Raw genomic sequence first — 142,106 nt, 5'->3', positions numbered from 1 at the left:
TTTATTAAAATAAATTAATATGTCATTTTTTATTGACAGGGTTTTTTCATCCATTGTATTCTTATTTTAGTGATCTAATACATTCTAATACATTCTAATACATTCATGTTTATCTGCATCCACTAACACAAATGTAAAAAAATAAATAACAGGCCTCAGATCACCTGCAGATCTGCAGAGCTGTAAACAGCTGATTGCTGCTAACGGGAGTGGTGTGCAATCTTGTTAATAAGTTTATAAATGATAAAATGTGCATCATTGCTCATTAACAATTAACAGGTCTGCTGGCAGCACTGTTTTTGGGTTAGAGATGAAGTGATGCTAATGCTAACACAGTCACAGAGGCTCCAATTTTGTTTTGCTTATTCTTTCTCTATCCAGCACATAAAAATCCAATTTGCATCCTCTCCAACTGTGTTTTAAGCTCATAGTGACTGAGTCCCTCCCACCTTCGCTTCGATCCTGTCCTACTCACCCAGATTAAGCCCGTAGTCCGCGTTGATCTGCGTCCTGAAAGTGTCCATCCGCGTGTTCCTCTTGGAGTCCGGGTACCACAGCACCTTGCTGTCCATGTTCAGAATCTTCTCGCTCTTTCCTTCCATCTCTTTGGACATAGTCGCTGCGCGAGCTCCCTAACGCCTCGGGATAGCAGGCTAGTCTGAGTGCGCTGAATGGAAGTGTGCGGCTGCTCAAGAACGCTGCCGGGCCACGCCCCTGCGTCATGACGTAAGCTGGTGTGATGCCTTTCAAAATATTGAGCCGAATTTCTCCAGAATAACGTCGATAATTTTATTTTGTTAAAATTGTGTTTTGTGTTGTATTTACTTCCAGCTTGTGCAATAAAGTTGTTTTAAGTATCCAGTTATCTAGATCCGAATAAAAACTTGACATCTTTAATTAATCTAAAGATTGTTTTGTTTTTTGTTTTTTATAGCTGGAAGATAATTATAACTACAGTTAAAAATATTTTTGTGGAAAATGATCTCCTGGCTAATATATCAGCTACTATACATGAAAAATAATATCCTGATTTATTCAACAATTGTTTAAAATTAATCAAGAAGTAAAGATTCTTTATATTCTTATATAAACACATAATAGAATAGTAATGCATTTGCTACCAATTTTTCAATAAAAGGTGGTAACATTTTGGAAACTCATTAAATAGTTTCCCTGTTATTCTCTTTTTCAAAAATTGATAAACACTAGTTGAATCTTGAACGACATCCCAACAGCACCGCGCAGTCAATGAGCTCACATTTTCGTGCGCGTCAAAATGAAGGACTGTGATTGGTCTTCGGCAAACTGGTCCCACATCAGCCGACCGATCGGTCGGATGACGGCGGACCGCCTCTGGTTGACTGACGTCTTGCTTGACCAATAGAAAGTTTCCTTGCACAGCCTCCCAAATGCTTTAACCAATCACTGAGCAGGATCCAAGGTTGGGGCTTAGAGGTGTGACCAATCAGGACCACGAAATTGTGACCCTCCTCAATGCCTGGTGGTGTCATTCAAAATTTGATCAGTAGATGTTCCTGTAGGCATTGCATGACCAAGTTAAAATGAAATAAAATAAATAAATAGTTAGTTGGGAGTAATCAAAAATTGTGATTTTGAATGATTTACTTGTTGATGGAATCTTTTAATCTTGTGACATAAAATGTGTTCATGAAATGTATATTATTTTGTTTTTTTCCTCAACTTTCCAAGGAAGAATGGCCTTGTCTATTTTCCCTTTATTTTTTGATCATCACACTTGTTGACATTAAATTTAAGAAAGACAAATAGTGACAACTATTTAAATAAATGAGATAAAAAAAATATGTCAATGGAACCCTCACTGAACCATTTATCTTTCAAATGACTTTACATTGTGTTTAGAAAACACATTATTTCAATGCGTCTGATGTCTTACTATTTAATGTCATGAGGGATTGCGATCCTGCACAAAAAAAAAAACAATAATTTCCATTACTGGGCATGAGAGTCCTGGCTTTAACGTGGAAGTATGGAGATTTTTGTCATCTCAGCTCCTGCAGCCAGATGCGCCATAAAGCTATTGGCAGACAGCTGATCAACCCACTAGGGTCCAGCCCCCTGACTATGATAGCTCTCGCATCATGCCATCTCGTCATTGTCAGGGTGACTAAGCATCTTCTCTTCCAGGGTTGCTTATCTAAGTGTGGACAAGTTCAGTCAGCTCTAAACAGCTTAGATTTGTGACCCTACATCAGGTGCATTAAGCAGCTGTTAAACTCCAAAGATTGTTCATGAATGAAATGAAAAATGTGCTGTAACACATGAACCTGCGGACCCCCTCAGAGAATTCAGTTTTAATGCATCATGTACGAAGAAAAATACATGAAACTGTTCAGCCTTAGTTCCATCAGATATGTAGACACTAATTTATAACTTAATCAAGTTACAGAAAAAACCTCAAGTGTCCAAACTTGTACAAATAAGTATGTTTAAATTCAAAGCTTTTTGTTTTAATCTTAGACATAGTAAATAAAAGTGATGTTACTAGCAATAATTTAAAGAAGTCCAATAAAGTACTTTTTAAATGTACATAATTTTACATAAATGTGCTTTGAAGAAAGTTGCTTAATGTTTTAATTCCTGAAACAACAAAAGTCCGTTATACTGTAAGTTTCTGCTTCCAAAAACCTGATCAACTTATTTTTTGACATAAGAACATGTGTCTGTTGTTGTTCCTCTAGCAAAAAGTAGTGTGCCTGAAGTAGATTTTTTAAGTATACTGAGTATATAAGTACAGCACGAGTATAGCAACGTGTTGTGTAGTAAGTATACTTACTGAATACTTCTTCAGTTAGTATACAGATAGAATATAAAAGGCATACTTCAAGTCTACAGCCTCACTTTTAGTATAGACTATTTTTAGTACATTTAAATAGACTTATATTTTCTAACGGTTGTTTAAATATAATAATAGTAATAATAATATAATAATAGCGGGGTGAAAATATAATAAAAAGCAAATCAAAACATTCACAACATTAGAAAAGAAAGCAAATGTTTTGAAAATCACATGAGAGCTCTGGGTGCTTTATTTCCTGTTTGTTTGTTGTCTTTTTTGTTTGTCTTTACTGATAAACTTGGAAAGTTACAAATAGATCTGTTTGCTCAAGAAAAAAAGGTTTCCAGGTATGTGCCACACTTGTTGACTTTTTTGACACACAACCTTTCTATCCAGTAGATGGCGGCAGAATAAATGTTTTGTACAAGTTCAAACACTTAGTGTTGTTAATATAATGTAGGACCTGGTTCCAAAGACCAACCTTTATCTACAGAAAGGATGTTAATAAAAATGTGATAAGTACCTCATTTTTTCTGATCCATTCATATATCGTATATATTAACATACTTCTCTGTCGAGTTTTTTTTTTTCGTTTTTTTAAATTTATTATTATTATTATTTTATTTTTTATTTAATAATTTTTGTCCGAAAATGCGTTTATTAATACTCTTAATATTAATATAATCTAATTAAAATGTATTGTATTTTATTTTGTGGGTTACAGTCACATGACTGAGTCGTGCCTGACGTCACGACCCTTTCCGGAAGCCCGCACTGTGATGATGGTGGCCTCGTAAGTCTGGGAACAGGAAGAGGATGCTTTCGTCCACTGACAGATTAATATTACCCGATTTTTCAAACGTTGTGACAGAATAACCTCCCGTGGATTCTTTTTTTCTGAGCTGGGAGGGGTTTACGTCTATTATCCCCCCTTCTGGAAGCGGCCCGGATAAATATGTCACTCTTCCAGTCGGCACTTGATTTCCTCGCCGGGCCCGGTTCTACCGGAGCAGCCAGCAGGGACCAGAATGACTTCGTTGGACAAATCGTGGAGCTCGGAGACATGAAATTAAGGATCAAGCGGGTGATCGCGGAGGGTGAGTTCGGTTTACATTAGCGTGGGAAAAGCTGCCTCTTCTGTCGGAATGCTAAGTAGCCGAACAAGCTAACAGGTTAGCAACAAAGCGCAGTGTTGGGAAAGTGTATCCGTAAATCACCGACTAAACACGAATTTAGAGTTTTGTTTGACCAGATTTAGGACGAATTTCATCTGATAAAGGATAACACTTCAATTTAAGGCCGTTTTTTATGTTTCTGTTTCCTGTCTCTGTTGTTGATTTCTGTAATTATCATGAAGTTCTCATTAAAATTAACCGCAAATATGAAAGACTTCCCAAATTGTCACCCAACGTTGAATAAAAACAAGAGCAAAATGAGAATTTGATCAGTGTTAAAATCAAACTGCTGTTCTTTTATTATTTATTTAAGGTTAATGGTTAAAACATGCATCTCATTGACATTCACAGCAGGTAAATAAGATCTAAGAGACAGTAAAAGTAAAGTTACTTCTACAATGAACGAAGACTCATTTAAATAAATACTTCGAGAGTAAAAAGGAGCTGATATCAAAACCACCAGTAAAGTACTTACTGACAGTACTAAACTGCTCGTATCCAGCCATTTTAGTAAGAGGAATCTTAGGCTGGAAAAATACAATGCAAAATATTAGATTTCTGGCAATAATGAACATTTTTAATCATGTTTGTTAAACTGATATCCAAAATGTGATATTTAATATTTTATTTTTCTATGTTAAAGATGAAACACAAAGTATTTTGTATTGTTCAGTCTTTTAAAAAAGTATTGTTTTTTGACTGAACACATTTGTTTTCCTTCCTATATATTTATTTTGATAAATATCAACGATTCTACTAGGCAATTTTTTAACTTCAGATGTTGTTTATTACTATTATTCCGTCTTTGATGTATTTAACTATTTAAACATTAAGATTTTATGTATTTGTATTTTTATAGTATTTGTTTTAACTGCTATCCCAGTGGGATGTTTCAAAATAAATCATAATTGTAGTGAAAGATTACTCTTTCACGTTTGTCGGTCCCACCAGTAGTTCTATATTTTATTTTTCAAAGTAGCATAGATTTTAAACATAATATAACAGGATGATGTCAGGTACTGCAAATCTTCCTTCTAAAAGCTTTGAAGTGTGGACAAACACGATGGAACGTTTAGGGTCGAGATCTTTTTTTCTTTTGCAGCAGAAAGACAGGAAGACATGTGATCCCTGCAGTCACCAGGTTACATTCTCAGTCACAGCCACTTAGATGTGAAAACTATAATTATGCATAAATGTAACAGCTGGTTGTTGGCCCTAATGTTTGTGATTGTCACACAGTCAGTTTCTCTTTGGTAGTATAAAATCTGTCCATAAAGATAAAGATCCACCAACTGTGGATGTAAAGATCCAGAATGACGTGTGAGTTAAGAACAGATTCACTCATCTCTTTGGGAACTGTACTCCCTTCATGCTTGGTTTGTCCCTTTTTGTTGTTATTTAGCCTTAGTGAATTCTATGTTTTAATTTCAAAATCGAACACTTCCCGTGAAAAAAGGGACAGGGATGTTTTTCAGAACACATGTTGTTTGTTCGTGTCGATTTTTCATGCTTTCATTCCAGCTCCCACATCTCATATTGGTTACACTGGTTTCAGTTGTTTAGATTCGGTTTATTATTGACAAATTCTTAATTGATTTGCTTTCAATTCACAATTTCATGTCATTAATGATTCCTGATTATTTTACATTATTTTCTTTATGTTTTCATTTAAAACCAACTCAAAGCAGGTTTTACATAAATAATAATATAAAAATTTAATCATAGAATCATAATTTCTTACAATAATAACAACTAGCCAATAGCAATTTTCCCTGGAAATAAAAATACAATCAATATCTCAAAGAAAATCAATTACTTGATTTAAGTTTCTTTCTTTTTAGCAAAAAATCAATGTTTGATGGATAAATCCCTAAATGTATGGCTTTAAGTGATTAAGTGAAACGATTGCAGTAAATATTTTTTAACTCTCAACGTCCAGAACCACTTTTTTTGGTGATGTAAACAACAGAAACAGGAAAAAATGTTTTCTTTTCTTCAGTTTATATTTGAGTGCTCTTGTTTTAAACTGTTATTGGACTTTATGTCTTCTGGTTTTAGATATTCAGACATCTCCTTTTAAGTCTGTATTTTTATAATGAATTTTGAGAGACACACATCGGCATCATTTCATTATACACTGCAAAAAAAGAAAAGTTCGTAGAACTTAAAATTGTAAGGCAACAAACTTCGGTAAAATTTTGAGTTAAGGACCTAAACTCAATATTTTAAGTTTTGTGTTGGAGTTTTCAAACTCATTTATGTAAGTTCTTCTAACTCAGTTGTAAGTTGTATGAACTTAAAAGTTCAAGTTGGATTAACTTTGAATCGTTATTTTGACCAACTCAGATGTAAATTACAGTGACCTAAAATGTCACTTAATCCTAACTCTGAATCTTAATTTTTCAGAACTCTGGCTTAGATGTACAAACTTAATTTTTTAGGCTGTAACAACTGTAAATTCCAATTATTGGTGATTTGACCAAAGGTTGAAATAACTTAAATTTGAGTTTTAAGAGCACCTCTGTTCTTGACTTTGGATTCCGCTTCATAATCACACATACTTTATACCCTACTGCATTTTCATATTTCCACATGCAACCCAGATCTTTTCAAGATCATTAAGGCACAGGTAAGCAGTCACAGCTTACCCGCATGTGTGCAGCAGGACAAATAGTTACATTTGACCATACTCTGTAACTAGAACAAAATGAGGAGTATCACTTTTCTTCACAGCTCCCTAACTCAAGGTGTGGGAATCAACACTTCCCATGAGTCTTAGTTGCCATGGGCGGGGCTAAGGCCCGGTTCACCAAAACGTCTTTTACAAAATGGCTGGAGCCCTGGGGGGTATTCCAGAAAGCAGGTTATAGTTATAACAGTAACTTTAAGGCTAAGGAAGTTGATAACCTCAGCTTTGGGTTCCAGAAATGGAGGTATGTTTCGGGATATGTCAAGTTGCCATAGCAACTCATGCTCTGAACATAACCTGGTCTGGAGCAGGTTTAGTTGAAGGTTAGTTTGTTTTCAGAGAGGTGAAGCAGCATGACGTGTCCATTTGAAGATGATTTAGTGGATGAAGAAGTTCAGATAATACTTTTTCCACCATGAGAGGATGATAAGACCACATATGGATGTTGGAAAGAAACTTTATACTTTGATGTAACTTCATTATTTACTTCAGTTTAGATAAATTATTTGTTTGCTAAGTCAGCTTAAAGATAACACGTAGTTTTCAGACAGTTATTTTACTTTCATTCAAATTAATTCAATTAGGTAGGTGTAACTTTGATGCTGCTGTTAGATCGGCACCGCAAGGAATTGTGGGATACAATGTACTTTATGTACTTGCTAATACTTATGTCATTAAATAAGAGTTAAAACTTCTGCAGACGCTTCTTGACAAACCACTCAATCAGTGGACAAAACCAACTCCAAAAGTTGGCATTCCCGCATTTCACAATTAAAAATGATAAGTTCACAGAACTTTATCACACTGTAATGAAATGCAACGTAGATATATAAGTACAGACAACTCAATAAATAATGTTGAACTGTACGACTAGGAAACTTGCTAGTTGAACAAAAAGAATTCAAAATTTGAACCATTTCAGTTTTGACTATATGCTGATGTTGGATTTTCCTGATTATTATGACTTTATTTCAGTTTTAAATTACACTAACTGATTCGTCTCAAGCATTTTAGATGCTGCAAAGGAGGAAATTGCTTAAATCTGTTGCATAAATTTCCTCCTCTCCTCCACTGAAAAGGGTTTGCTTTGCTTTGCTCTGGTGTTGTGCTTTTGTCGAAGGAGGCACTTCAGCTTAAGCCATCGGCTGATGAGGCCGCTCTCGAAGATATTAGCCTGACTGCAAAGCTTTGTGGGAGTTTCTGTTCCTCCCTGTGATGACGGGATCCGTTTCCCCTGCAAAAGCAGAACCATGACAAATTCTGGTTTGTGTCGCTAAACGATAGCAAAACACGGACCAATAATCTGCCTGTAAATGTCATATCAGGTAAATCAAATATTAACTTGTCTTTAATGGTTTTTCAAAATGTCTTCCTCCAAAGGTGGATTTGCCTTTGTGTATGAAGCTCAGGACTTGAGCGGTGGCAAAGACTACGCTCTTAAGGTGAGATGGAAATGTCGATTGTCTGGAAACCCCCAGAATAAATGTGATTTATTGACTATATCCTTTTGAGATCTAACAGTTTGGGTGTTTTTCTTCATTTTGTGTTCAGAGATTGCTGTCCTACGAGGAGGAAAAGAACAAGGAAATCATCCAGGAAATCTGCTTCATGGTATCCTTTAACATCTGTGAGGACGTAAAGCTTTCAGAGAGTTTTCACTATTCAGTGAATGTCATGGGAAAAGGTGAAAAGGTTCCTGAATCATTTGAGGTCTACTTTGTAATCAGCACTAAAGGAGATGTTGGCTTTTATGAATTGTTTCCTAAACAGGGGCTTTTTTGTTTGGCCGAAAACACGTTCAGAGTCTAACTAAACAAGTGTAACGCATAAATGTGTTAATTAGTGTTTAGCTACGAGTTGAAGGTATGCTTGAAAGCTCAGACCTGGAGCACTGCTGGGTATTTGGGAGCGTCGTTTTACAAAACTCCCAGGTCAGACAGAGCAGTTCAAAGGAGCTGGTGTGCTTTATCCGGCCCAACTGGACACTGCGGCTCCTGTTCGCCGACGCCGTACGCTCAAGTGTGGCTGTGAATCCCCAACGCCAGAATGAACTGCTGCTGACTTCAGCGGAGAGTATAAAAAAGAAAAATCAAAGTAGAGTTTAGAAAATGACCCATCTGATGTAAGAAAACCATGTAGGAAATTGGAACTACGTCTTCACAGAGGTTAAAATGAGGAGGGATTTGAAGAAATAGTCGCTTCTGAAAAGCACATGCAGAAGTAAACTTTCCGGTGTGAAGGTTGCCCCTTGACCTCCTGACTCCCCAGAAAAAACTGTCTGGTCATCCAAATGTGGTGCAGTTCTGCTCCGCTGCTTCCATCAGCAAAGAAGAGTCTGACACCGGGCAGGCGGAGTTCCTGATCCTCACTGAGCTGTGCAAAGGTAAGGAGTCCAGTGGTGCATGCATGCACGCCATCAGAGCAGCTGTCTGTGCAGGACTGAACGCTCACAGGTTCTGTTTTCTCCTCTACGTCTGGGTTTAGCTCAGTTACAGCACGCCTGCTTTTTCATTTAGCAGAATTGTTATAATGACTGATTTTATTTGAAAGCAGCACATCGTTTAAAAGAACAAAACTAACCAGAGAGATGTAGAAATCTAAAAATCTGGAGTCAGAAGAGTCTGGAGTGAGGAGGTGAAAAGAGGAAGTGAAGTGGTATTTCTAAAGTTAGAAGGAAATAAGTTCCAGCAGCTGAGGGAGCAGAGAAAGAGGATGGAAGAATGCAGGAGGCTTAGAAGCTAAGCAGAAGGATTTGAACCTCCACCCGGAACATAACCGGGAGCCTGTGGAGCTGCAGGAGAACTGGAGGGATGCGACGAACAGAGGTTCTGCTGAGGAGGCGAGCTGCTGAATGCTGGACTGAAATTCAGGAGTGAGACCAAAGAGAAGAGAGTTGTAATAATCCAGATGAGGCGGTGGACAGGAACTGCAGGGGGGGTGAAAAGACAATGTACTATCATAACCATATGTGTGTTTGTGTGTGTGTGTGTGTGTGGGGGGAAGGGGGTCTAAGTGAATCAAGAGAAGCTGTAGGTTTTAGTCAACAGAAAGTCTGAGCCAATGAGAAGCTCCTGAGTCTTATCTTAAAGTTTACAGTGTTTTCATATCTTTATACTTGACTCTGAATAGGAGGGTTTCTTTATGCCAAGAAGCATGGGTTTTTATTTGACATCATAAATTCATTTATTTAGCTTAATGTTTGTGTTTTTATATGAAGCTACTTTTTAAAAAGCTTTATGTTTTTTAAATATACAAAAAAATCAGAAAATCCCTTTTTTTCCCTGTATTCTGGTTCTACTCTCCATTTTTAGGACACTGCCAGCGTAAAATGATTCCTTATTCTAATTAAACAAAATGATCCTACAAATGCGTACCAGGGCCACCGTCAAATAAAATCAAGAAAAAGCATTTCTCTCATTTGTGTGTAAACTTTCAAATGTATCTGACAGCCCAGTAAAATCATTAAGGCTTAAAAACAGCTGCTTATCGTTGTAATGGCAGAATTCCGTTTTGTGACGCTGATCTTCTCCTCATTGCTGTGTTTTTGCTTCAGGTCAGCTGGTGGACTTCGTAAAGCGGGTGGAGCAGAGAGCTCCTCTGTCATGCGACACTGTGATGAAAGTCTTCTACCAGACTTGCCGCGCCGTGCAGCACATGCACAAGCAGAAGCCTCCGATCATACACAGAGACCTCAAGGTTGATCCCCAGGACCAGCGTCTGCCGTGTCACATGCCTTTGGGTTTAAATCTCAAACAAAACTGATTTGTTGCAGATCGAGAACCTCCTGATTAGTAACCAGGGCACCATCAAGCTTTGTGACTTTGGCAGCTCCACCACGGTGTCACATTACCCCGACTTCAGCTGGTCGGCACAGAAAAGGTCCATGGTGGAGGATGAGGTACCTTCATGCATTCTAACAGAAACTGAGGTTTTCTAAAAGAAAAAAAATGATAAGGGTCATTAAATCCTACCAGTATATAGATATATAGTGACTGTTTTCCTGCATTAACAAAGACCTCCCCCCCAAGCATTACCCCACAGTTACAATTTAAAAAATGATGTCTTTTCTGGTATTTGTACGGAAGGAAATAAAGTGTGCAGCACTAAAATGGGTAAAAACTCAACCCTAAGCTTTCCCAGCTAAAGAAAAAGGACTTTTTAGGCAAGAAAACGTTCTGTAGGCTTTTCACGCTGAGACTAGTAACTTCTCTAAAAGATGTCAGCAAAAGAAAAGTGGAAGAGTGTGAAGATTTCCTCCTGAAGGCGGCAGCAATCCCTGTTCTCTGAATCCCTTGGGTATGAAGATGACGACACTCGGGTTTGTTAGGAGGGACAGACGACATGTTCAGAATCCTCAGCGGATCTGCGGCAGGAATCTCATCAGAACCGGTGCAGAAAACAGACATATTTGATCCAATTACCCACACTGATTGACCCAGCTGATCATGTTAATTCCATAACCAAACCGGCACATGCTCCCATAAAGTAGTTTAGCTGCAGATGACCTTCACATCCAGGACATCCGAGTTGCTAAATGCAATTTTTTCCCCTGCTCATGTTTTGGGAGTAACGGTGAATAATTCTTAAGAAAAAGTTTTCAGGATAAAAGTTTGAAAAAACAAAAATGTATTTTGATTTATTGATTGTTTTGACTTTTTTTGAGGGTGCTGTGATTATCAAGTTGGTCCAATAATTTATTTATAAAACAGAACATGGAGGGATTGAGCAGAGCCTATTTGAATAAATGTCATATGTTTTTTTTAAATGCATTTATTCTTTTTAGATAACGAGGAATACCACTCCAGCGTACCGCACACCAGAAATGATTGATCTGTACTCCAACTATCCAATCAATGAGAAACAAGACATCTGGGTCAGTCATTTTCTTCTTATGTATTTCTGTTGAAATCTACGTTTACAGATATAAAACCTCAAAGTCTGTGTTTTTGTGCTCCGTCATCCAGGCCCTGGGATGCATCCTCTACCTGCTGTGTTTTAAGCAGCATCCCTTTGAGGAAGGAGCGAAGCTGCAAATAGTCAACGGAAAATACTCCATTCCTCAGAATGACGCCAAATACAACGTGTATCACGATCTCATTCGTACGTTTTACCAAACTATCTATCGTAGTCAGACTTTACTTAAACAGTGTGTAAATAAACAACTTATTAAGATTTTTAAGACTGTTAAAAGTAGAAAAATAGTGTGTTTACTGTTGTTGAATAAAAAAAAACCTCAGAGATTAAAGTAATGGAGTTTAAAATAAAGTGAAGTGTTCTGGTGCCTTGGGTTGCACCTGTGTAATGTTATTCGAAACAGAAAGTACATTTCTTAACCCGTGATGAAAAGAAGACGTGCGTGTAATAGAAGTAACTTTTACAACCAAAACCATGTAAACTTGATCAACAACAAGTTGTGTTTTCTGAATTGTTTTGAAAAGGTCGATTTTAGTCAAAGTGGTCCTTTTGTCTCCATGTCTGTCCTCCTCGTCTTTCCCAGGTGCCATGTTGAAGGTAAATCCAGAGGAGCGTCTGTCAATCACAGAGTTGGTCAACCAGCTCCAGGAAATAGCGGCAGCTCGCAACGTCAACCCCAAGTCTCCAGTGACAGAGGTGTGTTTCCCCCCAAAAGCTGCTAGAAAAACATCTTCAACAAGCAGTTAAAGAACCCGGCTGGCTGGTTCATAGGAGCACAGCCTCAGTGTCTTCCAGCCTTTACGCCAGGACACTAGTGACAGGCAGATCACACAGACCGCGTCCTGTTAGTTTGTGTAAACTTAAACACACACTCTTGAATGCTCTCAAACTGCTAATATAGTTACTTTTTTAAGGCTCTCCAGACAAACACAGTCTGTGGAGGCCACAAAGGAGGCTGTATTCTCTTCTGCTGGCTCCTCGTTTCCCAGCTAACCCAGATCAACAACCTCCTTAGTGTTGTTTTTCTGACAAACATGAAACGGTGGTAATCTTGACTAAATTCAGGATTTCTCTTGAACCTGGCAACAACAGAGACTCTTGAAATTCTCACCACAGCTCCTCTCGTCCCGAAAACGTATCCTAAAATCCTCACTTCTGGCTGATGTAAGGCTGAGTTCACATCGTCAAAGCTCTGGGTTTTTCTCTGACTTTATCAATGCTTTGGTCTAGTAAATATGTATGTCAGAGTTCCCACGGGCAAAATTGAATTTGAAAGAAAATGTTTGGTTTGCACTAAAGGACAAATGAAGCCACAAAGTCCATCTGAATGTGTAAAAAGTGGAGTCACAAAGATTGGACGTGTGCGCTGGGTAAGGGGCAGGTTTGCTGTTTGCTCATCTGATTAGGGCTAAGAAGGAGTTTCCTGGATTTAAGAAGATTACAGTCCTCCTCCTCCTCTTCTCTCCTCTCAGTTGGCGTTCTGCAGACATATGGAGAGGCAGACTGATGTAGCGGGGAGAGAAAAACGTGTGAAGACAGGAAGCAGAGATGGAAGAAAGATTTTTACACAGGGATGCTCGGCTGAAAGGAAGAGAAGAACTCGGGGAGCTTTCTTATTTTAGCCAATAGACTTCATTTTTATTACCTCTGGTTGGAACAGAAAGCGGAAGAAAAGTCATTTGTTGTGGATTTCTTCGACATTTAAAAAAAAAATCTACTTTAAAATCTTGCAGGCCAACTTTCTCAGTCCTGCTGGCATTGGGCTTGATATTTTGTTGGGATACAATGTTGACCACGTACTACTGTTGGCGTCCGGTGTATGACGGGTACGAATGTCTGCAGCTCCTGGAGCAGAACGGAGGCTTCGGCAACAACGGAGCGCAGCCGTCCACTCACATCCATAACGTCCAAAACAACACAGGTAAGAACCCGTTTTCATGACTGCTTAAAGACAGGAACGTTGTTTGTTTTCATGGCATTATTGCAAACTCCCAGAAGCCTTTGAGGTTACCGAGCCATCGTAACCAACAGTCAGTGTTACAAAGGTTGTAGCTCAGTGATCTTAATCCCAGAAGTGTGAGGTCCAGATGCATTCCAGTGGTCTAATGTGTAACTTTTTAACTTCTTTTTCCCTTTCTAGAGTGTCGGTTAACATTTAAAGCAGACACAAATGAAATACAGATACAAAACAGCAGCGATTTAGTTTAAAATAGTTAAATTCAAATCAAACTTTATTTATAAAGGACTTTTCATACATTTGTAGCACAAGGTGCTTTACAGAAAAAAAATACATTTCAAACTTTAAAAAAAAATGATAAAAACGCATTATGAGGCACAAAATGAACATATAAATAAGAGTAGAAATAGAATTATTATTTGGAAAGGCCAACTTTAAAAATGTTCTTAACGTGTATTTAAGGTTGATCTTGACATTCCTGTCCATAGGTGTGATTTCACGCTCACAGCTGCGAGCTCCATAAGAGGATTTCGGCACTTGTAGTCAACCATCTGTCAAAGCAGTGTTTCCTTTCCTTTACTCTGGGCGATCAGCTTTAAGTGCAAGTTGTCGTAACTCAGTTTTGAGCTCAGGATCTGCAGCCTTCCGCTCAGATCGCCTCCCACACTCTTCAGCTCGGCGCTAATGCTGGCGTTTGTCAACATTTGCGGTTTTTGTCTCAATGCCCAGGCGTGTACGATCCTGATCAGGCGGGCAGCGGCCTCTTGGATATCCTGAGGGGGGGGACGGAGCGTTTCCTGACCAACATAAAGGACACGTCCTCGAAGGTCATCCAGTCAGTAGCCAGGTGAGACGTTGGTATTCTTGGTTGCAGTTGAGTCTTTTTTTTTAAAAGCTTTTTCTGTTTTGATATTTGTAACTTGCTTCTCCTTTAACAGAGGACGGACTTAAGTTCTTACAATTTTGAATATCTCTACCTTTAGCATTGATTACTTTAAATATTCATGTTTGCAGGGGCCGCTGAGACGTTACAAGCACCACATTGGTTGCTAAAACATTGATATTTCCATGTCCACAACCATCTATAATCCCTCTTCAGTGTAGCACGTTTGTTTTCAAACAGACTGAGCTGCAGTTTACCTCCACTGCTGCAGGTCAGTGGATTAATCTAGCCTGAGCGGAGGCAGCAGGTGACCTCGGCAGTGATTGTTGACCTGCAGACAGGTGGAAGCTCAGTTTGCAGCTAAAGCCTCAGTCACAAATGCCCTTACGGGTGGATACAGGCTGTCTGCGGGTGAAAAACTGGCAAACCTGCATGAGGGACACATCAAAAATCGAGTGAAAATGTTCACGCACATTTTTTATCTACGGTCATTCTGTAAGTGACAGATCACAGAGAGCATTTGTCCAACACTTAAGGGTGAAGTAGGTGGGAAGCAGGCGAGTCATATAGACTCTTAAAAACCCACAGCCCCTGTATGGATCAACCCACAGTATGGGTGCGTGTGACTAAGGCTTAAAAAGAGACATTTTGGTGTAGTCTGATGTTCCTTTTCCTTCATCCATCACCACTTTGTTCCATCTCTTTGTTCATTATTTCTTTCTTTTTTTTGTTTCTTGTTTTTTGTCCCAATCTTTCATGGTCCCACTGTGTCCACCACCTAGCAACGCAAGGTAAATACGGGTCGGTGACACGCATCGAGTCACCAATGACTTTATGTACTCTTTAGTGAGTGTTTTTGATTTAGAGGAGCTCCATGTGCCGTGTTCTTCATTAGAGCTGGCTGATCCTAACCCCACATGATCATTCAGGTCTGAGTGAATGCTTGCATGGTGTGGACGTCGTCGTCGTCACGGGAGACGGGACTCTCCGTCAGGAGCAAACACGCAATGACTTAAAGAGTGTTGAGGCGGGGAAGACAAAACCAGCGTCCAAACAGGGACTTTGTGTGTGAGAGTTTGAGGCGGGTCCCCAACATCAAAAACCCGTCGTCATGGGAACAAATAAAGATGGCAGACTTCATATTTCTGTCGGGGAGGAACCTGTGCACATGATTCATGCAGAAGGCAGGACCTGCAGGACGATATTCAAAGAAATTAGAGGAATCCCTCGAGTGCGACGTTTGCCTGCATCCTAAAATACATGAACTAGTTAAAAATGATCTGTTCACTCTCAGGAAATAATCAAGTAAGAAGGAGCCAAAACTGCAGGAAGGTTTTAAGATGGTTTCATTAATGAAGGACTGATGTCTAATTCTTAAGTGCCTTTTTTTTATATTATGCAATGTAGGTAAGAATCAGATAAAAGAATGTTATAATAGAAAATGTAGAACTCCATTTTTCCTTTTTCAGCTTTTTAGTTTTCTGTCTTGAAGGAAATAATACACTTTGCAATAATACTGGGATGATATTCATCAAAAAAGTAAGAAGAAGTTTTTGGTTTGTATTTCCGTTTTTCCTGTTCATGAACATCTGTACATTTTCTGCTGTAGAGGCAAAGAGTTTGAATTCTCTGTTGGTTGAAAGCATCCGGATGAATGTTTGAATGAAAATCCTCAATAATTTGAACTCTGCTTGAGTAACCATTGCAGCTACATGCGTCTTAACCAGCATCACTTGTTTGTCTTTGAACAGCCCAAAGTTTCCGTAATCAGCTTCACTGTTCTGCTTTCTGTACTAAATGAAAGGATGCGTTAGAACTCTGTGTGGGGCTTGTTTTCTCACCATGTGGGGCTGGGGCTGCATTTGCTCTGAGATCCATGAAAGCTAATTGTAGAAGATTTCCTAACGTCTACAAGCAGCCGGCAGGGGAACGCGATCTGGCAGATTCAAGCTGCATGAAAACATTGAAAGAGACTTTTAATTTCATTTGTTGAAAACACCCTTAAAGTAGATATTAATGATGTCTTTAAAATATGTGTTTACTTGTTAGGTTTATTGTAGTTAGATTCATAATTAGTGTTCATTTCTCTTTTTACCTTTTATACTATTCCTATTCCTTTTACAGTTACGCCAAAGGAGACCTGGATATTTCCTACATCACCTCCAGAATAGCAGGTGTGTGTTTGAGAAATCCTTAAGAAGTGTTTTTAAAGCTCTTTGTTGATTTGTAGAAGAGACCGTCTAAATGCAGCTGAAGTTCTACTCTGACATGTGGTGTTTGTTGTGTGTCAGTCATGTCTTTTCCAGCTGAAGGGGTGGAGTCAGCGATAAAGAACAACATTGAGGATGTGCGTTTGTTCCTGGATTCGCGCCACGCCGGACACTACGCTGTGTACAACCTCTCCAAACGATCATACAGGCCCTCCCGCTTTCACAACAGGGTACGTGTGTGTGTTTGTGTGTGTAGCTCTTTTTTCTTTTACTCCATGTTTTTCTTTTGTTAGGCATCAACCTATTGAAACATTTAGGCCTGTCATGGTTGTAGCTTGACGTTTTCTTTTATTATTATTTTTTGAATTTTATTGACCCACTTTAATGAAAATGTTCTGTTTGTTTGTGTGTGTTTTTAACATGTTCTTGTGGCTTTTTTCTTATGATGGAGGACGTAAATTAAGAAAATTAAGCTCAAAATTCAGTTTCCGAGTATTTCTTTATTCAAATCATTGGGAAGCAGGATCAGATCAGTTTGAAAAAGAGCATATTTGTGATGTAAAAAAATTCCCTGGTGGGTCGAATCTCTCTGCTCCAAGCTGTTTCCAGCATGTGTAGTTCCTGCAGCAGATTTAGAAGCACTCATGCAAAAACCTTCTCCAAATTTGGGTGACTGCTGACCGTTTTTTGTTTGTCTGCATCATTTCTGTGTGCTGAAGGTCTCGGAGTGTAACTGGCAGGTCCGCCGTGCCCCAAACCTCCGCAGTCTTTTCAACGTTTGCAAGAGCATGCATCAGTGGCTGAAACAGGACCAGAGGAACATCTGTATAGTGCACTGTCTGGTGAGCATGGGTGTCCTCTAGGGCTGAAACGATTCCTTGAGTTACTCGATTACAAAAATTCCTCAAGGCAAAAACTCTGCCTCGAAGCCTCGTTAAATTCCTATGACGCGCACTATACGCGCGGTGCAGGGATTTGATTGTGTCACACGGACCGTTTATTCACACGGACCTTTTGAATTTAGTTGGCGCGATGGCAGAGAATAGATCTATAAATAAACGGCAGAAATTGTCTAAAGTGTGGGATCATTACACACTTAATAAAGAAGAGAACAAGGTGCAGTGTCTCTACTGCAAAATAGAACTGGCATACCCGCGTGTGCCGCCGGCAGCGAGCAAGGGGCGGCGTCAGAGTCGCTGAGCATTTATGTCCAGACAGAAGAGAAATCCTGAGTTTACAGCTGCAGAATGAGGAGAACATTTCTGCACCAGTTCTTTGCCTCGTTCACACCCAACATGATTCGTGTGCTTTTTCAATATTACTTCAATGTGGAGACGTGATCAAAAGTCCTGCAGTATGCGTAAAGCATCGGCGTTGCATGAATCTCTAGCAGCAGTGCATTTATAGGCAGCTATAGGTAGCTCCTCCCACACGGTTTCTGTAACACTTTTTGACAAATGTCGAGCAGCGAAAATAAATCAGAATGAGTTGCTTGTTGAGAAGCTCAATGACATGTGAGCATGTAGAGTTGCTCTTATCAAGGTAACCAACGACATCCGCCTGAACACTGATGATGGCAAAGTCACTGTCTTAATCCTGCTAGACCTGAGTGCTGCCTTTGATACTGTTGATCATGGGATCCTTTTGCACAGACTCCAAGACTGGGTTGGCATCTCTGGATCTGCCCTAAGTTGGCTCAAGTCTTATCTGGAAGACAGGAAATACTTTGTTGAAATTGGGAGTTGTGTCTCAGACTACATGGCCTTGACTTGTGGTGTGCCCCAGGGATCGATCCTGGGACCCCTTCTGTTCAACCTCTACATGCTGCCACTAGGGCAGTTAATACGCAGTAATAACATATCTTATCACAACTATGCAGATGATACTCAGATCTATGTGTCACTGACAACAGGTGAATATGGGCCAGTGGATTCACTCAACCACTGCCTCCAACAGATCAGCGCGTGGATGCAGAACAACTTTCTCCAGCTAAACTCAAACAAGACCGAAGTTATTATTTTTGGCCCACAGAAACAAAGAGAAAGTGTCAGCAGCTACCTTCATTCTCTGTCTCTTAAACCCTCAAATCAAGTCAGAAATCTAGAGGTAATCATGGACTCTGACCTGAACTTTAACAGCCATATCAAGTCAGTAACATCAGCGGCATTTTATCATCTGAAAAACATTGCCAAAATCAAAAACATAGTGTCAAAGCCAGACCTGGAGATACTTATTGATGCATTTGTCTCCAGTAGGTTAGACTACTGTAACAACCTGCTCACCGGCCTCTCCAAACGAGCCGTAAAACAGCTTCAGTACATCCAGAATGCTGCTGCTCGAGTCCTGACCAGAACCAGGAAGTATGATCACATTAGTCCTGTGCTCAGGTCTCTGCACTGGCTCCCTGTACCTCAAAGAATAGACTTCAAAGCAGCTCTGCTTGTGTACAAGTCTCTCCGTGGCCGAGCACCAAAGTACATCTCTGACATGTTAGTGCCATATGAACCATCTCGTACTCTGAGGACCTCAGGGGCCGGCCTCCTGTTGATTCCCAGAGTCAGAACTAAACAAGGGGAATCAGCGTTTCAATATTCTGCAGCTAAAATCTGGAACAGCCTCCCTGAAGTCGTAAGACAGGCCTATTCTGTGTTCATGTTCAAATCTAGACTTAAAACATTTCTGTTTAGCCGTGTATATGACTGAAAAGTCCTATCTGCACTTTTCTTTCCTTTCCTTCCTTTATTTTTAAATCAATTTTCAATATTTTTCTTTTCTTTTAAAGTCAATTTTACGTTGATTATTTCTATGATGTATTGTGATTTTAATGCATTTTTCTGTTTTGTGAAGCACCTTGAATTACTTTGTGTACGAATTGTGCTATACAAATAAACTTGCCTTGCCTTGAGTTTAAAGATCGTCTTTACGTTTAGTCATTTAGTTGAAAACCATCATTTCTGGCTGTTGTCACCAAACAATTCAATCATCAGAGTGACAAAGTGTTACCTTTTCAGAGTTTAACCAGAAGCTAACCTCCATTTAACCTTCAGGACGTCTTGCAGTGTCTCCACCCACACAGACGCATAACTCCATGAACATAATTATGAATTTATCTGCAGATGTCGAGGCCAAAACGTGAAGCACAATCTTCTTCTTTTCCTTCTGCAGGATGGCAGAGCCGCATCGGCCGTGGCGGTTTGCTCCTTCCTGTGTTTCTGCCGCCTTTTTACCACGGCCGAAGCGGCGGTCTACATGTTCTCAATGAAACGCTGCCCACCTGGCATAGCACCTTCACACAAGAGGTACGAACGGACAGCGGGGCTGCAGGTTTGCTTTGACACACACTTTGACACACACTTTGCTTGTTCCCATCAGGTACATTGAGTATATGTGCGACATGATGGCTGAGGAGCCCATCGTCCCCCACAGCAAGCCGGTCACTATTCACTCCATCGTCATGACGCCCGTGCCGCTGTTCAACAAGCAGCGCAACGGGTGCAGGCCGTTCTGTGAGGTCTACGTCGGAGACGAGCGGGTCCTCAGCACATCGCAGGAGTACGACAGGATGAAGTACGTCTGCGTCTCGCTTCAGAGGGCCGTTGAGCCTCCCGTTGTGTTTATTTAAGACATAATATCGCTTCTGTGTTCTTCCCCTGCAGGGACTTTAAGATGGAAGACGGGAAAGCAGAGATCCCCCTCAACGTTACAGTTCAGGGAGACGTGCTGGTCGTGATTTATCATGCCAGATCAACACTGGGAGGACGTCTACAGGCGAAGGTGGAAAGACGTTCGGCTTATGGACGTTTGGAATCATCTAGTTTAGACTCGTCCGATTCAGTCTTCGGGATAAAAAAATATATACATTTTTAAATCTCCAACTTTTCCGTTTCAGATGGCATCCATGAAAATGTTTCAGATCCAGTTTCACACAGGATTTGTTCCAAGAAACGCAACCACCGTCAAGTTTGCTAAGTATGTGCTAAAGCCTTGATTCTAAAAAAAAAAACTGTTTTATTTCAAATGTCAGCTATGAGCGGCATTGTATGGCCTTCACGTTATTCCAGTCAAAATTTGCAAACAACATGGGAACGCCACTTTTTCAAGCTAGCCACGTTAACGTGGTTAAAAATCAACACCTTCTATAGGCAACGTTTTTTTCCCCCAAATGATGCTCGAGGTGTTAGGAGGAGATGGGCAGAAATCCCATAGGAGGAGTTTAAATTTGTCGAAGGTGATGTTTTTGGAAGATTCTAGGCAGCCTCCCTTCGAGGTCAAAGGTCATCACAACTTCTGTTATGGCTGTATCTCTTGTATGCCACAACATGGCTGCCAAGTTGCAGGTCCTTTGGCCATCCCATAGTCATTTAAAAATGTTTCTAGATGTCATTCACGATGCCAAAATTCCTTTTCTCTGGGCACTAGGTATTTACAAATTTTGATGAGTTTTTGAGTATGTGGCGGGGACATAGTTCTTGCTCAAAGGCGCAGTGAGAAAGAAGGATTGTAAAAATAATCGGGTCCTCTTTTCCGTGCGTTCTCCTCTCAGGTATGACTTGGACGCCTGTGACATTCAGGAGAAGTACCCAGACTTGTTCCAAGTCCACCTAGACATTGACGTGGAGCCCAGAGACCGACCCAGCACCAAGACGCCACCATGGGAGGGCGTGCAAACCAAGGGCCTTAACCCAAAAATCCTCTTCTCATCTCGGGATGAGCAGCAGGAAATACTGAGCAAATTTGGTCGGTGCCTTTTCTGTCCTTTATTTTGTTTTAAATTTTCCTTCAAACCAAACATTCCTCCTTGATCACTGCAGGAAAACCGGAGCTTCCACGGCAGCCGGGCTCCTCTGCTTCTTATGACTCCGAGTCCCCACAGCCAGCTCAGACTCCAGACGATGCCAGCACAACAGAACCGGAATCTCCCGTCAGCGGCGACGGCAATCCCGCCAACTTCTTCCAAACGCTGGACTGGGAGGGTAAGGTCTGAGGGTTCTTTTTATCGAATCCACGAAACACTGACCCGTACTTTGTGCCGTTCCTAAACAAAGCATCAAATTCTTTGAAGGTTCGACATCCTGTTTCTTGTCGAATCGGGGAAAACGACCTCCGGTTCACTTTAAGCAAACCAAATGTGTCAATCTGAATACAGAAAATAACCATCTGGATTTGCAGATTCCCGCGGCACTCAGGATGCCCCAGACGACCAAAGAAGAGGGTCCCTGAACACCCAGGAGGACATGAGTGACCAGTCAGACGAGGAGTCGTACTCCTACTCTGCCCCAAGTGCTGAGCCCCTGTCACGTGACCAAAGCGAACACCTATTCGATGCCGACTTCCAGGTGACTTTTATATTTTATGTTGCGATCCCCTTGTAAGACTTTTAAAGGCGAACCAAAACATAACTTCTGTGTTTTTTGTTGTTGTTTGCCTCTCCCCCAGACCGCACAGGAACCTCCTGCCGGTGACACCGCTGACCTCCTAGGGTTAAACTCCGACGCTGAACCTCCCTCTGCGTCGTTAACCTCCTCGTCTGCTCCTCCTCCTGCAGAGCAGGGAGGAATGAAAGCTGCTTCCAGCAACAGCGATCTTCTGAACGACCTGTTTGCACCTCCTGCAGGTCAGACGGGTGCAGTACAGGAGGATTTGTTCTTCAGCGGGCCAGCGAGTGAAGCCACTTCAGACTCAAAACGTACATATTCACTTTTTTGTTGACGCCCTTTTGTAATAGCTCACACGTCTCTTTCACCTTTGATGCTATTTGTAATACGTCTGTTCTTTGCTGCAGCTGTGGGCGACCTTTTTGACCCGTTCGGGATGGGCTCCGGCTCTGGCGTCGGCTCTAGCGTCAGTTCGTCACGGCAGACTTCGGGAACGGACCTGTTTGGAGACCTGTTGGGCTCCGACAGTTCAGCGACCAGCGGGTTCAGCTCGGCTCCCAGCAATCCAACCCCTGCTTCCAACAGCAGCCTTTTTAACCTCAGTGAATCTCTCATTTTTATGCTCATCCTTCTCGGTTTTTTTACTACCCACACCGGCGACGATTGTCCCGGTCGACGTACGCACAGAAAAATGCTAATGCCTGATCCCTTTGTCTGTTTTAGCGGATAAGGTTGTGAAAGACGTTCCTAAGATGACCTCATCAGCCAGCCAGCCGGACCTGCTCGGGGGGTGGGACAGCTGGACGGCTGGCGGCACCGCTGGAAAGAGCACCGCCGCTAACAAACCTACTTTTACCAACACAGGTGGGTGAAAACCTCCTGAAGGCCTTGGTGAATGGCCGATTTCTTCACTCCATAACATTTCCGTCTTTCTGCTTTGCAGCTTCTGGTATGTCGTCTATGTCAAAAGCCAAATCTCAGACTTTTGATCCGTTCGCCGACCTTGGAAATCTGAGCTCCAATTTGCCAGGTATGAATGTGTCAGAGTTCAGAAATGATCTAATAAAACATTTTCTGAATATGAATTTAGCATTCATGGTCCTGTCTTTGTGTTTCAGGTTCTTCCAGTGGTCACTTTTCCAGGCCTTCCTTTAGCACAAAGCCTTCCTCAAAGCCTCAGACTCAACCCTGGCAGTCTGACAAACCCATTTCAGCACAGAATAAATCCTGGATGTCTGCGTCTGGATCAGCACCGCGAGGAGCCGCTCCGCCTGCTGCCACACAGCCCACCAAACCCAATTACAACCTGAACTTCCCAAGCGTCATTGGTGGAAGAGAGGAGAGGGGGGTCCGAGGGCCTGGGTTCGGTAAGAGGAGCCGATCTCCACTTCGGAGACTTCTGAGTGCTTCCTCGCTGCATTACGCTTTTGCTTTTCTTTTTGATGCAGGCCCCAAACCAAAGGTGAAAGCCAGCGATTTTGAAGACCTGGTGTCCAACCAAGGCTTTGCTTTCAAGCCTGATAAGAGGGGACCAAAGACCATCGCTGAAATGAGGAGACAGGAGCTGACAAAAGACATGGATCCCCTCAAACTACAGGTGTGCAAAGTAAACGCCATGAAAAACAATTGCTGGACAAATTCAACTTGAACAGAAGTTTTATCTTTTTCGCAAATCTGTCCAAATGTTTTTCTTCTCGTAGATTCTGGACTGGATTGAGGGGAAAGAGCGAAACATTCGGGCGCTGCTGTCGACGCTTCACACGGTGCTGTGGGAGGGGGAAACTCGCTGGAGGCCTGTGGGCATGGCCGACCTCGTGACCCCGGATCAGGTCAAGAAGTGTTACAGGAAGGCGGCGCTGGTGGTCCACCCAGATAAGGTAGTGTTTCCTAACCGCCTGGAGCGGCCCGCTGTTGTTGGGATGGATTCGATGTCTGCGTTTGCTCAGAATCTCCCCTGTGTGTCTGCGCAGGCGACGGGGAAGCCTTACGAGCACTACGCCAAGATGATCTTCATGGAATTGAACGACGCCTGGTCGGAGTTTGAGAACCAGGGCTCCAAAGCACTCTTCTGAACCCCCGGCCCGGTCCTCAACACAAACCCAGACCATGCTGGACTGGATTTGGTCTAACCAAGCAAGAGTCGAACTGCAGCCGGCTGGACAGGACTAAGCCCACATTGGGCCTCAGAGCCTCTGAGAGGCGTCTTCTCTGCCATTCCCTCCTCCTCGTTTAGCTTCCATTGTTTCTGCAACCATCAGTAAAAAAAACAAACTTCCTGCCTCACGTTTGACAGCAGCAAAATATTGTCATCAACCTCTTTGCAAACTCCCCAACTGCCCGAGTGGAGAGTAGAACGGTTGACAATCACACCGAGAAGAGAACATGGAAGAAAATAAAACAAAGAGATGATCCCATCTTTATCTTTGCAAAAAAGCAGCCTGTATTTCTGTAGCTCACTGATGAAGCACCAACAGCTGCCATGAAGGTTTCCAAAAATCCTCCAAAAGGGAAGGTTTGAAAATCATTCAAAACCTTTTTTTGTTTTTGTTTTTTACATTCCAACCACAGCAAATGAATGGCAAACACTGAAAAAAAAAAGACATTGTGAAACTGTTTCAAAGTGCTGCTGCTGCATTTCTTTGGGTCACTGCTTGGTTGGGGTCCTGCTGACACTAATGTTGCTGCTACTACCTTCAGAGTCACTGCTGCACAAGTTCCTATGAGACTGAGAAAAAAACACAAACCTCCGTTCCGTCTTTGTGTCTGTGGATCCAGGCCGGCCAGTCTGTTGTTCTTGAAGTGCCCTTTTGATGACAACAGCGGCTACGATGATGTGTAGCTGATGGCACGCTCTTTGACGGGGGGCGTCTGAGAAGAGCGGGGTGGATGGACTCCATTCCAAACCAGGGTAGTGCAAAAGGGCGTCGGCTCTTACTGAAGTGCTCTTTTTACTGTAGCAGAAACCTTCTCGACTCGCCTGCAGGTGCAGCTCATCGGCGCTCTCAAAGGCCCCACTCTAAGCTCTAATCTTTAAGCCCCACCCACCTCCGCGGCACGCCGAGACAGACTTTCTCCTCCACGACGTAGAACATGGTGATTTCATGTGGTGGTTCCTGGTTTTGGGATCATCGGTTTATTGTAAATATGAGAAAAGCTCCAACAAGTGGCTTCTTGGTTCAGCCTCTGAGGTTTGGACATCCAGCTGCAGCCTGGACTGTGTGAATGTCTTTTCTCCAGCGTCTCTCACTGCTTTGTGTCTGTATGGTTTGGTTCTGTCTTAATGTTTTTTTTTGTTGTTGTTTTTTTTCATTTTGAGACAAAGATGAAGTTATTTCTTTGACAAATTCCAGCTCCGGGGGCCAGAAAACCAGAGTTACAAGCTGAAGTGGAATGATGACAAAAAGAAACCACTCAATAGTGTTTACTAAGTTAAAATCATATTAATATGAATGTACATTTTGATGCAAAAAGATATTAAAAAATTCTTTTGATCTGAGTTTTGACTGTTTCCTGTCATCATTTGATGGAATCAGCCCAGTTTTGACTGCAGCTGTGAGTTTGTTACCAAATTTAACATCAGAATGTGGTTCTGTCAACGTGAGCAATACTCATTAGTTTATTCCAGCGCATTTCTATTTAGTGGATTCTCTTTACACCGCTTTTGCAATAGAATATGGAATCTGCTTGAGGTGACAATTTAAGACAAAATCCTCATTTTAAAAATAAGTGTCACGACTGTAGATTTGGAGAACATGGACTGGTGAAGAAAAGTCAGTCTGAAATGAGACTGCATTGCACGAAGCTTCTTAACCCTTGTGCTATCTTGTGGGGTCCAGATGACCCCACTCCCAATGTTAACGTGCCTCCGAGGCACGTTAACATTGGGAGTGGGGTCATCTGGACCCCACAAGATAGCACAAGGGTTAAAAGCCACACAAGGCGTCATTTCACCCATCTCAATAATTGATAGAAAAGCTGACAATAAGCTGCAGACATTTACAACAGCTTCAACCCAAAGGGTGCAGCGTCCTGCCTGACTGAACACACACAAAACACAACTTTTTCTTTTTTTTTTCTACAGGTTGGAAAACAATACAAGCTCATCTGTGTCCTATGGTCTAAATGAGCTCTTTGGCAGAAGTAGGGTGGAAGTGACCAGTGGTTTTACCAAAATAAAATCCAACGTCTGACACTACGGTGAGGCCTAACAGCGTTAGGAGCCAAACTTTTGACAAAATGTTGTGAGGTTTGTCTTTTAAAAAAAAGTAATGCAGCTATTTGATGATACATAAATGTGAAAAAAATTAAATTAATTCCTGGCTTGTTTATTCAATTTTATTTTCATAATAAACGATTGTAAATTGTTTGTGCAATTGAAATATCTTTATAAAAATTGCATTTATTATTAACGAATAAATTAATCGTTCATTTTAAACAAAGAAGAAATCATACTTTTGACATTTATTTAGAAAAAAAATTTCTTATTTCATGGATTTTGATGGTTTTTCCTTTTCCCTCCATAGTTGCAAGTCCTTCAAGCACTTTGATTTCATTCATTCAGCTTTTTCTTTCTGAAAGTTTAATCTTTTCTTCACATCTACTGATTTCTCTCATTGGTGAGATTGGCCTCCTGATTTATGATGAGGCCAAAACCAAAGGAGACTGAAAGATAATGTTTGTGAAAACGACGGACGTCACCCAGCTCCCTGATCTTTGCCAAAGCTGATCTTCTTTACCAAAATGAACAGAAGGGTGGGACACGCCCACAAAGTCCATACCTGAGGTGTCAGGTCAGCTAAAAAACCTGTTTGTGAGTCAATTTAAGTTCCAATTTTGCTTTTACACAGCAGTACAGCTGTCATTGCTTTTTAAATCTATCCAAAAAAGAGATAAAATAAAGTTTTACTTTTATTTCTTCTACAGGCTAAGTGGAGCCACCTAGAGTTTTTTTTAGTGAACTGACCCAGGTCTGATTGAGTCCTCAGACTCAGATTAAATCAATTAGTTTGTGCAACAGATATTTTCCTGGACTTGCTATAACAGTTTTAAATAAATATGATTTCAGTCAAAAAATAAAACTTTAACCTGGAATATTTTAACTTTTTAAAATATAATTTCTATAAATATTACGCCTAGATAATAATGTTAAAGTTTTTTTCCGTGTCTCCAGACTTGTGCCACACTTAAAATAAAATTAAGAGAGTAAAAGACCTTTATTGTGACGAGTTACAGCTTTATTTCAAAAGTCAGAGCAGCCCATCAGCAGCACTTATCTCACACCCTCAACAGCACAAAGCTGTCGCACATCAGTCAACATGTGTTTTTACAAAAAGTGACTTACAGGAGGAGAAAGTGGAAAACAGAAACATCTTTTGAGCTGTTGGAACTGGCGGTTTTAGCCTCACGTTGGAGGACAGAACGAGGGACGACATAAGGGAAGTTTGTGGGGGAAAAACGGACTGGTCAGTGAGTCTGAGACACATCGTAAAAAACAGACAGTTTTTCTCTCTTCTACAAGAACACAAACCCAGTCATGGATCTTACGGTTCCTCACATGCGTTAAAGGCCCACTCCGATAAAAAAAAAAAAAAAATCACATTTTGGATTTTCTGACATGTTCTTGTGGCATTTTTCTGATCATGGAGGATATAACTTTAGAAAATAAGGCTCAAAATTGCAATAAACTGAGCATTTCTTTATTGAAATCGTTGTAAATTACAAGCAGACAAAAATAAAAATGTAATTCGAGACAGATCTATTTGTGACATAGGAGAAAACACGCTGGGCGGGGCCACAAGCTCCCTGCTCCGCTCCATTCTGATGCATCCACCTGCAGACAAATAGATCCATAAACGTCTTTGTTTCCCTCATCCGAGCTGGAATCTGGATCTAAACTGTACGTCTGGATAGCTATGATATTCCTCGCCATTTTTGTTGCACCTGTAATGTTAGGTTGGGAGTGTGATGGGCTGTAAGCTAGCAGGAGAGCATGTCCACAGAGATTTTTCAGGAATGGCGAGGGGAAGGGTTGCTCCAGCAGTTCCACGTACAACTCAGAGGCAATTTATTTACTGCTGCTCCACAGAAACTTTGTCACATAAAACGACAGTTTTTTATTTTTATTTTGGCTAAAAACATCATGATCATAATTTAAAGTCCACCGGGAACGCTTTGATAATAAATCAAAAGATAATCGGAGTGGGACTTTAAGAGGATGAAGTGTAGATGCAACACAATAAAAACTATCCACAAATGCTTCAACTGCTGACATGGATAAAATTTGATTTGGGGAAAGCACAGATTAAAAAAGAAAGAAATGTAATCCATAAATGTCTGTTTCTAATAGTCTCTTTTTCCCTCTTTCTACCTCTCAACATCTGGTTTGCTGTTTTCACAGAATGCAGGACAGGAAAGGCACTTCAAAGTGTGGATGGTCCTTCGATTTCCTGGCTGCTCTGTCCTAAGCCTTAAAAAATTGAAAAAGGCCGGCCGGCTGACTCCTCGTAAAGCCTCCGAACGGCCAGAGAGGAACCTGAAAGGGACGCAAGACAGAGAGGTTAAAATGAGCCACTCCACTGAAGCTACATGTGAGGAGTGGAAACTCACGCAGAAAAAAAGGTCCTCTGGGTTATTGCTCTAGCCCTCAATAGAAACTTCTGGAACAATGTGTCCATTCAGAGCCGTTTCCACTGAGATCTCCTAAACAGCGACCAAAAGATTTGATCAGAGGAACCCAGAAACTCCAAAATGTTGTTCATCTTCTTGTTTATGCTTGTTTATGCTCCTGCATCTCTGAAGCGTTAAAAGGAGGCGTTCACCTCTGCACTGAGCGGCACAGACTCCACGGGGAGCTGCATCTGACACGGCAGGTCACAGCTTTCGGCTTTAGGATTGTCCGACAGCACAGACGCATATGTCTGCTCAGCAGCTGAATCCTATGATGAAGAGGAGGAGGAGGAGGAGGACGTAGGTTCAGACCCAAATGTAGAGGATCAACGATTTTCTCAGGAGAGGAGAAACAATATTAATTCGGTCTATTTCAGTTTCTCGGTAAATCCCCAAACAGATGAAGAGTTCAAACCCAGCTGTGTGTAAAAAAAACTAACCACACCTAACGGCTGCATCTAAGCCTCACCTGAAGAGTTAACCAACCAGTTTTCTGTTCCGCCTCATCAGCCTCAGTTATCGTCAAAGTTTGGCTCAGTCTGCTTGATGTTTTCAGAGTAAAATCTGGTTTTTAATTTTCTTTATAATCTCAACAAAAGATTAAATCTGAAGCCTGGATTTTGGATCAATCTAAACACTTTTAATTTTGTTATGAAAGACTAACCCAGCTTTACACAGATGGCCTTACTGTCATGTTTACTCACTGAAAGCATAACTGTCACGGGCAAGAAAAAGCTATTATATTACTAGAACTGAGAAATACCTTAATGCCTTAAACAGTAGATTCAAGATATTCTCTTGTAATATTTTTATAAGCTGGTTCAGGGTTAAACTTTTAAAAATTATATAAAATAAACACAAATTACAATGTAGACTTAAAATCAGAACTATAAATATTTGGCACATAAGTTTATTGTTTTGTGTTTATTGTTAAAAAAAATTAGAAAGAAGAATTTGATGCTGCATTAATTCTACAAAGAATGATCTTTTCTTAAACACTAAAATGCTTCTTTTAAAAGTAGAGATATTTGGAATATTAGCTCTGCTTTTCTTTGAAATCAAATCAGTTCATTTTAACATCAATGAGTGTTGACCATGTAGAATTATTATTGTATCTTTTTCAATTCATTTTTTTTCAGGGAATATCTTGTGTTTTTGTTCATTTGAGGAAAATCTTCCTAAAATCTGATTCAGGTGATTGAATATGAATAAAGTTTTAATTCAAACTGCAACTGTTAGATCAAATAAAGGAGGATTTTTGACAACACAGCTTACATGAGGCGCCTCCCCTGCAGGATCCGGATCAGGCCGGACCACTGACTGTGTCTGAGCGGGCATCGAGTCGCCGTCCATCAGAGTTTCCTGAAACAAAGAACTGCTTTTCAGAAAACAGATCTAAAGACGAATTTTAAATATATTTACTTTCATATTTCAGTCAGCCATGAAGATCATTTATTTTGTTGTTTTGGTTGTTTCTGCAGGTCAGAGATCAACTACTTTGTTTTTTCCAATTTGCTTCGTCGTTGGGTTTAAGTGATTTCACGACAAAGAGACATCTGACAAATGAATAAACGGGACAAATGTATCAGCAGAACAACCTACTTTAATATAGTAAAATTTTTTAATATAGTAAAATTTTAATAGTATTGTAAAATTTGGACTTCACATCACTCCTGCAATCAAATTCATAAGCAGCAACAAAAAGAACATTCATTTTATTAGTTTAAATGAACTCAAAGTGTCTTCTAGTGGCAACAGAGGGAACTGCAGCCCTCATTTTTCCGAGGGAATGCAGTAAAAAAGTGCTAAAAGTTTAATTTAATTTATAATTTATTTATTCATTTATTTTTCTAAACAAACAAGATCGTTCTATAAGTGCAGTAAATTGACACATACTAATACTCAAAGTACATTCTACATTTGAATCAGAGCTGAATCATGAATAAATGTTTCTCACCTGCTGGAAAGCAGAACTCTCTACTGTCAGTAACCCATCTGCAGCCTAAGCAAAAGAACTTGTTACAAAGAAGTGGAGATTCTTCAACCTAAAGCAGACATTTAAATCAGATTTTAATATTTTTACCTTCTCGTTCTTGTTTACAGGAGCTTCAGCTTCTTCTGCCTCAGAGGTTTTGTCTGAAACCTGATGACAAAAGGTCAGAACAAATATAGCAAATAAGTCAATTAAATGTGTTATTTTTAGTAGTCGCAATAATCATCGCTATATTTAAACATAAGTATTGATTAAAACATAAACTAATAGGTTCTCACCACTGGGATCTCCTCAATCTCAACAAGAGAATCCTAAAGCAAACAAAAAAAAACATCGTAAAGTTTAGGTTTTTAAAAGAAAAAACAGAAGAATTTAATCTCAGGCCTCACTTCTGCAGCTGAAAGCGGTGCAGCAGGAATTGCAGCCGCATGCTCTTCCTGCTCTTCCTGCTCATTGGGAGCGACTAGGTCAACGTCTTGATCTGAAATCTCTGCAGCAGCCTCTGCCTCAGATCCAACAGTGGGTTTTGAAACCAAGTCGTCTGCAACAGGTTCTACATGGTTGCTATGAAGTTCCTGCGCCACTGGTTCTGCAGCGGCTTCCTGCACAGGTGCGCTGACATCTTCCACACTGGCAGCGGAGTCTTCCTCAGGCTGGCTCTCTGCCTTCACCTCAGTCTCCGGCTCAAAGACGGGATGCGTCTGCACGTGCAAAGAACATTTATCAAAGGTGAAAACGATTAAATGGTTCCTCAGTACAGAAAAAATTAATAATCATCATCATAATTACCGGTTCTGACTCTGCTGTTTCTTCTGGCTGAATCTACAGACAGCCAAACATCACAATGTAAATTAAAAAAAAAACTTCTATAGGTGAGTTACAGTTAATTCATTAAAAACTAACTCCAATATCTGTTGATCTATTATAAAAATGGTCTCTGTGCTTTTTACATTATGCCATTTTCAGCCAAAAATTAAAACACCCCACCCCCCTTTCCCCTCCCCGTTGCTGTGAGCTCTGAGCAGGAAGCTTGTGGCCCGTTCAGCGTATTTTTTACGTCACAAATACGATTGTTTTTCAAATGGCATTTTTTCATCTGCCTCTGATTCACAACGATTTGAATAAAATAAAATACCCAGAAACGCCAAAACCAGAAAAATGCCACAAGAACATGTTAATAAAACTCCAAAAACAGATTTTTATTTTAAATAATTAGAATGGGTCTTTAAAGTGTGAATGAAGTCATTTTAGAAAATGTGGTTGGCTCGTCCTGATAAGAGTAAAGAACAATCTCACTGCTGCTCAGATACTCTGTGGAGTTTGCCTGTCTTCATCAGGGTGTCTGCTATTTCAATTTTAGTAAAACAACTTAAACATTTGCGTTTTTCTGTACTATTTGTGTTCTGACACCATTTTCAAAGTTCCATGGAACCTAGGAGGCAGTTTTGGTTGTCTCTTTCAGCATAAAGGGCGGTTTTGAACAGTTTTTGGACAGGGTGTTAACCCATTCCTGTCAGAGACGTGTTAACCGATTACTGGTTTTAGCTGACAAACGTACGGCGCTCACGCTGAACCAAAGCCTGACGGACTGAACGCCACACAGATTCAAGGAGTGAGAGTTCAGATCCGCCTTAGCAGGAGACCAGGGTTGTCATTTAAATATTTTGAGCCCAAAGCACCTGAGGGAGTGTGCAAAGCGATGTGAAGTTTAACCTGACACTTCTCTGTTGAAGGAACTGTTTTTTGTTCAGATGCTGCAACTGTTTAGGTGTGAGGCAGACCAGGAGTAAGGATAAAACTCAGGACTTCATAAAAACCCGTTTGTTTGGAGTTTTTTATTCTGCTAAAATTATGACTTTACTTTGTGGTTCCTTAAACCCTAACTTTCTCATAAACCCTGGCCAATCCCTCTTGACAGAAGAAATGTTGTTCTGCAGAACAGCGCACCTCCTGAAGGCTTTTAAACTTCAGAAGTCAAGGCTGGCCTCAATATTGGACGAGTCGGCTTGTGTTTTTCTCCGCTCATGCTCACTTCCACCTGTCTGATCTGCCTACGGCATAGAGACACGTGAAGCTGAAAATCTTTCGTGGTGTCTGCGCACACCAACAATCCAGGTTTACCTCGAGGTCTACAGGGGCCCCCACTGGGTCCTCAGCTGGGGGTGCCACCTAAGATAAAACAGAAGGTTGAGGAGCTTATTCTCATTTCAGCAAAAACGTTTAAAAGTACACACATTTGATAAAACAAACTAGAGTATTGTGTTTTGGAAAGTCGTTAAAAAGCCACTCTGGGCACATTTACAAGGAAATGCTGCTGTTCAACACAGGGGCCTCATGCTCCACAGAGCTCCTGGAGGAGCTCAGGACTCCTAAAAAAATGTGCCCAGAGCTAAACAAGCCCTTACACGGACGGCGGTTTGCCAGCCAAGCAATGACCTCCAGAAATCGAACACGTTAAACCCAGGAACCGAAGAGAGTTTTAGCGCATTTTCTGAGGCAGACGTGAAAGAGCGTGCCAACATTTGATCATGAGTTTGGTGGCTATAAAAGCAACTTTTCCCCCTGGACCGTGCTGTGAGGGAAGCAAAACTGCAGAGGGGGGAAGGAGGACGAGAACGACAAGCAACTGAACCATAGACAAATTCCTCCACCCTCATATTTCTGTACGCTCAAGTCCTTTCTGCACAAAACGCCACAAACGCTCACGTTTTTGCCCTTAACTCTCTCAAAATATCTACTAATCTGAGCTGTTCATATTTTCTACAATTCCTTAAACATCTGCAGATACTGACAGAATGTAAGGCTTTCTGTTTTTGATTTACTTTATTGATTTGCTGATGGCAGAAGCTGAAATGGCCAGTGGGGCGGCGCCCGCTGTGTGGCTAAGTGCACCGAGCCATAGCAGCAATCAGAGAGAGCAGCACATAAATATTGTAGACCCTCATCGTTGGACAATAAATTATTAAGCCTCTGGAGTTGGAGTTATTCTTACATGTGGGGCAAATGCAAGATCCCGCTGCTCGGGAACGGGACAAACGTTGAACAGAATCAGAGGAATTCTGCACGGAGGACGAAGGAGCAACGACCAGAGCGCCGGAGATTAAAGTCACTTTAAAAACTTTGAAGGAAACATGGATGCTGTGTGGAGGAGAAAGGACTGGAGGAAGGAGGGAGAAAGTGAGCTTTACTCTTGTAAAAACACGCAAGCACAAGTGTGGCTAAAGGGGGTGTGTATCCCCCCCGCCCCATTTATTCAGGCAACTGAACACTGTGTACTGTTCATGGTACATGCAGCTACCAAAGGATCCGAAATTTTACACTAACGGTAATTTCAAAAAGAAATATATGATTTTAAAAAATAAATTACATTACATTGTTTTTTTCTCCAAAGCAATTTTCAACTAAATTCAGAATTTAAAAAAAAAGAAAATATTGGAACTGTGACTAAAAAAACAAGCTCCTGAAGTAAAAAATGTATTAAAAATGCTGGGAGAATTATAAATCTGAAATTTTAAATCAGACTTTTCCTTGCTTGGAATTGTTAAATTATAGGAAAAGGAACGATTTCTTTTTAAAAAAAAATACAGTTTAAATGTTGTGCAGAGATACAAAAATCCTAACTCTGTAAAACAGTCCACATTGAATTGGAAGGTAAAACTTTAAATGTAAGCGTGTGCCCCAAACTGAAATATAGATGTAATCATTTAGAAACATGCAGGACTTTAGGATCGTACTTTTAACAAACTGTAGGCCAATGAAACTCTGAAGATTTCTAAGACTGAACTTCAGTTCAAAAACATATAAAACGTTGACTGACAGTATGAAATAATGCAATACTTTCCCCTTCTGTGTGTCTGAAATGCTGATTAACGGACGGCACGTGCTTTTAGGAGACTAAAGAGGGCGATAAGGAACGGTTGGCAGGGAAGGATGGAGGCCATTTGTCAGATTTGACAGACAGATTGAGACTACACAGAAACCCAGGGGGAATGTAACAAAATGATGGCAGCAAAGTTGTAGAGTGTTAAAGTTCAAACTTAAATCTATCCTCAAAATCTGAAATGATGTCAGACCAGGAGGATAACAGCCAGTTGGAGAAAGTGTGATATGCCAAAAACCTTCATTTGGTCTGTTTTCACGCTTCTGAGAAATAGAAGAAACATTGTTCTGAGCAACAATTTTATTTTTGAATAATTCATAACTTTAGTATGAAAATTCCATCTACTTTCAACTTACGTTGAAAACTGGTTTTTACTTTGAAACAAAATACGCTTCAGAATAAAAGTCCACCAAATAAAATAATATTACGTTGAATTTGTTAAATTTTGGGGTAAACCAAACTTCTCTGTACCTCAGTTGCTGGTTCCGTCTCCAAAACAGCGACTTCAGCCTTGTGAACCGCATCGGTCTCATCGGCAGATGGCTCCTCTGGTAGAGTTTCAGGTGCAAATGTTGGGGCTTCGGGCTTAACATCTAAATGATCCTCAGCCTCAGCAGAGATCTGTTCCACCAACCCAACGTCAGCATCTGGTGCATGAATGTTTTCTGAAAGAAGCTCTACTACAGGTTCTTTCTCAACAGGTTTTGGCTCCAGTTTGGTGGGGGCAGTAATAGGAATGACTGGTGAGATCTTTTCTGGAGCTGGTGCAGCAGTTTTAGCCGCTTTCTTGGGGGCGGCTGCAGGAGGTGCTGCACCAACCATCCCTGTGCTGGATTTGACTGGTAGGTTAGCTGCATGCTGCTCCTCAAGCACCCTCCTTTGAACCTGCTGCAAAGAGAAAAATAACATTAAAGTCCCACTCCGATCATCTTTTGATCTATTTTCAGTGGTCTTTTAATTATGATTATGTCGTTTTTAGCCAAAATAAAACATAAAAACGTGTTGTTTTTCAGGACCTAGTTTCTGCAAAGCGACAAAAGTTCATAAGAAATTCGAATCTAAATTGTGGGTGGGACTATTTGTGCAGAGTAAGCCTGCCCCTCTTCCCGTCATCCATCTGTTTACATGCTCTCAAGCTAAGTTACAGACCCTCACACCCCCATCCTAACATTACCAGTGCAACTAAAACGGTGAGCAGTTTTGGAACTATCCAGCCGTACAGTTTGGATCCAGATTCTAGCTCGGATGAGGGAAACAAAGACGTTCAAGGATCTATTTGTCTGCAGGTGGATGCATCAGAATGGAGCAGAGCAGGGAAGTTGTTGCCCGCTCAGCATAATTTCGACATCCCAAATGATCTCTTTTTCAAATACCACTTTTTCATCTGCTCATCATTCATAAAATTTTAAATAAATAAAAAATACTCAGAAATGCAATTTTTAGCTTAATTTTTATAATACATTGTAACTTCCTGCTGCATGTAATGAAAAGTTGGAGACGGACGTTTTCCAAATGTGACACTATAATGTAGTTTAAATGGTCGCAATTAGCTGCAACCAGGCCTGCACAATATACCGCAAATTTATTGTTATCGCGATATTAAGCGCTGCAATATGCATATCGCAAAAGACAACGAAAATTGCAATAAAAAAAAGGTAAAATGGCGTATACGTATATAGCGCTTTTCTACCTACAAGGCCCAAAGCGCTTTACAGTCACAGACCAATTCACCCAGTCACACACACATTCACACACAATAAATGGTTACCTTAAATGTGCTAAAACAATCTTATTTCAGCTCGAAGTATTTAAAGAATCAAATAATTCCCTTTATGCATTTGACCAATCAGATGGACTCCTTCACGTTGTTGACCAATCAGATGGAGCCCTATTATGTTAGATGTTCGCCTCCTATGTCGACGAGGGTCATTTGGAGTATAAATTTTGAAACGGTATGATGTTTTGGTTGTTTTGCTATTTGTTTATTTACCGCAAATAATATCGTTATCGCAATATTAATCACTAATATCGCATATTGCCAGTTTTCCTCGTATCGTGCAGCCTTAGCTGCAATCACGCCAAACACAGCATAAAACGGAAGACTTGACCTGACGCCGTCTCCTCATTCGGGTCGCTCTCACGACACTCCACGACTACTTGCTTTTCCGCCTCCACCCACACTCTTCCAATCATATTCATCTAACTGACTGGAGCACCAATGAAAACACAGAACATGACAGAATCACTTAGCGCTAACTGACGATAGCAACACAGAACAGATTAACACAGTTTAGCGTCAGTCGCTACACCATGTTCTCCATCATCAGAAAAAAGGCACAGGAGCATGGTACAAACAGTTTTGTCAGCTTTACATCATATCCACACATGGCTTCCATTTATTTGATTCATCTTCAAACATTTTTACAAACAAATCAAATCCTTTTTTTCATGGTGTATACTTATTTTGGTCAAAAGTGAGGTTGATGGTGAGTCTTATGCGTATATCTAAGGCAAAATATTGTACAAACGTCATGGAGGACTTTCTGATGCAGTGAGGGGTTGTTCTAGCACACTGCTGTGCAGAAATACCATGCATGCCATCCCAACCAGGTCCAGCATGTTTTTCAGCTCTGGACACCCACCCCCCACCCCCCCACCACCTCAGGACTAAATGGTGGTTTAAGCAGAGCAGACCTATGCAGGGAGGGGGCAACTGGGAGTGTGCCCAGCGTATCTAGTTAGATAATGGGAGCTAATTAGTTGAATCAGAGCGATCCTGACAGGTCTGGTGAAGCGGGAACAGAAACCGTGCGAGTCAGCAGCACTGCTGGGCGCCCCGCTGTGCAGACAAGAGGCCTAATCACTGCATAATAATGTTATAATCAGGTTACAATCACTCCCCCTCCAAAGTGCTTTTGTTCGGACCACAGCCTGCGAGGCACAGCTAAACCAAGGCTCTGGTCCAAAAAGCAGGAGCATACGTGAATGTCTGTCCTGCACACTGCTGTCAAAACAACCCCTACCACGCCGGAGTCCATTCAAAGCCTGACGTAAACCTGGCGGCTGCATCATTTAAAGCAGGTAAATCTGTGCAGCCATGGAGGAGCGCTCAGCTTCGTCTTGCAGGTCTTTGGTATCTGTGGTGAAACTGGTGATAACACAAAACTGCAAATGACCTCAGAGGCCAAACTTGTCCGAGTGGCACCAACGCTCACAGGAGACGCTGAGCAGATTTTACTCTTTCAAGACAAGTCAATGGATGACCAAATACAGTTGAGGGACCAAGTTGAAGCTCAGGGAAAAGGGTATTGTGCAAGTGTGTGTTTGTGTGCACAAATGTGTATAACAAATACAGAAAAGGGGATCCACAAAGAAATAAAAACAGATTTGAGATATAGAGTAACCTTTAACCTTCAAGAAAACAGGTTTTGAATAACTTACTCCCTCATTATAATCTCCTTCCCTCTCCACTACTGTACACCCCTCCCCTCATTTTTTTTTTTTTTTTGGGCACTGAATGTTCAAAAGTAAAAAGTCCCTCTTTTAAAAAAGTTGTTTTTTAAGCTGCAGCATTGAGCTTTTTATCTATCACCCCACAAAGAGTTCTTCATTTCAGAAATTGTGAAAAATGACAGATTTTAACCTAAAGTTTGAATGCCAGGGCTGAAAATGTTCTCACTAATCAAACATTCAGAATGTGGACTGGAAGACGTCAGATTTGCGCGAGTGGAGCATCTTTGGACGTTTTCCCTGCTAAAGGTTTGCGCGTTCGACCACTTTTGTATTTGTCTGTTCAATTACTTTTTAAAATCGATTCAGGATTTTCTCCCCAAACTCAATACTTATATTTTATTTAAAAAATGAATTTAGACTTAAAAAAACATTATTTATATGCAAACTCCTAAAAGAAATACGCAAAAAGAACCCCTGGGAACTCACCACCCTCCTCATGCGGCGCTTGTTCTTCTTCCTCTTGCTGGGCATTTCGGTGCGCGCTGTTAGGACCTCGACAGAATACAGGAGTGAAACCTGGCAGCAAGGACAGAGCGGGCAAGGAGGATGTTTATAAAGTCTCCTGGCTTTTTCTTACCTTGGGAGCGAACCTATTGCAGGCCTGGGGTGGAAGATGGGGGCGTGGAGAGTGACAGAAGAGGGAGGACGCATCTCTGTTGGCAGGGTGGGTCAGCGTCCAGCAACACCCAGCGGGCACAGAAGTTACGCAAGCGCTCCATCAAAGCTGCAGCTGGGACTTTAACATTGAGACTAAAGAGGGACGATTGTTCAGAAAAGACAATGCTTTTCAGGCAGCTCGATTCCAAATAAAACCAGGCATTGATTCGAATGTGGCGCATACAGAAAGTGTGCACATGCGTCCACGCTGGACGCCCTACGCACAGAATGCGTAAAATATTTTAATACAGAATCTGGTCAATTTATTTTCAATCCTTGAGATTAATTTGGGGTTTAAACTACAAATTTTGCACAATCTTTTACAAAATTTAAAGTAGTTTTCCTCTATATTTGGGTTTTTATTTGTTTTGCTCATCTTTAATCCAGTTTTATCCATTTTAAGGCAGTTGGAAAGTGACTGATCACTCTTAACTTCAATCAATGTATCGATGTCTTTTCCTACAATCCAACCAGCTTGATCTGTCTGAGGCAAGTTGTACATCAAAAAGACTCAAAAGGACTTAAACCATTAAAAGACTGTTTCAAAATGAGATAAATTGATAATCAATGTTGGAAAATACCTTTGGATTGAGGCACAACGGTTGAAACTCTGGTTAAATTTGTCCAAGTTCGATTTTAGATCAGTGAATTGGATCGAATGGGATTGTTCAAACGAACCAATATCAACTATGAATGAATGACAGACAACCACAAATTATGATATGAATCATTAAAATGAATATTTGCAGCCTTACTCTGAACTGCCACACCTGGTTTAAGTTATTAGAACTCAACTTTTTGTCATTGCTGTGGTTAGTAGACTCTTAAAATTTAGATTAATGTGGTGTTATTTTGTCATTTCTTAAAAAAGGTTAAGCTATGTATTTCAGTTTTTTATATGTTAGTTTATTTTTCTTTAATTAACAATAATACATTTAGTTTTTGCTCGTAAAACTAGTCAATTTAGCTCCGGTCCGTGCTGCTTTTGTTTTGTTTTGTAGGTCTACTAGTGAAAGAGGAAAAACTGTGGCTTTCTGCAGGTTTGCAGTTTGATCAGAAAAGTCCCAAACTTTACATGTAGCTGCTGTGAGCCAAAAATGTAAATGAGCCAAAAACAAAGTATTTTTCTCTGGTTCAGCAGGTTTGTCAGCCTAAACGCTGTGGAGCTGCAATTTCCAACTGATGGAGCAGGGGAGTAACTAGAAGAAGATCTCAAGAAGGGAAAACAGAAAAAGAAAATCCTCTGTAAACCCAGCAGGAAGCAGCCCACAGAGCCTGACTGACCGAGGCAGTGAAAGTGGGGTAACCCTGCTGGAAGATCGGCTGTGCATGCATCAGAAGAGCTAACAAAAATGTCGAGTCCAGGACGGTTACTGCAGCGGGTAAATAATTCATTCAGGATACTGTTCTATGTTTGGAAGTGAATCCCCAAAGGCTTTTGCATAAAATACTTAATCTGAAGACAAAGATGATGCTTGCACTAAATTCTGAGGGGGAATAGCAGATTTTTTGGATCACACATTTACTCAACATCTTTACACAGTGACAGAATATTCTTACTGTTTTTGACAGATCAGGAGTCTCCAAAAAAATCAAAGATTTGTTTTTTGTTACTTTTAAAGGAGACCTGTGGTCAGTATTTCCTTTTGTTGTTGATATTTTGCTAATATTTAACTTATTTCTAACATGGTCTAAAGATTTCAGTGTTTGCTATTTTTTCTTTCTCCCTCATATCCCTGAGATGATTTTTTTCACTGTGCCACATTTTGTCTACTGGTATTCTTTGTCGTTTATTTATTGTTTGTTTGTTTATTAGTTGTCTTGTCCAGCTGCTGAGATAACAGACAAACCGCCTTTTGTGTTGGACATATTTTATTCTTAAAACTCTATTTTTTTTATGAGCTTCTTTTTTATTTGAGAAAAAACTCTATTTTATTGCATATTCCATTTGAGTTTTTTAACCAGGTAGAAGGAAGGAAAGTGGGTACATGAAATAAAAAGGGGGAAAGAGGTCACAGAAAGACATAAAAACAAACAAATGATTGGGGGAACAAAAGGGAAACAATGCAATAAGCAACAGACATTGCTTAAAATGTATGACTATCGTGCAAATATTTACCCAAGAGCGGATTTTTGTGCACAAAGACACAAATTCAACAAACACAAATGAAAAAAAAACTAACTCCATAGTCATTTCCATGTCCATAGAAACCCATGCATACATATCATGCAAAAACATGTAAAATGCGAATCATACCCGCCAATCAATGTCTTCTTTGAGGATGATTCCGTACCTGTGCTCAGATGAGTGTGTTTTTGCAAAAAGCACAAAAATGATTCAGAAAATTGAAAGAGAAGAGACCCTGGACTCATCAAGGCCCCATCAAGCCCCCCCTGAACTTGATACAAACCCCCCCTGGATAACCAAACGCCAGTCACCCAGAATTAAGGCTGGAGGGGACCGAAGGTTCAGACCTGAGCCAGAACCGTCCAAACACCAAGCCAACAATGAAAAAAATTCAGATTAGTCCATGACATGAAGGTGAGGAACAGAACCAGCCCCACCGGAATATGAACACCTCCCCAGTTCAGATGTAACCTGAACCCAGGATCATTGCATGACTAGAAATCTCCAGTCTCTCAGTGTGAGGAGAGAAGGCAACCAGGTCTGAGGAGCCAATGCCTCGGGGACACAACCATCATCTTACCAGCTGTTGACTCCATCTGGAGAGTTCAGGTGCAGAACAGAGGTCCTATGGCCACCAAACTGCTTCTGCAACGAGCAGTCTTTAAAAAGTAACTAGTTATAGTTACTCGCTACTTACTCCAAAAGGTAATTAAGTGAGGAACTGAATTACTCTCTAATAATAGTAACTAGTTACAAGAATAAGTGACTTTTTGAGTTACTGTATAAATAAAGTTCGTCCAAAGTTGGATCTCATCAGCAGCAGAAATGAGTGAAACAGACATGTACTTGTGTAAAACCTTCAATGTTTCTTAGATGTCATCAGACAGCAGAAGGTTTCTTACATCATTATACAATTAACAGTTTGAAGCCCATTGACACGACTATTGATGTAATATTTGGCTATATAAATAAAATTGCATTGAATTAACCCTGCGACAGATTGGCGACCTGTCCATGGTGCCCCCTGCCTTCGCCCACAGGTGGCTGGGATAGGCTCCAGCAGCCCCATGACCCCAAAAAAAGGGAATAAACAAAATAAGATGAACAAATGAATGATGAATTGAATAAAAATGATCTTTGTGACACAAGTAAATGATGGATTATAAAGTGTGTTTTATTTTATTTTAAAGTAAATAAACCGGTAATATCCTGAGACAACTGGAAAAGTATCAACCTCCTGAATATTTTGTTCATGACAAAAGTAAACATTTGAACAACATTAAGTGCCTTTTACTCTATAGTCTCAAATAAATAAACCAAACATGTAATCTCAGTTAGACAATTGTCTGTTACTTCAACCCTGAAGAACTTTATTTTTACATTTTTATTTTCATTATTATTATTATTATCGGCTGTTGTTAATTGCTGCTAACCAAAAGGAACAGACATAAATATATCGTCACGTTAAATTTAAAAGCACAGAATAAAATGGATCTTGGGTTCTCCAGTGTGTCCCATGTGTTAAAGCTAAGCATGTGTGAACTAAAAAGTGTGTTAACGGGGTGTACGGGTGTATTTGGGGAGTGGGAGCACTGTGTGGAGGCCTGTTGGTCTCCAATACCAAGTAGACACACTCCAAAGGTGTCACAGTTTGTCATGAGTCTCAGCCACTGGTGCCAGAAAAGCTTCAAACTGTTATTGGTCAAGTCGGCCACAGGGGGGTAGTATGTGATAAAGTTAGTTACCATCATCCAGCTGGTAAAATATGTGTCTAACGTGGAACTTAAAAAGGGTAAAATCAATAACTTCTGGAATTGAATAGTTTGTTTTTAGCTGTGAAGTACAGCCGAGTCGTCAAATATTCCCATAAGGGAGCAGTGGAAGCAGTTTGTTTTTTCTTGAACAAACGATGGCTGCGGGAGTTTTATTTGATGGGACTACCCTGGTTCTCATTATTTTAATGACTAATGATAAACAAGATGAACACGATCACAGCAAAACAGAAGCTGCAGTCAATAGTTCGGCCTGGAGGCACAAAACCGTGCAAAGCCTGGATCTTTGCAGTTTCTTCATCTCGTCCGTCTGCTGTGAGCGAGGAAAGTTTGTGGTTTCCGTGTCTGAACGCCGTCCCAAAAGGTTCAGTTTCAACTGGTCTGAATGATGCGTCAAAACTCAGCATTGCTGTGTTGTTGGACAGGAGGAAAGAGGAGCAAAGTGGTGAAGTTTTCAACAAATATGAACGTTTTGAACAAATAATTTAAATAACTGCTAGTTTATAGTCATCAGAATGTCTTAAAATAGCTCAAAAATACACCTGAAAAAAAATATATATATATATAACTGAGGAAATGCATTTTCAAATAAAGAAAAGTGATGACCGTAACCTTCTGCTTAAATGGGAGAATCTACAGCACAAGAGAGTAGGTATTTAAAAAGAGCCCTATTTTGCTTCTCCTTAGCTGGGTTATCATCCTTCCTCACACAAGGAGCAGGAATGCTGTCTGTCTGTCACACCCTTTGTTGGCTGTCAGTTGTGTGAAGGAACACACACTCAGAGGAAAGAAACAAACTTGAAATAAATCTAGTTTTGGAATTACCCTTTTATCAGTAATTATCCTCACTAACACAGATATTACCTCAAATTTTACCAAAGAAAAACAGAGATTTTAAACATTCCTTATTTGTAACACTTTTAGAAGAAAAGAGGGGAACAGAGGGGCACACTGAAGACCCCGGTTATCATTTTATGTTCGTTTCATGTTTCTTTCTATACTTGGTTTCTCAGAAAACAGTTTTTGGGCCAACATGCTTTTTATAGCTGGATTTATAGCTAAATATATTTTAATATTGCTTACTTTGTAAAGCAACTTACATTTTTTGTTTCTTTTAATCGCCTGCCACATTGATTCCTAAAACAGACGATATTTAATATTAGCAATATTTATCCATATCTTTATTTAACAATACAATGTCATCTGTAAAAAGATGAGATGAGATCCCTTAAACCAGACTTACTCCAGAACAGAACCAGCGACAAAAGGTAATTCAGCCGGAGTCTAACATGCACCAGGACTTTTTTTAACTCGTGTTCTGAAACCAACCCTGATCTGGTTGGATTTCAACAGGGGGCCCCAGTTTCTTTGGACACTATAGAATTTTTTGTTTTGTTTGTTTTTTATGTTTTTGTTTCTGGAATTTTGTTCTGTTTTCTAAAATGTAATGTTGTTTTATTGAATAGTTATTTTGCTTTTTTAGTTATTGTGATCTTTGAAATTATTTGTTGTTGTGATGAGCATTTCAGGGCCACCGTACTTTACAGTCACAGGCAGTGTGACACTTTTGAATGGAGTTTCCGTAAGAAAAGAAAGTTGAATATGAAATAAATCGAGTAACTTTAGATATTTTTATATGTGCCATGTGACAACTACTCAAAAGTTTGGTGGATCTATGCAAAAATATTGAAAATTAGACTGTTCTATAGAAATAAGTAAACATTAGATTTGCATAAAACAGCATAATTTGTGTCTAAAGCCAACAAAAACATTGCAGAGTCATATCTGGAGAGGATAAAACTATGAAAATATGTAAAAATAGCATCAAATATGAAAGAAAATGTATTCTACTTCCAACAACCCTGCTATCAAAAATTTTCTCTGTGTACTTATCTTTATGTCAGGCCAACTAGGCTCCAGTGAATCAGTGTATTTTATCTGCAGTGAAGCATTTGGGCAGTATATGCACCACTGTTCTCTTTGTGGTTGGAAATATGCCCATCGTCTCCAAAGCTGAAGAAAGAATATTCATAACAAATCGGTCTGTGCCACCACCTGTGCGTGTGGTGTTTATAACTCTACCAAAGACCCTGAAAGACCTGCTAACATGCTAAATTAAGTCAAATAGACACCATAACTACTCAAATAAACAATTACATTTAGATTTGTTTTTTACTTTTCTGTTTATTTTGACTATAAATACACATTTAGCCAAATTGAAAAGGTATGAAACCACAAAACGTTGCTTTTTACCAAACGTCCCCGGAGGCTCTTCAACATCTCAACACGGAAGTCTGTTTGAAATAGGACGCGAGATTAGGCTCTGAATGCGTCATTTCTGGGATTAGAACAATAAAGAGCAAAATCCACGCGGTCATTTTACTGTCTTCCATTTGCCTCTTCACAGTTTTATAACCAATCTGAATTGCATGCAACTGCAGATTTAACATGAAGTACAAAGTTCTTGTTCTTAAACCTCAACTGCAACTCCAAGAAAAGTAAAATAAAAAAAATAATTTAAAAAAATATTGAGAATCTTGCTAGAAAACATTAGCACAAAAAAACATTTTCTGAGAAAGCAAGAAAACAAAAAAAAAAGACCAGAATATCAAATGATAACAGAGAAACTGAAATCCAAAAACCCAAAACCCTCAACTCAAGTGAACAATGTCGGGGATTAAATTATGGAAATGGGATTTATATCTGACCGTAAAGCATTATTTAAAGTCAGAGAAGGTAACATAAGTTTGGAGTGGACTCAAGAGATGCAGCTATGGAGAAAAATGTAATTTAAATGTTAGAATTGGACAAAGACATGATTGCAATGATTTTCTTTGATGCAGCTACAAAAGAAAACACAAAATCAGCACATTTTTAACAATAATGACAATTATTGTTAAACTGTTTTGTTTCTTTTTTGTAAACTTAAATATATCAAAAGCAGGACATTTGCAATTGTTAACGTGTAGCTGTGGGGTTTATTGGTCAAACAAGGGAACTCAAAAACTGTCTCAGCTTTTATTCATTATATAAATCCTAGATCAGATGATAGAACTTCAATATGAATGATATAATAATTGTTTCTAAACACAATTTTGAAACACAAAAATGTGAATATTCATATAATTTCAAAGACCATTGACAGTTTTGTTGAGAGTTTTGGTAGACCAGCTACTTTAACTCTCACATAACTTTTAGATTTTTAATAAAAATCATTTTCTCAGCTCATTGTTTCAAACATACAATAACAGTATGACATTTAAATAAGAGTAAAGACAGAATAAAATGTTTTTTCTCATCTGTCAAACACAAAAACAACATGAAATCTAATTTCTTGTGTCATCATCCATCCATCATTCTTTTCCCTCAATCTCACTCGATAACACACATTTTGGTATTTGTTTTCTGCTCCATTTCGTTATAGAATTAGGATGAGGAATAAAAGTTGAGCATTTTTCTTTTAAATGTAAGCATTTGACAAATAAATCAAGATTAACTTTTTGATTTTTCTGAGTTCTCAATCCATATAAAGGGGAAAGAAAAAAAATGATACTTTTACAAAATGACAAATTCCTTCAAACTTTTTTGGAAATTATAAAAATGTGTTTAATAACAAAGTTATTTTATAAAATAAGCATTTAGACACCTCAAGATAAGAAATTGGGTTCTGAAGATGAAAACTCAACAAAGTGCAACCCATTTTTTTATGCAGATAAATAGACGACGTTTGGAAAATTACATTCTATTTTTGGGGTAAATCGCACGGCTCAAAATGTGTCCGTTCTTATAAAATAAACTTTAAAACTTTGACGCCGAAATGCAAAAAAAGCTGAACAGACAAACTGTCCCTGAGGAGGAAATGAAGCATATGCAACAACACATTTGAACAAAACCAACACTGAGAGCAAAGTCTGCTTCAGTTTAGTGAGAAACTGCCGCACTTTTACAGCCTTTTGCATGTCAGCAGCTCTCGTCTTTCCTCGCCGTAATAAAAAAAGGAGCTTCAAAATAAAGACGAAAACCAGCGGAGTGCAGGCGTTTGCAGACTGATGTCCATGAGGGAGTGCCGGACTGTCCGTAACTGGCACAGGTGGAGGATGCCCTACGGGAGGGCCTGTATTCTTGAGTGTGGGGTGTTTGTAGGGGGCAGTGGGGGTGGAGGAGGTGGTGGGGGTAACGTGGAAAAGTCATGTTCCGTGTATGGAGGGGGGGAATCATCTGGCTTAAGTCCTAGCTGAAAAACAAACACACAAATGGACAAACTGGAAAAAAACAGTCCATGATGCTTCTTTACGGAATTCCTCATCACCTCGTTATAGGAAGGCGGAAGCTCGTAGAAGACGGTGGTGCTGTATCGTGGAGGTCTGTGGACCTCATCCAGAAGATCAGGACTTTGAGGGTCTTCACTGGACGGACGCGATAAGCGTCGTGGGAAGGGAATGAAATAGATGGAGCGCGTGTGACCATCGCGCTCGATGTGCATCTGTGCTTCCCTCTGCGCCTGCTGTTCCCTCAAGCGAAGGCAACATCTGCAGAAGGTGGTGCAGAACATGATGCCAAGTCCGAAGCCGAAGACACCCAGAAAAAGCCTTCGAGAAAGATAAAGATGTGTGCAAAACTGGCGAGATTCACCTTGAGACCAAAACGTTTTTGCCAACCCCAAACCATTGACTGTGTTAGAGAACTGGACTGAGAGACCCGTCTCTTCTCTCGTCCCCTCTGGCTGCAAGTAAATAGCCTCAAAAAAAGTAGGTGGAGCCTGCTGCTCCCCACAATCAACGTTCAAAATGTTTGATTGACAGATTTCATGTAGCCCATTTACAAGTGTTAGGGGTGTGTTCTTCCAACAAGCTCACTCCTGATTTGCAAGAGTGGTTGTCATAGAAACCTTGGATCAAATCAACTCGGACTAATCACTTCTTACTGTCAGTGTCTGGCTCCAACATGGCGGAGTCCATATAATGACAAAATGGCAATTGAATTGACTGCATTTGGTTGGAGCCGTAAGTAAATTTTCTATGGGTGATGATGTCACACTCTTTCAGTCCAGTTCTCATATGTAGTCAATGCCAGAGACAGAAAACACCAACTTTCACTATCATTTGAAAGGATTTCTTACTCGAGAAAAGGAAAGTCACCCATTTCTGTCCTTTAAATGGAGCTGGAGCCTGGAACCAGAGAAAAACTTGAAATCAAAGAGTCAACATTTCCATTTGTGAAACGTTTTTTTTCCATTTACATCCAGCTTTAAAACAAAATATGCTTCAAATTGGAAGCAAGTTGAGTAACTCGTTTTCTGGATCAATAGGAAAATACACCTTGTACTCATAAAAGTCAACGTCGGGAATTCAGGAGTGTTTTATTATCTTTAGGTGAAGATATGATAAACCTAAAGTGTCCTTCAGTAACCTCTTACAGGCTAACATGTTGGAGCTGTTATGCAGAACTCCAAAGAACTCCAAGTTCATGTTTAACAAAAGGAACATTAAGAAACAGTGAGGGGGGGGGGGGGGGGGGGGGGGGGTCTGAGGTTTGCACATTGGGATCTGATAACAACCTATTTCTAGCATTACAGGTTACTACCAAAGCCATCATGATGACGGGAATCATCCTTTAAGTTTGTTAAAACATCAGTGTCATCCAATCATCAAAAAGAAGTCCATAGGGTTTCCAAATGTATGAATGCCTATTAGAAATAACTGAACAAGGAATGGGTTGAAGCTAATTTTTGAGCAAATAAATGAAAATAACTAAAACAAATAGTTTCTCTTATTGTATAACCTTTTTGTTGCATAAAGTAAACATTTGTAAAGCTACAAAATTCAACGCAGTAAAAAAACAGAAAAGTCATGAAAAAGAAACTTGAAAAAACTTGGTAAAGCCAGAAATAAATCAACCAGCTTACTTACATGTCTGAGTACCTCTCATTTACTAACGGGGACCATTATTTGAATAGTTCCAAACTCATTTCGATAAATGTTTGTTATCGCCCGCGAGGCTTTAATTTCCTTTAAATATTTTTCATGTTATCGTTTTGGAACAGCAAAGAAAAAGAGCAATAAAGGCTAAAATGGAGGCTGATTTACAAGCTTGAATCACAAGCAAGTCATTCATAGCTGAAGGTTGAAGGTTGGTGAGATGTATCACAGGTTTTAATCGCCTTTCATATCTAAGCTGAATTAATATTTAACGTTTGTTGAAAAAGGATGGAGGAACAACAGGGTTTCGGCTTCTCAAAATGATTCTAAATTTGAGCTGAGAAATCTTTTAACCTGCTTTAGTCTATTCCTTGTTCCTTTAAGATGTCCAACAAAAGAAGAGGAACACATTTGACTTTAGTTGTAGCACAAAAGAGGAGGGTGAGGCCAGAAACCAAAGATCAATGTAGCCCATAAGAGCATCAATTTGAACATCTTTTAAGTCGTGTCATTTGAAAGGTTTTATAATTTAAGATTTCAACAGTGAAAATGTGGTTTTGATCAACAGAAAGTAGAAGCAAAAACAGGGAATCACAGACTCTTGCCTTCAGCCGGCGTCGTGTCTTCTCAGGTGTGGAGCTGGGAGGGCAAACTCACTGGAGCAGAGTGCAGTTTTTATTGTGGGAGGTCTGGCGTGGGGGTGGGGGTGGGGGGGGGGGGGAGCAGTGTGTGCTCATGCATGGGAGCCGGTCTTGTGTTTACCTGCCTCCAGAGACGCTCAGAAATCTACTATTCTGTCATGTTTGTGCTCTGCTTGTCCAGGAGTGACATCGGTGTGAAAAAGTTCTCATTTAGAAGGTTTCAGCTTCCTTTTCTCTGTTTCAGTGGTTTGTTATAAAGGTCCCTCAGAAGAATTTATGGTAGCATTAGATGATTTAAAGAAACAGGCCTTTTTATCTCATGCTATGGGAGCTGAGTCACCTTACAGAAAGAAGTTCAGAAGAGTTCATCTTGACTCAGAAAATACCTTTTTTCCTGAGACTCCCAGTCCTGAGCACTGATGAGTTCACAAACCGGTAAAGAATGAATACATATAGGGACAAGCATTGTTTCAGTGTTATTTCATTAAATGGATAAAGACATCAAAACACTCAACTGAGTGAATACGTTTCTGTTTTTAAGTGACAAAGAAAACGAAGAAGAGACCTTCTAGCAGGTAGCTTGTAAATGTCCTTTCTCTAACCCTAAACCCTGACCCAAGCCCAAACAGTAATCCTGACCCTAACCCTAACCCTAACTCTTACTCTAACCCTAACCCTGATAACTCTCGGCTCTTCCACTGAGAGAAATGGCACTAACTCCCTGACAATCAAGTAACATCTGGGCTTGGTTGGTATTTCTCTAGATCTAATGATTGTAATACAGAATTGATAGCATACATCGGCCAGATAGGAAATACAGTGAATAAACAGTGTTTCATGGACTGTTTATCAACTGTATTTCATAATTAGGCGTGTAACGATTCATTTTTGCCAACAATTCGATTCATACCATAATCTGTGGTTGATGATCTGAATCATTGTCGATACCGGTTCTTTAAGAACTATTCGATTCAATTACCTAAAATGGATCCAGCACAGCTTTAGCCAAAAATATAACCAGTGGGACTCAGAAGTAAATACCTGGTTACTGAATAGTGGTGAAGATTCATTCTATTTCTTGGAAGATACTCAATTGTAAATTATTGCTCTGTACCTGACCGAGTACCTCGTCTCTGCTCCTGCTCCTACACCTGGCTGTGGTTCCTGTCTCCGGCTCGACTCGCGCCTTTGACTGTCCCCCCAACCACGACTGGATGAAGCTCGTCTGCTGGACTTTATATATGTAGTTGTAGATTTAGATAAGTTAATTCTTCTCTAAGAGTTCTGGTAAATCGCCTGTCCGTCCTGGGGGAGGATCCCTCCTTCGTGTGGGCACCCCTGAGGTTTCTTCGTTTTTTCCGGAATCCGTTTTTTTAGGAGTTTTTCCTTACCGCGAAGGGGGGTCTAAGGGCAGGGATGTCCAGTTTAGTTTAGTCTGTTTGTTAGTTCATTTTAGTATTTTCCTATTGAACTTTTTGCATTCATGATCCTTTTGAGTTCATGTTTTACTTCGAAGCCCATCGAGACGACTGTTGTGGTGATTTTGGGCTATACATATAAAATCGAATTGAATTGAATTAATGGCAATTCAATTCACATTTCAGCCAACTCATATTTTTCTAAATCCAAATTATCTAAAGGGAACAATGTTGGAACATTGTAGCACACTGTATGGTTACAGGTCTTTGCTAAATTAAAATTCCACACAGTGGACTGGAACGATGGTTGATCTGTTTTTGCTGACATCACGTTTGTTGTTCGCCGTGATGCACTTTGTCGTTTTTACATCATAGTTTTCAAGACAGAACTCAGGGCTGGACTTAGATGCAGAGTTTAGAGCTTTAATCTCGGATGATGGGTATTGCTGTGGGACAGGATGAGACCAAACCCACTGGCACAGGACAAAGGGAGAATCAATTTATTAGAAAAACAAACTTAATGAGGACTTCTTAAACTTAAGAACAACAGCAGCTGAAAAACATTATAAGGTTTACAAAAACAGGTTAATATAGTAAATAAATATATTGAGACAAGCTGAAAAAAAATATTAAATAACATTCTGCATGAAAATAAACATAACATAAAGGCTACTTGGAACATTCTGAATAAGGTTGTAGGAAATAAGTCTGGATCAATTAAAATACCACTACATTATATTTTTAATCTTTTACTTAAATTGGAAATATTTCCAGATAGGATGAAAACAGCTGAAGTTATTCCTTTTGTTAAAAATGGAGACAGACATAATTTTAATAATTACAGACCAGTATCGGCGGAGCGGCCGTGGTGCAGCGGTACAGCGGTCGACCCTTGATCGCAAGATTGCAGATTCGATTCCTGCCTTGCACGCCTATGCGTCAAAGTGTCCTTGGGCAAGACACTGAACCCCACCTTGCCCCTGGTGGGAGGTTGGTGCCAGTGTTCGGCAGCAGAGCCGCCACCAGTGTGTGAATGTGTGTGTGCATGGGTGAATGGGACTGTGAATGTAAAGCGCTTTGGGCCTTCGAAAGAAGGTAAAAAAGCGCTATATAAGTATACATCATTTACCATTTATCAGTATCATTGCTTTCCAAATTTGTAAAAGGGTTAGAGAAGTTCTTTGTTAACAAACTAGACAGCTTTATTGAAAAAAAAAGAATTGTTGAGTGAGAATCAGTTTGGGTTTCGTTCTAAAAGGTCTACAGATTGGCTAAAATGAAAATAGCTGAAGAATTTTCAACAGGAATTAACAAAAAAATATATACAATAGGAGTTTTCCTCGATTTAAGGAAGACTTTTGACACCATAGAGCATTCTATACTGATTTCTAAACTAGATGCATATGGAGTTACAGGAATCACTGAACTGAACTGAAACAGACAACAATATGTGCAGGTTGGAGGTAATACGTCTGATCACATAAATATTATTTGTGGACTTCCTCAAGGCTCAACATAGGACCTAAAGTCTTTATTATAAATATAAAGTATATTTGTGATATTTCAAAGTTGTGACAGTTTGTTTTATTTGCAGATGAAACTTACTTTTTCTGTTCAGGGGATGATCTGAAAACCTTAGCTGAAAGTCTTGAAAAAGAAATGATAAACTTAAAATATAACTTGATTAGAATAAATTATCTTTAATCTAACAAAAACAAAGTTAATGGAATTTAGTAATAAAGAAAAAACAGAAGTGACTTTATCCATTGACAACATAAATATAGAACAGTTGTCTGAATTTACATTTTTAGGGGAAATGTTGGACGAAGAATTTACATGGAAATCTCATACATTTTATGTAAAACATAAAGTAGCTAAGAGCCTTTTTGTTTTGAACAAATCCAAATATATGTTACCATGTCATATTATGCACATGTTATATTGCTCTTTGGTTTTACTTTACTTTACATACTGTACTGAGGTGTGGGGAAATACATATGAAGCTAATAAAATGCCCTTAAGTTTATTACAAAAGAGAGCTATTTGAATTGTTCACAAATCCAAAGTGAGAGATCATACAAATGAACTTTTCATTAAGTCAGATTTATTAAAACCAAAAAATATAATTAAATTGCAGACCTTATCAGCTTTTTAATTTTACTACAGGAGATGAAAATCATAGGAGAAGATTTGATTTCAAACACCAGTTTGCCAGATCAACACTAAAGCAAAAGTGTTTGTCTATAGTGGGGTAAACATGTGGAATCACCAGGAGAATGAGTTCCAAAGTTACCAAAATATTATTCAATTTAGACAGATGTATAAAACAAAACAAATTATATTGCACATACTTGACCGTTGAATGGAATGTTTGGAATGTAAGTACTAAATGAATGGAATGTATTTACTGTGTTTATTTGAACTGTATGGGGAAATTTGAGCACAGGTGATGGTGTGAGAAATTTAGAAATGATGCAATGTTTTAAAGTGCATCTATTTAAATGGATGTAGGGTTATACTTTGATATGAAGACGATTAAAACAATTCTTTACTTGAAGTCTTTTTAATACTTACAGAAGTGAAATAAATCACAGAAACTTGAATCTATTTGAAACCATCTTCCAACATGAAGAACCTTCTTCTGCTCCGTTTCTTCTTCCTGAAGCCTGAGAAAAACATTAACTGCAAAGTTTTTGTCTGAAACGCTCCTGATTTCTGAATCTTAAAGGACATTAAGCAGATGCTTCACATTTACAGAAATGGCAGAAAAAACACTTTTATGGGAAATTTTGGAGAAGCTGAAATGAAATCTGGAATTGAATTCAGATGTTAAATAGATTGTGAAACTAAAGAGCAAAAAAACAGATTCAATCAGCATTTAATGAGAATTTATTTACCAAACATCAAAGTCGCATTTTCTGGATCACTGTGGATTCATTTTTATCTAGAATAAAAAACAAAAATCAGCATTTCTAGAACCGAGGTTTGTGATTTTTGTGTTCTATAAACAAACATATAAAATGTAGAAATTAGATATTTTAGTGTTAAGTGTTTGGTTGACTCTGGATGAGTATCAAATACTTTAAAACAAATCTATAAAAAAAAAATAACTCCATCGTCAATTAATCTTCCATAATCTAATAATCTCAGATTAGTCAAATGTTATTCTGGATTAATTTGTTTGGAAGGAAACCAGACTGAGTTTCACTAATTAAACTGTTGAACCCATTTTTGAGTCTGTTGGTTAAAACATGAGAGAATAATTTAAAATCAACATTTAATAAAGTTATTGGTCTCTAGTTGTCAATAAGAGATTTGTCTTTGTTTGGTTTTGGTATTAATATTATCATTCTTTGATTCATTGTTGTCAAAAGTGTTTTATTCAGCAAACATTTCTTTAAAGCTTCAAATAGGAACTCTCTAGGAACTTTCCAGAAAAACCTGCAAAAGTTTGAAGTCAGACCATCCTGACCAGGAGATTTCCCTTTAGTCTATGGATAACATGATCAAGTTCTACAATATTCATGTCTTTATCACATTGTCTTCTGAAATCTAAGTTCATTTGAGGGATAAAGGTTTTTATAAAATTAAAGAAAACTTTATCGACTGACTATAACTGTTTATTAAAATTTATTTTGGATTGCTGCATTACCATACATTTTGTGAATTTAACCCTTTTTTTTCTGCCTTTTTTTACCTAAATAATAAAAACTGAGTTAATGATTTTCATGTCTGTTAAACATCCAAAAATTCTAATAATGCCGGTCATTTTGAGAAAATAAAAGAAGATCCATAACTGCAGTTTTGCAGCCTTGTGGCTTACAGCTACAGTCAAAGGATTGTTGTCTGCTGCCCTCTGGTGGTAGTACGATGTACTGAATTCAAGAGGATAGAGATTTCTAATTAAAAGTTCATGATTGTGTTTATTAAAAAATAAACAAGTCCAGGTAAAATTCGTGGTCATATTTTATAGGATTGTATTTTATAAACTGAACTCTTTTTTAGTTTCTTGCATATTTTACTGATAAATCTCTTTAAGATTGAGGCGCTTGCATTCAAGAGGGTGAGGTTTAGACAAACACAGCAGGTTGACCACTAGAACAACACAAGCTGAAAAGTGGCAGAGGATTAAACATAGAAAAAACCCTGCTGGACAAAATATATCACATACATACATATATATATATATATATATATATATATATATATATATATATATATTTTTATATATATATATATATATATATATATATACATACATACATACATATATATATATATATATAAAAAAAAAAAAAAAAAAAACGCCCCTCTCACCCTCCGCGGGTGGTTTCTCCTCCAAGCTCGGGTCCTCTACCAGAGGCCTGGGAGCTTGAGGGTCCTGCGCAGTATCTTAGCTGTTCCTAGCACTACTGTCACCTTCACTTTCCAGGCTTTCTCCAGTTCTTCTCTGAATCCCTGGTATTTCTCCAGTTTCTCATGTTCCTTCTTCCTGATGTTCCCATCGCTTGGCACTGCCACATCCACCACAACGGCTTTCCTGTGTTCTTTATCCACCACTACAATGTCTGGTTGGTTCGCCATTACCATCCTATCAGTCTGGATCTGGAAGTCCCACAAGATCTTTGCCCTCTCATTCTTTACCACCTTCGGAGGTGTTTCCCATTTTGACCTTGGGGTTTCCAGTTCATATTCTGCACACATGTTCCTGTATATTATTCCAGCCACTTGATTGTGGCGCTCCATGTATGCTTTCCCTGCCAGCATCTTACACCCTGCAGTTATGTGCTGGATTGTTTCAGGTGCCTCTTTGCACAGCCTACACCTTGGGTCTTGTCTGGTGTGGTAGATCTGAGCCTCTATCGATCTGGTGCTCAGGGCTTGTTCCTGGGCTGCCAGGATGAGCGCTTCGGTGCTGTCCTGTAGGCCAGCCCTTTCTAGCCATTGGTAGGACTTCTTGATATCAGCCACTTCAGTTATGGTCCGGTGGTACATCCCATGCAGGGGTTTGTCCTCCCATGAGGATCTGTCCTCCAGCACTGAGCATCCTCTGCTCTCCATTGCCTGAGACATTCGCTGAGCACACTGTCAGTTGGGGCCTTGAGCTTGATGTACTCATGCATCTTGGATGTTTCGTCCTGGATAGTGGCTTCTACGCTCACTAGTCCTCGGCCTCCTTCCTTGCGGCTAGCATACAGTCTCAGGGTGCTGGATTTGGGGTGGAACCCTCCATGCATGGTGAGGAGCTTTCCATATTTTCCTTTTTTTTTTATATATTTTTTTTTCCATTTTTTTTTTCCTTTTTTTTTAATGGTAGTGGAAAATATATATATATATATATATATATATATATATGTATATATATATAATCCAACTTAAATGAATTACTTCTATTGGTAACAAGTAATTGAGTTAAATTTATTCAACCTAATTTCTTATGTCTATCTAAGTCAATATTTGTTTTTCAACTCAAATGTACATATTTATCTAACTAAATGTCATATTACTCCAATTCAATTAAATGTTTTTCCATCTTAATTCATTGTACTTCTTGAACTCACATATGTCTAAGTTTGTGCCTGCAGACACTCATTTTTATATTAATAAAAAGAAAGACATAAGATACATCAGCAGCATGAAATCATTAACCATGTCTTTGACTTTAACATCATATCATTCAACAGTAGGGCTGCTAAATAAACTCATAATCCTCTTCCTCCCTCTCACTCATTGTGCAGAAAGAATTAAACATAACAGAATAAAATATGTAGGCAATACATAGTAAAACAGCTAAATCCTCTTCAAATGGACACGCCATGCTGCTTCACCTCTCTGAAAACAAACCAACCTTCAACTAAACCTGCTCCACACCAGGTTGTGTTCAGAGCATTAGTTGCCATGGCAACTTGACCTACCCTGAAACCAATGAGTTATATCGCTAGAGGAGACACGCCCGCTTTAGAAGCCTGGCAGACTGTGGCGGAGCGCAACGCCATCTTGGTGAGGTTGACGACGCCCACATGACAATGATTTCTATTGCTTTTAGTGGTGTCTAAGTAGCTTTTATAAACTGTATATTGTTTTTACATTTATATATATTTATACATATATATAAATATATTATATTTATATATATAATATATGTATAGATACATCATTTGTTGTTGTTAAAGAAGAGAAACAGTCAAAAGAAAAACCCAACAATAGGCCAATAAAATAATTATAATTAAAAAAAATCAATAGTAAGTCAAAACAAACAATAAATAATAACAATAAATAAATCAATAGGTCAATAAAAAATAAGTTTATTAATAATAATAATAATAACATAAATATTCAAAAGAAGTCCAAAAGTGAACAATAGATTAACTCTGCAAGAAAAGTTCAGTCACTGAGTCAGACATGTATAAATCTATATTACTATAATAGCCTAGTATGCTTTATACAGGTTTAGTAAAATAAAATGTACATTTATGTCGACAGCAAATTATACGTACATCATGCAGCATGTTGATAACAGTCCTGCAGCATCATGCATGTCAACATGTGTATGATTAATGAAGCCCCTGCAGCATTTAAAGAAAAAAATATAGCACTTACCTGTGAAATGATATACCTTCCTCCCTCATGGACTCATTTCTCTGATTTAGGCAGTTGAAACCCACACAATAAACTGGTATTATGCAAAAAATGTGTTCACATGCATGCACTGCAGTAGTAACTTGACCTCACCAAGATGGCGGTGCTCTCCTCCCATGGAACCACGTGACGTCTCCTCTAGTGACATAACTCATTGCCTGAAACATACCTCCATTTCTGGAACCGAAAACTTAAGTTATCAACTTCCTTAGCCTCAAATTTACCGTGGTAACTAGCATAACCTGCTTTTTGGAAGATGTGAATAAAATGTTAATCATGAAGATTTTCTTTCAAACATTTGAAATTCTGACAGAAAATTCGAGGTTAAATGTGTTCAGAAGATCCAGTGACAGAGAGAACTTTCTCTCCATCTTCTGATATATTTTAAGGGGAATGAAGAGTCATGAAGAGGATTTAACAGCTGCTTCACATTTACTTGAACAGAAACAGCAGAAAATTTCACTTTGATGGAAATTTTTAGAGAAGTTGAGGTAAAATCTGGAATTGAATTCAGATGTAAAATAGTTTGAGACTCTAAAGATCTAAGAAAACAGATTCAAACAGCCTTTGAGAATTTATTTACAAAACATCAAAGTTACAGTTTCTGGATCACTGTGGATTCATTTTTATCAAGAAGACAAAAAAAAAAAAAAAGAAGACAAAAAAAAAAAAAATCAGAAAATTAATGGATTCGCGCATTTGATCCATCCACTTCCACAGTGGTGGAAGTGTAATAATGGGGTTGTCCATCCTCAGGAAGCGCTCCTGACTCAGCCTGACCTCCCGCCCTTTGACCTCCACGGTGACCAGCGGGAAGCCCTCCTGCAGCGTCCAGGTGTCCATGATGGCCCTGACATCCAGCTCATCACCCGAGTACCACTTCTGCCGATCAGTCCACATCCCTCAAGCTCAAAATGCATCAAACGCGCTGAGAAGCTTCACATTGTAACTTTAAATCAGATTTAATGAATACGGTGAAGGCTAAAAATTTGAAATTTTTTTAAAAATTGTCTTCAATTAATCTTCCATAATCTAATAAATCTCGGACTAAACAAATGTTATTGTGGATTAACTGGAAGGAAACCAGATTGAGTTTCACTAATTACAACTGACTGTTGAACCACTTTTTCAGTCTGTTAGCTAAAACGTGAGTGAATCATTTATAATCAACATTTAATAAAGTTATTGGACTTAAGTTGTTAATAAGATATTTGTCTTTGTTTGGTTTTGGTATTAATATTATCATTCTTTTTCATTGTTTTCAAAAGTGTTTTATTCAGCAAACATTTCTTTAAAGCTTCAAATAGGAACTCTCTAAGAACTTTCCAGAAAAACCTGCAGAAGTTTGAAGTCAGACCATCCTGACCAGGAGATTTCCCTTTAGTCTATGGATAACATGATCAAGTTCTACAATATTCATGTCTTTATCACATTGTCTTCTGAAATCTAAGTTCATTTGAGGGATAAAGGTTTTTATAAAATTAAAGAAAACTTTATCGACTGACTATAACTGTTTATTAAAATTTATTTTGGATTGCTGCATTACCATACATTTTGTGAATTTAACCCTTTTTTTTCTGCCTTTTTTTACCTAAATAATAAAAACTGAGTTAATGATTTTCATGTCTGTTAAACATCCAAAAATTCTAATAATGCCGGTCATTTTGAGAAAATAAAAGAAGATCCATAACTGCAGTTTTGCAGCCTTGTGGCTTACAGCTACAGTCAAAGGATTGTTGTCTGCTGCCCTCTGGTGGTAGTACGATGTACTGAATTCAAGAGGATAGAGATTTCTAATTAAAAGTTCATGATTGTGTTTATTAAAAAATAAACAAGTCCAGGTAAAATTCGTGGTCATATTTTATAGGATTGTATTTTATAAACTGAACTCTTTTTTAGTTTCTTGCATATTTTACTGATAAATCTCTTTAAGATTGAGGCGCTTGCATTCAAGAGGGTGAGGTTTAGACAAACACAGCAGGTTGACCACTAGAACAACACAAGCTGAAAAGTGGCAGAGGATTAAACATAGAAAAAACCCTGCTGGACAAAATATATCACATACATACATATATATATATATATATATATATATATATATATATATATATATATATATATATATATATATATATATATATATATATATATATATATATATATATACATACATACATACATATATATATATATATATATATATATATATATATAAAAAAAAAAAAAAACGCCCCTCTCACCCTCCGCGGGTGGTTTCTCCTCCAAGCTCGGGTCCTCTACCAGAGGCCTGGGAGCTTGAGGGTCCTGCGCAGTATCTTAGCTGTTCCTAGCACTACTGTCACCTTCACTTTCCAGGCTTTCTCCAGTTCTTCTCTGAATCCCTGGTATTTCTCCAGTTTCTCATGTTCCTTCTTCCTGATGTTCCCATCGCTTGGCACTGCCACATCCACCACAACGGCTTTCCTGTGTTCTTTATCCACCACTACAATGTCTGGTTGGTTCGCCATTACCATCCTATCAGTCTGGATCTGGAAGTCCCACAAGATCTTTGCCCTCTCATTCTTTACCACCTTCGGAGGTGTTTCCCATTTTGACCTTGGGGTTTCCAGTTCATATTCTGCACACATGTTCCTGTATATTATTCCAGCCACTTGATTGTGGCGCTCCATGTATGCTTTCCCTGCCAGCATCTTACACCCTGCAGTTATGTGCTGGATTGTTTCAGGTGCCTCTTTGCACAGCCTACACCTTGGGTCTTGTCTGGTGTGGTAGATCTGAGCCTCTATCGATCTGGTGCTCAGGGCTTGTTCCTGGGCTGCCAGGATGAGCGCTTCGGTGCTGTCCTGTAGGCCAGCCCTTTCTAGCCATTGGTAGGACTTCTTGATATCAGCCACTTCAGTTATGGTCCGGTGGTACATCCCATGCAGGGGTTTGTCCTCCCATGAGGATCTGTCCTCCAGCACTGAGCATCCTCTGCTCTCCATTGCCTGAGACATTCGCTGAGCACACTGTCAGTTGGGGCCTTGAGCTTGATGTACTCATGCATCTTGGATGTTTCGTCCTGGATAGTGGCTTCTACGCTCACTAGTCCTCGGCCTCCTTCCTTGCGGCTAGCATACAGTCTCAGGGTGCTGGATTTGGGGTGGAACCCTCCATGCATGGTGAGGAGCTTTCCATATTTTCCTTTTTTTTTTATATATTTTTTTTTCCATTTTTTTTTTCCTTTTTTTTTAATGGTAGTGGAAAATATATATATATATATATATATATATATATATATATATATATATATATATATATATATATATATATATATATATATATGTATATATATATAATCCAACTTAAATGAATTACTTCTATTGGTAACAAGTAATTGAGTTAAATTTATTCAACCTAATTTCTTATGTCTATCTAAGTCAATATTTGTTTTTCAACTCAAATGTACATATTTATCTAACTAAATGTCATATTACTCCAATTCAATTAAATGTTTTTCCATCTTAATTCATTGTACTTCTTGAACTCACATATGTCTAAGTTTGTGCCTGCAGACACTCATTTTTATATTAATAAAAAGAAAGACATAAGATACATCAGCAGCATGAAATCATTAACTATGTCTTTGACTTTAACATCATATCATTCAACAGTAGGGCTGCTAAATAAACTCATAATCCTCTTCCTCCCTCTCACTCATTGTGCAGAAAGAATTAAACATAACAGAATAAAATATGTAGGCAATACATAGTAAAACAGCTAAATCCTCTTCAAATGGACACGCCATGCTGCTTCACCTCTCTGAAAACAAACCAACCTTCAACTAAACCTGCTCCACACCAGGTTGTGTTCAGAGCATTAGTTGCCATGGCAACTTGACCTACCCTGAAACCAATGAGTTATATCGCTAGAGGAGACACGCCCGCTTTAGAAGCCTGGCAGACTGTGGCGGAGCGCAACGCCATCTTGGTGAGGTTGACGACGCCCACATGACAATGATTTCTATTGCTTTTAGTGGTGTCTAAGTAGCTTTTATAAACTGTATATTGTTTTTACATTTATATATATTTATACATATATATAAATATATTATATTTATATATATAATATATGTATAGATACATCATTTGTTGTTGTTAAAGAAGAGAAACAGTCAAAAGAAAAACCCAACAATAGGCCAATAAAATAATTATAATTAAAAAAAATCAATAGTAAGTCAAAACAAACAATAAATAATAACAATAAATAAATCAATAGGTCAATAAAAAATAAGTTTATTAATAATAATAATAATAACATAAATATTCAAAAGAAGTCCAAAAGTGAACAATAGATTAACTCTGCAAGAAAAGTTCAGTCACTGAGTCAGACATGTATAAATCTATATTACTATAATAGCCTAGTATGCTTTATACAGGTTTAGTAAAATAAAATGTACATTTATGTCGACAGCAAATTATACGTACATCATGCAGCATGTTGATAACAGTCCTGCAGCATCATGCATGTCAACATGTGTATGATTAATGAAGCCCCTGCAGCATTTAAAGAAAAAAATATAGCACTTACCTGTGAAATGATATACCTTCCTCCCTCATGGACTCATTTCTCTGATTTAGGCAGTTGAAACCCACACAATAAACTGGTATTATGCAAAAAATGTGTTCACATGCATGCACTGCAGTAGTAACTTGACCTCACCAAGATGGCGGTGCTCTCCTCCCATGGAACCACGTGACGTCTCCTCTAGTGACATAACTCATTGCCTGAAACATACCTCCATTTCTGGAACCGAAAACTTAAGTTATCAACTTCCTTAGCCTCAAATTTACCGTGGTAACTAGCATAACCTGCTTTTTGGAAGATGTGAATAAAATGTTAATCATGAAGATTTTCTTTCAAACATTTGAAATTCTGACAGAAAATTCGAGGTTAAATGTGTTCAGAAGATCCAGTGACAGAGAGAACTTTCTCTCCATCTTCTGATATATTTTAAGGGGAATGAAGAGTCATGAAGAGGATTTAACAGCTGCTTCACATTTACTTGAACAGAAACAGCAGAAAATTTCACTTTGATGGAAATTTTTAGAGAAGTTGAGGTAAAATCTGGAATTGAATTCAGATGTAAAATAGTTTGAGACTCTAAAGATCTAAGAAAACAGATTCAAACAGCCTTTGAGAATTTATTTACAAAACATCAAAGTTACATTTTCTGGATCACTGTGGATTCATTTTTATCAAGAAGACAAAAAAAAAAAAAAAGAAGACAAAAAAAAAAAAATCAGAAAATTAATGGATTCGCGCATTTGATCCATCCACTTCCACAGTGGTGGAAGTGTAATAATGGGGTTGTCCGTCCTCAGGAAGCGCTCCTGACTCAGCCTGACCTCCCGCCCTTTGACCTCCACGGTGACCAGCGGGAAGCCCTCCTGCAGCGTCCAGGTGTCCATGATGGCCCTGACATCCAGCTCATCACCCGAGTACCACTTCTGCCGATCAGTCCACATCCCTCAAGCTCAAAATGCATCAAACGCGCTGAGAAGCTTCACATTGTAACTTTAAATCAGATTTAATGAATACGGTGAAGGCTAAAAATTTGAAATTTTTTTAAAAATTGTCTTCAATTAATCTTCCATAATCTAATAAATCTCGGACTAAACAAATGTTATTGTGGATTAACTGGAAGGAAACCAGATTGAGTTTCACTAATTACAACTGACTGTTGAACCACTTTTTCAGTCTGTTAGCTAAAACGTGAGTGAATCATTTATAATCAACATTTAATAAAGTTATTGGACTTAAGTTGTTAATAAGATATTTGTCTTTGTTTGGTTTTGGTATTAATATTATCATTCTTTTTCATTGTTTTCAAAAGTGTTTTATTCAGCAAACATTTCTTTAAAGCTTCAAATAGGAACTCTCTAAGAACTTTCCAGAAAAACCTGCAGAAGTTTGAAGTCAGACCATCCTGACCAGGAGATTTCCCTTTAGTCTATGGATAACATGATCAACTTCTACTATATTCATGTCTTTATCAATTTCTCTTCTGAAATCTAAATGAATTTGAGGGATGAAGGCTTTTATAACATTAAAGAAAAACTTTATTTAAAGAACATAAATGTTGGTAATATTTACAAATGTTTAGTGAAATTTCTTTTAGATTGGTGATAAAATTACCATCTGCAATGTGGGAAGTTATACCATTTTTTTCTGCCTTGTTTTCCCAAAATTGCTTAAAAAAAGAATAAATTATTTTCGGCTCTCTTAAACATCCAAAAAATCTAATGATGACGGTTATTTTGAAAAAATCGAAAAAGATCCATAACTGCAGTCAAAGGATTGCTGTCTGCTGCCCTCTAGTGGTAGCTCAATGTACTGCATTCAAGAGGATAGAGATTTCTCATTTAAAGTTCATGATTGTATTCATTAAAAATTATTTAATCCAGGTAAAGTTAATGTTAATTTTTTATGGGATTTTATATAATAAGCTGAACTCTTTCTTAGTTTCTCACATATTTTACTGATAATTCCTCTTTAGGGTGAAGCGTTTGCATACCAAAGAATGATGCTAAGACAAACACAGAAGGTTGAACACTGGAACAACACAAGCTGAAAAGTGGCAGATGATTAAACATTGTAAAATTATGCTGGCAAAATATATCACATCCAGATGCAGGAAGGTTTTAACAGCTTTCAGTATTAGATTCTTAACAAGAAGCTTGTGCTGGCCTGTTAATGTTTAAATTTCTATCAGTAAAACACAGTGGTGGAAGTGTAATAATGTGGACTGAGTCAATCACAAGCTGTTCTGTGCATCAGAAGTTATTAGAGTCAATGAAAGTCTGTCTTGACAGCCAAAACTTGAAATGGATCATACTGAAAGAAAAGAAGCCAAACGTCACCAACAAACCTTCAACACACCAACTGAAGTGGTTTTTAGCTCTTAGATGTAGAACATTTACTGTTTTACTCACTGTTTGGGTGTTTTGGTGCAGATTTTGACAGATAGATGATCAAAAAGTCTAAATTATACATTTGTGTGACCTGAGGAGCTGGCCTTCCATTGTGGCCCTCTGGCTAAAGGAAAATAAAATGAGAATTTATTTAACAAAAAAAGAAGAGTGACTAAACATTGTCTTTTTTTATTTACATGTTGTACTGTCCCAGTAATGCAAACACAAGAATCTCATCCAGATTTTGATAAAGTTTTTTCAAATCAAGAAAAGATCATGTAGAACTGCTGGGCAAGACCCTTAACGCTGCTGCCTCCCAAGCGCGGCTCATCTGCAGCTCCCCACTCCCCCAGGGGATGGGTCAAATGCGCGAAACAAATTTCGCACACCTAGGTGTGTGACAAATAATGGAACTTGAAATTGAACAACATTGGGGCATTTAAAAAAATGTGATATTACATTTTCTAACATACAAACAGAATTGATTCATTTCTGTTTATTTTCTTTTTCATGGCTGTTAACCATGAAAAAGGTTTTATGTTGAAATTTATTTAGAAAACTAGAAAATGCTCCATGGCTGCTGTCTTCTTGAAACAGAAATTACATTCTCAAAATTCTAAGGTCATTTGGCAAAACAGTCTTACAGTTTAGCACAACACAATAGCTCACTTGCAAAATCTAATATATCTCTTAAAACTGTTCACTCATGCTTCAAAACTAAATTCCTTTCCCATGTGAAGAGTGAGAGCCACCAAAATGGCAAAGATCCTTCTCAATTGCTTTGGCTCATTTCTTGATCAGACCGGACGTTCTCAGCACTCTTGGTGCTTTTGCCAAAATAATGTGGATGGTTCGGCACAACACCATGTTTCACCTGCAAAAGCCATTTCTCTCCCAAAACAATTCACTCATGTGTCAAAACTAAATTTTCTTCTCATTTAAACAGTCAGTGCCCCCAAAATCCTTCATCCCTTTGGCATTGTGTAAGCACTGCAAGTCAAAATGATTAGATGTTTTGTCACTATAGCAGAGGCAAGGCAAGTTTATTTGTATAGCACAATTCATACACAAAGTAATTCAAGGTGCTTCACAAAACAGAAAAATGCATTAAAATCACAATACATCATAGAAATAATCAACGTAAAATTTACTTTAAAAGAAAAGAAAAATGTTGAAAATTGATTTAAAAATAAAGGAAGGAAAGGAAAGAAAAGTGCAGACAGGACCTTTCAGTCATATACACGGCTAAACAGAAATGTTTTAAGTCTAGATTTGAACATGAACACAGAAGAGGCCTGTCTTACGACTTCAGGGAGGCTGTTCCAGATTTTAGCCGCAGAATATTGAAACGCTGATTCCCCTTGTTTAGTTCTGACTCTGGGAATCAACAGGAGGCCGGTCCCTGAGGTCCTCAGAGTACGAGATGGTTCATATGGCACTAACATGTCAGAGATGTACTTTGGTGCGCGGCCATGGAGAGACTTGTACACAAGCACAGCTGCTTTAAAGTCTATTCTTTGAGGTACAGGGAGCCAGTGCAGAGACCTGAGCACAGGACTAATGTGATCATACTTCCTGGTTCTGGTCAGGACTCGAGCAGCAGCATTCTGGATGTACTGAAGCTGTTTTACAGCTCGTTTGGAGAGGCCGGTGAGCAGGCCGGTACAGAAGTCTAACCTACTGGAGACAAATGCATGAATAAGTATCTCCAGGTCTGGCTTTGACACTATGTTTTTGATTTTGGCAATGTTTTTCAGATGGTAAGAGGACCATTAAAATATCCCTCATGTCCATCTTTCAGTTGTAGCTCAGTCCTTTATTGACAATGGTCACTGTACTGTTTTTGTATAGCTAACAGAATACAATTTTGTAAAAAACTGAAAAAAAGAAAAAGGATTTTAGGGTAATGGAAGCCTCTTAGGTTTACAGTAACAGCAAACATTGCACTCATACTGCCGAGGAAATTCTAACCATTATCATTCACACACATAAAGTAACTTTCATACATCAGAATAAAAAGAAAATGTTTACAGCATAATATACTTTATAATTTAAACACAAACCAAAAACTATGACAATGATGTGCAGCCTACAGTGCTGTAAATAATCAGAATCAGAATTCATTTATTGTCATATGCACAGCTTTACACCGACATACGAAATTAGTTCCAGTACAACCTGAACAAGATCAGACATACAACAGATACACATATACAGTTCAGAGTTGGCTGAGGCTGCAGCAATAAATGTGCTGCCTTACTAGGATGGGTGTAGATGGGTTACCAATGGGGAGGGTCTGGGTCATTGGTGACAGAAAAAAAGTCATACCTCAACACTGTTGTTACAATGTGTAGATACAAGAAAAAAACTACACCATCTAAACACAGAAGCACATATTCACACGACACACAGTACACGAGGGAGGTAGTTGGGGGGGCCCTCAGCGATACACTCCGAGGGCAGCCACGGATCGGCGCCTCTCAGGCAGTGTTCACAGCGGGGGGGCAGGCACCGAGGTCAGGGGGGGGGGGGGGGGTGGCATGAACTTTGAACACAACAGCGGTCTTCACACTCTGGAAGCGAATATCTTGTTTTCTTGGAGCCAAGGACAGAAGTCCTCAGCACAGAGGGGGGGGCTGATTAAATTAGATTTTTCCCGGCGCCAGCAGGTTGTTCGCTCTGCCGGCTGTGTCCTTGGCTGGTACAGCTATTCGAGGCAGATTTGATCCGAAAAGTGGGCAATTTAGACCAGTCTTGCCTCAATTCGGGCAGAAATACGCTCCAAGTTGGTATCCATCTTCTGCACAAGTTCAAAGATCGTGAGCATCCCGCTTACAGTTTTTCTCCTTTGGTTTGGCTCATTTCTTTAAAAACAGAAATTACATTCTCAAAACTCTAAGGTCATTTGGCAAAACAGTCTTACAGTTTAGCACAACACAAAAACTCACTTGCAAAACCTAATATATCTTTCAAAACTGTTCACTCGTGCTTCAAAACTAAATTCCTTTCCCATGTTAAGAGTGAGTGCCACCAAAATGGCAAAGATCCTTCTCAATTGCTTTGGCTCATTTCTTGATCAGACCGGACGTTCTCAACACTCTTGGTGCTTTTGCCAAAATAATGTGGATGGTTCGGCACAACACCATGGTTCACCTGCAAAAGCCATTTCTCTCCCAAAACAATTCACTCATGTGTCAAAACTAAATTTCCTTCTCATCTAAACAGTCAGTGCCCCCAAAATACTTCATCCCTTTGGCATTGTGTAAGCACCTCAGGTCAAAATGATTAGATGTTTTGTCACTATAGCAGAGGACCATTGAAATATCCCTCATGTCCACCTTTCAGTTGTAGTTCAGTCCTTTATTGACAATGGTAACTGTACTGGTTTTCAGTGTTCACAGCGGGGGGCGGCACCGAGGTCAGGGGGGGGGGGGTTTGCGAGGCAGCATCAACCTTCAACACAACAGCGGTCTTCACACTCTGGAAGCGAATATCTTGTTTTCTTGGAGTCAAGGACAGAAGTCCTCAGCTCAAAGGGGGGGTCTGATTAGATTAGATTTTTCCTGGCGCCAGCAGGTTGTTTGCTCTGCCGGCTGTGTCCTTGGCTGGTACAGCTATTCGAGGCAGATTTGATCCGAAAAGTGGGCAATTTAGACCAGTCTTGCCTCAATTCGGGCAGAAATACGCTCCAAGTTGGTATCCATCTTCTGCACAAGTTCAAAGATCGTGAGCATCCTGCTTAAGTGGGCAAGACAAGCACATGCTTGAGTTTCAAAACCAACAGTTCTTCACTGGTCGCTGTCCTCACCCTCCCATCACCCTCCCTCTCCTGGCCAGCGTCCTCACCCTGCTGGCCGTCCACACTCTGCTGTCTGTCTGGCCACAGATTCTCGTCCACATCACAGCGTATTTTCGCCCTTGTGATGGAACGAGGGAAGAAACGGCGTACATGTGGCAACCATCCCCTACACTGATCTCCTGCAACATCCTCACACGCAGCATCCATGGCATGGAGCAGGGACCTCTGATCTTGAGCTCGATGTTCATACACTATCCACCTTCAAGTGGAGAAAAACTCCTCAATAGGATTGAGAAAAGGAGAGTAAGGTGGTAGGAAAACTATGAACATCCTTGGATGAGTAGTGAACCAGGCCCTGATGGGCGGGCCATGGTGGAAATTCACATATTCCCATACAATAACATATAGTGGTAGGTGAGGCCCTACGAGACCTCTCTCAGTTCCAGGGATCAAATCAAAATGAAGGCGGTCAAAGAAGATGAGGAGCTTCTGTGTATTGTATGGGCCAAGCCTGGTGATGTGAGTGGCCTTACCATTCTCAGATATGGCAGCACACATAGTTATATTGCCCCCTCACTGGCCTGGGACATCCTCCTTCGTTAGTCAAGTTCTAGTTTCACCTGACTGTCAATTGCTGTAATAAATGTATCAAATGTTCCAAGTGATTCATATACCGTATTCATGGTATTATGTTCTTGACTGATTTAGACAACTGAACAGACTATTGTGCATGTGATGACTTACACAATGAAATGATGCTGACTCATTTTGGAGCGAACAACCATTAGACTGAGAATCAACAATCAGTTTAGATCAACAAGATCTATTCATGGAATCTGTGCTAAATGAAGGCTACTTGTACTAAATCATTTGAAAGATGTACTGACACATTGAGACTTGTACTAAGACATTTGCAATTTGATGAAACTAATGAGAAATGCCATTCTGTTGTGAACAATTGCAGAGTGGTTTGGAGGTTTGTCCATGTTGTTTTGAGAATGTATTTCTGTTTCAAGAAATGAGCCAAACCAATGGAGAAAAACTGTAAAATAACAATTTCCTGATTGTATTTATTTAAAAAAAAATGAATTCAGGTCAAATGTGTGTTCATCATATTATTGCTCTTCTCATTTAATTCATTTCATATTTTGATCATGGAGGTGGGATAATTCAAAAATTCAACAATTCAATTACAAAAAGACCTAAAGAGTAAAGCTGCTTAAAGAATATCTACCATTAAAACTTTTTTAAAGTTTAAATCAATGTAGTATTATGCTTTGATGTGAAGACAATAAAAAAACATTTTTTTTACTTTGAGCCTTTTAAATTCTGACAGAAATCAAATAAATCACAGAAACTTGAATCTATTTGAAACCATCTTCCAACATGAAAAAACTTCTTCTGATCCGTTTCTTCTTCCTGAACCTGAGAAAAACATTAACTGAACAGTTTTTGTCTGAAATGCTCCTGTTTTCTGACTCATGAAGGAGATTTAACAGCTGATTCACATTTACTTGAACAGAAACAGCAGAAACATGTCATTGAACATTTTAGAGATGCTGCAGTGAAAATCAAATTCAGATACAAAATATTTGAGACACTAAAGAACAAAGAAAAACAGAAATGGAATCAACATTTGCGATTTCAGCTTTCCTGCAATCCAATCCACGTTAATGTTGGGAGTGGAACGGACAAGATCTGAACAAATTTTTTAAATGAACAAATCAGAGTTTTAAAATAATATTTTAGGGTTAAAGGTTTTATACACAAAAATACAAATTTTCTGCTAAAAGAACATCAGAGCATTGGTTTGATCAATTTTTATTTTTTAATGACAAAAGAGTTAAATCATCTCAATCAGTCGGACAGATTTGGAGTTTAGAGGTTTTTGCGTCTCCAGATTCTCCAACATTGAAATATGGGAAAAGTTTCTCAGTGAAAGTGTCTTTGTAAGTGTAGATGTGAGTCATGTCTTCAGGGTTGTAGAAGGACACCTCCCCCCTGTCATAGTCCAGCTGGACTCTGATCTTCTGGAGACTCTTGGTCACAGTGACAGTCTGACCATCACCGTTTGTGTATTTTCCATTCTCAAGATCTAAACACCAGATTCCATCTTTTGGTGAAATAGAACTCTCTCCCTTCCTCTTAACAGACTCTTTAGTCACACCAATGTTCCAGTGAGGATGATCTCCCACCTCCACCTCCCAGCTGTGTTTCCCTGATCTGAATCCCTCAGAGCCAAAAACAGAAACAAAATACATGTTTCTCTCTGGATTGTTAGGAAGCTGCTGAGAAGTTTCTCCAAATCTCACACTGGTCAGATCATCAGACAGATAAAGATATCTGCTTGCAGAGTTTGGGTCCAGGAGGACCGGACTGAAGTGGACCTTCTCCTTCATCTTCTCCCAGACTCTGAAGGACAGGTTGCCCACATGTTTGGCCACATCTATCAGAGCTCCTGAGAGCAGCTGTGGGTCTGACAGCGAGCTCTGGGCTCTGGCTCTGCTCTGAGTGTCTTTCCAACTGCTGAGGAACGCCTCCTTGTCTTTCTGCAGCTCTGCTTCAACAGCACTGATACTTTCTGACAGAGAGGACATCTGCTCCTGGATCCTCTTCATCTCTCCCATCACAGTCTTCCTCTTCTGCTCCTCTTCCTCCCTCAGAGCTGCCAGTCTGGACTCCTCTTCCTCCTTCAGGAACTGCTGGAGCTTGTTGAACTCTGCTCTGATCTGTGTCTCTGTGCACAGCAGCTGCTTCTTGGAGTGTTGAATCATCTGATTGTATGTTTTCTCCATTGTTTTGTATTTGATCTTCTTGTCCTGCAGAGACTTTAAGTCAGATTTCAGCTCCTCCTTCAGCTCTCTGACTGCTTCTTCTACAGGAACCACTTTGTGACTCTGGTGCTGAAAAAACTCACAGAAAGGACAAAAAGCTCTCTGCTCGTCTTTACAGAAGAGTTTGGATTCTCCTGGATGTTTCCTGCAGACCTCCATGAACTTCTGCTCTCCTGTTTTTGTCTCTGATGATTCAGATTTCTGTCTTCCAGCAAACGAGTCAGCAAGTTCCTTCAGGCAAAGGTTCACAGCAGGATGATCTTTAGAAGTTTTTCTTTTACAGATGGGACAGTTTTTGTTCTGAGTTTGTTCCCAGAACTTCTGCAGGCAGCTCCAACAGAAGTTGTGGTTGCAGCTCAGAGTTACAGGATCATTGAAAGTCTCTGAACAAACGTGACAGTTCAGGTATTCAAGAAGAGCAGCTCTCTCAGCCATTTCTGACCAAAGTCTTTCAGACTCACCAGCTTCTGTCTTGAAGTTCAGGATGAAAATATTCCACAAGTCTTTTTTTTCCAGCAGAGATTTAAAGACCTTCAGTGGCGTCTGAGTTCAGTTCAGCAAAGTCATTTAACTTTCCGTTTCCTCAGATGTCATTTCTTCATTCTCACCAAAGGTGGAGTCAAGTTTTTTTCTCTTCGTCATGTTTCAAAGTGTTAAATCTTTATTTAAAAACAGTTCATGCAGTCTAAATGTTTACATTGTTTTTCACCTCTTCAAAAACTGTGTATCAAACAACACATTTTTAAATAAAATGAACATGAAGACAACTGTCACACTAACAAATATGTACACTAACTAATGTGAAGAAAAATTCCAGCTTTTTATCTTGTTTATAAACACTTCTACACATTTAAAGAGTTTTTGGGGGATTTGTGTTTCATGAATTCTTGTGACTCAGAAAAAAAGTTATATTTTATGTTTTCATAAGTGGTTTGATTTTAAAATATTTGTTTTTTAATATGTAAATTTACCAACATCTCTAAATCATTGAAAGCTTAATCTGATAAAGTATCAACAGTTTTTTTTTAAATAGTTTGATCTAGTATAAAAGGGACTGGAAATTTAGATGAAAGTCAGAAATAAATCTTTGAAGAGGCTTTTAGTCATAAATACATTTTCAACAAACAAACTCTCAATTTTGTAATACCTTTTTTTACAAAAAGTACAACAGTTTTCTTTAAAACATAATTCCTAATAATCCTTTAAAATCTTGTAATTTTAAGTTTTCATGTTTTTCTTTTAGAACAACAGGAAATCTGATTTCCTGTTGTTCTCTCCTTTACTCTTTGTTCTAATATTTTATGATTGCATTTCCATTTGAGAATATAGGAAACAGCTCTTTGAGCAACAGAAAACATGTGAAGGTGTTTGTCCATTAATCTCTGAGGAGAGAAGCTATAGATAAACATTATTTTGGAGTAGATTGTATGAGTGGCTATTTGTATTAGTGGCTGGAAATATTGCAGCATTAAATTCTTTCATATTATTTAACTCAAACCTATTTTCACAGTTATAATGACAGAAAACCCACTATTCAGTAATCTTCTGTGTTTACAGGGAGATGTTGGTGTTTCCATGGTAACTGAGGCTTACTTGATTTTACGTTATTTTTTTAAATACGTTTTTTATGAACAAAAACTTAAAGTAATTTTTAAAAAGCAAGTCATTTTTAAATGTTCTAAGATGACAGCTTAAACCAGATGTAAGTTGGATTTATGTCATACACCTACAGGATACTTAAGTTTTGACTACTATGTGCCCTTTTAACCAGTTGGAGTTAAACACTGTATAAATTATTAAAAAAAAAATGTTCTCAAAGCTAAATTTAGATTGAAGAAGGGGGGGTAAGTACAAGGAATGTGCAGACAAACAATCATACAGCAACAGAGACGGGCGGGATAATACATGGTATTATGCATAGGTGACATTCCAATATGTGAAATGTATTCTATATATTAACATGTACTTTTTGACTTTCAGTACGCTCTGTTGTCATGGGGGCCAAATGTGATTTCAGTGAAATGTGTGTAAATTGTGATCAGTTTGTGCCGAGTGAATTCAAGGCACTTTTGGGTTGTGGTACAAACTGACCTTTTGTATATTTTTTTTGTATATTTGTATATTTATTTATTTATTCAAAGGAAAACATGCAGCAAATAAGATGATGGAGTCTTCTTTCTGATAACCAGCTTTCCAATGCCAGTGAAACTGGAAATATGAAACAAACACCAATAAACAGTTAAAAGATATTGCAAATATACCGGTATATCTATATAAATTGTAGGAAAGAAATCGTCCGTTTTTCAGTTCTTTCCATCCATGCGTGTTCGATAGTCGAGAGTGGTAAAACAAACAAGGATTCAACCGGTTTAAAAATACACGGAGTTTATTTCCCTGACAATAGTTCTAAAGCACAGATTAAAACATTAATGCAGATATATCTGGATTCTCAAGTAAAGATCTACTGACGCACAAGTTACATGCGAATTACTCGTAGATTTTCCTAAGAACAATGGAAAACTTTAAAACCAGTCTTTTTAAGATGTGTTTGAATCTCCGTCTGCCGGAAAGATCGTGGTCGCTGGATCTCCGCCCCTGGTCGCTCTGATTCGTCAGCTGATAGCCCGCCTGCTTCCTCTGGCCAATAGCTGACGATTGCCAGCTTCGGATCCGCTCCACCTCCCGGGGGCCCGTTTGACCGGCGCACACGGTCCGATGATCAAAAGAGTCCCCATCTGGTCAGAGTAAATCATTCCTGGACAACTCAAGGTTCCTTTTACCGGTGTCCAGAGCAAAGGTCATCTCCAACCTCCACATGAGAACACGAATCTTCACACTTTCAGGGGAAGAATCTTCAACCCAGATGGTACGGATATCGCCCATGGCATATTTATTGCACCTATGAAAAACACTTAAGTTTGCACAAAGAACATCCTGCTTCTTCACAGGATGCTGCAACCATAAAGCAAAAAGGAATGTCACACGACCATAAATCTGGAAAGTTCAAAATAAGTTCACTTCACACTAAGGATAAAGCTGTAACATAATAAAGAATACTTTACACTAAGGATAAAGCTGTAACATAATAAAGAATAAGATATTAAAACATACATTTTCTACAATATATATAGATCTGCAAATATATAAAAATGTTATTCACACTTTCAGATAAGATGGAGCAAATACATTTAAAAACAATTTCATTTAGTGAATTTAAAAAGAGAAACGTTGATTTAATAAAAAATAATACACACAGTTTTGAATCAATCAAGTCTTTATTACTTTTAGGTTTGTTGATTATGGCCTACAGGTAACAAAAAACCCAAAATTAGAAAACTAAAAACTGAAAACACACAGAAAAATAAATCCTAAAAAAAACCTGTCATAGTTTTATGTTTTTCCTTAATCCAATATAAAACAATGTTTTATAAACTTAGGACATTTTTGATAAAGCTTTATGACTATAAATAATACATTTTTACATTATTTTCTGCAATTAGAAACTATTTTTACTTCAACTTAAGGTAGTATCTCATTTAAAATCTAACTAAAACGTAATTATAATATTTTCAATCAAGTTTGAAACTTTATCTTTGATAAACTGATCACAAACATGATCTGATACTGAATATTTCAGAAATATCAATTATCTGCTTTGAATAAAGTCTTTTTTTTATTTACAATTTTTGTAGCATTAAAAAAATAGTGCAATAAAAACAAAAATCACAGAAATTCAGACGTCAGTGCTGTTGAACATAGCCCCCCACAGCAAAACCTACCGTTAACACAAACCCACAGAAACACATCAGGATCAATCTTAGAAAAAGTGTCCAGGTCCCAAATTTGTGCCTAAAATACATCACAAAAAATCAAAATCTTTAATCCAATTAAGCTACAATCGTATGCACTTAAAATGTATTTAAATTATGCAATAATTCATTTTTATGTTTGTCAAAACCCCTAAACCTTTCCATTGGCATAAATTAATTTTCATACTTTAGTTCCCGTTCAAAAAAAATACATCAGGTAAAACCTTTTTCATCAAGTATAAATATAGAAATTCCATCATCGACCTGCTTCTGTTTTGGCTTTTGTGACCCCTCAACCCCCCCTCATAACTCCTGATGATGGTTTCTGCTGCCATGTTTGTTCAGCCAGGCCTGCAGCAGAGGAAGGTTCCTGTCCATCCAACGGATGTTGTCCTCGATGGTCTCGTAGCTCTGCTGGATGCACCTCATCTGAGAACCCGCCTCTTCTGTCAGGGAGTCGAAGAAGCTTCGTATCTGAACGCAAGAGCAAAGCAATAAACAAAAAACACACAGACACACAAAAGTATTAGATCTGCCAGGTCCTCTAGCAAAAGTGGCCTGAAATGATCTCTCACCTCGTGAAGCATCTCTCTGGTGGAGTACTGGTTGGTTACTCCGGCTACCAAGTGGGATATAGTGCTGGATCCCAGGTCAAACCTGCAGTTAAACACAGAATAATGTTAATGCATTGAATTTCACTTTATCTTGACCTCCTCTTTGGAGAAAACAGCAGCACTGAGTTGGTTTTTAGGTTTAGCCCATCCGTTGATTATCCTGTTCCATCCTGGCTAGGACTAATTGCTGGAGCCCATTCTAGTTTTCTAATTTAGAGGCACTAATCAGAGATACATGCACTAGAAGAAGATGCAAACTCCACACAGAAAGGGTCCAGGCGGGATTCTAACCGAGGTGTCCTGCTACCAGAAAATCAGGCAAACCATAAAGAACTTTTCCTCTTTTAATTCTACTCATGAAAGCCATTTTGCTACTAATCCAGCACATGACATTCAGTTTGGGAACAAAGTTTTGGCCTCTGATAGAAAATTATCAGAAAGATCTTAATTTTTTCTGATTTCTTTTATGTTTTAGCAACACATTTTTTAATTATTACTGAATTATTTACAGAGGAGTAAAGTTATTTTTTTATAGAACTTGATTAAATAAATGCAATGATATTTGTTTTCCTTCATCAGACAAAAATAACCTTTTTTATTGTTATCCTTATTTTATCTGACTAAAGAAAATAATGTAAATATGTTCAGAAGACCAAAATATGTTGATGTTTATACAAAATCTACAAAATCTACAAAAAGTACTACTGGATGATTCAGAATTGTAAAGTAACTGTTGGAAATGTGTCATGTGCTCAGAATAAAGTTTATTTTGTATCATTTGGTTTTAAAGCATTGATGTGGATTAGGGATGGGTATCGTTGGGATTTTATCCGATACTGAACTGGTACTTTGAAAAACAGAGCTGGCGCCTAAACGGTACTCGAATCGGTTCCCCAAAAATTGAAAAAACACATCACCAACTTTTTCCAAAAACATTTAAGTGTGACAAAGCAGCGACACAGGAGCACAGGAGAGCGTTTGAAAGTGTCTCAGATGCTCGATTTCCTTCTTTCTGACAGTCATCTGTTTCCATTGAGCACGGATTTTACCGCTCATCACCATGACAACGATCTTTTTTCTGAGAATTCTTCAAAGTGCTCTTGTTCAGCAGGACGCTGAATTAGAAAGTTTTGATGTAAGATGTGTGCTCTGCCTTCAGCATTTTGACTGAAGCTCCGCCCACCCTCACGGCCTCACCCATCCTTATATGAGCCCGCCCACAATAACTGGAAAGGTAAAATGGTTGGCTAGAATTGTGCCGCATAACGAAGCACAACAATGAAGCATCGAGATGCCTGTTTTTATACAGTGATGCTTTATTATTGTATTTGCAATATCTCTGCACCGTTTTGGTACCATCCCTGCTGTTTGAAATGTTCATGCGTGATGAGTTCACTGACTTCTGAATCAGCGTGTGCCAGTGGGTTCTGAGGAAGTCCCACGCCAGTTTAAAGCCATGAGGATTCCTGGCGACAGAGATGATCACATCTGGGAGGTCCTGGGTCTTCATCACCTCCCCGTTGAGGCTCTGCTCCATCATCCTACAGAGGAGGAGAGGTTTAGCTTCAGTGCAGTAACCTTGAAATCCGATGTACTCATTTGCTGAGACTCACCACTGAAGCTTGTCCGTCATCGTTGTGACCGCCATGGCCCACTTTAAGCGGCTCTTCACCGACATCTGCAGAGACGTGCGGTACTTCTCATACAGGAAGTCCCACCCCTCCCGTGTGCGAGCTCCAACCATAAACACGGCCATGGTGATGTCCACAGGGAGGCTAAAGCCACAAGAGTGTCAGTTCAGACTAAAGACGGAACGTTTTTACACACTGCTGTGACCTCTGACCTCATGGTGCCATCAGAATCCCTCCACTGGTTAAAAAGCTGCGTGGCTTTGGTCACACAGGGACTGTAATTCCTGACGCAGGCGAACAGCAGCAGGTAACTCCTCAACACTCGCTGGGACACCGAGCCAGAGTCGTTCCACTCCTGCTGATCGATCAGCCCCCGGAACAGATCCACGATGAAGCTCTAAAGGAGACAAGCGGATGCAGGTTTACCCCTCAATATGGGATCCACTGATCTGCACTAGCAGGGACGTCAATCAGTGAAGTTCAGCTTTTTTCAATGGTAAGCACGAGAAAGACACAACTTTACGATCTGTTGACTAATGATAGATTATTTTTAAAAAATAATATTTCCCTTGTTTAAATTGTTGACTTAATTTACGACTTTTTCTTTCTTTTTTTAATTTGCTCATGTAAAGAAAAAGGCATTAAAGCAGCAACATATGAAGAGATTATTACAAAATGATCTGTAGAAAAGAACAGTATAAAAAAACTGATGGTAAATGTAGAGGAAGAGAAAATACCATAAATACTACAAAATAATTTTTTTGGCTGTCATTTAAATTTTTTAACGTTTATATTTACTTTTATATACCACACATTTTCACTTTACAATCATAAATAACTCATATTGCAAAATTTGAACACAAATTCCTGAAGATTGTAAATCCTAAAGTGAACATGCTCTTCAATTCTCCTCAAACCTTTAAAGTACAGAGTTTTGTTTATGCTCCCGTTGTGACACGCCACAAACCTTCATCTGGTTCTCCAGCTCAGGCATGTCTCTCTTCTCCATCAGTTTGTAGAGAGGTACAAGCTCCCCAAAGCCCTGCCAGACCGCCATGATCTCCGTCTCTCTGGACAGGTAAAGGGACAGCTCCAGGGCCGTGTCCAGCCTCACCTTCTCTACACTGCACATAACAAGTGACCAGACTCTGTGAAGAACTGTGACTCCGCCCAGAGGAGATGAAACAGGAAGTGTGTTCCTGCAGGAGACGGACCTGACCAGCTGGAAGACGTTGTGGATCAGGCTGGCCCGGTCGTTGCCACTCAGGGCTGTGTGGTTGTGATGCAGCAGGGAGATGATGGAGTTCCAGCCCCCACCGCCATAGTGGACCATGTAGTAGCCGCTCATGTTGACGTTGAACTTCACCCAGTCCACCTCCTCTGGCAGGTACAGGACGTCTGAAAGGGAGGAGACATAGGGTGAGGGGGGGAGCTCACATATCTAGTCATGTTTGTGAGGAAGAGTCTGCAAACATTCACCAGATTTCATTTTTGGAAGGAAACGGTGGACGGAGCGGGAGGCGTTGATCATGTCAACGGGATCTGCCACAAAAACCTGCTGACACACAGATTGATCAAACCTTTACAGGGAATAAAATAGTTTTTACTCTGTCTCAAAACACAAAAAAAATATGATTTCTTTTTATTTTTTTTAACTTGTCCTGTCCAACAGCTGGGCAGTCAGATGAGAACTGAGGGCCTCTTGTGTTGGACATATTTTACTTTAACAATAGGGGTTATTAATTTTCAGACAAACCAGAGGTATGTCTGAATAAACCCCTTTTGTAATTGAGGCCAAACTTTATTAATTTCAACCATGTTTGAAAATCTTTGGTGTTGGACCGGACGGAAAAGGAAAGAAGGGAAGAAGAGAGAGGGATGTTAGAGAGGGGGGGATAGGACGGTGATAATAGGAGGGGGAGGGATAAAACCATGAAGCAGCATAAAGCAACAAGTTTACTAGAAGTTTATCATTATGGTAAGGTTCAAATGTAGTACAAATCTCAAAGAGGCGGGGCCTGTCCACACACACACTCCAATGTTATCAACACACCTGGTTCATTTACCAAGGCTGTGTCCCACCAAGGTGGGGTAACCTAGACAAGGCACACAATTTTAACTCCCTCTGTCTCTTCCCCAAACCCTCCTCCTTCAGTGTGTGTGTGTGTGTGTGTATGTGCGTGTGACTGGTCTGAGGCCTGGTCTAAGCCACACCACACTGCACCAGGGTCAGATCAACACACCTGGTAGCTGCATAAATGTCCACATGTCAACATGTACACAAAACAGATAGTGTTCACACGCATACCTGTGCCTTTAAACCATCTAGTGTGAAATCTTTCATTCATTCAATCATGCAAACGATTAGTGCAAAGGTCAGCTAACACCTGTGCTCAGGTGAGTGTTTATGGTCTTCTAAAATGGATGGTGGAATGTGAAAAGAAGGAGGGAGAGTGCTCAGCCACCCCCACACCAAGACCCCCGTAGCAGCAGCAGCGGCAGCTAGAACCCCCCCAACGCCACACGGCAGCAGGCAGAGAACAACCGCCCCCCGGGCGATCACATCCGCCACCCAAGCCAGGGCCAGCAGGACCGCCGCGAGGCCCCCAGAGCCAGAGAGCACGGAGGCATGGGGGGAAAGAGACCGCCGCCCCAGCCCAACCAGGAGAGCAGCCCCCCCGTCGCGCCGGGAGGGGCCCAACGCAAGGCCCCACTTGAGAGGGTTTTATTTATAGGACAGGAACAAAACAAGTAACAAAACTAACTCAAGCTTTTAAATGTAACAGAGGACAACTGAACAGACAAACCAACATAATTGAACTGACCTTCCTAATTGCAAACACAGGGGAACATAAATAGTGGCTGATCAAACCAACTAGACACACAAGGGGGAACTTAAAAAGACTAAGACAAAATACAGAGAACAAACTAAACTAATGTCCAAGATGCGATAAATTAACATACACAATAATAATAATAATAATGGATTGGATTTATCTGCGCTTTTCAAGACACCCAAAGCGCTTACATTATGTCCATTATTCATTCACTCCTCATTCATACTTGGTGATGGTAGCTACGGTTGTAGCCACAGCTGCCCTGGGGCGGACTGACAGAGGCGTGGCTGCCATTTCGCGCCTACGGCCCCTCTGACCATCACCGGGAGCATTCATGCACATTCACACACCAGTGGAGCAACACTGGAGGCAAGGAGGGTGAAGTGTCTTGCCCAAGGACACAACGACATTTTGGCTGGTGGGAGCAGGGATCGAACCGCCAACCCTTCGATCATTGGACGACCCGCTCATCCACCTGAGCCACTGTCGCCACAATGAATGAAACTAAGGACCATCAAAATGGAAACTAAAGTAAAGAAACATAAAAAGAGTTCCTTGTCCACTGGGTGATGGTTCAGTCCAATTAGCTGCCTGCTGAATATAAGGCCTCTGCTGACTGGCATGCATTGTTGTGTCAGGCCTGACTTGATGGTTCCAGCAGCAGATGGCAGCAGCAGCAACAATGGTTCCCTTTAGCACTGGTAACTCAAAGCATAACATCAAATTAATAAAGCAAATTATAATAAAGTAAACTGAAACATGTTAATAAATTTTATGATCAAATGTGTGTTATTTTTGAAAAAGAAATCTAAAAGTATATGCAAACAAATAAAGTGAACAGATATATGTAGGGTGTGGTGCAGGAGGTTACTGTCCTGATGGTGTTGCAGCGTAGGCAGCCATCACACTGCTGTTGTTCTGGCTTTAGGAGATGAATAAAGGAATAGGGATGTATTGAGGAGTGACGTATGGGTTTATTACCCTTCAGTGAGGGAGGGGTTGTCCGTCCTGGAGAAGCGCTCCCGACTCAGCCTGACCTCCCGCCCTTTGACCTCCACGGTGACCAGCGGGAAGCCCTCCTGCAGCGTCCAGGTGTCCATGATGGCCCTAACATCCAGCTCATCACCCGAGTACCACTTCTGCCAATCAGTCCACATCCCTCAAGCTCAAAATGTATCACACTCGCTGAGAAGCTTCACATTGTAACTTTAAATCAGAATTAATGAATACGGTGAAGACTAAAAAATAGTTAACATTGCTAATCAACGAAGCCACATGAGGACAGATTTTTTTTTTTCCGTCTGATATTCTTGTTAAAAGCAGGAAAACTCACAGAGGTTCCAGACTCGTCTTTTCATTTGGAGCAAAACTCTTTGTGCTTCATTCGCCCTTCGTCCAAATCATCTGAGCTGCAGATCTGAAGGCGAAAAGCACAGGATGTGAGTAAAAAAGTAGAATAAACAAACTGAGAAGAGTTTTTGTATTTCTTTATTTTTAGATAGCCTTGTGAATGTTATCAGTGAAGAAGTACACTCATGCTCAAAAAGAGTGAAGAGAGGGGCGGAGCTGTCCACCGATCACTACCTGGTGGTGAGTTGGATTCGCTGGCGGGGAAGGAGGCCGGAAAGACTTGGAAGACCCAAACGTACTGTGAGGGTCTGCTGGGAACGTCTGGCTGAGCCCTCCGTCAGGGAAGTCTTTAACTCCCACATCCGGGAGAACTTCAAACAGGTACCGAGGGAGGTTGGGGACATTAAGTCCGAGTGGACCATGCTCGGAGCTGTGGTCGCAAGGTCTCTGGTGCCTGTCGCGGCGGTAACCCCCGAACCCGGTGGTGGACACCGGAAGTAAGGGATGCCGTCAATCTGAAGAAGGAGTCCTACCAGGCCTGGCTGGCCTGCGAGACTCCAGAGGCAGCTGACAGGTACCGGCAGTCTAAGCGAGCTGCGGCCCGGACTGTTGCGGAGGCGAAAACTCGGTCCTGGGAGGAGGCCATGGAGAAGGACTATCGGTTGGCCTCGAAGAAATTCTGGCAAACCATCCGGCGACTCAGGAGGGGAAAGCAGTTCTCCCCAGGCACCGTTTTCAGTGCAGGTGGGGAGCTGTTGACTTCGACTGGGGACATTGTCGGGCGGTGGAAGGAGTACTTCGAGGATCTCCTCAATCCCATTGACACGCCTTCTTTTGAAGAAGCGGAGAGTGAGGACTTTGGGGTGGGGCTGTCTATTACCCGGGCTGAAGTCACTGAGGTAGTCAACGAGCTCCTCGGTGGCAAGGCCCCGGGGGTGGATGAAGTCCGCCCTGAGCACCTCAAGTCTCTGGATGCTGTGGGAGTGTCTTGCCTGACACGTCTCTGCAGCATCGCGTGTCGGTCGGGAACCATACCACTGGACTGGCAGACAGGGGTGGTGGTTCCCCTCTTTAAGAAGGGGGACCGGAGGTGTGTTCCAACCATAGGGGAATTACACTCCTCAGCCTCCCTGGGAAAGTCTATGCCAGGGTACTGGAGAGGAGAGTCCGTCCGATAGTCGAACCTCGGATTCAGGAACCACAGTGCGGTTTCCGTCCTGGTCGTGGAACAGTGGACCAGCTCTACACCCTATCTAGGGTGCTGGAGGGATTGTGGGAGTTTGCTCATCCAGTCCATATGTGTTTTGTGGATTTGGAGAAGGCGTTCGACCGCGTCCCCCCGTGGCATCCTGTGGGGGGTGCTCTGGGAGTATGGGGTCCGGGGAGCCTTACTGAGGGCTGTCCGGTCTCTGTATGACCGGAGTAGGAGCTTGGTTCGCATAGCCGGCAGTAAGTCAGACCTGTTCCCTGTCCACGTTGGACTCCGGCAGGGCTGCCCTTTATCACCGGTTCTGTTCACAGTTTTTATGGACAGAATTTCTAGGCGCAGCCAGGGGCCGGAAGGGATCTGGTTTGGGGACCACAGGATTTCCTCTCTGCTTTTTGCAGACAATGTTGTCCTGTTGGCTTCATCGAACCGGGACCTCCAGCGTGCATTGGGGCGGTTTGCGGCCGAGTGTGAAGCGGCTGGGATGAGGGTCAGCACCGCTAAATCTGAGGCCATGGTCCTTGACCGGAGAAAGGTAGTTTGCCATCTCTCGGTGGGTGGGGCGTCCTTGCCCCAGGTGGAGGAGTTTAAATACCTTGGGGTCTTGTTCACGAGTGAGGGAAGATCGGAGCGTGTGATTGACAGGTGGATCGGAGCGGCGTCCGTAGTTATGCGGCCGCTCTATCGGTCCGTCGTGGTGAAGAGAAAGCACTAGCCCCCAGTGCAATGTTTGTGCATTGCTATGCCTACCGACTGAATCTGGTGCTGTCACAGGGGGCGAAATGCTTGCCTGAATGCAGAATTTTTGTTTGCATCACTCTCTAAATTTGCCACATTTTTTTCAAAATCCACAAAGAGGACATCTTTTCTGGAGTCTGCAGGCAGTTCAAGGTTGCTCAGCAACGCTCCTACTCGATGGAATTTCACATCACGGATAGTGAGCACTATGGCAAACAATTATGATGGCCTCCTGCAGACATTTGAGAACATCATTGCACACAATGGATGATGATACACTGGATTGCGCCAACGGCTTTGTGAGGAAACTGGAGGATTTAGAGTTTGTGTTCATGTTGTACAAATATGAACAAATCTTCTCTAAGGCGCCTTTACACTGCATGGTTCAAGTGACCCAATTACGATTTTTTCCTCTCACGTGGCACAGATCGGATATGATTGGTGAACGTGTAAGCAGGACAAAAGCGCATGGATTCCGTTTTTCTCAGATCGGATACAGGCCTCTCTCATATGTGGAAATAAATTGGAAACGAATCGGATACGTGCATTTGCGTGTGCTATGTAAGCAGACAAATCGGATATTCCCCAGTAAATGCGAGTCGTACCTCAGTGACGTCAATTCAGGACACCACCAACTCAGATCACATGACTTATTAAGGTGTTTTTTGTGCGCTGATTTTGCTGTCAGTGTGTTTACCTTTCAGCCTCAGGCTTCAGACCGTAGTTGGAAACCGCTGTTATGTCCCGTCCCGGTCCCGTCCGGTCCCGGTCCCGTCCGGTCCCGGTCGGGACGCAAACGGTAACTAATGAAGCGGGACACCGTTGCTATGGAACAGGCTAGAAGCCGTTTATTTCTTTGTTTTAGCATTGTATAGTGTAAATGCAAAAATCAGATACGGATCACTTTTAAAAGATGATGTAAGCGGGTCGTCAAAAAAATCGGATATAGTCAGAAAATCGGATATGAGCATCAAGACCTGCAGTGTAAAGGCGGCCAAAGACTGACGTGGTCTTTGATATTGTCCACCAGAGGGCGATGGATGTTCTTTACTGCAAGAACAGAATTAAATCTATCTTGCATTTGTCAAAGAGAAGAGGTCAGAGGGGGTTTTCCAAGACGTTTATGCCAAAACAGCAGATCTCACATCAGCTCCACGAGATGAGCCCCTGAGAAAGCGCCGTCTGACCCCATTGCAGGACCCCCAAGTGTGATACAGAAATCTGTATTGTGTCAACCGCATGCAATGATCCAGGTGTTGCATAATGGCAGCTGCGCTCCTCGCTGCCTGCGCCCACTACCCCTCCCCTTTTCCTTCTCTCAGACAGGGGCGCGCGCAATGCAGGGACGCCAATTCGCTGGTTTTAGGCCGTTCCAAAGTCTGCGAAATAATAGATTAATAGAAAACCGATAGTTATTTTTCTTTTCTTCAAGCATGGGGATGCCGCACCCCGTTGAAATTTGCACCCTGGGCACACATTGCCCGAGCCTAAAACCACTACTGATGCCTAACATTCATGTGTGTTTGATGGATTTTGATTAGTCAGTTTATTTATTTAGGACCTATAAAAAGCAGGAACAACCAAATTGCTGTACAAGAACTTAACCATTTATAAAAATAAAAATAAATCCATAAAATGCAATAGAATAAACAAAAACAATAAAACTATAAAAACTATAAAACAATAGCTGGCCCACTAAATCTCATCATTGGAGCCTGAGTAAAAATCTATGTTTTTTAAGTGATTTAACATTATTGAGGGCTCTGTCAGCCCTCACAGAAAGGGGGAGGGCATTTTCAAAGATCAGGAGCTAGAGCTGGCAAACAGCTATTAAACATTTAATTGGTCTGGGTGTGGGGGTGGCTGGGCGCTCCTCCTCCTTCTTTTCACATTCCACCATCCATTTTAGAAGAACATAAACACTCACCTGAGCACAGGTATTAGCTGACCTTTGCACTAACAGTTTGCATGATTGAATGGATGAAAGATTTCACACTAGTTGGTTTAAAGGCACAGGTATGCGTGCGTGAACACTATCTGTTTTGTGTACATGTTGACATGTGGACATCTTTGCAGCTAGCAGGTATGTTGATAACATTTCAGTGTGTGTGTGGACAGGCCCCGCCCTTTTTGTACTACATTTTAACCTTACCGTAATGATTAACAACCAGTAAACCTGTCTACTCTATGCTGCTTCATGGTCTTACCCCCCCCCCCCCTCTCACTATCACCCCCCCCCCTTTCTCTAACATCCCTCTCTTCTTCCCTTCTTTCCTTTTTCGGGCTTGGGGCCCTTGTTGTGGTTCTTCTGGTGCTGGTCCGGATGGCTGACGTGTTTGTGTGCAGATGTACAAGCATGTTTCACTTTTAACATTTGAGGTTGGGAGAACAGAGACTGAATTTTTATTTGGAATTTAATTTGTATTTTTTAACATTCATGCAGTGTCATCAGCCAGTTGAATTCTTTTAAGTGAATTTCCTTGTATTAATATTGTTTCTTTTTTCCCCCCAAACTATATTGAACATAACATTAAATTTCAAAACATAACATCAAGGAATCAAATAGATCATCGGCCGCAACATATTGATATTGTTTAAATCAATAGAAGTGGACTAACTGGATCATCATGTCTAATTCTTCTTTTCACAGGAAACCTGCTTGTAGTTCCTGTAGGAAGCAGAACTGCGTTATGTCTTTGTAAAACATTGAAATATAAACTATTTTCTAAATCCAAAATGTTGGAATGATGTCCAGATAAACCAATGTTCCTGAGAATCAAATACTTTGAAACAAATCTCCATCGTCTTCAATTAATCTTCCATGAATAACTCTCAGACTAATCAAATGTTGTGGATAAACTTGTTTGAAAGAAAATCAGATTGAGTTTCAGAAATAAAATTGTTGAACCAATTTTTCAGTCTGTTGGCTAAAACATGAGTGAATCATTTGTAATCAACATTTAATGAAATTTTTGGTCTCGTTATTGGTCTAGTTGTCAATAAGAGATTTGTCTTTGTTTGGTTTTAGTATTAGCATAATTATTCTTTGATTCATTGTTGTTAAAAGTGTTTTATTCAGCAAACATTTCTTTAAAGCTTCAAATAGAAACTCTCTAAGAACTTTCCAGAAAAACCTGCAGAAGTTTGAAGTCAGACCATCTTGACCAGGAGATTTCCCTTTAGTCTATTTACTGGACAATATGATCAAGTTCTAAAATATTCATGCCTTTATCACACTGTCGTCTGAAATCTAAGTTTATTTGAGGGGTAAAGGCTTTTATAATATAAAAGAGAAACATTATTGACAGAATATAAATGTTGGTAATATTTATAAATGTTTAGGGAAATTTCTTTTAGATGGTGATAACATTACCATCTGCATTGTGGGAAGTTATACCATTTTTTTCTGCCTTGTTTTCCCAAAATTGTTTAAAAATTGAATTAATTATTTTCAGCTCTCTTAAACATCCAAAAAATCTAATGATGACGGATATTATGAAAAAATCAAAAAAGATCCATAACTGCAGTCTTGCAGCCTAGTGGCTCACAGCCACAGTGATTGCTGTCTCCTGCCCTCTGGTGGTAGCTTGATGTACTGCATTCAAGGCAATGGAGATTTCTAATTTAAAGATCCTGATTGTATTTTTTAAAAATTTATAAATCCAGGTAAAGTTAATGTTAATTTTTTTAATTTTAGGATTTTATTTAATAAGCTGAACTCTTTCTTATTTTCTTTTATATTTTACTGATAATTCTCCTTTAGAATTGTGAACTGTTTGCATACCAGATATTGATGTCAAGCCAAACACTAGAACAACACAAACCATAAAGTGGCAGAGGATTTAAAATTGTAAAATTCTGCTGGACAAAATATATCACATGCGGATACAGGAAAGTTTGAACAGCTTACGGGATAAGATTCTCAACAAGAAGCTTGTGCTGGCCTGTTAATGTTTGAATTTCTATCAGTAAAACACAGTGGTGGAAGTGTAATGATGTGGACTGAGTCAATCACAAGCTGTTCTGTGCATCAGAAGATCTTAGAGTCAATGAAAGTCTGTCTTTACAGCCAAAACTTGAAATGGATCATGCTGAAAGAAAAGAAGCCAAACGTCACCAACAAACCTTCAACACACCAACTGAAGTGGTTTTTAGCTCTTAGATGTAGAACATTTACTGTTTCACTCACTGTTTGGATGCAGATTTTGACAGATAGATGATCAAAAAGTGTAAATTATACATTTGTGTGACATGCGGCTCTGGTCCTCCACTGTTGCCCTCTGGCTAAAGGAAATTAAAATGAGGATCAATTAAAAAATAAGACTGACTGAACATTTTTTTTCTTTATTATTTACAGGTTCTCCTGTTCCAGTAATACAACCACAAGAATCTCATCCATATTTTAATAAAATGTTTTCAAATCAAGAAAGATCATGTAGAACTGCTGAAAGACATTTGGACATTTTAGAATAAATTTATAATATTACATTTTCTAACATACTAACGGAATTGATTTATTTCTGTTTATTTCTGTTTTTCATGGCTGTTTACCATGCAAAAGCTTTTATGTTGAAATTGATTTTGAAAACTACAAAATGCTACATGGTTGCTGTTGATGCACGATGTACTACATCAAAGTGGATGAAGAGGATTTTCAAAATAAAAAAAAATTTCCTGATTGTATTTATAAAACAAAAATGAACAAATTCAGGTCAAATGTGTGTTCATCTTTAATTTGATTTAATTGAGTAAATTGAACTAATATCATTGCTGTCCTTTTATAAAATCTTTTCATATTTTGATCATGAAGATGTGAAAATTCAAAAATTCAACAGTTCAATTAAAAAAAGACCTAAAGAGTAAAACTGCTTAAAGAATATACCATTAAAACTTCTTTACAGTTTAAATCGATGTAGCATTATACTTTGATGTAAAGACAATAAAAACATTTTTTAGCCTTTTTAATTCTGACAGAAATGAAATAAATCTAGAAACTTGAATCTATTTGATTCTTCCAAAATGAAGAAGCTTCTTCTGCTCTGTTTCTTCTTCCTGAACCTGAGAAAAACATTAACTGCACAGTTTTTGTCTGAAACGCTCCTGATTTCTGACTCATGAAGGAGATTTAACAGCTGATTCACATTTACTTGAACAGAAACAGCAGAAACTTGTCTTTGAACATTTTAGAGATGCTGCAGTGAAAATCAAATTGAGATACAAAATATTTGAGACACTAAAGAACAAAGAAAACAGAAATGGAACCAACATTTTTTAATTTAAGGTTTCCCTTCTGCAATCCATGTTAATGTTGGGAGTGGAACCCACAAGATATAAACAAATTTAAAAAAATTTAAAATTTAAAGAAATCAGACTTTTAAAATAATATTTTAGGGTTAATGGTTTTATACACAAAAATACAGAGTTTCTGCTAAAAGAAAATCTGATCATTAGATTGATCAGAGTGTGATGAAAGAATTTCAGTTGTTCCAGTTATTTTTTGATGACAAAAGAGTCAAATCATCTCAATCAGTCGGACAGATTTGGAGTTTAGAGGTTTTTGCATCTCCAGATTTTCCAACATTGAAATATGGTAAAAGTTTCTCAGTGAAAGTGTCTTTGTAAGTGTAGATGTGAGTCATGTCTTCAGGGTTGTAGAAGGACACCTCCCCCCTGTCATAGTCCAGCTGGACTCTGATCTTCTGGAGACTCTTAGTCACAGTGACAGTCTGACCAACACCGTTTGTGTATTCTCCATTATGGTGTAATAAACACCAGATTCCATCTTCTGTTGAAGCAGAACATTCTCCTTTCCTGTTAACAGACTCTTCAGTCACACCAATGAGCCAGTCAGGATGATCTCCCACCTCCACCTCCCAGCTGTGTTTCCCTGATCTGAAGCCCTCAGAGCCAAAAACATTTACATAGTTCGTGTTTCTCTCTGGATTGTTAGGAAGCTGCTGAGAAGAAGTTTCTCCAAATCTCACACTGGTCAGATCATCACACAGATAAAGCCAACTACTTGCAGTGTTTGGGTCCAGGAGGACCGGGCTGAAGTGGACCTTCTCCTTCATCTTCTCCCAGACTCTGAAGGACAGGTTGCCCACATGTTTGGCCACATCTATCAGAGCTCCTGAGAGCAGCTGTGGGTCTGACAGCGAGCTCTGGGCTCTGGCTCTGCTCTGAGTGTCTTTCCAACTGCTGAGGAACGCCTCCTTGTCTTTCTGCAGCTCTGCTTCAACAGCACTGATACTTTCTGACAGAGAGGACATCTGCTCCTGGATCCTCTTCATCTCTCCCATCACAGTCTTCCTCTTCTGCTCCTCTTCCTCCCTCAGAGCTGCCAGTCTGGACTCCTCTTCCTCCTTCAGGAACTGCTGGAGCTTGTTGAACTCTGCTCTGATCTGTGTCTCTGTGGACAGCAGCTGCTTCTTGGAGTGTTGAATCATCTGATTGTATGTTTCCTCCACTTCTTTATATTTGATCTTCTTGTCCTGCAGAGACTTTAAGTCAGATTTCAGCTCCTCCTTCAGCTCTCTGACTGCTTCTTCTACAGGAACCACTTTGTGACTCTGGTGCTGAAAAAACTCACAGACAGGACAAAAAGCTCTCTGCTCGTCTTTACAGAACAGTTTGGATTCTCCTGGATGTTTCCTGCAGACCTCCATGAACTTCTGCTCTCCTGTTTTTGTCTCTGATGATTCAGATTTCTGTCTTCCAGCAAACGAGTCAGCAAGTTCCTTCAGGCCAAAGTTCACAGCAGGATGATCTTCAAGTGGTTTTCTTTTACAGATGGGACAGTTTTTGTTCTGAGTTTGTTCCCAGAACTTTTGCAGGCAGCTCCAACAGAAGTTGTGGTTGCAGCTCAGTTACAGGATCATTGAAAGTCTCTGAACAAACGTGACAGTTCAGGAATTCAAGAAGAGCAGCTCTCTCAGCCATTTCTAACCAAAGTCTTTCAGACTCACCAGCTTCTGTCTTGAAGTTCAGAATGAAAATATTCCACAAATCTTTGTTTTTCCAGCAGAGATTTAAAGACCTTTAGTGGCGTCTGAGTTCAGTTCAGAAAAGTCATTTTACTTTCAGTTTCCTCAGAATTCATTTCCTCATTCTCACCAAAGGTGGAGTCAAGTTTTTTTCGGTTGTTTCAAAGTCCTTAAATCTTTATTTAAACAGCAGTTCATGCAGTTATTTTACATTTTCTTTTACCTCTTCAAAAACTATATATCAAACAACACATTTCTAAATAAAATGAACATTAAGAAAACTATCACAAAAACAAATATGTACAATAACTAATGTGAAGAAAAACTTTTTATCTTTTTTATAATCACTTCTACACATTTAAAGAATTTCTTTGGAGATTTGTGCATGAACTCTTGTGACTTAGCAAAAAATACATATTTTATGTCTTCATAAGTGGTTTGATTTTAAAATGTTTGTTTTTTAATATGAAAATTCACCAACATCTGTAAACCATTGAAAGCTAAATCTGATAAAGTATGAGCAGTTTATAAAAAAAATAGTTTAATCTAGTATAAAATGGAATGGAAATTTAGATGAAAGCCATAAAAATCTCTGAAGAGGTTTTTATCCATAAATACTCTCACGTTTTTTATACTTATTTCACAAAAAGTACAACAGTTTAATTCCTAATCCTTTAAAATCTTGTAATTTTACGTCTTCATCTTTTGCTTTTAGAACAGGAAAAAAATGTTTTAACTGTCTCCTTTACTCTTTGTTCTAATATTTTATGATTGCATTTCCATTTGAGAATATAGGAAGCAGCTCTTTGAGCAACAGAAAACATGTGAAGGTGTTTGTCCATTAATCTCTGAGGAGAGAAGCTGCAGATGAACATTATTTTGGAGTAGATTGTCCGAGTGGCTATTTGTATTAGTGGATGGAAATTGCTTATTGCAGCATTAAATGCTTTCATATTATTTAACTCAAACCTATGTTCATAGTCATAATGACAGAAAACCCACTATTTAGTAAACTTCTCTGTTTACAGGGAGATGTTGGTGTTTCCATGGTAACTGAGGCTTACTTGATTTTTGTCAAACGTTATTTTTTTAGATACGTTTTTATGAACAAACACTTAAAGTAATTTTTAAAAAGCACATCATTTTTAAATGTCCTAAGATGACAGCTTAAACCAGATGTGGGTTGGATTTATGTCATAGAGTTACAGGATACTTTTGATCTTCAAAGCTAAATTTAGATTGAAGAAGGGGGGGGTAAGTACAAGGATTGTGCAGACAAACAATGATACAGCAACAGAGACGGGCGGGATAATACATGGTTTTATGTATAGGTAACATTCAAAAATGTATTCTATATATTAACATGTACTTTTTGACTTTCAGTACGCTCTATATATTGTCATGGGGGCCAAATGTGATTTCAGTGAGGTGTGTGTGAATTGTGATCAGTTTGTGACTTCAAGGTACTTTTGGGTTGTGGCACAAACTGACCTACTGTGTATTTATTTCTTCAAAGAAAAACATGCAGCAAATAAGAAGATGGAGTCTCCTTCTGATAACCAGCTTTCCAATACCGCATTATGCTGCCACTGGAAGCAGCATAAAGCAGTGAAACTGGAAATATGAAACTAAAACCAAAAAAAGGGTTCAAAAGATATTGCCATCCAGAAGTTTTAATGTGTTTAAGAAATCATCCACATTAAAAGATTAAACATTTTTCTAAATGTTTTTGATCTTAAAATGAAAATCAAAGCAGTAAAATTCTTAATTGTACCAAAAACCCCAAATCAGAAAAATGTATCCAGAAAAGTTGCAACTGGACTTTTATTGTGTTTTCAAAATGTTTTTGGAATTTCCAACATTCTTTTTACATCTTAGCAAAGTCAAAACCCTGTCTTAGTGAATCCAGAAATAAGTCTGTCGAAGATAAGAAAATAAAAACACAGAAAAATGAATCCTGTTATGAACTGTTATGGTTTAAAAGTGTTTTTCCTTAATCCCATTTAAAACATTATTTTATTTTTATAATGTAAGGAAAATATTTAATGTCTCTTTTAACTCATAAGGGAACTTAGGACACTATTTATAAAGCTTTGTGACTATAAATCTTACATGTTTACATTATTTTCTGCATTGATAAACTATTTTCACTTCAACTTAAGGTCATCTCTCATTTAGAATGTAACCAAAATTTAATTATTATATTTTTAATCAAGTTGGAAATTTTATCTTTGATAAACTGATCAGAAACATGATCTGATGCGGAATATTTCAGAAATATCAATTATCTGCTTTGAATAAAATCCTTTTTACAGCATTAAAAGAATAGTGCAATAAAAAAAAGAAATTCACAGAAATTCAGACGTCAGTGCTGTTGAACATAGCCCCCCCACAGCAAAAACTACCGTTAACACAAACCCACAGAAACACATCAGGATCAATCTTAGAAAAAGTGTCCAGGTCCCAAATTTGTGCCTATAATACATCACAAAAAATTAAAACCTTTAATCCAATTAAGCTACGATCGTATGCACTTAAAATGTATTTAAATTATGCAATAATTCATTTTTAAGTTTGTCAAAACCCCTAAACCTTTCCATTGGCATAAATTAATTTTCATACTTTAGTTCCTGTTTAAAAAAATACATCAGGTAAAACATTTTTCATCAAGAAAAAATATAGAAATTCTATCATCGACCTGCTTCTGTTTTGGCTTCTGTGACCCCTTAACCCCCCCTTCATAACTCCTGATGGTGGTTTCTGCTGCCATGTTTGTTCAGCCAGGCCTGCAGCAGAGGAAGGTTCCTGTCCATCCAGCGGATGTTGTCCTCGATGGTCTCGTAGCTCTGCTGGATGCACCTCATCTGAGAACCCGCCTCTTCTGTCAGGGAGTCGAAGAAGCTTCGTATCTGAACGCAAGAGCACAGCAATAAACAAAAAACACACCAACACACCAACACAAAAGTATTAGATCTGCCAGGTCCTCTAGCAAAAGTGGCCTGAAATGATCTCTCACCTCGTGAAGCATCTCTCTGGTGGAGTACTGGTTGGTTACTCCGGCTACCAAGTGGGATATAGTGCTGGATCCCAGGTCAAACCTGCAGTTAAACACAGAATAATGTTAATGCATTGAATTTAACTCCAAACTTGACCTCCTCTTTGGAGAAAACAGCAGCACTGAGGTGGTTTTTAGTTCTACTCATGAAAGCCATTTTGCTACTAATCCAGCACATGACATTCAGTTTGGGAACAAAGTTTTGGCATCTGATAGAAAATTATCAGAAAGATCTTAATTTTTTCTGATTTCTTTTATGTTTTAGCAACACATCTTTTAAATATTACTAAATTATTTACAGAGGAGCAAAGTTTTTTTTTTTTTATAGAACTTGATTAAATAAATGCAATGATATGTTTTCCTTCATCAGGAAAAAATAACCTTTTTTATTGTTATCCTTATTTTATCTGACAAAAGAAAATATATGTAAATATATATGTAAATATGTTCAGAAGACCAAAATATGTTGATGTTTCTACAAAATCAATCTACAAATAGTACTACTGGATGATTCAGAATTGTAAAGTAACTGTTGGAAATGTGTCATGTGCTCAGAATAAAGTTTATTTTGTATCATTTGGTTTTAAAGCATTGATGTGGATTAGGGATGGGTATCGTTGGGATTTTATCCGATACTGAACTGGTACTTTGAAAAACAGAGCCGGTGCCTAAACGGTACTCGAATCGGTTCCCCAAAAATTGAAAAAACACATCACCAACTTTTTCCAAAAACATTTAAGTGTGACAAAGCAGCGACACAGGAGCACAGGAGAGCGTTTGAAAGTGTCTCAGATGCTCGATTTCCTTCTTTCTGACAGTCATCTGTTTCCAGTGAGCACGGATTTTAGCACTCATCACCATGACAACGATCTTTTTTCTGAGAATTCTTCAAAGTGCTCTTGTTCAGCAGGACGCTGAATTAGAAAGTTTTGATGTAAGATGTGCGCTCTGCCTTCAGCATTTTGACTGAAGCTCCGCCCACCCTCACGGCCTCACCCATCCTTATATGAGCCCGCCCACAATAACTGGAAAGGTAAAATGGTTGGCTAGAATTGTGCCGCATAACGAAGCACATCAATGAAGCATCGAGATGCCCGTTTTTATACAGTGATGCTTTATTATTGTATTTGCAATATCTCTGCTCCGTTTTGGTACCATCCCTGCTGTTTGAAATGTTCATGTGTGATGAGTTCACTGACTTCTGAATCAGCGTGTGCCAGTGGGTTCTGAGGAAGTCCCACGCCAGTTTAAAGCCATGAGGATTCCTGGCGACAGAGACGATCACATCTGGGAGGTCCTGGGTCTTCATCACCTCCCCGTTGAGGCTCTGCTCCATCATCCTACAGAGGAGGAGAGGTTTAGCTTCAGTCCAGTAACCTTGAAATCCGATGTACTCATTTGCTGAGACTCACCACTGAAGCTTGTCCGTCATCGTTGTTACCGCCATGGCCCACTTCAAGCGGCTCTTCACCGACATCTGCAGAGACGTGCGGTACTTCTCATACAGGAAGTCCCACCCCTCCCGTGTGCGAGCTCCAACCATAAACACGGCCATGGTGATGTCCACAGGGAGGCTAAAGCCACAAGAGTGTCAGTTCAGACTAAAGACGGTATGGTTTTACACACTGCTGTGACCTCTGACCTCATGGTGCCATCAGAATCCCTCCACTGGTTAAAAAGCTGCGTGGCTTTGGTCACACAGGGACTGTAGTTCCTGACGCAGGCGAACAGCAGCAGGTAACTCCTCAACACTCGCTGGGACACCGAGCCAGAGTCGTTCCACTCCTGCTGATCGATCAGCCCCCGGAACAGATCCACGATGAAGCTCTGAAGGAGACGAGCGGACGCAGGTTTACCCCTCAATGTGGGATCCACTGATCTGCACTAGCAGGGACGTCAATCAGTGAAGTTCAACCTTTTTCAATTGTAAGCACGAGATAGACACAACTTTACGATCTGTTAACTAATGATAGATTATTTTTTTTAAATAATTATTTCCTTGTTTAAATTGTTAACTTAATTTATGAAATTTCCTTTCTTTTTTTAAATTTGCACATGTAAAGAAAAAGGCATTGAAGCAGCAACATATGAAAAAATGATTACAAAATGATCTATAGAAAAGAACAGATAGAAAAACTGATGGTAAATTTAGATCAGTGTTTTTCAACCTTTTTTGAGCCACGGCACACTTTAACCTTGACAAAAATCCCGCGGCACACCAGCATCCAAAAATTAAAAAAAAAAAGGAGAAACTCATTGTCTGTATTGATCTACAGTCCCTCTGCAATCTCACGTGCATTTTTGTGATAATTGTGGCAGAAAAAGCTGAAAGTTGCAGCTGTTTTTTCTAAAAGACACAATAAAGGTTAAGTTAAATATTCAAAAACTGTTTGATGTGTGTTCATTGTGGTTTCAAGACGTTTAACACGAAGACTCATTGTGCGCTGAGATGCGGTCACTTTAACCCAATGCATCATGGGAGATGTTTATGTTTTGCTGTCAATTATAATTTTCACAGTTTATAATTACTTGTTCACATTATGATGATAAATAACTCACATTGCAAAATTTGAACACAAATTCCTGAAGATTGTAAATCCTAGAGTGAACATTTATATTTTCATCTATTTCCTTCTGCTCTTCAATTCTCCTCAAACCTTTAAAGTACAGAGTTTTGTTTATGCTCCCGTTGTGACACGCCACAAACCTTCATCTGGTTCTCCAGCTCAGGCATGTCTCGCTTCTCCATCAGTTTGTAGAGAGGTACAAGTTCCCCAAAGCCCTGCCAGACCGCCATGATCTCCGTCTCTCTGGACAGGTAAAGGGACAGCTCCAGGGCCGTGTCCAGCCTCACCTTCTCTACACTGCACATAACAAGTGACCAGACTCAGTGATGAACTGTGACTCCGCCCAGAGGAGATGAAACAGGAAGTGTGTTCCTGCAGGAGACGGACCTGACCAGCTGGAAGACGTTGTGGATCAGGCTGGCCCGGTCGTTGCCACTCAGGGCTGTGTGGTTGTGATGCAGCAGGGAGATGATGGAGTTCCAGCCCCCACCGCCATAGTGGACCATGTAGTAGCCGCTCATGTTGACGTTGAACTTCACCCAGTCCACCTCCTCTGGCAGGTACAGGACGTCTGAAAGGGAAGAGACATAGGGTGAGGGGGGGAGCTCACATATCTAGTCGTGTTTGGGAGGAAGAGTCTGCAAACATTCACCAGATTTTGTTTTCAGAAGGAAACGGTGGACGGAGCAGGAGGTGCTGGTCATGTAGGTCAACGGGATCTGCCACAAGAACCTGCCGACACACAGATTGATCAAACCTACTAGGAAATAAAATAATTTTTACTCTGTCACTCTTGGTTTATACAAACACACTAGAAATCTGATTTTTTTTAAGATAATCTCTGATATGGTGCCTCCCCGATTCTATCAAACCGACCACAGAAAGATCACACTCATTGTCAATTCTCTACGAAGCAAAGCTCTCCAGTGGGCCCAAGCCTTTCTCTCTGCCAACCCCATCTCTCACCTGTCCTATGAGCGATTCCTCGGCGAATTCCGCCTGATATTCGATCAACCTCGTAAACAGGAAGAGGCGACCCGGCGGCTGCTTGCCCTCAAACAGAAGCTGGCTGGCTGGATCTGGCCCTCAAAGGTGTTTTTTACCAGTCCTTGAATGAACAAATTAAAGACCACCTTTGTTCTCAACCGGAAGCACGATCCTTTGAGGAGTTAGTTTCCGCCGCTCTCAGGTCAGACGTTAGGATACGTGAACGCCAAAAAGAATGGAATCATCCGCCTCCACGTCATCCGACTAAGTCAGTCCACGCTCCACCGATCGATCCAGGCCCGTATGCTGAATGTCCTGTCCCCTCCAAGACTATGGATGAACCCATGCAGATCGGTCACTCAAGGCTGTCAGAAGAGGAGCGGCGCAAAAGACGCGAAGCTGGAGCCTGTTTCTACTGTGGGGCTAAAGGCCATTTAGTCTCGGGGTGCCCAGTACGTTTAAACTCCCAAGCCCCTCGCTAGACGACAGGCCGCGAAGGGAGTTATCTGCCACAGATTCTGGTAAAGAATTTATGTATTTACCTGTCAAGTTATGCCTCGACCTCCAAGTTCATGATCTTAGGGCCCTCGTAGATTCTGGGGCGGAACAGAGTCTTATTGACTTTCATGTAGTTAACCACTTGTCTATCCCCACAGAGCCCCTAGAAAACCCCATTGAAGCTTCTGGTCTCGGGGGACAACACCTGTCTCGTATCACCACCGTACCAAGCCCATTCTACTCGTCACGTCAGGTAACCATAGGGAATCAGTTCAGTTTTACATCACCCAGTCCGTGCATACTCCCATAGTGTTAGGGTTCTCCTGGCTTAAGTTACACAATCCCCAATTTAACTGGGCTCAAGGATCTGTCACTCAATGGAGTTCGTACTGCCTCGCTAACTGTTTACTGTCCGCGGTTCCTCGTGTGTGTGTCCCATTGATACCGAGAGTCCCGTCTCGGTAGATCTTGCTTCCATTCCATCATGTTACCACGACTTAAAAGCGGTTTTCAGTAAAACGAAGGCTAGCGCCCTTCCCCCGCATAGACCTTACGATTGCGCTATTACCCTCCTTCCTGGTGCTCCTTTACCTAAGGGGCGGCTATTCAACCTGTCGGGCCCCGAAAGAAACGCCATGGAACAATACATCCAGGAAGCGCTTTCGCTAGGGCACATACGACCCTCCTCCTCCCCTGTGGGGGCTGGATTTTTCTTGTGGAGAAAAAAGATAAGACACTCAGGCCTTGTATCGATTACCGCGAACTTAATCAGATCACAGTCAAAGATAAATACTCCCTGCCACTAATCACATCCGTTTTTGACTCCGTTCAAAAAGCTCGAATCTTCACTAAATTAGACCTCCGCAATGCATACCATTTGGTTCGCATCAAAGAAGGCGACGAATGGAAGACTGCATTCAAAACCCCCTTAGGCCACTATGAATATTTGGTCATGCCTTTTGGCCTCACCAACGCCCCTGCAGTCTTCCAGAGGTTAGTTAACGACATACTCCGTGATTTCCTTAATCGGTTCGTCTTCGTATACCTAGATGACATTCTCATCTACTCACAGGATCAGGCCCAACATGATCACCACGTATGTCTCGTGCTGGAGAGATTATTGGAAAACCAGCTTTATGTAAAATAAATGAAATGCGAGTTTCATGTTTCAACCGTTCAGTTTCTCGGCTATATCATTGAGGCCGGTTGCATCCGACCTGATCCTGCTAAGTTAGAAGCCGTCACCAACTGGGCTCCTCCAGACACTCGGAAAAAACTTCAACAGTTTTTAGGCTTCGCCAATTTTTACAGGCGCTTTATCCGTAATTACAGCAGCATAGCTTCTCCCCTCACGCGCCTTACTTCTACTTCTCACCCCTTTGTCTGGTCCACTGAAGCCCAACAAGCCTTTGACAAATTGAAAGAACTGTTCGTGTCCGCACCCATCCTTATCCAACCGGACCCATCTCGCCAATTCATCGTCGAGGTCGACGCTTCTGATACCGGTGTGGGGGCCGTCCTCTCCCAAAAGGAAGACTCAACAGGCAAAATGAAACCTTGTGCCTTTTTCTCCTGCAAATTATCACCGGCAGAACAGAATTACGATGTCGGCAACCAGGAACTACTTGCCATCAAGCTAGCTTTGGAGGAGTGGCGTCACTGGTTGGAGGGAGCAGAACAGCCATTCATCGTCTGGACCGATCACAAGAACCGGGCCTATCTCCGCTCAGCCAAACGGATCAACTCCAGGCAAGCTCGTTGGTGTCTCTTTTTTGACCGCTTTAATTTTGTAATCACCTACAGACCCGGATCCCGAAATGTCAAGCCTGACGCCCTGTCCCGAAAGTACAGCCCATCAGAACGCGCCCCAGCCACTATCCTTCCCTCCACCTGCGTCATCGGAGCCCTCACGTGGGACGTCGAAAACAAGGTACTCCAAGCCCTGAGAGACAATAATAACCACCCTCCTGTCCCCAGGGGTACCTTGTTCGTCCCTGCTGATCTCCGGTCCGAGGTCATCACCTGGGGGCATACTTCCCGCTTGGCTTGCCATGGGGGGGTTCACCGGACTCTGAACCTTATCCGCAAAAGGTTCCATTGGCCTGCCATGGAAAAGGACGTGCGGGAGTATGTCGCTGCCTGCTCCACGTGCGCCCGATCAAAACCGACATCCTCAGCTCCGGCAGGTCTGCTTCATCCTCTCCCCACTCCCAATCGACCCTGGTCCCATCTTGCCATGGATTTCGTCACCGGTCTCCCCCCGTCACACGGTAACACTACTGTCCTCACTGTTATTGATCGTTTTTCGAAAATGGCTCACTTCATCCCCCTTCCTCAACTCCCCACGGCCACAAAAACTGCTGATCTGATGGTCAAACACGTTTTTCGCCACCATGGCATCCCTATGGACATTGTCTCCGACCTTGGCCCCCAATTCACGTCACAAGTGTGGAAGGCTTTCTGCTCGGCCTTGGGGGCCACGGTCAGTCTCTCGTCCGGTTATCATCCCCAGTCAAATGGCCAAGCGGAGAGAGCGAACCAGGAGCTGGAGGCAGCTCTCCGCTGTCTGGCGGCACAGAATGAAAAGGACTGGTCCACCTTCCTGGTATGGATAGAGTACGCCCATAACACTCATCCTTCATCTGCCACCGGGATCTCTCCTTTTGAGGCCGCTCTAGGGTACTCGCCACCTCTGTTTCCATCCCAGGAGTTGGATCTGGCAGTGCATTCCGTCCACCATCACCTCCAGCGTTGTCAACGCGTCTGGACTCAGACGAAGGCCGCTCTCCTCCGCACCAAGGAGAGCAACTGCCGGATCGCCAACCGTCGCAGGGTGGTGGGACCTGACTATCAACCTGGTCAGAGGGTTTGGCTCTCCACTCGCAATATCCCCATTCAGGCATCCTCCAAGAAACTGGCTCCCCGATTCATCGGTCCTTACGTCATAGACAAACTCATCAACCCTACCTGTGTCCGTCTTCGTTTGCCCAAAGCCCTGAAGGTCCACCCGTCGTTTCACATCTCCCAGATCAAGCCAGTCCAGGACAGTCCTCTGTGCCCGCCGTCCACTTCCCCACCGCCCGCCCGGGTCATCGACGGCGCTCCGGCCTATGACGTCAGCCGGATTTTGGATGTCCGTCGGAGGGGTCGTGGATTCCAGTTCCTGGTCGACTGGGTGGGCTACGGTCCGAAGGAGCACTCACGGATTCCCCGCTCGTTTATTTTGGACCCCTCTCTCATTGAGGATTTCTACCGTGCCCACCCTGATCGCCGCCCTTGACCGCCTGGAGGCGGTCGTTGAGGGGGGGGTACTGATATGGTGTCTCTGTCGGACTCCTCCCCCTCTCCTCTCCGCTTGGCTGCTGATTCTCAACACCTGCGACCACTTACCTCATCACCTCATCCGCCTTCATAAGTGCATAGTTGGTCTTCAAGTCAAGCTATTGTTCGTTTGCTACGTCAAGTCTATGACTAAATCTGTCTCTCTCTACTCACCTTCAGGAATCCAGTACCACGAGTGGTCGCCTGAATCAGCTTCCAGCCGGTCTCGCCAATCTGTCCTCTCCTGCGGTCCCACCACGAGCCTCTGCCACCTCAAGTATCCCAACCTTCGCCAGCATCTGCCTACGGAGAAATCCACCAGTGACGCCGCTAACCTCTGTCTCCAGTTTGGAACCGACATCCAGTCCTGCTCACGCTCTGCTTTCTGCTCCTCGTATTAAATCTCTTACCTGCCACGCTCGCCTCCCGCTGTGTTTCTTCTGGGTTCCAGCATCTGGGTTCGAAAAGTGTTCTGTAGCCATGACAATCTCGTATCCAACACGAAGCTTCTTGGCTTGACCATAGTCTCCGGAGACGGTGAGGCCCTAAAATAAATAAATACTCCTTGGCCAACAAAGTTTATTTTCCTCCCAAAAAAACCTGATTCTGAGGCCCCCAAAATCATCCCAGGTCAATGCCATAAATGAAGTGGTCGATGAAAAATACCCAGACCTACCCACAATTCACACAAACAAACCGGGAAAAAAAATCCTGCAGGTGAACAGATGCACTGTGTCACCGCCAAAACAATGGTTGAGAAATCCTACTGCGGTACTTTGGAATGTGGACAAATTTACATGAAATTGAAAAGAAATCTGATCGTTTACAGCCTCACAGTGTTTCAGTCCATTTACTGATGTTTTTCTGAACGTCTCTTCCAATCTTGTTCAAATTTCCAGTTCAGAGCTCCTGCCGAGGTTACAGATCTGCACTTGAGGTTCCTCACGTCTGCTCTCCTTCATTTTAGCTCCAGCAGAAATGATTGACAGATGGCCTTTTTTCACTCATGCTGTGAGGATTTCCGTGACAATTTTTGATTTTCTTTTCATTTTTAATCATTTAAAGAAAAAACGGTCACATGCAGGGAAAATATTAGCTATGTGGGCCAGAATGTTTCTACTTTTATAGCTGCTGTTGTTCTGGCTTTAAGAAATGAATAAAGGAAAAGGGATTTATTTAGAAGTGACTTATGGGTTTATTACCCTTCAGTGAGGGAGGGGTTGTCCGTCCTCAGGAAGCGCTCCTGACTCAGCCTGACCTCCCGCCCTTTGACCTCCACGGTGACCAGCGGGAAGCCCTCCTGCAGCATCCAGGTGTCCATGATGGCCCTGACATCCAGCTCATCCCCCGAGTACCACTTCTGCCGATCAGTCCACATCCCTTAAGCTCAAAATGCATCAAATGCGCTCAGAAGCTTCACATTGTAACTTTAAATCAGATTTAATGAATACGGTGAAAGCTAAAAAATAGTTAACATTGATAATCAACAAAGCGAGCCAGTTTAGCTCGTGCTGGTTTGCGGCGCCTTCCGTCCGTGAAACCAGGGTTCGACTCCGGGCTGCTCCCTGTTCCCTTCTCTACCTCTGTACCGGTTCCAAGCCTGGTTTGAGAAGGTTGCGTCAGGAAGGGCATCCGGCGTAAAAACATTGCCAAGTTTACCTAGCGACTTGTTCGCTGTGGCGACCCCTGATGGGAGAAGCCAAAAGTGGAAGATAATCAACGAAGCCACATGAGGACAGAGTGTTTTTTTCCATCTGATATTCTTGCTAAAAGCGTTTGGAGCAAAACTCTTTGTGCTTCATTCGGCCTTCGTCCAAATCATCTGAGCTGCAGATCTGAAAACAAAAAGCACAGGATTTGAGAAAAAAAAGTAAATTAAACAAACTGAGAACATGCAGCAAAGTCTTAAACAGCAGAACAAAGATTGTACAGTGTTTAACAACCAGTATGCCATGAAAAAGCATCAGGTGGACCATGGGAAATTATTCCATTTTACTAATTAGTGTAGAAAACATTTACCACTGCCAGGTTATCAACTCTGAGTTTATCCAAACATCATACTCAGTAGTTAAAATATTAAATTTCATAACAGATTTTTCTTTGAGTTTTTTTTATGCTTTTTTGTTTAGATAACAATGCATGCAATTAATATAAACTAGAGTTTTTTTATTTCTTCTTTTATAGATAGCTTTGTGAATGTTATCAGTGAAGAAGTGCACCCATGCTCAAAAAGATTTAAAAAAAAAACTACATACTACAACCAAGAACAGCACTAACCTGCAGAAATAGAGTAGCATCTCTTAGTACACCTATTCGATTAACAAAAAAAGCTGCTGTCATTTTTACAAAAAAAAAAAAAACACATAAAAAGGATCAGAATAATTTTTTTAATTTTTCATCATTTATTCACTGACAAAGGACATCTCCTTTTAAAGTTTGAAAGAAAACCAAAAGGGTTTTATCAACAAAATAAATGTGAAAATTTACAGTAAAGTCTGCAGATGGAAAATAACAGAGAAATATTTATTTTTAATTTTTTTTATCTTTAAACTATGAAAATCTCTTATTCCTAATAAGCAACCTGCAGTCATCTGCTGGTAAAAAGCATAAACATTTTTTTTTATCTATTATAAAAGCAGAGGAAAAACACTGAACAGAGCTGTTACTACATGGTTAAACATGATCTGCTGCTTTACATCCATGTAGTTTTCAACCAAAGACCCACTCTGATGAAAATAGTGTTTGGTGTTTTTAACGTGTTTTTGTTGGATTTTTCTGACGACTGAGGACATACATCAGAAAATTTGCTATAAAACTCACTTTCTGACTATTTCTTTATTCAAATTGTGTGTGTTAAAAAATGAAGCACAGAAGGAGCAGAAATGCAAATCCTTAAGATTATCTGATGAGAAAAAGTCCAGCAACTGAGCCAAAAAAGAAGGGAAATGTTTTTAAGAAATGACTAGCATCTAGTGACTACGTAATGACAGATTAGCTAAATCCCCTTCACGACATTGGTGTTAAAGCCATCAGGAAAAGACGTGTTGGTGTACCTTAGGCATGTTGGAAATGGCAATGTGGCGTGGCTCTCTAATAATCCGGATGGTGAAGTTGGCTTTGAAGGCGGGCTCATCAAAACAGGGAAAGGCCCCACGAGCAAAGGTCGCCTCAAACTGTGTTGATGCCATGACCCTGTGAGAAGTAAAGCATAAAATACTATAGTTTTCTTTTTTCTTTCACACAATAACTCCAGTTTTTGCTCTAAATGACACTGTTTTGGCCCAAATCTGGGACCTACCGGACCTCCCCGGTGCTGGTGCGGTAGCTGCTCTTGTAGAACCCATGGTAGCTGTCAGACAGGTTTGCAGCAAACTCCAGCTGGACCTCATACTTCCTACCTTTGGTCAGCACCACGTCAGACATCAAGGCGAGCTGATGAAAGCGAGGATACTCCAGAACCTGGAGGACCCTCGTGCCCGCTGGCGCGAGCAACAGCGCGCTTGATATGTACATTTTCTTTGCATGGAGAACCACAACGCTGGTGTCTTCGTGCACGTCCAGGTCTATGCGAACGACGCCGGTGAAGTCCAGGGTGGTGAGGTTGGGGTGGAGGCTCAGGTCATAGTGGAGTGGGGAGATGGTTTTGGGGAGTCTCATGCGGGCCCAGGTTAACGGCTGGCCATTTGTGGTTAGTGGGATCTCCTTGGGTTGGTCTGGACTTGGTATTTGAGCTCCATGAGATGAAGGGATCAGAGCAAAGAGTAGGAGCAGGAGAGTTCCTGAGAATCAAATCTAAACATGAAACAAATCTAAAAATAAAATAACTCCATTGTCTTCAATTAATCTTCCATAATCTAATAAATCTCAGACTAAACAAATGTTATTGTGGATTAACTGGTTTGGAAGGAAACCAGATTGAGTTTCACTTATTACAACTGACTGTTGAACCACTTTTTCAGTCTGTTAGCTAAAACGTGAGTGAATCATTTATAATCAACATTTAATAAAGTTATTGGTCTCAAGTTGTTAATAAGAGATTTGTCTTTGTTTGGTTTTGGTATTAATATTATCATTCTTTTTCATTGTTTTCAAAATTGTTTTATTCAGCAAACATTTCTTTAAAGCTTCAAATAGGAACTCTCTAAGAACTTTCCAGAAAAACCTGCAGAAGTTTGAAGTCAGACCATCCTGACCAGGAGATTTCCCTTTAACATGATCAAGTTCTAAAATATTCATGTCTTTATCACTTTCTCTTCTGAAATCTAAATGAATTTGAGGGATGAAGGCTTTTATAATATTAAAGAAAAACTTTATTTAAAGAACATAAATGTTGGTAATATTTACAAATGTTTAGTCAAATTTCTTTTAGATTGGTGATAAAATTATCATCTGCAATGTGGGAAGTTATACAATTTTTTCTGCCTTGTTTTCCCAAAATTGCTTAAAAAAAGAATAAATTATTTTCGGCTCTCTTAAACATCCAAAAAATCTAATGATGACGGTTATTTTGAAAAAATCGAAAAAGATCCATAACTGCAGTTTTGCAGCCTATGTGGCTCACAGCTATAGTCACAGGATTGCTGTCTACTGCCCTCTGGTGGTAGCTCGATGTACTGAATTCAAGAGGATAGAGATTTCTAATTTAAAGTTCCAGATTGTATTTATTAAAAATTATTAAATCCAGGTAAAGTTAATGTTATTTTTTTATGGGATTTTATTTAATAAGCTAAACTCTTTCTTAGTTTCTCACATATTTTACTGATAATTCCCCATAAGGTGGAAGCATTTGCATCCCAGAGAATGCTGCTAAGACAAACACAGAAGGTTGAACACTAGAACAACACAAGCTGAAAAGTGGCAGAGGATTAAACATTATAAAATTATGCTGGCAAAATATATCACATCCAGATGCAGGAAACTTCAACCAGCTTTCAGTATAAGATTCTTAACAAGAAGCTTGTGCTGGCCTGTTAATGTTTGAATTTCTATCAGTAAAACACAGTGGTGGAAGTGTAATGATGTGGACTGAGTCAATCACAAGCTGTTCTGTGCATCAGAAGTTAGTCTTGACAGCCACAACTTGAAATGGATCATGCTGAAAGAAAAGAAGCCAAACGTCACCAACAAACCTTCAACACACCAACTGAAGTGGTTTTTAGCTCTTAGATGTAGAACATTTACTCTTTTACTCACTGTTTGGGTGTTTTGGTGCAGATATTGACAGATAGATGATCAAAAAGTCTAAATTATACATTTGTGTGACCTGAGGATCTGGCCCTCCATTGTGGCCCTCTGGCTAAAGGAAAATAAAATGAGAATTTATTTAACAAAAAAAGAAGAGTGACTAAACATTGTCTTTTTTATTTACATGTTGTACTGTTCCAGTAATGCAAAGAATCTCATCCAGATTTTGATAAAGTTTTTTCAAATCAAGAAAAGATCATGTAGAACTGCTGGGCAAGACCCTTAACGCTGCTGCCTCCCGAGCGCGGCTCATCTGCAGCTCCCCACTCCCCCAGGGGATGGGTCAAATGCGGGAAACAAATTTCGCACACCTAGGTGTGTGACAAATAATGGAACTTGAAATTGAACAACATTGGGGCATTTAAAAAAATGTGATATTACATTTTCTAACCTACAAACAGAATTGATTCATTTCTGTTTATTTTCTTTTTCATGGCTGTTAACCATGAAAAAGGTTTTATGTTGAAATTTATTTAGAAAACTAAAAAATGCTCCATGAATGCTGTCTTCTGCCCTCTGGTGGCAGCACGATGTACTACATCAGAGTGGATGAAGAGGATTTTCATATTAGTTTTTCTCCTTTGGTTTGGCTCATTTCTTGAAACAGAAATTACATTCTCAAAATTCTAAGGTCATTTGGCAAAACAGTCTTACAGTTTAGCACAACACAATAGCTCACTTGCAAAATCTAATATATCTCTCAAAACTGTTCACTCATGCTTCAAAACTAAATTCCTTTCCCATGTGAAGAGTGAGTGCCACCAAAATGGCAAAGATCCTACTCAATGGCTTTGGTTCATTTCTTGATCAGACCGGACATTCTCAGCACTCTTGGTGCTTTTGCCAAAGTAATATGGATGGTTCGGCACAACACCATGGTTCACCTGCAAAAGCCATTTCTCTCCCAAAACAATTCACTCATGTGTCAAAACTAAATTTTCTTCTCATTTAAACAGTCAGTGCCCCCAAAATCCTTCATCCCTTTGGCATTGTGTAAGCACTGCAAGTCAAAATGATTAGATGTTTTGTCACTATAGCAGAGGCAAGGCAAGTTTATTTGTAAAGCACAATTCATACACAAAGTAATTCAAGGTGCTTCACAAAACAGAAAAATGCATTAAAATCACAATGCATGATAGAAATAATCAACGTAAAATTTAGTTTAAAAGAAAAGAAAAAATTTGAAAATTGATTTAAAAATAAAGGAAGGAAAGGAAAGAAAAGTGCAGATAGGACTTTTCAGTCATATACACGGCTAAACAGAAATGTTTTAAGTCTAGATTTGAACATGAACACAGAAGAGGCCTGTCTTACGACTTCAGGGAGGCTGTTCCATAATATACTTTATAATTTAAACACAAACCAAAAACTATGACAATGATGTGCAGCCTACAGTGCTGTAAATAATCAGAATCAGAATTAATTTATTGTCATATGCACAGCTTTACACCGACATACGAAATTAGTTCCAGTACAACCTGAACAAGATCAGACATACAACAGATACACATATACAGTTCAGAGTTGGCTGAGGCTGCAGCAATAAAGGTGCTGCCTTACTAGGATGGGTGTAGATGGGTTACCAATGGGGAGGGTCTGGGTCATTGGTGACAGAAAAAAAGTCATACCTCAACACTGTTGTTACAATGTGTAGATACAAGAAAAAAACTACACCGTCTAAACACAGAAGCACATATTCACACGACACACAGTACACGAGGGAGGTAGTTAGGGGGGGGGCCCTCAGCGATACACTCCGAGGGCAGCCACGGATCGGCGCCTCTCAGGCAGTGTTCACAGCGGGGGGGGGCAGGCACCGAGGTCAGGGGGGGGGGGGGGGGTTGCGAGGCAGCATCAACCTTCAACACAACAGCGGTCTTCACACTCTGGAAGCGAATATCTTGTTTTCTTGGAGTCAAGGACAGAAGTCCTCAGCACAGAGGGGGGGTCTGATTAAATTCGATTTTTCCTGGCGCCAGCAGGTTGTTTGCTCTGCCGGCTGTGTCCTTGGCTGGTACAGCTATTCGAGGCAGATTCGATCCGAAAAGTGGGCAATTTAGACCAGTCTTGCCTCAATTCGGGCAGAAATACGCTCCAAGTTGGTATCCATCTTCTGCACAAGTTCATAGATCGTGAGCATCCTACTTAAGTGGGCAAGACAAGCACATGCTTGAGTTTCAAAACCAACAGTTCTTCACTGGTCGCTGTCCTCACCCTCCCATCACCCTCCCTCTCCTGGCCAGCGTCCTCACCCTGCTGGCCGTCCACACTCTGCTGTCTGTCTGGCCACAGATTCTCGTCCACATCACAGCGTATTTTCGCCCTTGTGATGGAACGAGGGAAGAAACGGCGTGCATGTGGCAACCATCCCCTACACTGATCTCCTGCAACATCCTCACACGCAGCATCCATGGCATGGAGCAGGGACCTCTGATCTTGAGCTCGATGTTCATACACTCTCCACCTTCAAGTGGAGAAAAACTCCTCAATAGGATTGAGAAAAGGAGAGTAAGGTGGTAGGAAAACTATGACCATCCTTGGATGAGTAGTGAACCAGGCCCTGATGGGCGGGCCATGGTGGAAATTCACATATTCCCATACAATAACATATAGTGGTAGGTGAGGCCCTAAGAGACCTCTCTCAGTTCCAGGGATCAAATCAAAATGAAGGCGGTCAAAGAAGATGAGGATTTTCTGTGTATTGTATGGGCCAAGCCTGGTGATGTGAGTGGCCTCACCATTCTCACATATGGCAGCACACATAATTATATTGCCCCCTCACTGGCCTGGGACATCCTCCTTCGTTAGTCAAGTTCTAGTTTCACCTGACTGTCAATTGCTGTAATAAATGTATCAAATGTTCCAAGTGATTCATATATCGTATTCATGGTATTATGTTCTTGATTGATTTAGACAACTGAACAGACTATTGTGCATGTGATGACTTACACAATGAAATGATGCTGACTCATTTTGGAGCGAACAACCATTAGACTGAGAATCAACAATCAGTTTAGATCAACAAGATCTATTCATGGAATCTGTGCTAAATGAAGGCTACTTGTACTTCATCATTTGAAAGATGTACTGAGACATTGAGACTTGTACTAAGACATTTGAAATTTGATGAAACTAATGAGAAATGCCATTCTGTTGTGAACAATTGCAGAGTGGTTTGGAGGTTTGTCCATGTTGTTTTGAGAATGTATTTCTGTTTCAAGAAATGAGCCAAACCAATGGAGAAAAACTGTAAAATAACAATTTCCTGATTGTATTCATTTAAAAAAAAATGAATTCAGGTCAAATGTGTGTTCATCATATTATTGCTCTCCTCATTTAATTCATTTCATATTTTGATCATGGAGGTGGGTTAATTCAAAAATTCAACAATTCAATTACAAAAAGACCTAAAGAGTTAAGCTGCTTAAAGAATATCTACCATTAAAACTTTTTTAAAGTTTAAATCAATGTAGTATTATGCTTTGATGTGAAGACAATAAAAAACATTTTTTTTACTTTGAGCCTTTTAAATTCTGACAGAAATCAAATAAATCACAGAAACTTGAATCTATTTGAAACCATCATCCAACATGAAAAACTTCTTCTGATCCGTTTCTTCTTCCTGAACCTGAGAAAAACATTAACTGAACAGTTTTTGTCTGAAACACTATTAATTTCTGACTCATGAAGGAGATTTAACAGCTGCTTCACATTTACTTGAACAGAAACAGCAGAAACTTATCATTGAACATTTTAGAGATGCTGCAGTGAAAATCAAATTCAGATACAAAATGTTTGAGACACTAAAGAACAAAGAAAACAGAAATGGAATCAACATTTGTGATTTCAGCTTTCCTGCAATCCAATCCACGTTAATGTTGGGAGTGGAACGCACAAGATCTGAACAAATTTTTTAAATGAACAAATCAGAGTTTTAAAATAATATTTTAGGGTTAAAGGTTTTATACACAAAAATACAAATTTTCTGCTAAAAGAACATCAGAGCATTGGTTTGATCAATTTTTATTTTTTAATGACCAAAGAGTTAAATCATCTCAATCAGTCGGACAGATTTGGAGTTTAGAGGTTTTTGCGTCTCCAGATTCTCCAATATTGAAATACGGGTAAAGTTTCTCAGTGAAAGTGTCTTTGTAAGTGTAGATGTGAGTCATGTCTTCAGGGTTGTAGAAGGACACCTCCCCCCTGTCATAGTCCAGCTGGACTCTGATCTTCTGGAGACTCTTGGTCACAGTGACAGTCTGACCATCACCGTTTGTGTATTTTCCATTCTCAAGATCTAAACACCAGATTCCATCTTTTGGTGAAATAGAACTCTCTCCCTTCCTCTTAACAGACTCTTTAGTCACACCAATGTTCCAGTGAGGATGATCTCCCACCTCCACCTCCCAGCTGTGTTTCCCTGATCTGAATCCCTCAGAGCCAAAAACAGAAACAAAATACATGTTTCTCTCTGGATTGTTAGGAAGCTGCTGAGAAGTTTCTCCAAATCTCACACTGGTCAGATCATCAGACAGATAAAGATATCTGCTTGCAGAGTTTGGGTCCAGGAGGACCGGACTGAAGTGGACCTTCTCCTTCATCTTCTCCCAGACTCTGAAGGACAGGTTGCCCACATGTTTGGCCACATCTATCAGAGCTCCTGAGAGCAGCTGTGGGTCTGACAGCGAGCTCTGGGCTCTGGCTCTGCTCTGAGTGTCTTTCCAACTGCTGAGGAACGCCTCCTTGTCTTTCTGCAGCTCTGCTTCAACAGCACTGATACTTTCTGACAGAGAGGACATCTGCTCCTGGATCCTCTTCATCTCTCCCATCACAGTCTTCCTCTTCTGCTCCTCTTCCTCCCTCAGAGCTGCCAGTCTGGACTCCTCTTCCTCCTTCAGGAACTGCTGGAGCTTGTTGAACTCTGCTCTGATCTGTGTCTCTGTGCACAGCAGCTGCTTCTTGGAGTGTTGAATCATCTGATTGTATGTTTCCTCCACTTCTTTGTATTTGATCTTCTTGTCCTGCAGAGACTTTAAGTCAGATTTCAGCTCCTCCTTCAGCTCTCTGACTGCTTCTTCTACAGTAACCACTTTGTGACTCTGGTGCTGAAAAAACTCACAGAAAGGACAAAAAGCTCTCTGCTCGTCTTTACAGAAGAGTTTGGATTCTCCTGGATGTTTCCTGCAGACCTCCATGAACTTCTGCTCTCCTGTTTTTGTCTCTGATGATTCAGATTTCTGTCTTCCAGCAAACGAGTCAGCAAGTTCCTTCAGGCAAAGGTTCACAGCAGGATGATCTTTAGAAGATTTTCTTTTACAGATGGGACAGTTTTTGTTCTGAGTTTGTTCCCAGAACTTCTGCAGGCAGCTCCAACAGATGTTGTGGTTGCAGCTCAGAGTTACAGGATCATTGAAAGTCTCTGAACAAACGTGACAGTTCAGGTATTCAAGAAGAGCAGCTCTCTCAGCCATTTCTGACCAAAGTCTTTCAGACTCACCAGCTTCTGTCTTGAAGTTCAGGATGAAAATATTCCACAAATCTTTGTTTTTCCTGCAGAGATTTAAAGACCTTCAGTGGCGTCTGAGTTCAGTTCAGCAAAGTCATTTAACTTTCCGTTTCCTCAGATGTCATTTCTTCATTCTCACCAAAGGTGGAGTCAAGTTTTTTTTGTCTTCGTCATGTTTCAAAGTGTTAAATCTTTATTTAAAAACAGTTCATGCAGTCTAAATGTTTACATTGTTTTTCACCTCTTCAAAAACTGTGTATCAAACAACACATTTTTAAATAAAATAAACATGAAGACAACTGTCACACTAACAAATATGTACACTAACTAATGTGAAGAAAAATTCCAGCTTTTTATCTTGTTTATAAACACTTCTACACATTTAAAGAGTTTTTGGGGGATTTGTGTTTCATGAATTCTTGTGACTCAGAAAAAAAGTAATATTTTATGTCTTCATAAGTGGTTTGATTTTAAAATATTTGTTTTTTAATATGAAAATTTATCAACATCTGTAAATCATTGAAAGCTTAATCTGATAAAGTATCAACAGTTTTTTAAAAATAGTTTGATCTAGTATAAAAGGGACTGGAAATTTAGATGAAAGTCAGAAATAAAAATCTTTGAAGAGGCTTTTAGTCATGAATACATTTTCAACAAACAAACTCTCAATATTGTAATACCTTTTTCACAAAAAGTACAACAGTTTTCTTTAAAACATAATTCCTAATAATCCTTTAAAATCTTGTAATTTTAAGTTTTCATGTTTTTCTTTTAGAACAACAGGAAATCTGATTTCCTGTTGTTCTCTCCTTTACTCTTTGTTCTAATATTTTATGATTGCATTTCCATTTGAGAATATAGGAAACAGCTCTTTGAGCAACAGAAAACATGTGAAGGTGTTTGTCCATTAATCTCTGAGGAGAGAAGCTGTAGATTAACATTATTTTAGAGTAGATTGTACGAGTGGCTATTTGTATTAGTGGCTGGAAATATTGCAGCATTAAATTCTTTCATATTATTTAACTCAAACCTATTTTCACAGTTATAATGACAGAAAACCCACTATTCAGTAATCTTCTGTGTTTACAGGGAGATGTTGGTGTTTCCATGGTAACTGAGGATTACTTGATTTTACGTTATTTTTTTAAATACGTTTTTTATGAACAAAAACTTAAAGTAATTTTTAAAAAGCAAGTCATTTTTAAATGTTCTAAGATGACAGCCTAAACCAGATGTAAGTTGGATTTATGTCATAGACCTACAGGATACTTAAGTTTTGACTACTATGTGCCCTTTTAACCAGTTGGAATTAAACACTGTATAAATTATTTTAAAAAAAATATTCTCAAAGATAAATTTAGATTGAAGAAGGGGGGGGGGGGGGGGTAAGTACAAGGAATGTGCAGACAAACAATCATACAGCAACAGAGACGGGCGGGATAATACATGGTATTATGCATAGGTGACATTCCAATATGTGAAATGTATTCTATATATCAACATGTACTTTTTGACTTTCAGTACGCTCTGTACATTGTCATGGGGGCCAAATGTGATTTCAGTGAAATGTGTGTAAATTGTGATCAGTTTGTGCCGAGTGAATTCAAGGCACTTTTGGGTTATGGTACAAACTGACCTTTTGTATATTTTTTTTGTATATTTGTATATTTATTTATTTATTCAAAGGAAAACATGCAGCAAATAAGATGATGGAGTCTTCTTTCTGATAACCAGCTTTCCAATGCCAGTGAAACTGGAAATATGAAACAAACACCAATAAACAGTTAAAAGATATTGCAAATATACCGGTATATCTATATAAATTGTAGGAAAGAAATCGTCCGTTTTTCAGTTCTTTCATCCATGCGTGTTCGATAGTCGAGAGTGGTAAAACAAACAAGGATTCAACCGGTTTAAAAATACACGGAGTTTATTTCCCTGACAAAAGTTCTAAAGCACAGATTAAAACATTAATGCAGATATATCTGGATTCTCAAGTAAAGATCTACTGACGCACAAGTTTGAAGTTACATGCGAAGTACTCGTAGATTTTCCTAAGAACAATGGAAAACTTTAAAACCAGTCTTTTTAAGATGTGTTTGAATCTCCGTCTTCCGGAAAGATCATGGTCGCTGGATCTCCGCCCCTGGTCGCTCTGATTCGTCAGCTGATAGCCCGCCTGCTTCCTCTGGCCAATAGCTGACGATTGCCAGCTTCGGATCCGCTCCACCTCCCGGGGGCCCGTTTGACCGGCGCACACGGTCCGATGATCAAAAGAGTCCCCATCTGGTCAGAGTAAATCATTCCTGGACAACTCAAGGTTCCTTTTACCGGTGTCCAGAGCAAAGGTCATCTCCAACCTCCACATGAGAACACGAATCTTCACACTTTCAGGGGAAGAATCTTCAACCCAGATGGTACGGATATCGCCCATGGCATATTTATTGCACCTATGAAAAACACCTAAGTTTGCACAAAGAACATCCTGCTTCTTCACAGGATGCTGCAACCATAAAGCAAAAAGGAATGTCACACGACCATAAATCTGGATAGTTCAAAATAAGTTCACTTCACACTAAGGATAAAGCTGTAACATAATAAAGAATACTTCACACTAAGGATAAAGCTGTAACATAATAAAGAATAAGATATTAAAACATACATTTTCTACAATATATATGATCTGCAAATATATAAAAATGTTATTCACACTTTCAGATAAGATGGAGCAAATACATTTAAAAACAATTTCATTTAGTGAATTTAAAAAGAGAAACGTTGATTTAATAAAAAATAATACACACAGTTTTGAATCAATCAAGTCTTTATTACTTTTAGGTTTGTTGATTATGGCCTACAGGTAACAAAAAACCCAAAATTAGAAAACTAAAAACTGAAAACACACAGAAAAATAAATCCTAAAAAAAACCTGTCATAGTTTTATGTTTTTCCTTAATCCAATATAAAACAATGTTTTATTTTTATAATTTAAAGAAAATGTTTATCTTTGATGTCTTTTTTTAACTCATGAGGGAACTTAGGACATTTTGATAAAGCTTTATGACTATAAATAATACATTTTTACATCATTTTCTGCAATTATAAACTATTTTTACTTCAACTTAAGGTAGTATCTCATTTAAAATCTAACTAAAACGTAATTATAATATTTTCAATCAAGTTTGAAACTTTATCTTTGATAAACTGATCACAAACATGATCTGATACTGAATATTTCAGAAATATCAATTATCTGCTTTGAATAAAGTCTTTTTTTTTATTTACAATTTTTGTAGCATTAAAAAAATAGTGCAATAAAAACAAAAATCACAGAAATTCAGACGTCAGTGCTGTTGAACATAACCCCCCCACAGCAAAAACTACCGTTAACACAAACCCACAGAAACACATCAGGATCAATCTTAGAAAAAGTGTCCAGGTCCCAAATTTGTGCCTAAAATACATCACAAAAAATTAAAATCTTTAATCCAATTAAGCTACAATCGTATGCACTTAAAATGTATTTAAATTATGCAATAATTCCTTTTTAAATTTGTCAAAACCCCTAAACCTTTCCATTGGCATAAATTAATTTTCATACTTTAGTTCCCGTTCAAAAAAAATACATCAGGTAAAACCTTTTTCATCAAGTAAAAATATAGAAATTCCATCATCGACCTGCTTCTGTTTTGGCTTCTGTGACCCCTTAACCCCCCCTCATAACTCCTGATGGTGGTTTCTGCTGCCATGTTTGTTCAGCCAGGCCTGCAGCAGAGGAAGGTTCCTGTCCATCCAGCGGATGTTGTCCTCGATGGTCTCGTAGCTCTGCTGGATGCACCTCATCTGAGAACCCGCCTCTTCTGTCAGGGAGTCGAAGAAGCTTCGTATCTGAACGCAAGAGCACAGCAATAAACAAAAAACACACCAACACAAAAGTATTAGATCTGCCAGGTCCTCTAGCAAAAGTGGCCTGAAATGATCTCTGACCTCGTGAAGCATCTCTCTGGTGGAGTACTGGTTGGTTACTCCGGCTACCAAGTGGGATATAGTGCTGGATCCCAGGTCAAACCTGCAGTTAAACACAGAATAATGTTAATGCATTGAATTTAACTCCAAACTTGACCTCCTCTTTGGAGAAAACAGCAGCACTGAGTTGGTTTTTAGGTTTAGCCCATCCGTTGATTATCCTGTTCCATCCTGGTTAGGAATAATTGCTGGAGCCCATTCTATTTTTCTAATTTAGAGGCACTAATCAGAGATACGTGCACTAGAAGAAGATGCAAACTTCACACAGAAAGGGTCCAGGCGGGATTCTAACCGAGGTGTCCTGCTACCAGAAAATCAGGCAAACCATAAACAACTTTTCCTCTTTTAATTCTACTCATGAAAGCCATTTTGCTACTAATCCAGCACATGACATTCAGTTTGGGAACAAAGTTTTGGCCTCTGATAGAAAATTATCAGAAAGATCTTAATTTTTTCTGATTTCTTTTATGTTTTAGCAACACATTTTTTAATTATTACTAAATTATTTACAGAGGAGTAAAGGTTTTTTTATAGAACTTGATTAAATAAATGCAATGATGTGTTTTCCTTCATCAGACAAAAATAACCTTTTTTATTGTTATCCTTATTTTATCTGACTAAAGAAAATAATGTAAATATGTTCAGAAGACCAAAATATGTTGATGTTTATACAAAATCTACAAAAAGTACTACTGGATGATTCAGAATTGTAAAGTAACTGTTGGAAATGTGTCATGTGCTCAGAATAAAGTTTATTTTGTATCATTTGGTTTTAAAGCATTGATGTGGATTAGGGATGGGTATCGTTGGGATTTTATCCGATACTGAACTGGTACTTTGAAAAACAGAGCCGGTGCCTAAACGGTACTCGAATCGGTTCCCCAAAAATTGAAAAAACACATCACCAACTTTTTCCAAAAACATTTAAGTGTGACAAAGCAGCGACACAGGAGCACAGGAGAGCGTTTGAAAGTGTCTCAGATGCTCGATTTCCTTCTTTCTGACAGTCATCTGTTTCCAGAGAGCACGGATTTTACCGCTCATCACCATGACAACAATCTTTTTTCTGAGAATTCTTCAAAGTGCTCTTGTGCAGCAGGACGCTGAATTAGAAAGTTTTGATGTAAGATGTGCGCTCTGCCTTCAGCATTTTGACTGAAGCTCCGCCCACCCTCACGGCCTCACCCATCCTTATATGAGCCCACCCACAATAACTGGAAAGGTAAAATGATTGGCTAGAATTGTGCCGCATAACGAAGCACAACAATGAAGCATCGAGATGCCCGTTTTTATACAGTGATGCTATATTATTGTATTTGCAATATCTCTGCACCGTTTTGGGACCATCCCTGCTGTTTGAAATGTTCATGTGTGATGAGTTCACTGACTTCTGAATCAGCGTGTGCCAGTGGGTTCTGAGGAAGTCCCACGCCAGTTTAAAGCCATGAGGATTCCTGGCGACAGAGACGATCACATCTGGGAGGTCCTGGGTCTTCATCACCTCCCCGTTGAGGCTCTGCTCCATCATCCTACAGAGAGGAGAGGTTTAGCTTCAGTCCAGTAACCTTGAAATCCGATGTACTCATTTGCTGAGACTCACCACTGAAGCTTGTCCGTCATCGTTGTGACCGCCATGGCCCACTTTAAGCGTCTCTTCACCGACATCTGCAGAGACGTGCGGTACTTCTCATACAGGAAGTCCCACCCCTCCCGTGTGCGAGCTCCAACCATAAACACGGCCATGGTGATGTCCACAGGGAGGCTAAAGCCACAAGCATGTCAGTTCAGACTAAAGACGGAACGGTTTTACACACTGCTGTGACCTCTGACCTCATGGTGCCATCAGAATCCCTCCACTGGTTAAAAAGCCGCGTGGCTTTGGTCACACAGGGACTGTAATTCCTGACGCAGGCGAAAAGCAGCAGGTAACTCCTCAACACTCGCTGGGACACCGAGCCAGAGTCGTTCCACTCCTGCTGATCGATCAGCCCCCGAAACAGATCCACGATGAAGCTCTGAAGGAGACGAGCGGACGCAGGTTTACCCCTCAATGTTGGATCCACTGATCTGCACTAGCAGGGACGTCAATCAGTGAAGTTCAACCTTTTTCAATTGTAAGCACGAGATAGACACAACTTTACGATCTGTTAACTAATGATAGATTATTTTTTTTAAATAATTATTTCCTTGTTTAAATTGTTAACTTAATTTATGAAATTTTCTTTCTTTTTTTAAATTTCCCCCTGTAAAGAAAAAGGCATTGAAGCAGCAACATATGAAAAAATGATTACAAAATGATCTATAGAAAAGAACAGATAGAAAAACTGATGGTAAATTTAGATCAGTGTTTTTCAACCTTTTTTGAGCCACGGCACACTTTAACCTTGACTAAAATCCCGCGGCACACCAGCATCCAAAAAAAAAAAAAAAAAGGAGAAACTCATAGTCTGTATGGATCTACAGCCCTTCTGCAATCTCACATGCATTTTTGTGATAATTGTGGCAGAAAAAGCTGAAAGTTGCAGCTGTTTTTTCTAAAAGACACAATAAAGGTTAAGTTAAATATTCAAAAACTGTTTGATGTGTGTTCATTGTGGTTTCAAGACGTTTAACACGAAGACTCAGTGTGCGCTAAGATGCTGTCACTTTAACCCAATGCATCATGGGAGTAGTTTATGGGAGATGAAAATGTTTCATTGCTTCATTGTTTTGTTCACTTTCTCCACGGTCTGACACCGGATTCTGCGGAAAGCTACACCGCTAAAGACAAGCTTGTTGGAACTGAGAGACTTTATGAGCTAAATCGGAATAAGGAAGTAAAGACTTTAACCACTTCTGATTGGTCAGACTGACGATGTGTGATTAAGCTTTCAAGAATGATTGGTGGAGACAGTTAAAGGGGCGGGACTTTTCCAAAAACAGCTGACGCTACGGCTAAATCGCTGTACCGTCATTCTTAACAAAATGTCTTTGATAGAATCAAATAAACACAAAGAAAAAAGTATTTTACGATCTTTCATATTCCTAACTACTCAGTGTTTTATCAGGGCCTGTTTGGATGAACACAGAGCTGATATCCTGGAGATGGAAAATGTTTTTAGATCAGTGAATGAGGGCAAGTTCCCACAGCACACCTGACCATCGAAAAACACTGATTTAGAGGAAGAAAAACTACCATAAATACTACAAAAAAACTTTTTTTGCTGTCTATAATTTTCACAGTTTATAATTACTTGTTCACATTATGATGATAAATAACTCACATTGCAAAATTTGAACACAAATTCCTGAAGATTGTAAATCCTAGAGTGAACATTGATATTTTTATCTATTTCCTTCTGCTCTTCAATTCTTCTCAAACCTTTAAAGTACAGAGTTTTGTTTATGCTCCCGTTGTGACACGCCACAAACCTTCATCTGGTTCTCCAGCTCAGGCATGTCTCGCTTCTCCATCAGTTTGTAGAGAGGTACAAGTTCCCCAAAGCCCTGCCAGACCGCCATGATCTCCGTCTCTCTGGACAGGTAAAGGGACAGCTCCAGGGCCGTGTCCAGCCTCACCTTCTCTACACTGCACATAACAAGTGACCAGACTCAGTTATGAACTGTGACTCCGCCCAGAGGAGATGAAACAGGAAGTGTGTTCCTGCAGGAGACGGACCTGACCAGCTGGAAGACGTTGTGGATCAGGCTGGCCCGGTCGTTGCCACTCAGGGCTGTGTGGTTGTGATGCAGCAGGGAGATGATGGAGTTCCAGCCCCCACCGCCATAGTGGACCATGTAGTAGCCGCTCATGTTGACGTTGAACTTCACCCAGTCCACCTCCTCTGGCAGGTACAGGACGTCTGAAAGGGAAGAGACATAGGGTGAGGGGGGGAGCTCACGGATCTAGTCGTGTTTGTGAGGAAGAGTCTGCAAACATTCACCAGATTTTGTTTTCAGAAGGAAACGGTGGACGGAGCGGGAGGCGCTGGTCATATACGTCAACGGGATCTGCCACAAGAACCTGCCGACACACAGATTGATCAAACTTTTACAGGGAATTAAATAGTTTTTACTCTGTCTCTATTGGTTTATAGAAACACAAAAGAAATCCGATTTTTTTAAGATATTCTCGTATTCGATATGAAGCTTCTTGGCTTGACCATAGTCTCTGGAGACGGTGAGGCGCTAATATAAATAAATACTCCTTGGCCAACAAAGTCCTTTCCTTTATTAAAAACAAAAAAACAAAACTGATTCTATGGCCTCATAATTCATTCCAGGTCAATGCCATAAATGAAGCAGAGGAAACATCCTGCAGGTGAACAGATGCACTATGTGACACCGCCAAAACAATGGTTGAGAAATCCTACTGCGGTACTTTGGAATGTTGACAAATTTACATGAAATTGAAAAGAAATCTGATCGTTTACAGCCTCACAGTGTTTCAGTCCATTTACTAATGTTTTTCTGAACGTCTCTTCCAATCTTGTTCAAATTTCCAGTTCAGAGCTCCTGCCGAGGTTACAGATCTGCACTTGAGGTTCCTCACATCTGCTCTCCTTCATTTTATCTCCAGCAGAAATGATTGACAGATGACATTTTTCACTCATGCTGTGAGGATTTCCCTGACAATTTTTGATTTTCATTTTTAATCATTCAAAGTAAAAACGGTCATATAAACGAGAGCACGAGCAGGGAAAATATTAGCTATGTGGGCTACAGTAGGATGTTTCTACTTTTATAGCTGCTGTTGTTCTGGCTTTAAGATATAAATAAGGAAAAGGGATTTATTTAGGAATGACTTATGGGTATATTACCCTTCAGTGAGGGAGGGGTTGTCCGTCCTAAGGAACCGCTCCTGACTCAGCCTGACCTCCCGCCCTTTGACCTCCACGGTGACCAGCGGGAAGCCCTCCTGCAGCGTCCAGGTGTCCATGATGGCCCTGACATCCAGCTCATCACCCGAGTACCACTTCTGCCGATCAGTCCACATCCCTTAAGCTCAAAATGCATCAAATGCGCTCAGAAGCTTCACATTGTAACTTTAAATCAGATTTAATGAATACGGTGAAGGCTAAAAAATAGGTAACATTGATAATCAACGAAGCCACATGAGGACAGAGTGTTTTTTTCCATCTGATATTCTTGCTAAAAGCGTTTGGAGCAAAACTCTTTGTGCTTCATTCGGCCTTCGTCCAAATCATCTGAGCTGCAGATCTGAAGACAAAAAGCACAGGATTTGAGAAAAAAAAGTAAATTAAACAAACTGAAAACATGCAGCAAAGTCTTAAACAGCAGAACAAAGATGGTACAGTGTTTAACAACCAGTATGCCATGAGAAAGCATCAGATGCACCATGGGAAATGATTCCATGTTCCTAATTAGTCTAGAAAACATTTACCACTGCCAGGTTATCAACTCTGAGTTTATCCAAACATCATACTCAGTAGTTAAAATATTAAATTTCATAACAGATTTTTCTTTGAGTTTTTTTATGCTTTTTTGTTTAGATAACAATGCATGCAATTAATATAAACTAGAGTTTTTTCATTTCTTCTTTTATAGATAGCTTTGTGAATGTTATCAGTGAAGAAGTGCACCCATGCTCAAAAAGATTTTAAAAAAAACTACATACTACAACCAAGAACAGCACTAACCTGCAGAAATAGAGTAGCATCTCTTAGTACACCTATTCGATTAACAAAAAAAGCTGCTGTCATTTTTACAAAAAAAAAAAAACATATAAAAAGGATCAGAATAATTTTTTTAATTTTTCATCATTTATTCACTGACTAAGGACATCTCCTTTTAAAGTTTGAAAGAAAACCAAAAGGGTTTTATCAACAAAATAAATGTGAAAATTTACAGTAAAGTCTGCAGATGGAAAATAACAGAGAAATGTTTATTTTTTATTTTTTTTCATCTTTAAACTATGAAAATCTCTTATTCCTAATAAGCAACCTGCAGTCATCTGCTGGTAAAAAGCATAAACATTTTTTTATCTAGTATAAAAGCAGAGGAAAAACACTGAACAGAGCTGTTACTACATGGTTAAACATGATCTGCTGCTTTACATCCATGTAGTTTTCAACCAAAGACCCACTCTGATGAAAATAGTGTTTGGTGTTTTTAACGTGTTTTTGTTGGATTTTTCTGACGACTGAGGACATACATCAGAAAATTTGCTATAAAACTCACTTTCTGACTATTTCTTTATTCAAATTGTGTGTGTTAAAAAATGAAGCACAGAAGGAGCAGAAATGCAAATCCTTAAGATTATCTGATGAGAAAAAGTCCAGCAACTGAGCCAAAAAAGAAGGGAAATGTTTTTAAGAAATGACTAGCATGTAGTGACTACGTAATGACAGATTCGCTCAATCCCCTTCACGACATTGGTGTTAAAGCCATCAGGAAAAGACGTGCTGGTGTACCTTAGGCATGTTGGAAATGGCAATGTGGCGTGGCTCTCTAATAATCCGGATGGTGAAGTTGGCTTTGAAGGCGGGCTCATCAAAACAGGGAAAGGCCCCACGAGCAAAGGTCGCCTCAAACTGTGTTGATGCCATGACCCTGTGAGAAGTAAAGCATAAAATACTCTAGTTTTCTTTTTTCTTTCTCACAATAACTCCAGTTTTTGCTCTAAATGACACTGTTTTGGCCCAAATCTGGGTTTTGTGGACCTACCGGACCTCCCCGGTGCTGGTGCGGTAGCTGCTCTTGTAGAACCCATGGTAGCTGTCAGACAGGTTTGCAGCAAACTCCAGCTGGACCTCATACTTCCTGCCTTTGGTCAGCACCACGTCAGACATCAAGGCGAGCTGATGAAAGCGAGGATACTCCAGAACCTGGAGGACCCTCGTGCCCGCTGGCGCGAGCAACAGCGCGCTTGATATGTGCATTTTCTTTGCGTGGAGAACCACAACGCTGGTGTCTTCGTGCACGTCCAGGTCTATGCGAACGACACCGGTGAAGTCCAGGGTGGTGAGGTTGGGGTGGAGGCTCAGGTCATAGTGGAGTGGGGAGATGGTTTTGGGGAGTCTCATGCGGTCCCAGGGAAACAGCTGTCCATTTGTAGCTACTGGGATCTCCTTGGGTTGGTCTGGACTTGGTATTTGAGCTCCATGAGATGAAGGGATCAGAGCAAAGAGTAGGAGCAGGAGAGTTCCTGAGAATCAAATCTAAACATGAAACAAATCTAAAAATAAAATAACTCCATTGTCTTCAATTAATCTTCCATAATCTAATAAATCTCAGACTAAACAAATGTTATTGTGGATTAACTGGTTTGGAAGGAAACCAGATTGAGTTTCACTTATTACAACTGACTGTTGAACAACTTTTTCAGTCTGTTAGCTAAAAAGTGAGTGAATCATTTATAATCAACATTTAATAAAGTTATTGGTCTCAAGTTGTTAATAAGAGATTTGTCTTTGTTTGGTTTTGGTATTAATATTATCATTCTTTTTCATTGTTTTCAAAAGTGTTTTATTCAGCAAACAGGTCTTTAAAGCTTCAAATAGGAACTTTCTAAGAAGTTTCCAGAAAAACCTGCAGAAGTTTGAAGTCAGACCATCCTGACCAGGAGATTTCTCTTTAACATGATCAAGTTCTAAAATATTCATGTCTTTATCACTTTCTCTTCTGAAATCTAAATGAATTTGAGGGATGAAGGCTTTTATAATATTAAAGAAAAACTTTATTTAAAGAACATAAATGTTGGTAATATTTACAAATGTTTAGTCAAATTTCTTTTAGATTGGTGATAAAATTATCATCTGCAATGTGGGAAATTATACCATTTTTTTCTGCCTTGTTTTCCCAAAATTGCTTAAAAAAAGAATAAATTATTTTCGGCTCTCTTAAACATCCAAAAAATCTAATGATGACGGTTATTTTGAAAAAATCGAAAAAGATCCATAACTGCAGTTTTGCAGCCTATGTGGCTCACAGCTATAGTCACAGGATTGCTGTCTACTGCCCTCTGGTGGTAGCTCGATGTACTTAATTCAAGAGGGTAGAGATTTCTAATTTAAAGTTCCTGATTGTATTTATTAAAAATTATTAAATCCAGGTAAAGTTAATGTTATTTTTTTATGGGATTTTATTTAATAAGCTGAACTCTTTCTTAGTTTCTCACATATTTTACTGATAATTCCCCATAAGGTGGAAGCGTTTGCATTCCAGAGAATGGTGCTAAGACAAACACAGAAGGTTGAACACTAGAACAACACAAGCTGAAAAGTGGCAGAGGATTAAACATTATAAAATTATGCTGGCAAAATATATCACATCCAGATGCAGGAAAGTTCAACCAGCTTTCAGTATAAGATTCTTAACAAGAAGCTTGTGCTGGCCTGTTAATGTTTGAATTTCTATCAGTAAAACACAGTGGTGGAAGTGTAATGATGTGGACTGAGTCAATCACCAGCTGTTCTGTGCATCAGAAGTTAGTCTTGACAGCCACAACTTGAAATGGATCATGCTGAAAGAAAAGAAGCCAAACGTCACCAACAAACCTTCAACACACCAACTGAAGTGGTTTTTAGCTCTTAGATGTAGAACATTTACTCTTTTACTCACTGTTTGGGTGTTTTGGTGCAGATATTGACAGATAGATGATCAAAAAGTCTAAATTATACATTTGTGTGACCTGAGGATCTGGCCCTCCATTGTGGCCCTCTGGCTAAAGGAAAATAAAATGAGAATTTATTTAACAAAAAAGAAGAGTGACTAAACATTGTCTTTTTTATTTACATGTTGTACTGTTCCAGTAATGCAAAGAATCTCATCCAGATTTTCATAAAGTTTTTTCAAATCAAGAAAAGATCATGTAGAACTGCTGGGCAAGACCCTTAACGCTGCTGCCTCCCGAGCGCGGCTCATCTGCAGCTCCCCACTCCCCCAGGGGATGGGTCAAACGCGCGAAACAAATTTCGCATACCTAGGTGTGTGACAAATAATGGAACTTGAACAACATTGGGGCATTTAAAAAAATTTGATATTACATCTTCTAACCTACAAACAGAATTGATTCATTTCTGTTTATTTTCTTTTTCATGGCTGTTAACCATGAAAAAGGTTTTATGTTGAAATTTATTTAGAAAACTAGAAAATGCTCCATGGCTGCTGTCTTCTGCCCTCTGGTGGCAGCACGATGTACTACATCAGAGTGGATGAAGAGGATTTTCATATTACAGTTTTTCTCCATTGGTTTGGCTCATTTCTTGAAACAGAAATTACATTCTCAAAATTCTAAGATTATTTGGCAAAACAGTCTTACAGTTTAGCACAACACAATAGATCACTTGCAAAATCTAATATATCTCTCAAAACTGTTCACTCATGCTTCAAAACTAAATTCCTTTCCCATGTAAAGACTGAGTGCCACCAAAATGGCAAAGATCCTTCTCAATTGCTTTGGCTCATTTCTTGATCAGACCGGACGTTCTCAGCACTCTTGGTGCTTTTGCCAAAGTAATGTGGATGGTTCGGCACAACACCATGGTTCACCTGAAAAGCCATTTCTCTCCCAAAACAATTCACTCATGTGTCAAAACTAAATTTTCTTCTCATTTAAACAGTCAGTGCCCCCAAAATCCTTCATCCCTTTGGCATTGTGTAAGCACCTCAAGTCAAAATTATTAGATGTTTTGTCACTATAGCAGAGGCAAGGCAAGTTTATTTGTAAAGCACAATTCATACACAATGTAATTCAAGGTGCTTCACAAAACAGAAAAATGCATTAAAATCACAATGCATGATAGAAATAATCAACGTAAAATTTAGTTTAAAAGAAAAGAAAAAATTTGAAAATTGATTTAAAAATAAAGGAAGGAAAGGAAAGAAAAGTGCAGATAGGACTTTTCAGTCATATACACGGCTAAACAGAAATGTTTTAAGTCTAGATTTGAACATGAACACAGAAGAGGCCTGTCTTACGACTTCAGGGAGGCTGTTCCATAATATACTTTATAATTTAAACACAAACCAAAAACTATGACAATGATGTGCAGCCTACAGTGCTGTAAATAATCAGAATCAGAATTAATTTATTGTCATATGCACAGCTTTACACCGACATACGAAATTAGTTCCAGTACAACCTGAACAAGATCAGACATACAACAGATACACATATACAGTTCAGAGTTGGCTGAGGCTGCAGCAATAAAGGTGCTGCCTTACTAGGATGGGTGTAGATGGGTTACCAATGGGGAGGGTCTGGGTCATTGGTGACAGAAAAAAAGTCATACCTCAACACTGTTGTTACAATGTGTAGATACAAGAAAAAAACTACACCATCTAAACACAGAAGCACATATTCACACGACACACAGTACACGAGGGAGGTAGTTAGGGGGGGGGCCCTCAGCGATACACTCCGAGGGCAGCCACGGATCGGCGCCTCTCAGGCAGTGTTCACAGCGGGGGGGGGCAGGCACCGAGGTCAGGGGGGGGGGGGGGGGTTGCGAGGCAGCATCAACCTTCAACACAACAGCGGTCTTCACACTCTGGAAGCGAATATCTTGTTTTCTTGGAGTCAAGGACAGAAGTCCTCAGCACAGAGGGGGGGTCTGATTAAATTCGATTTTTCCTGGCGCCAGCAGGTTGTTTGCTCTGCCGGCTGTGTCCTTGGCTGGTACAGCTATTCGAGGCAGATTCGATCCGAAAAGTGGGCAATTTAGACCAGTCTTGCCTCAATTCGGGCAGAAATACGCTCCAAGTTGGTATCCATCTTCTGCACAAGTTCATAGATCGTGAGCATCCTACTTAAGTGGGCAAGACAAGCACATGCTTGAGTTTCAAAACCAACAGTTCTTCACTGGTCGCTGTCCTCACCCTCCCATCACCCTCCCTCTCCTGGCCAGCGTCCTCACCCTGCTGGCCGTCCACACTCTGCTGTCTGTCTGGCCACAGATTCTCGTCCACATCACAGCGTATTTTCGCCCTTGTGATGGAACGAGGGAAGAAACGGCGTGCATGTGGCAACCATCCCCTACACTGATCTCCTGCAACATCCTCACACGCAGCATCCATGGCATGGAGCAGGGACCTCTGATCTTGAGCTCGATGTTCATACACTCTCCACCTTCAAGTGGAGAAAAACTCCTCAATAGGATTGAGAAAAGGAGAGTAAGGTGGTAGGAAAACTATGACCATCCTTGGATGAGTAGTGAACCAGGCCCTGATGGGCGGGCCATGGTGGAAATTCACATATTCCCATACAATAACATATAGTGGTAGGTGAGGCCCTAAGAGACCTCTCTCAGTTCCAGGGATCAAATCAAAATGAAGGCGGTCAAAGAAGATGAGGATTTTCTGTGTATTGTATGGGCCAAGCCTGGTGATGTGAGTGGCCTCACCATTCTCACATATGGCAGCACACATAATTATATTGCCCCCTCACTGGCCTGGGACATCCTCCTTCGTTAGTCAAGTTCTAGTTTCACCTGACTGTCAATTGCTGTAATAAATGTATCAAATGTTCCAAGTGATTCATATATCGTATTCATGGTATTATGTTCTTGATTGATTTAGACAACTGAACAGACTATTGTGCATGTGATGACTTACACAATGAAATGATGCTGACTCATTTTGGAGCAAACAACCATTAGACTGAGAATCAACAATCAGTTTAGATCAACAAGATCTATTCATGGAATCTGTGCTAAATGAAGGCTACTTGTACTTCATCATTTGAAAGATGTACTGAGACATTGAGACTTGTACTAAGACATTTGCAATTTGATGAAACTAATGAGAAATGCCATTCTGTTGTGAACAATTGCAGAGTGGTTTGGAGGTTTGTCCATGTTGTTTTGAGAATGTATTTCTGTTTCAAGAAATGAGCCAAACCAATGGAGAAAAACTGTAAAATAACAATTTCCTGATTGTATTCATTTAAAAAAAAATGAATTCAGGTCAAATGTGTGTTCATCATATTATTGCTCTCCTCATTTAATTCATTTCATATTTTGATCATGGAGGTGGGTTAATTCAAAAATTCAACAATTCAATTACAAAAAGACCTAAAGAGTTAAGCTGCTTAAAGAATATCTACCATTAAAACTTTTTTAAAGTTTAAATCAATGTAGTATTATGCTTTGATGTGAAGACAATAAAAAACATTTTTTTTACTTTGAGCCTTTTAAATTCTGACAGAAATCAAATAAATCACAGAAACTTGAATCTATTTGAAACCATCATCCAACATGAAAAACTTCTTCTGATCCGTTTCTTCTTCCTGAACCTGAGAAAAACATTAACTGAACAGTTTTTGTCTGAAACACTATTAATTTCTGACTCATGAAGGAGATTTAACAGCTGCTTCACATTTACTTGAACAGAAACAGCAGAAACTTATCATTGAACATTTTAGAGATGCTGCAGTGAAAATCAAATTCAGATACAAAATATTTGAGACACTAAAGAACAAAGAAAACAGAAATGGAATCAACATTTGTGATTTCAGCTTTCCTGCAATCCAATCCACGTTAATGTTGGGAGTGGAACGCACAAGATCTGAACAAATTTTTTAAATGAACAAATCAGAGTTTTAAAATAATATTTTAGGGTTAAAGGTTTTATACACAAAAATACAAATTTTCTGCTAAAAGAACATCAGAGCGTTTGATCAATTTTTATTTTTTAATGACAAAAGAGTTAAATCATCTCAATCAGTCGGACAGATTTGGAGTTTAGAGGTTTTTGCGTCTCCAGATTCTCCAATATTGAAATACGGGTAAAGTTTCTCAGTGAAAGTGTCTTTGTAAGTGTAGATGTGAGTCATGTCTTCAGGGTTGTAGAAGGACACCTCCCCCCTGTCATAGTCCAGCTGGACTCTGATCTTCTGGAGACTCTTGGTCACAGTGACAGTCTGACCATCACCGTTTGTGTATTTTCCATTCTCAAGATCTAAACACCAGATTCCATCTTTTGGTGAAATAGAACTCTCTCCCTTCCTCTTAACAGACTCTTTAGTCACACCAATGTTCCAGTGAGGATGATCTCCCACCTCCACCTCCCAGCTGTGTTTCCCTGATCTGAATCCCTCAGAGCCAAAAACAGAAACAAAATACATGTTTCTCTCTGGATTGTTAGGAAGCTGCTGAGAAGTTTCTCCAAATCTCACACTGGTCAGATCATCAGACAGATAAAGATATCTGCTTGCAGAGTTTGGGTCCAGGAGGACCGGACTGAAGTGGACCTTCTCCTTCATCTTCTCCCAGACTCTGAAGGACAGGTTGCCCACATGTTTGGCCACATCTATCAGAGCTCCTGAGAGCAGCTGTGGGTCTGACAGCGAGCTCTGGGCTCTGGCTCTGCTCTGAGTGTCTTTCCAACTGCTGAGGAACGCCTCCTTGTCTTTCTGCAGCTCTGCTTCAACAGCACTGATACTTTCTGACAGAGAGGACATCTGCTCCTGGATCCTCTTCATCTCTCCCATCACAGTCTTCCTCTTCTGCTCCTCTTCCTCCCTCAGAGCTGCCAGTCTGGACTCCTCTTCCTCCTTCAGGAACTGCTGGAGCTTGTTGAACTCTGCTCTGATCTGTGTCTCTGTGCACAGCAGCTGCTTCTTGGAGTGTTGAATCATCTGATTGTATGTTTTCTCCATTGTTTTGTATTTGATCTTCTTGTCCTGCAGAGACTTTAAGTCAGATTTCAGCTCCTCCTTCAGCTCTCTGACTGCTTCTTCTACAGGAACCACTTTGTGACTCTGGTGCTGAGAAAACTCACAGACAGGACAAAAAGCTCTCTGCTCGTCTTTACAGAACAGTTTGGATTCTCCTGGATGTTTCCTGCAGACCTCCATGAACTTCTGCTCTCCTGTTTTTGTCTCTGATGATTCAGATTTCTGTCTTCCAGCAAACGAGTCAGCAAGTTCCTTCAGGCAAAGGTTCACAGCAGGATGATCTTTAGAAGATTTTCTTTTACAGATGGGACAGTTTTTGTTCTGAGTTTGTTCCCAGAACTTCTGCAGGCAGCTCCAACAGATGTTGTGGTTGCAGCTCAGAGTTACAGGATCATTGAAAGTCTCTGAACAAACGTGACACTTCAGGTAGGATTCAAGAAGAGCAGCTCTCTCAGCCATTTCTGACCAAAGTCTTTCAGACTCACCAGCTTCTGTCTTGAAGTTCAGGATGAAAATATTCCACAAATCTTTGTTTTTCCTGCAGAGATTTAAAGACCTTCAGTGGCGTCTGAGTTCAGTTCAGCAAAGTCATTTAACTTTCCGTTTCCTCAGATGTCATTTCTTCATTCTCACCAAAGGTGGAGTCAAGTTTTTTTTGTCTTCGTCATGTTTCAAAGTGTTAAATCTTTATTTAAAAACAGTTCATGCAGTCTAAATGTTTACATTGTTTTTCACCTCTTCAAAAACTGTGTATCAAACAACACATTTTTAAATAAAATAAACATGAAGACAACTGTCACACTAACAAATATGTACACTAACTAATGTGAAGAAAAATTCCAGCTTTTTATCTTGTTTATAAACACTTCTACACATTTAAAGAGTTTTTGGGGGATTTGTGTTTCATGAATTCTTGTGACTCAGAAAAAAAGTAATATTTTATGTCTTCATAAGTGGTTTGATTTTAAAATATTTGTTTTTTAATATGAAAATTTATCAACATCTGTAAATCATTGAAAGCTTAATCTGATAAAGTATCAACAGTTTTTTAAAAATAGTTTGATCTAGTATAAAAGGGACTGGAAATTTAGATGAAAGTCAGAAATAAAAATCTTTGAAGAGGCTTTTAGGCATAAATACATTTTCAACAAACAAACTCTCAATATTGTAATACCTTTTTCACAAAAAGTACAACAGTTTTCTTTAAAACATAATTCCTAATAATCCTTTAAAATCTTGTAATTTTAAGTTTTCATGTTTTTCTTTTAGAACAACAGGAAATCTGATTTCCTGTTGTTCTCTCCTTTACTCTTTGTTCTAATATTTTATGATTGCATTTCCATTTGAGAATATAGGAAGCAGCTCTTTGAGCAACAGAAAACATGTGAAGGTGTTTGTCCATTAATCTCTGAGGAGAGAAGCTGTAGATTAACATTATTTTAGAGTAGATTGTACGAGTGGCTATTTGTATTAGTGGCTGGAAATATTGCAGCATTAAATTCTTTCATATTATTTAACTCAAACCTATTTTCACAGTTATAATGACAGAAAACCCACTATTCAGTAATCTTCTGTGTTTACAGGGAGATGTTGGTGTTTCCATGGTAACTGAGGATTACTTGATTTTACGTTATTTTTTTAAATACGTTTTTTATGAACAAAAACTTAAAGTAATTTTTAAAAAGCAAGTCATTTTTAAATGTTCTAAGATGACAGCCTAAACCAGATGTAAGTTGGATTTATGTCATAGACCTACAGGATACTTAAGTTTTGACTACTATGTGCCCTTTTAACCAGTTGGAATTAAACACTGTATAAATTATTTTAAAAAAAATATTCTCAAAGATAAATTTAGATTGAAGAAGGGGGGGGGGGGGGTAAGTACAAGGAATGTGCAGACAAACAATCATACAGCAACAGAGACGGGCGGGATAATACATGGTATTATGCATAGGTGACATTCCAATATGTGAAATGTATTCTATATATCAACATGTACTTTTTGACTTTCAGTACGCTCTGTACATTGTCATGGGGGCCAAATGTGATTTCAGTGAAATGTGTGTAAATTGTGATCAGTTTGTGCCGAGTGAATTCAAGGCACTTTTGGGTTATGGTACAAACTGACCTTTTGTATATTTTTTTTGTATATTTGTATATTTATTTATTTATTCAAAGGAAAACATGCAGCAAATAAGATGATGGAGTCTTCTTTCTGATAACCAGCTTTCCAATGCCAGTGAAACTGGAAATATGAAACAAACACCAATAAACAGTTAAAAGATATTGCAAATATACCGGTATATCTATATAAATTGTAGGAAAGAAATCGTCCGTTTTTCAGTTCTTTCATCCATGCGTGTTCGATAGTCGAGAGTGGTAAAACAAACAAGGATTCAACCGGTTTAAAAATACACGGAGTTTATTTCCCTGACAATAGTTCTAAAGCACAGATTAAAACATTAATGCAGATATATCTGGATTCTCAAGTAAAGATCTACTGACGCACAAGTTTGAAGTTACATGCGAAGTACTCGTAGATTTTCCTAAGAACAATGGAAAACTTTAAAACCAGTCTTTTTAAGATGTGTTTGAATCTCCGTCTTCCGGAAAGATCATGGTCGCTGGATCTCCGCCCCTGGTCGCTCTGATTCGTCAGCTGATAGCCCGCCTGCTTCCTCTGGCCAATAGCTGACGATTGCCAGCTTCGGATCCGCTCCACCTCCCGGGGGCCCGTTTGACCGGCGCACACGGTCCGATGATCAAAAGAGTCCCCATCTGGTCAGAGTAAATCATTCCTGGACAACTCAAGGTTCCTTTTACCGGTGTCCAGAGCAAAGGTCATCTCCAACCTCCACATGAGAACACGAATCTTCACACTTTCAGGGGAAGAATCTTCAACCCAGATGGTACGGATATCGCCCATGGCATATTTATTGCACCTATGAAAAACACCTAAGTTTGCACAAAGAACATCCTGCTTCTTCACAGGATGCTGCAACCATAAAGCAAAAAGGAATGTCACACGACCATAAATCTGGATAGTTCAAAATAAGTTCACTTCACACTAAGGATAAAGCTGTAACATAATAAAGAATACTTCACACTAAGGATAAAGCTGTAACATAATAAAGAATAAGATATTAAAACATACATTTTCTACAATATATATGATCTGCAAATATATAAAAATGTTATTCACACTTTCAGATAAGATGGAGCAAATACATTTAAAAACAATTTCATTTAGTGAATTTAAAAAGAGAAACGTTGATTTAATAAAAAATAATACACACAGTTTTGAATCAATCAAGTCTTTATTACTTTTAGGTTTGTTGATTATGGCCTACAGGTAACAAAAAACCCAAAATTAGAAAACTAAAAACTGAAAACACACAGAAAAATAAATCCTAAAAAAAACCTGTCATAGTTTTATGTTTTTCCTTAATCCAATATAAAACAATGTTTTATTTTTATAATTTAAAGAAAATGTTTATCTTTGATGTCTTTTTTTAACTCATGAGGGAACTTAGGACATTTTGATAAAGCTTTATGACTATAAATAATACATTTTTACATCATTTTCTGCAATTATAAACTATTTTTACTTCAACTTAAGGTAGTATCTCATTTAAAATCTAACTAAAACGTAATTATAATATTTTCAATCAAGTTTGAAACTTTATCTTTGATAAACTGATCACAAACATGATCTGATACTGAATATTTCAGAAATATCAATTATCTGCTTTGAATAAAGTCTTTTTTTTATTTACAATTTTTGTAGCATTAAAAAAATAGTGCAATAAAAACAAAAATCACAGAAATTCAGACGTCAGTGCTGTTGAACATAACCCCCCACAGCAAAACCTACCGTTAACACAAACCCACAGAAACACATCAGGATCAATCTTAGAAAAAGTGTCCAGGTCCCAAATTTGTGCCTAAAATACATCACAAAAAATTAAAATCTTTAATCCAATTAAGCTACAATCGTATGCACTTAAAATGTATTTAAATTATGCAATAATTCCTTTTTAAATTTGTCAAAACCCCTAAACCTTTCCATTGGCATAAATTAATTTTCATACTTTAGTTCCCGTTCAAAAAAAATACATCAGGTAAAACCTTTTTCATCAAGTAAAAATATAGAAATTCTATCATCGACCTGCTTCTGTTTTGGCTTCTGTGACCCCTTAACCCCCCCTCATAACTCCTGATGGTGGTTTCTGCTGCCATGTTTGTTCAGCCAGGCCTGCAGCAGAGGAAGGTTCCTGTCCATCCAGCGGATGTTGTCCTCGATGGTCTCGTAGCTCTGCTGGATGCACCTCATCTGAGAACCCGCCTCCTCTGTCAGGGAGTCGAAGAAGCTTCGTATCTGAACGCAAGAGCACAGCAATAAACAAAAAACACACCAACACAAAAGTATTAGATCTGCCAGGTCCTCTAGCAAAAGTGGCCTGAAATGATCTCTGACCTCGTGAAGCATCTCTCTGGTGGAGTACTGGTTGGTTACTCCGGCTACCAAGTGGGATATAGTGCTGGATCCCAGGTCAAACCTGCAGTTAAACACAGAAGAATGTTAATGCATTGAATTTAACTCCAAACTTGACCTCCTCTTTGGAGAAAACAGCAGCACTGAGTTGGTTTTTAGGTTTAGCCCATCCGTTGATTATCCTGTTCCATCCTGGCTAGGACTGATTGCTGGAGCCCATTCTAGTTTTCTAATTTAGAGGCACTAATCAGAGATACGTGCACTAGAAGAAGATGCAAACTCCACACAGAAAGGGTCCAGGCGGGATTCTAACCGAGGTGTCCTGCTACCAGAAAATCAGGCAAACCATAAACAACTTTCTCTCTTTTTATTCTACTCATGAAAGCTATTTTGCTATTGTGGTTTCATGCAAACACTGCATGCTTTTATACACTTATGTGAGGAAATACCATGAGGTACTATGATATACACTGGCTAATAATTTTAACGACAGGATATGAAAATACTGTTGAAATATGAGGATTTATTCACACGAATAAAAAAAAAAAGTTTTTGCTCCTTTTCTGATTTTGCATAACTCCAATTTTGATTCACACAAACAAACCAGGAAAAAACATCCTGCAGGTGAACAGATGCACTATGTGACACCGCCAAAACAATGGTTGAGAAATCCTACTGCGGTACTTTGGAATGTGGACAAATTTACATGAAATTGAAAAGAAATCTGATCGTTTACAGCCTCACAGTGTTTCAGTCCATTTTCTGATGTTTTTCTGAACGTCTCTTCCAATCTTGTTCAATTTTCCAGTTCAGAGCTCCTGCCGAGGTTACAGATCTGCACTTGAGCTTCCTCACGTCTGCTCTCCTTCATTTTAGCTCCAGCAGAAATGATTGACAGATGGCCTTTTTCACTCATGCTGTGAGGATTTCCCTGACAATTTTTGATTTTTCATTTTTAATCATTCAAAGAAAAAACGGTCACATGCAGGGAAAATATTAGCTATGTGGGCCAGAATGTTTCTACTTTTATAGCTGCTGTTGTTATGGCTTTAGGAAATAAAAAAAGGAAAAGGGATGTATTGAGGAGTGACGTATGGGTTTATTACCCTTCAGTGAGGGAGGGGTTGTCCGTCCTAAGGAACCGCTCCTGACTCACCCTGACCTCCCGCCCTTTGACCTCCACGGTGACCAGCGGGAAGCCCTCCTGCAGCGTCCAGGTGTCCATGATGGCCCTGACATCCAGCTCATCCCCCGAATACCACTTCTGCCGATCAGTCCACATCCCTCAAGATCAAAATGCATCAAACGCGCTGAGAAGCTTCACATTGTAACTTTAAATCAGATTTAATGAATACGGTGAAGGCTAAAAATTTGAAATTTTTTTAAAAATTGTCTTCAATTAATCTTCCATAATCTAATAAATCTCGGACTAAACAAATGTTATTGTGGATTAACTGGAAGGAAACCAGATTGAGTTTCACTTATTACAACTGACTGTTGAACCACTTTTTCAGTCTGTTAGCTAAAACGTGAGTGAATCATTTATAATCAACATTTAATAAAGTTATTGGACTTAAGTTGTTAATAAGATATTTGTCTTTGTTTGGTTTTGGTATTAATATTATCATTCTTTTTCATTGTTTTCAAAAGTGTTTTATTCAGCAAACATTTCTTTAAAGCTTCAAATAGGAACTCTCTAAGAGCTTTCCAGAAAAACCTGCAGAAGTTTGAAGTCAGACCAGCCTGACCAGGAGATTTCCCTTTAGTCTATGGATAACATGATCAAGTTCTAAAATATTCATGTCTTTATCAATTTCTCTTCTGAAATCTAAATGAATTTGAGGGATGAAGGCTTTTATAACATTAAAGAAAAACTTTATTTAAAGAACATAAATGTTGGTAATATTTACAAATGTTTAGTGAAATTTCTTTTAGATTGGTGATAAAATTATCATCTGCAATGTGGGAAGTTATACCATTTTTTTCTGCCTTGTTTTCCCAAAATTGCTTAAAAAAAGAATAAATTATTTTCGGCTCTCTTAAACATCCAAAAAATCTAATGATGACGGTTATTTTGAAAAAATCGAAAAAGATCCATAACTGCAGTCAAAGGATTGCTGTCTGATGCCCTCTAGTGGTAGCTCAATGTACTGCATTCAAGAGGATAGAGATTTCTCATTTAAAGTTCCTGATTGTATTCATTAAAAATTATTTAATCCAGGTAAAGTTAATGTTAATTTTTTATGGGATTTTATATAATAAGCTGAACTCTTTCTTAGTTTCTCACATATTTTACTGATAATTCCTCTTTAGGGTGAAGCGTTTGCATACCAAAGAATGATGCTAAGACAAACACAGAAGGTTGAACACTGGAACAACACAAGCTGAAAAGTGGCAGATGATTAAACATTGTAAAATTATGCTGGCAAAATATATCACATCCAGATGCAGGAAGGTTTTAACAGCTTTCAGTATTAGATTCTTAACAAGAAGCTTGTGCTGGCCTGTTAATGTTTGAATTTCTATCAGTAAAACACAGTGGTGGAAGTGTAATAATGTGGACTGAGTCAATCACAAGCTGTTCTGTGCATCAGAAGTTATTAGAGTCAATGAAAGTCTGTCTTGACAGCCAAAACTTGAAATGGATCATACTGAAAGAAAAGAAGCCAAACGTCACCAACAAACCTTCAACACACCAACTGAAGTGGTTTTTAGCTCTTAGATGTAGAACATTTACTGTTTTACTCACTGTTTGGGTGTTTTGGTGCAGATTTTGACAGATAGATGATCAAAAAGTCTAAATTTTACATTTGTGTGACCTGAGGAGCTGGCCTTCCATTGTGGCCCTCTGGCTAAAGGAAAATAAAATGAGAATTTATTTAACAAAAAAAGAAGAGTGACTAAACATTGTCTTTTTTTATTTACATGTTGTACTGTCCCAGTAATGCAAACACAAGAATCTCATCCAGATTTTGATAAAGTTTTTTCAAATCAAGAAAAGATCATGTAGAACTGCTGGGCAAGACCCTTAACGCTGCTGCCTCCCAAGCGCGGCTCATCTGCAGCTCCCCACTCCCCCAGGGGATGGGTCAAATGCGCGAAACAAATTTCGCACACCTAGGTGTGTGACAAATAATGGAACTTGAAATTGAACAACATTGGGGCATTTAAAAAAAATTGATATTACATTTTCTAACATACAAACAGAATTGATTCATTTCTGTTTATTTTCTTTTTCATGGCTGTTAACCATGAAAAAGGTTTTATGTTGAAATTTATTTAGAAAACTAGAAAATGCTCCATGGCTGCTGTCTTCTTGAAACAGAAATTACATTCTCAAAATTCTAAGGTCATTTGGCAAAACAGTCTTACAGTTTAGCACAACACAATAGCTCACTTGCAAAATCTAATATATCTCTTAAAACTGTTCACTCATGCTTCAAAACTAAATTCCTTTCCCATGTAAAGAGTGAGTGCCACCAAAATGGCAAAGATCCTTCTCAATTGCTTTGGCTCATTTCTTGATCAGACCGGACGTTCTCAGCACTCTTGGTGCTTTTGCCAAAATAATGTGGATGGTTCGGCACAACACCATGGTTCACCTGAAAAGCCATTTCTCTCCCAGAACAATTCACTCATGTGTCAAAACTAAATTTTCTTCTCATTTAAACAGTCAGTGCCCCCAAAATCCTTCATCCCTTTGGCATTGTGTAAGCACTGCAAGTCAAAATGATTAGATGTTTTGTCACTATAGCAGAGGCAAGGCAAGTTTATTTGTATAGCACAATTCATACACAAAGTAATTCAAGGTGCTTCACAAAACAGAAAAATGCATTAAAATCACAATACATCATAGAAATAATCAACGTAAAATTTACTTTAAAAGAAAAGAAAAATGTTGAAAATTGATTTAAAAATAAAGGAAGGAAAGGAAAGAAAAGTGCAGATAGGACTTTTCAGTCATATACACGGCTAAACAGAAATGTTTTAAGTCTAGATTTGAACATGAACACAGAAGAGGCCTGTCTTACGACTTCAGGGAGGCTGTTCCAGATTTTAGCTGCAGAATATTGAAACGCTGATTCCCCTTGTTTAGTTCTGACTCTGGGAATCAACAGGAGGCCGGTCCCTGAGGTCCTCAGAGTACGAGATGGTTCATATGGCACTAACATGTCAGAGATGTACTTTGGTGCTCGGCCATGGAGAGACTTGTACACAAGCACAGCTGCTTTGAAGTCTATTCTTTGAGGTACAGGGAGCCAGTGCAGAGACCTGAGCACAGGACTAATGTGATCATACTTCCTGGTTCTGGTCAGGACTCGAGCAGCAGCATTCTGGATGTACTGAAGCTGTTTTACAGCTCGTTTGGAGAGGCCGGTGAGCAGGCCGTTACAGTAGTCTAACCTACTGGAGACAAATGCATGAATAAGTATCTCCAGGTCTGGCTTTGACACTATGTTTTTGATTTTGGCACTTTCAATGGTAAGAGGACCATTGAAATATCCCTCATGTCCATCTTTCAGTTGTAGCTCAGTCCTTTATTGACAATGGTCACTGTACTGTTTTTGTATAGCTAACAGAATACAATTTTGTAAAAAACTGAAAAAAAGAAAAAGGATTTTAGGGTAATGGAAGCCTCTTAGGTTTACAGTAACAGCAAACATTGCACTCATACTGCCGAGGAAATTCTAACCATTATCATTCACACACATAAAGTAACTTTCATACATCAGAATAAAAAGAAAATGTTTACAGCATAATATACTTTATAATTTAAACACAAACAAAAAACTATGACAATGATGTGCAGCCTACAGTGCTGTAAATAATCAGAATCAGAATTCATTTACTGTCATATGCACAGCTTTACACCGACATACGAAATTAGTTCCAGTACAACCTGAACAAGATCAGACATACAACAGATACACATATACAGTTCAGAGTTGGCTGAGGCTGCAGCAATAAATGTGCTGCCTTACTAGGATGGGTGTAGATGGGTCACCAATGGGGAGGGTCTGGGTCATTGGTGATAGAAAAAAGGTCGTATCTCAACACTGTTGTTACAATGTGTAGATACAAGAAAAAAAGTACACCGTCCAAACACAGAAGCACATATTCACACGACACACAGTACACGAGGGAGGTAGTTAGGGGGGGGCTCAGTGATACACTCCGAGGGCAGCCACGGATCGGCGCCTCTCAGGCAGTGTTCACAGTGGGGGGGCGGCACCGAGGTCGCAGCATCAACCTTCAACACAACAGCGGTCTTCACACTCTGGAAGCGAATATCTTGTTTTCTTGGAGCCAAGGACAGAAGTCCTCAGCACAGAGGGGGGGTCTGATTAGATTAAATTTTTCTCGGCGCCAACAGGTTGTTTGCTCTGCCGGCTGTGTCCTTGGCTGGTACAGCTATTCGAGGCAGATTTGATCCAAAAAGTGGGCAATTTAGACCAGTCTTGCCTCAATTCGGGCAGAAATACGCTCCAAGTTGGTATCCATCTTCTGCACAAGTTCAAAGATCGTGAGCATCCCGCTTACAGTTTTTCTCCTTTGGTTTGGCTCATTTCTTGAAACAGAAATTACATTCTCAAAACTCTAAGGTCATTTGGCAAAACAGTATTACAGTTTAGCACAACACAAAAACTCACTTGCAAAATCTAATATATCTTTCAAAACTGTTCACTCGTGCTTCAAAACTAAATTCCTTTCCCATGTTAAGAGTGAGTGCCACCAAAATGGCAAAGATCCTTCTCAATTGCTTTGGCTCATTTCTTGATCAGACCGGACATTCTCAGCACTCTTGGTGCTTTTGCCAAAATAATGTGGATGGTTCGGCACAACACCACGGTTCACCTGCAAAAGCCATTTCTCTCCCAGAACAATTCACTCATGTGTCAAAACTAAATTTTCTTCTCATTTAAACAGTCAGTGCCCCCAAAATACTTTGTCCCTTTGGCATTGTGTAAGCACCTCAAGTCAAAATGATTAGATGTTTTGTCACTTTAGCAGAGGACCATTGAAATATCCCTCATGTCCACCTTTCAGTTGTAGCTCAGTCCTTTATTGACAATGGTAACTGTACTGGTTTTGTATAGCTAACAGAATACAATTTTGTACAAAACTGAAAAAAATAAAAAGGATTTTAGGGTAAGAGTAGCCTCTTAGGTTTACAGAAACAGTACACATTGCATTCATACTGCCAAGGAAATTGTAACCATTATCATTCACACACATAAAGTAACTTTCATACATCAGAGTAAATGGTAAATGTATACAGCATAATATACTTCTTAATTTAAACACAAACAAAAAACAATGAAAATGATATGCAGCCTACAGTGCTGTAAAAAATTTCACAACCAACAGTTCTTTACTGGTCGCTGTCCTCACCCTCCCATCACCCTCCCTGTCCTGGCCATTGTCCTCACCCTGCTGGCCGTCCACACGCTGCTGTCTGTCTGGCCACAGATTCTTGTCCACATCACAGCGTATTTTTTCCCTTGTGATGCAACGAGGGAAACAACGGTGTGCATATGGCAACCATCCCCTACACTGATCTTCTGTAAAATTATCCCACACAGCATCTATTGCAAAGAGCAGGGACCTCTGATCTTGAGCTCGATGTTCATACACTCTCCACCTTCAAGCGGAGAAAAACTTCTGAATAGGATTGAGAAAAGGAGAGTAAGGTGGTAGGAACACTATGAACATCCTTGGATGAGTAGTGAACCAGGCCCTGATGGGCGGGCCATGGTGGAAATTCACATATTCCCATACAATAACATATAGTGGTAGGTGAGGCCCTAAGAGACCTCTCTCAGTTCCAGGGATCAAATCAAAATGAAGGCGGTCAAAGAAGATGAGGATTTTCTGTGTATTGTATGGGCCAAGCCTGGTGATGTGAGTGGCCACACCATTCTCAGATATGGCAGCACACATAATTATATTGCCCCCTCGCTGGCCTGGGACATCCTCCTTCGTTAGTCAAGTTCTAGTTTCACCTGACTGTCAATTGCTGTAATAAATGTATCAAATGTTCCAAGTGATTCATATATCGTATTCATGGTATTATGTTCTTGATTGATTTAGACAACTGAACAGACTATTGTGCATGTGATGACTTACACAATGAAATGATGCTGACTCATTTTGGAGCAAACAACCATTAGACTGAGAATCAACAATCAGTTTAGATCAACAAGATCTATTCATGGAATCTGTGCTAAATGAAGGCTACTTGTACTTCATCATTTTAAAGATGTACTGAGACATTGAGACTTGTACTAAGACATTTGCAATTTGATGAAACTAATGAGAAATGCCATTCTGTTGTGAACAATTGCAGAGTGGTTTGGAGGTTTGTCCATGTTGTTTTGAGAATGTATTTCTGTTTCAAGAAATGAGCCAAACCAATGGAGAAAAACTGTAAAATAACAATTTTCTGATTGTATTTATTTAAAAAAAATGAATTCAGGTCAAATGTGTGTTCATCATATTATTGCTCTCCTCATTTAATTCATTTCATATTTTGATCATGGAGGTGGGTTAATTCAAAAATTCAACAATTCAATTACAAAAAGACCTAAAGAGTAAAGCTGCTTAAAGAATATCTACCATTAAAACTTTTTAAAAGTTTAAATCAATGTAGTATTATGCTTTGATGTGAAGACAATAAAAAACATTTTTTTTACTTTGAGCCTTTTAAATTCTGACAGAAATCAAATAAATCACAGACACTTGAATCTATTTGAAACCATCTTCCAACATGAAAAACCTTCTTCTGATCCGTTTCTTCTTCCTGAACCTGAGAAAAACATTAACTGAACAGTTTTTGTCTGAAATGCTCCTGATTTCTGACTCATGAAGGAGATTTAACAGCTGCTTCACATTTACCTGAAAAGAAACATCAGAAACTTGTCATTGAACATTTTAAAGATGCTGCAGTGAAAATCAAATTCAGATACAAAATATTTGAGACACTAAAGAACAAAGAAAAACAGAAATGGAATCAACATTTGCGATTTCAGCTTTCCTGCAATCCAATCCACGTTAATGTTGGGAGTGGAACGCACAAGATCTGAACAAATTTTTTAAATGAACAAATCAGAGTTTTAAAATAATATTTTAGGGTTAATGGTTTTATACACAAAAATACAAATTTTCTGCTAAAAGAACATCAGATCATTGGTTTGATCAATTTTTATTTTTTAATGACAAAAGAGTTAAATCATCTCAATCAGTCGGACAGATTTGGAGTTTAGAGGTTTTTGCTTCTCCAGATTCTCCAACATTGAAATACGGGTAAAGTTTCTCAGTGAAAGTGTCTTTGTAAGTGTAGATGTGAGTCATGTCTTCAGGGTTGTAGAAGGACACCTCCCCCCTGTCATAGTCCAGCTGGACTCTGATCTTCTGGAGACTCTTAGTCACAGTGACAGTCTGACCATCACCGTTTGTGTATTCTCCATTCTCAAGATCTAAACACCAGATTCCATCTTTTGGTGAAATAGAACTCTCTCCCTTCCTGTTAACAGACTCTTTAGTCACACCAATGTTCCAGTGAGGATGATCTCCCACCTCCACCTCCCAGCTGTGTTTCCCTGATCTGAATCCCTCAGAGCCAAAAACAGAAACAAAATACATGTTTCTCTCTGGATTGTTAGGAAGCTGCTGAGAAGTTTCTCCAAATCTCACACTGGTCAGATCATCAGAGAGATAAAGATATCTGCTTCCAGTGTTTGGGTCCAGGAGGACCGGGCTGAAGTGGACCTTCTCCTTCATCTTCTCC

At 39.6% G+C, this 142,106-nt stretch overlaps 11 protein-coding genes, 1 long non-coding RNA gene and 1 pseudogene across 17 annotated transcripts in view; 1 reads left to right on the top strand and 12 right to left on the bottom strand.

The window, feature by feature from the left end:
- The window catches only part of aacs (acetoacetyl-CoA synthetase), a 42,079-nt gene extending 41,393 nt beyond the window's left edge, over window positions 1-686 (bottom strand). The window contains exon 1 of the mRNA XM_004072081.4: window positions 476-686. Coding sequence (XP_004072129.1) covers window positions 476-614 — 139 coding nt within the window. The 5' untranslated portion in view covers window positions 615-686. The remainder of the gene's footprint in view (window positions 1-475) is intronic.
- A 2,874-nt stretch (window positions 687-3,560) lies between these two features.
- On the top strand, window positions 3,561-25,517 carry gak (cyclin G associated kinase). 3 transcript variants are annotated; one of them, XM_020705713.2, is made up of 31 exons: window positions 3,561-3,915; window positions 8,063-8,124; window positions 8,234-8,293; window positions 8,951-9,065; window positions 10,236-10,378; window positions 10,455-10,580; window positions 11,466-11,555; window positions 11,647-11,782; window positions 12,180-12,292; window positions 13,439-13,517; window positions 14,283-14,400; window positions 15,219-15,227; window positions 16,561-16,610; window positions 16,728-16,876; window positions 17,366-17,488; window positions 19,812-19,945; window positions 20,019-20,213; window positions 20,303-20,420; window positions 20,536-20,615; window positions 21,190-21,383; window positions 21,458-21,619; window positions 21,816-21,982; window positions 22,083-22,104; window positions 22,192-22,332; window positions 22,429-22,623; window positions 22,745-22,885; window positions 22,965-23,051; window positions 23,140-23,388; window positions 23,470-23,618; window positions 23,722-23,898; window positions 23,992-25,517. In XM_020705713.2, the coding sequence occupies exons 1-31, from the start codon at window positions 3,774-3,776 to the stop codon at window positions 24,091-24,093; spliced, it is 3,828 nt and encodes a 1,275-aa protein (XP_020561372.1). In that variant the 5' UTR covers window positions 3,561-3,773; the 3' UTR covers window positions 24,094-25,517. The 3 variants fall into 3 exon arrangements, with proteins under 3 accessions (XP_020561372.1, XP_020561371.1, XP_011477119.1); XM_020705712.2 differs by having other exon boundaries at window positions 22,083-22,332; XM_011478817.3 differs by lacking the exon at window positions 15,219-15,227 and having other exon boundaries at window positions 22,083-22,332.
- A 1,698-nt stretch (window positions 25,518-27,215) lies between these two features.
- On the bottom strand, window positions 27,216-38,748 carry LOC101159750 (fibrous sheath CABYR-binding protein). The gene is made up of 13 exons (XM_011478815.3): window positions 38,651-38,748; window positions 38,500-38,565; window positions 35,032-35,445; window positions 32,802-32,849; window positions 31,470-31,502; window positions 31,070-31,381; window positions 30,959-30,991; window positions 30,771-30,830; window positions 30,645-30,689; window positions 29,963-30,049; window positions 28,840-28,956; window positions 28,628-28,720; window positions 27,216-28,553 (listed from the first exon to the last, which is right to left on the bottom strand). The coding sequence occupies exons 2-12, from the start codon at window positions 38,542-38,544 to the stop codon at window positions 28,658-28,660; spliced, it is 1,257 nt and encodes a 418-aa protein (XP_011477117.1). The 5' UTR covers window positions 38,545-38,565; window positions 38,651-38,748; the 3' UTR covers window positions 27,216-28,553; window positions 28,628-28,657.
- Window positions 38,749-46,211: 7,463 nt separating this feature from the next.
- On the bottom strand, window positions 46,212-49,214 carry LOC111947873 (acrosin-like). 4 transcript variants are annotated; one of them, XM_023958248.1, is made up of 4 exons: window positions 49,148-49,214; window positions 47,750-47,798; window positions 46,940-47,219; window positions 46,212-46,864 (listed from the first exon to the last, which is right to left on the bottom strand). In XM_023958248.1, the coding sequence occupies exons 2-4, from the start codon at window positions 47,770-47,772 to the stop codon at window positions 46,733-46,735; spliced, it is 435 nt and encodes a 144-aa protein (XP_023814016.1). In that variant the 5' UTR covers window positions 47,773-47,798; window positions 49,148-49,214; the 3' UTR covers window positions 46,212-46,732. The 4 variants fall into 4 exon arrangements, with proteins under 4 accessions (XP_023814016.1, XP_023814018.1, XP_023814017.1 ...); XM_023958250.1 differs by having other exon boundaries at window positions 46,940-47,159; XM_023958249.1 differs by having other exon boundaries at window positions 49,154-49,212.
- Window positions 49,215-69,805: 20,591 nt separating this feature from the next.
- On the bottom strand, window positions 69,806-71,698 carry LOC111947872 (nuclear factor 7, ovary-like). The gene has a single exon (XM_023958247.1). The coding sequence runs from the start codon at window positions 71,265-71,267 to the stop codon at window positions 69,852-69,854; it is 1,416 nt and encodes a 471-aa protein (XP_023814015.1). The 5' UTR covers window positions 71,268-71,698; the 3' UTR covers window positions 69,806-69,851.
- Window positions 71,699-74,088: 2,390 nt separating this feature from the next.
- LOC111947888 (endoplasmic reticulum aminopeptidase 1-like) lies at window positions 74,089-80,880 on the bottom strand. The gene is made up of 9 exons (XM_023958345.1): window positions 80,705-80,880; window positions 79,712-79,715; window positions 78,101-78,327; window positions 77,854-78,010; window positions 77,099-77,283; window positions 76,869-77,030; window positions 76,656-76,796; window positions 75,217-75,298; window positions 74,089-75,115 (listed from the first exon to the last, which is right to left on the bottom strand). The coding sequence occupies exons 1-9, from the start codon at window positions 80,878-80,880 to the stop codon at window positions 74,945-74,947; spliced, it is 1,305 nt and encodes a 434-aa protein (XP_023814113.1). The 3' UTR covers window positions 74,089-74,944.
- A 6,488-nt stretch (window positions 80,881-87,368) lies between these two features.
- LOC101169267 lies at window positions 87,369-90,107 on the bottom strand (annotated as a pseudogene).
- Window positions 90,108-91,658: 1,551 nt separating this feature from the next.
- On the bottom strand, window positions 91,659-106,570 carry LOC110014072 (endoplasmic reticulum aminopeptidase 1-like). Its single transcript, XM_023958344.1, has 12 exons — window positions 106,558-106,570; window positions 103,728-104,208; window positions 103,483-103,621; window positions 101,632-101,789; window positions 96,276-96,355; window positions 96,011-96,194; window positions 95,764-95,920; window positions 94,699-94,883; window positions 94,469-94,630; window positions 94,256-94,396; window positions 93,018-93,099; window positions 91,659-92,910 (listed from the first exon to the last, which is right to left on the bottom strand). Exons 1-12 carry the CDS (start codon window positions 106,568-106,570, stop codon window positions 92,740-92,742), a joined length of 1,953 nt encoding a protein of 650 aa, XP_023814112.1. The 3' UTR covers window positions 91,659-92,739.
- Window positions 106,571-109,681: 3,111 nt separating this feature from the next.
- Window positions 109,682-111,449, bottom strand: LOC111947871 (nuclear factor 7, ovary-like). Its single transcript, XM_023958246.1, has one exon. It carries the CDS (start codon window positions 111,142-111,144, stop codon window positions 109,729-109,731), a length of 1,416 nt encoding a protein of 471 aa, XP_023814014.1. The 5' UTR covers window positions 111,145-111,449; the 3' UTR covers window positions 109,682-109,728.
- Window positions 111,450-114,442: 2,993 nt separating this feature from the next.
- LOC110015599 (endoplasmic reticulum aminopeptidase 1-like) lies at window positions 114,443-125,417 on the bottom strand. Its single transcript, XM_023958342.1, has 13 exons — window positions 125,396-125,417; window positions 121,872-122,352; window positions 121,619-121,757; window positions 120,377-120,404; window positions 120,005-120,182; window positions 119,129-119,208; window positions 118,864-119,047; window positions 118,617-118,773; window positions 117,036-117,220; window positions 116,806-116,967; window positions 116,594-116,734; window positions 115,167-115,248; window positions 114,443-115,067 (listed from the first exon to the last, which is right to left on the bottom strand). Exons 1-13 carry the CDS (start codon window positions 125,415-125,417, stop codon window positions 114,897-114,899), a joined length of 2,010 nt encoding a protein of 669 aa, XP_023814110.1. The 3' UTR covers window positions 114,443-114,896.
- A 1,645-nt stretch (window positions 125,418-127,062) lies between these two features.
- LOC111947870 (nuclear factor 7, ovary-like) lies at window positions 127,063-129,582 on the bottom strand. Its single transcript, XM_023958245.1, has one exon. The coding sequence runs from the start codon at window positions 129,280-129,282 to the stop codon at window positions 127,864-127,866; it is 1,419 nt and encodes a 472-aa protein (XP_023814013.1). The 5' UTR covers window positions 129,283-129,582; the 3' UTR covers window positions 127,063-127,863.
- A 3,370-nt stretch (window positions 129,583-132,952) lies between these two features.
- Window positions 132,953-134,888, bottom strand: LOC111947869. The gene is made up of 2 exons (XR_002873831.1): window positions 133,301-134,888; window positions 132,953-133,201 (listed from the first exon to the last, which is right to left on the bottom strand). It is a non-coding gene; the product is annotated as an uncharacterized LOC111947869 (long non-coding RNA).
- Window positions 134,889-141,505: 6,617 nt separating this feature from the next.
- The window catches only part of LOC101159270 (nuclear factor 7, ovary), a 4,549-nt gene continuing 3,948 nt past the window's right edge, over window positions 141,506-142,106 (bottom strand). The window contains exon 2 of the mRNA XM_023958244.1: window positions 141,506-142,106. This exon is cut by the window's right edge and continues 866 nt beyond it. Coding sequence (XP_023814012.1) covers window positions 141,554-142,106 — 553 coding nt within the window. The 3' untranslated portion in view covers window positions 141,506-141,553.

Source organism: Oryzias latipes, chromosome 9 (assembly GCF_002234675.1).
Source record: "Oryzias latipes chromosome 9, ASM223467v1".
Taxonomy (NCBI): domain Eukaryota; kingdom Metazoa; phylum Chordata; class Actinopteri; order Beloniformes; family Adrianichthyidae; genus Oryzias; species Oryzias latipes.
Note: the sequence above shows the minus strand (reverse complement) of the source record. Positions and strands in the feature narration are given on the sequence as shown.

Excerpts from the sequence above, each read along its gene's own strand:
- gak (XM_020705712.2), top strand. The coding sequence starts at position 3,774 with ATGTCACTCTTCCAGTCGGCACTTGATTTCCTCGCCGGGCCCGGTTCT. Across the intron at positions 10,581-11,465 it reads GGTCCATGGTGGAGGATGAG|ATAACGAGGAATACCACTCC; the intron begins GTACCTTCATGC and ends TATTCTTTTTAG. Across the intron at positions 13,518-14,282 it reads TAACGTCCAAAACAACACAG|GCGTGTACGATCCTGATCAG; the intron begins GTAAGAACCCGT and ends CTCAATGCCCAG.
- LOC101159750 (XM_011478815.3), bottom strand. The coding sequence starts at position 38,544 with ATGCCCAGCAAGAGGAAGAAGAACAAGCGCCGCATGAGGAGGGTG. Across the intron at positions 31,382-31,469 it reads AAACAGCAGAGTCAGAACCG|ACGCATCCCGTCTTTGAGCC; the intron begins GTAATTATGATG and ends TTGCACGTGCAG. Across the intron at positions 30,050-30,644 it reads AGAGTTCTGCTTTCCAGCAG|GAAACTCTGATGGACGGCGA; the intron begins GTGAGAAACATT and ends TCTTTGTTTCAG.
- LOC111947873 (XM_023958248.1), bottom strand. The coding sequence starts at position 47,772 with ATGGGTGACTTTCCTTTTCTCGA. Across the intron at positions 47,220-47,749 it reads GGTGACTTTCCTTTTCTCGA|GCTTTTTCTGGGTGTCTTCG; the intron begins GTAAGAAATCCT and ends TCTTTCTCGAAG. Across the intron at positions 46,865-46,939 it reads TTCCGCCTTCCTATAACGAG|CTAGGACTTAAGCCAGATGA; the intron begins GTGATGAGGAAT and ends TTTGTTTTTCAG.
- LOC111947872 (XM_023958247.1), bottom strand. The coding sequence starts at position 71,267 with ATGGCTGAGAGAGCTGCTCTTCTTGAATACCTGAACTGTCACGTTTGT.
- LOC111947888 (XM_023958345.1), bottom strand. The coding sequence starts at position 80,880 with ATGTGGACTGATTGGCAGAAGTGGTACTCGGGTGATGAGCTGGATGTT. Across the intron at positions 77,031-77,098 it reads GATTCTGATGGCACCATGAG|CCTCCCTGTGGACATCACCA; the intron begins GTCAGAGGTCAC and ends TTGTGGCTTTAG. Across the intron at positions 75,299-76,655 it reads TGGCACACGCTGATTCAGAA|GTTTGACCTGGGATCCAGCA; the intron begins GTCAGTGAACTC and ends GTTTAACTGCAG.
- LOC110014072 (XM_023958344.1), bottom strand. Across the intron at positions 95,921-96,010 it reads AACGTCTTCCAGCTGGTCAG|TGTAGAGAAGGTGAGGCTGG; the intron begins GTCCGTCTCCTG and ends TGTTATGTGCAG. Across the intron at positions 94,397-94,468 it reads ATGACGGACAAGCTTCAGTG|GATGATGGAGCAGAGCCTCA; the intron begins GTGAGTCTCAGC and ends CCTCCTCTGTAG.
- LOC111947871 (XM_023958246.1), bottom strand. The coding sequence starts at position 111,144 with ATGGCTGAGAGAGCTGCTCTTCTTGAATACCTGAACTGTCACGTTTGT.
- LOC110015599 (XM_023958342.1), bottom strand. The coding sequence starts at position 125,417 with ATGACCCAGACCCTCCCCATTG. Across the intron at positions 120,183-120,376 it reads CTCAGATGATTTGGACGAAG|GGATGTGGACTGATCGGCAG; the intron begins GCCGAATGAAGC and ends TTTGAGCTTAAG. Across the intron at positions 115,249-116,593 it reads TGGCACACGCTGATTCAGAA|GTTTGACCTGGGATCCAGCA; the intron begins GTCAGTGAACTC and ends GTTTAACTGCAG.
- LOC111947870 (XM_023958245.1), bottom strand. The coding sequence starts at position 129,282 with ATGGCTGAGAGAGCTGCTCTTCTTGAATCCTACCTGAAGTGTCACGTT.